At 51.8% G+C, this 142,325-nt stretch overlaps 2 protein-coding genes across 13 annotated transcripts; one reads left to right on the top strand and one right to left on the bottom strand.

The window, feature by feature from the left end:
- Positions 1 to 54,388: 54,388 nt before the first annotated feature.
- On the top strand, positions 54,389 to 125,414 carry B3GAT1 (beta-1,3-glucuronyltransferase 1). 8 transcript variants are annotated; one of them, XM_054438909.2, is made up of 8 exons: positions 54,650 to 54,819; positions 59,200 to 59,304; positions 78,110 to 78,206; positions 78,356 to 78,502; positions 81,815 to 82,323; positions 83,221 to 83,517; positions 84,143 to 84,243; positions 85,427 to 87,641. In XM_054438909.2, the coding sequence occupies exons 3-7, from the start codon at positions 78,203 to 78,205 to the stop codon at positions 84,227 to 84,229; spliced, it is 1,044 nt and encodes a 347-aa protein (XP_054294884.1). In that variant the 5' UTR covers positions 54,650 to 54,819; positions 59,200 to 59,304; positions 78,110 to 78,202; the 3' UTR covers positions 84,230 to 84,243; positions 85,427 to 87,641. The 8 variants fall into 8 exon arrangements, with proteins under 8 accessions (XP_054294881.1, XP_054294884.1, XP_054294888.1 ...); XM_054438906.2 differs by lacking the exon at positions 59,200 to 59,304 and having other exon boundaries at positions 54,389 to 54,819; XM_054438913.2 differs by lacking the exons at positions 59,200 to 59,304; positions 85,427 to 87,641 and adding an exon at positions 125,396 to 125,414.
- On the bottom strand, positions 89,825 to 137,571 carry GLB1L2 (galactosidase beta 1 like 2). Of its 5 annotated transcripts, XM_063671641.1 has the most exons (21): positions 137,301 to 137,516; positions 127,048 to 127,155; positions 126,702 to 126,899; positions 125,204 to 125,272; positions 124,527 to 124,622; positions 122,237 to 122,345; positions 113,362 to 113,454; positions 110,627 to 110,708; positions 109,451 to 109,516; positions 105,516 to 105,586; positions 102,554 to 102,638; positions 101,131 to 101,268; positions 100,085 to 100,165; positions 99,568 to 99,674; positions 94,632 to 94,772; positions 94,287 to 94,358; positions 93,949 to 94,027; positions 92,022 to 92,109; positions 91,592 to 91,703; positions 91,080 to 91,196; positions 89,825 to 90,826 (listed from the first exon to the last, which is right to left on the bottom strand). In XM_063671641.1, the coding sequence occupies exons 1-21, from the start codon at positions 137,384 to 137,386 to the stop codon at positions 90,740 to 90,742; spliced, it is 2,085 nt and encodes a 694-aa protein (XP_063527711.1). In that variant the 5' UTR covers positions 137,387 to 137,516; the 3' UTR covers positions 89,825 to 90,739. The 5 variants fall into 5 exon arrangements, with proteins under 5 accessions (XP_063527711.1, XP_063527713.1, XP_063527712.1 ...); XM_063671643.1 differs by lacking the exon at positions 127,048 to 127,155 and having other exon boundaries at positions 137,301 to 137,553; XM_063671642.1 differs by lacking the exon at positions 109,451 to 109,516 and having other exon boundaries at positions 137,301 to 137,513.
- Between the last annotated feature and the right edge of the window lie 4,754 nt (positions 137,572 to 142,325).

Genomic DNA, 142,325 nt, shown 5'->3' with positions numbered 1-142,325 from the left:
GGTGCAGCCCACGGCAGGCAGCTTTTCCTCCCCTGGCCCTAACCCACCAGACAGCATCTGGTTCTCAACGCAGAGCTTTGGGGAGTGGGGTGGGAGAGAAAACAGAAATGGAGAATAGAAGAAAAGAAAGAGAGAAGGAGGGAGGGAGAGGGGAGAAAATGCAGCGCTAACTGGCATTGACAGAGAGCCAAGCATGAGCTAAGGATGTTATGGGCTTTACCTCTTTAATTTCATTTAACTTTCACAACAATCCTCTGAAATTGGAATGATTTTCCGTGCTCTCGAGATGAGGAAACTGTGTCTCAGGAAAAGTAAGTAAGCTCTCAACACCTGTTACTCAAACCTGGGCCTTGAGACCCTGCCCATGCTGCCCAGGGCAGCTTCCTCCATGGTGCCCACCGCAGCCTCCGGCTCTGCAGCCCCTCGCGCACTCCTGTGCCGCAGCCCTGTGCATCCAGGCTCCATCGGGAGCCGCCGCGATTCCAGGGCGGCTCATGACTGTATAATTAAGGGGAAGGCAGGCGTCGCCAAGTAGGACCAAGGGCAGCCTGCAGGAGCTGCAAATCCTCCACACATTCGCACTGCGCTCCTCCGAGGGGTGGGGAAGCCATGGGGCCTCCTATGGAGAAGCACATCCCATCTGCACTGCAAGACGAAGCGTTTTGGTTAAGAAACAGTGCCTTATGCTCTTCACACAAATTCACCCAGACTCAGGAGTCAACAGCTGCTTGACTTTCCTGAACACGGCTGGTGCAAGCCTTCTCCAGGAGCACATGAAGTGGCCAGTCATGGCTGCCTCTGCGGAGAGGAAAATGTGCTTGAAACTGAATTGCTTCCAGAAGGGAACTGTAACAAACTGTAACAAATCTTTTAGTTTGACCCTCCTGCTCACTGCGTAGAAGGAAAGCACAGTGAATTTTGGCTAGATATGGGACCACGGGGCAATGTGGGTTGGGTTAAGAGTGTGAGCTTCAGTGTGAGACGTACCAGGCTCAAATCCACACCCTGACCCTCACTGCACTTACTTCAGGTAAGTTCTTCAACCTCTGGGTGAGGCTCCATGCCCATAAGCTGTAATAATAACCCTGACACAGTCACTATGAGAACTGAAGAGGCGACACATGGGTGGAACTAAGCACTTGGTAAGCCCCCCATACGTGTGGGCAGTTACGGTGCAGAGAGAATGCAGGCCTGACACTGGGAGGGCAGGTCAGGGGTTGTTTTTTGCTGGGACAATTCTCAACATGTGTTTCTCCCTACAACCACCCTACTTCACCTATCATCGAGATGTAATTGAAATATGGCTTCTCCCAAAATTCAGGAAATCAGGGTCTAGAGAAGTTCTATCGTTAGTCATAGGCGTATACAGTGTCATACGGTCTCCACTCCACCCACCTCTCCTGCCCCAGCAGATCCAGCATGCCGTGCCTAGAAACAGGAGAGCTTCACAGGGCACTTATGGAATCCACCAAGCATCTCCTCCTAAGGGCCACTAGGACCAGCCCGCAGACATGGGAAAGCGTTGACTACCTTGTTTGCTGTGATGTTTCAGTACGTCACTCCTGTTCTCCTAGAGCATTTCTCTTTTGTAAGTGAATTGGTATAGTGCTTGAATCCAGAAGGAGGGATCCTGGACTCCCCTCGTAAGCTCCCGGGAGCTTAAGAAATCAGCTGACAATTTCCTGTTGTCAAATTGTTCTAGCAGCATGAATGCATCCAGTGTAGACTCTCCCTGGTGTGAACTGGCCTGAAAGTTTTTACACCATCCTTTTACAAGGAAGATGAGAAGCTTTTCCATGAAAGACTACACACAGCCCATGCATGACACAGCTCCAGGTATGTGCCCATTGTGATAGGAAAGGGCATCGGGAGGCCGAGCACCTTCAGCAAGAGGCCTGTGAGAAATGATTATCTAGAGGGGATTGTTTCCGTTCCCAACTCATGCCAGGCAGAGGCGATTCTCACCTGGCATTCGAGGCCACAAATAAACGCTCTTGCAAATGTGCAGCACGGAAGAGCATCTTCATCCAGACCTCTTGAGTTAACTCTCATAGGAAACATTAAGGTCATGACTATCCCATCCCAGGACTTTATTATGGTGTGTTTTAAATGCCATTCACCCTCCAGGTGGCTCCTCTGCTCACAGAATAAGTTCTCTGTGGTCTTAAATCTATTAGCAAAATGAGGATGTAAATCCTCAGTGACTTGAGCCTGCTGTTCATATTTCTGAATAATCTGGGAATTTTGAAAGCTTGGAGGTGACCGACCCCGATTTTAAAATGTACCCAGGATTTATTTTAATTGGACACGACAAGGCCAACAGATCAGGAGACGCTTGTCTTTGAACAGAGAGTTTTTTACAGTTCCCAAGAGGAGGGGCAGTCCATACCACCCCGCTCAGGGCCATGTGGAGAAGCACCAGGCTCAGTCAGGGGTGGGGACGAGAGGAGAACTTGGGCAAAATCCTTGGGAGTAGTGAAAAGGAATGGGGAGGCAGGGGGAGTGGCTAGGCAGGCTTAGGCCTGGGTAGTTTGGGATTCCAGAAGGCTCTGGCTACACAGGCAGTCTCTAGCTGCCCAGCACCTGGCCCTGGGGTGATTAGGGCAGGGAGATAGTGTCTCAGACTGCAGGATCCTGATCAGAGGAGCTCCAGCCTGGTGGGTTTGCATATCAAAGACCTACTGGCAGGCAAGTTGTTTGTGATCTCCAGGAATTAGCAAACCCTGGGAGAGGCAGTCTCTCTCTGGGTCCTCAAGGGCATCATAAAATACAGAAAATAAAAACATAATTAATAAAACTTTTTCCAGTGGTCATATTGCATTTGAGTTATAAAATGTTTTATGAGTAGTATCATTAGTCTCATTGCTATACATGGTCTTCCTGTCTATACCCTTCTTTTGAGTCATTATCAACATAATGTTAAATTCAGTCCAGAGGAAGCACTAAAGAATCCTCCACAGAACCTCACAAGGAGGCCCTGCACATTCTCCTCAAACGTTCACCAGGGTGCGGCTCTGTGGTGCCAGCAGCATGGCCCTCAGCAAGCTGGTGTGCATGGAAAGCTGCGTTTCTATCCTACAGTTTCAACAAGCACAGCTCATCCAGTGCCCTGGATAAAAGAAAGGAGAAAGAGTGAGACATGAGTGCCAGTGTGGACCCCATAAGCCATGAGGAGAAAGCCAGCATCCCTGCGGGCCCCTATTTTCCTTACTTCAAGTGTGTGGAGGGGCTCCTCAGTGTACCCTGGGAACCTGGCTGCTCAGGAGGACATCTGTAGCAAACTCCAAAGAGGGGCTCCTGGCCCTAGAAAAGGACAGCATTTTACCTCACAAATGGGACTCACAGACGTATTTATCAAATTATTATTATTTCACAAAGTAACGCTCAATTTTATACATTTTTTTGTTTCTTAATGCTGTCTATAACCCACCAAACTGATCTCACAAGCAGTCATGGGTTTTAACCTGCAGTGTGAAAAAGCTGCTCTAAAGAAACGCAAAGCCTTCCAGGAGACTCAGTGAGACGCCACGGCCGATATCGTACAGGTAGTTTATTTTTAACTAAATATATTTACTCTTTTTATAAAAATGACATATTTTCCATGAAAAAATTCAAACATGTGAAATCCCCCCAAAAAAGAGAAAAAAAAAACTCTCTCAGACCTGAAGGCACTTACCACTTACTTTTTAGTGACCTCCCTTTCAGAATACTCCCTTTCACATATAGACATGGATATATCCTACTATACAATGGGCATTGTAGGATACTGTCCAGGCTATAGGATACTATACATGCGGTTCTATTATTCTGTTTCATGAAAAATGGCATTCAAGTCTTTTCATTTTCATCACTATCTTTAAGAGTAAGTGTTTTATTGTAAGGATCTCCACTAATTTGCTCTACCAATTCACTATGGATAGGCATTTTCGGTGTTCCCATTATTTTACAATTATAAATGATAATTTAATGAACATCCTTGAGTCTGTATCTCTTTATACCACTGTAATTTTCTACTTATGGTAAACCTGGAAGTAGACTCATTGATTCAGAGAGTAAATACTTTTATATTTAATACATAGTACCAAACTGACCCCGAAATGTTATGACAACTCTCCCTAATAGTACTTAAGATTGTCCAAATCCTCACAACACCTCTAACACTGGGTTTTGTCCATTTAAAATTTTTTTCAATACAATAAGAGAAAATATCTTATTATTGTTGGTATTTGCATTTTTTTAATTTTTAGTGAAGATGAGTATCTTTGCATAGGCTAATCGTACATTTGTATCTCTTTTTTATGTTTGTGTGTGCAAATTACCTGTTCAAACCCTTCACCCATTTTTCTCTTTTGGGTTGTTCTTGTTCTTTTCTTATTGATTTGGAAAAAGAAATGATGTTCAGTGGTTGAGCATGAGCTCAAAGTCAGACTGTCCAGGTTCAACCTCCTGTCACGTTTTTAAATCTGCATAAGCCCAGGCAAGAGTCGAGCTCTCCATGTCTCTGTTTGTTCATTTGTAATCTTGGATAGTAATTGTGGTAATGATATCTCCTTCTTAGAGTTGTGAGCATTATGTGTGTGAGCGAGTCCAACATCCATAAGCCAGTGCCTGGCACATAGTAAGTATTCAATAATACTATGTTAAGGATAGAGTGAAAGTCAAGGTGTTTTGACAATTATGTGGCATGGACATCAACCCATTACAATGGAAATCAGCTGCAGCACTGGAGCAGCATCCTGAAGTCACTGTCTGAGTCTGTATTGTGCTGCTGCAATGGAATACCACAGTCTAGGTCATTGATAAAGAACAGAGATTCATTTCTTACAGTTCTGGGGGATGGGAAGTCCAAGGTTGAGAGGACCTCATCTGGCAAGCACCCTCTTGCTGTGTCATCCCATGGTGGAAGGTGGAAGGACAAGACAGCAAGAGACAGACAAGGGGGACTGAACTCATCCTTTCCTCAGGAGCCCAATCCCATGATAACTAACCCACTCCCAAGATGAGTAACTGACTCCCACAATAACTAACCCACTCCCAACATGAGTAACTCACTCTCATGATAACTAACCCATTCCCAAGATGAGTAACTCACTCCCACAATATCTAACCCACTCCCAAGATGAGTAACTGACTCCCACAATAACTAACTCACTCTCAACATGAGTAACTCACTCCCACAATAACTAACTCACTCCTAAGATAAGTAACTGACTCCCATGGTAACTAACCCATTCCCAAGATGAGTAACTCACTCCCACAATATCTAACCCACTCCCAAGATAAGTAACTGACTCCCATCATAACTAACCCACTCCCAACATGAGTAACTTACTCTCATGATAACTAACCCACTCCCAAGATGAGTAACTGGTTCCCACAATAACTAACCCACTCCCAACATGAGTAACTCACTCTCATGATAACTAACCCATTCCCAAGATGAGTAACTCACTCCCACAATAACTAACCCACTCCCAACATGAGTAACTCACTCCCACAATAACTAACTCACTCCCAAGATGAGTAACTCACTCCCACAATAACTAACTCACTCCCAAGATAAGTAACTGACTCCCACAATACCTAACTCACTCCCAACATGAGTAACTCACTCTCATGATAACTAACCCATTCCCAAGATGAGTAACTGACTCCCACAATAACTAACTCACTCCTAAGATAAGTAACTGACTCCCATGATAACTAACCCATTCCCAAGATGAGTAACTCACTCCCACAATAACTAACCCACTCCCAAGATAAGTAACTGACTCCCATCATAACTAACCCACTCCCAAGATGAGTAACTGACTCCCACAATAAGTAACCCACCCTCAACATGAGTAACTCACTCCCAGGATAACTAACCTACTCCTGAGATAAGTAAACTCACTCCCGGGATAACTAACCCACTCCAGAGGTGAGTAACTCACTCCCAGGATAACTAACTCACTCCTGAGACAAGAAAGTCACTCCCAGGATAACTAACCCACTCCTGAAGTAAGTAACTAACTCCCAGGATAACTAACCTACTCCTGAGGTAAGTAAACTCACTCCCAGGATAACTAACCCACTCCAGAGGTGAGTAACTCACTCCCAGGATAACTAACTCACTCCTGACACCAGTAACTCACTCCCAGGATAACTAACCCACTCATGAAGTAAGTAACTCACTCCCAAGATAACTAACTCACTCCTGAGATAGTAACTCACTCCCAGGATAACTCACTTACTTCCAGAATAGTTAACTCACTCCTGAGACAAGTAACTCCCTCTCAGGATAACTAACCCACTCCTGAGATAGTAACTGACTCCCAGGATAACTAACCCACTCCCAAGATGATTGCATTAATCTATTCATAAAGACTGAGCCCTCATGACCTAATCACTTCTTAAAGATCCCATCCCTCAAAAGTGTGCATTGAGGATTAAGTTTCCGACACATGAACCTTGGGGGACACATTCAAACCACAGCAGACATTAATCTATACATTCCTGAAAGTGGGAAAACATAGAGCTGGTCCCAGGGAAGTCAGTGGCAGGGTCCACAGCCTTGGGAGACTCAGACAGGCAGCTGTCTGCCAGCTGGTGTTGGGGGGGCTGCCATGTTCTAACTCGAAGACAAACTGTGCAGCCCTCACCGGCCTGGCATCACCACCAGCATGCCACGTGTGAGGCAGAAGGCTTCCAGGTTCTCAGTGGTCTTTCACCTTTGTTTGTGGTTTTCTAAAGCTTTACAATTTTATGTGATCAGAATGATCTACCTTCCTTCGTGCTTTTGGAAGGCCTTAGCCACCAAAGATTATACAAATATTCATTCATGTTTTTGTTCAGTATTTTTCTGGACTCCTTTGAATACGCAAAATCTCTGAGAGTGAATTTCCATTTTCTATGGCTGTTCAGCTTTTTGAGCAGATACATTCTCATTGCCAGAAGTCCTGTTCTGTAGGTTACAATTCAGTTTATATAAATATATATAAAGTATATATATACCAATGTATAAATATAATATTTATATCTGAAATAAGAAATAAGAGGTCTTCAGTTGCTCCACAGTTCTGTGGTGCATGCCCAGCTCCCTGAGGCCCACAGATGAGCCTGAGTCCCATGGGTCATGCTCAGAGCTCCCTGAGTCAAGTCCCTCCTGAGTACAGCTCCCCGTTACATTCACGGGTGCTTATTTGATGAATGGTTGTGTCTCCCACACACTTCAGTAAGTTCCACAAGGACAGAGGATGTCTCAGCTCACCATTCCAGCCCCAGAGACAAGCACAGAGCTGAGAGCAGAGTGCATACCACAGACAGAGAGCAGGAGGGAAGACAGGGAGAGAGAGTGATGAGAATGAGCGGGGGGTGGGGAGACAGAGCAAGAGAGAGCAGGGAGGAAAGCAGCATCAGTCTTTGCGCCTTTGTTCCTCCCCACCCCCAGCCCATCACTCCACTGGGCTCACCCAGAAATAGGTGCCCAGAACAGACGGTTCAATTAAATTGAATATAGTTGAATTGCAGCTGGCTGTTCGGCTCCCAGACTCCAGCGTGCAGACGCGCCTGTGACTGACCACCTATGCAGTCTCCAATCTAGTTATTTGTGTATGTCTCTTTCTCTCATGAGACTGGAAAGTCCTCTCTCATGAGACTGGAAAGAAGACAAAGACCTTCTATCATTCATTCTTATATCCTCGCCCTCCTTACACTGAGTTTGAGCTCAGAAAATGTTTGGCAAATGAGAGACAGAACGGTGCAGCACCCTAGCCTGAGCCTGGGGCAGCACAGCCTGCAGTAGCCCAGCTTCCAAGGCTCCTCCCACCAGATCTCAGCCTCAGCAGCTCTCTCGCCCCAGCCAACATCCCTACACCTCCATCCCACATTAGCAATAGTTATTGGATGTGTAAATTACCATCAATGGAGTGACAAAGACTCAATTAAAGAAGGAGATCTGAAGTCAAAGCTGTCACCCCAGAGAAATCAGCCTTGACAGATAATAGCAGCAGCTCTGCAGGGCAACTACTCAGAGGTAAGGGCTGGAGGGACCCCTTCCCTCACCCCTGGCCTGCTTTGTGTGGGAGAAGGGTGGGATCTGTCAGGGACTGCTGTCACCTCCCTGCCCAGGCAGGCCCTGAGGAGGGCGGGGAGCCTGCAGAGGGCTGATGAAGCTCTCTGCATCATCCACCTCCTCCAGCCCTCTGAGAAAGCAGAGCCTGAGCAAAGACCCAGAGAACACTTGGCTGAGCTGGCACCACTCAGCAAGCAGCCTCCTGAGAGGGGGCCATGAGAGGGCACTGACCCTGCACTACCACTGCACATCTGCACAGGCTGGGCATTCAGGCCAGAGCTCAGGGCGGCCGCTGGCCATGTCTCACTGCTGCCAAGCCCAGGGCAATGGTGGGAGCTGCGCGACTTCCCCATACCTCCATGTCCCTGCTTATAAAACACGACCTTTCCAAGAACAAGGCAGCTGTGGTCAGAGGAAACAAGCACATGCTCTGTGCTTCCATATTCACCCAGCACCAGCTAACTAGGGGCTGCCAGCTTACCAGGCCACCCTCACTTCCTACTTCTTCCACACTGCCCCAGGGAGTCAGGCCCTGGCTTCCCCTCAAGCATCCTCCAAGCCAGTATGACACATGCCGAGCCTGGCACTTCAAAATCTGCTCCCTCGCAGTTCCCACAGGACATTTTAGCCTCATCAGCCCACCCTTGAACAACCCTAGGTCCCAAACCCAGTACTACAGTCCTACACCCCATAAACAGTTCTCACAGTTCCCACCTGATTTCATTCCCCTTTTGGTGCAATCCCACAGCAAATTCCACCTCGACACTTCTTATGCTATACTATCTTTAGTTTTACATTTTCATATTATTATGTTAATATGAAATATTATTCATATAATATTACTAATTATTACATTATTAATATTAATACCACAAGTTTACATACTCTTAGAGGGCATCCTTCATATAATTCAGCTCAATAATATGTATATATTATAGACTCAGGGAATGTATTTTGGATAGATGAATGAATACATACCTAAATGAATAAATCAACATAACTTACCAAATCCAGGCATGTAAAAAGAGAATTACAATGAATGGGTTGATGTGAGGAACACTTATTATATAATGAATAATAGTGTTTTGCAATCTGAAAATAATTATTCAAGTGTGTACTATTTTTTTCTTTTTTAATTTGGAGACAGAGTCTCACTCTGTCACCCAGGCTGGCGTGCAGTGGCGTGATCGCGGCTCACTACAACCTCCACCTCCCAGGTTCAAACAATTGTCCTGCCTCAGCTTCCCAAGCAGCTGGGACTACAGGCATGTGCCACCACTCCCAGCTAATTTTTGCATTTTTAGTAGAGATGGGGTTTCACCATATTGGCCAGGCTGGCCTTGAACCCCTGACCTCATGATCCACTCAACTCAGCCTCCCAAAGTTCTGGGTTTACAGGCATGAGCCATTGCACCCAGCCAAAGTGTGTACTATTGTTGAAGTTATCTTTATGAGTTCTCTCCCTATCTGTGTTTTCTGGCAGCAAAAATACAGTGACACCACAGTGACAGAGGCCTTAAGCAAGGATGGTGTGACAGGACAGAGACAGAGGCCTTAGGCAAGGGTGCTGGGACAGGACAGTGACAGAGGCCTTAAGCAAGGGTGATGTGACAGCACAGAGACAGTGGCCTTAGGCAAGGATGGTGTGACAGCAGAGTGACAGAGGCCTTAGGCAAGGGTGCTGTGACAGCTCAGAGACAGAGGCCTTAGGCAAAGTTCTTGTAATAGCACAGTGACAGAAGACTTAGGCAAGGATGGTGTGATGGCACAGAGACAGAGTCCTTAGGCAAGTGTGCTGTGACAGCACAGAGACAGAGGCCTTAGGCAAGCATGCTGTGACAGCAGAGACAGAGTCCTTAGACAAGCGTGCTGTGACAGCACAGAGACAGAGGCCTTAGGCAAGGGTGCTGGGACAGGACAGTGACAGAGGCCTTAGGCAAGGGTGATGTGATAGCACAGACACAGAGGCCTTAGGCAAGGATGGTGTTATAGCACAGTGACAGAGGCCTTAAGCAAGCGTGCTGTGACAACACAGAGACAGCGGCCTTAGGCAAAGTTCTTGTAACAGCACAGTGACAGAGGACTTAGGCAAGGATGGTGTGATAGCACAGAGACAGAGGCCTTAAGCAAGCGTGCTGTGACAGCACAGAGACAGAGGCCTTAGGCAAAGTTCTTGTAATAGCACAGTGACAGAGGACTTAGGCAAGGATGGTGTGACAGCACAGAGACAGAGGCCTTAGGCAAGGATGGTGTGATAGCACAGAGACAGAGGCCTTAGGCATGGATGGTGTGACAGCACAGAGACAGAGACCTTAGGCAAAGATGGTGTGACAGCACAGAGACAGAGGCCTTAGGCAAGGATGGTGTGACAGCACAGAGACAGAGGCCTTAGGCAAGAATGGTGTGACAGCACAGAGACAGAGGCCTTAGGCAAGGGTGGTGTGACAGCACAGAGACAGAGGCCTTAGGCATGGATGGTGTGACAGCACAGAGACAGAGACCTTAGGCAAAGATGGTGTGACAGCACAGAGACAAAGGCCTTAGGCAAGTGTGGTGATACCACAGTGACAGAGGCCTTAGGCAAAAATAGTGTGACAGCACAGAGACAGAGGCCTTATGCAACGGCGGTGTGATAGCACACTTATGAAAGGTCTTAGGAGGAAAGATAGCCATTTAAAGCCAAGGTTTGAGTCACAGCGAAGCAGTGGTTTTGGTTTTTTGTTTAGCTTTATTTTGTTTTTCAAGCAGGTTATCCCTTAAGTGATTTTTCTCTGCCTTAGGTCACACTGCACTCCTAGACATTACCACTCACTGAGGCCTTTTCATGTCCTGGAATACCTTGAAAATAGACCAACTAGAGATGGGTGGAAGAGAAACAGAAGGGAAGGCTATGCACAGGCTACATTTATGATCACGGTGGGAGAGAGAGAAGATTTGTAACAGACAAGAATACAAACCTCTCACACTGCAAAGAAGGTTGCCCCTTCCCACACGCACTAACAGAAGGGCCTCTGAACCCTCACTCCTCCCACCTGCCAGCATTGTCTTCTAAAGACAAAGACCCCTCTCGCCTCTCTAAGTGGATATTGACAAATGAGGGAACATGTATGCTCACAAAGGAGGAGAGCTCGCATGGCCCACAGAGCTTGAGCTCCTCAAAAGTGGAAGAAATCCCATGGGAGAAGATGGAATTAAGCAATAGGATGAGGCTGTTTCTTCACCCTTGGTAGTTAATGGAGCATCAGGCTAGAAAACCAGACCTTGCCGTACCTCTATTCCTAATAAAGACCACGGAACCCCTTCCTGAGCCTGGAGACAGCATGGTGGTGGGAGGGGGGGTTGGAAGGGGGAAAGTGTGCAGTTCTCGTGGGACTATCACTCAGGAGCAGAACACCATCTGTCAAACGCATCACACTGATTCCTGAGATTCTGTTTACTTCCAGCGATGTAAGTCAATATAGGTAAAAAATGAAAAACTAAGTTTAATCAAGCGGCAAAAGCAGAAGAATCATGGCATTTTTCAATATGCTTGAAATTACTTTGGCAATCCTCGAGTGCTCTAGGAGTCCCTGTCAAGCATGTCCAGAGGAACGCAGTGGCCATCTGAGGCTCTGCAGAACTGCTGCTGCAGCCCCTGGAGAAGCACCCACCCCAAATGCAGAGAAGGAAGATCCAACCACTAATCTCAACCCTTTCTGAAAAAAGACATGCATTGGCCTAAATACATGTGCAGGATTTCACTATTTAAAGAAATTTGGCATACATTTAATGGGGCACCTCTGTTTCCTCCTACAATGCAGGAAGATGGAATGTCTTACAGTATGGAATTTCCTTAGAAGCAAGAAAATACAGCACAGCATTTGAGTGTCTGCTCTGGGCGAGACACTGTGTGAGGTATCAGAACCATTGCTGAAAAGGGGTCCCAATCCAGACCCCAAGAGAGGGTTCTTGGATCTTGTGCAAGAAAGAAATTGGGGTGAGTCCATAAAGTGAAAGCAAGTTTATTTAAAAAGTAAAGTAATAAAGAATGGTTCCAAGTGTCCAACAATGATAGACTGGATTAAGAAAATGTGGCACATATACACCATGGAATACTATGCAGCCATAAAAAATGATGAGTTCATGTCCTTTGTAGGGACATGGATGAAATTGGAAATCATCATTCTCAGTAAACTATCGCAAGGACAAAAAACCAAACACCACATATTCTCACTCATAGGTGGGAATTGAACAATGAGAACACATGGACACAGGAAGGGGAACATCACACTTGGGGGACTGTTGTGGGGTGGGGGGAGGGGGGAGGGATAGCATTGGGAGATATACCTAATGCTAGATGACGAGTTGGTGGGTGCAGCGCACCAGCATGGCACATGTATACATATGTAACTTACCTGCACGTTGTGCACAAGTACCATAGAGCCTAAAGTATAATAATAATAATAATAATAAAAGAATGGTCACTCCATAGGCAGAGCAGCCCCAAGGACTGCTAGTTTTGCCCATTTTTATGGTTATTTCTTGATTATATGCTAAACAAGGGGTGGATTATTCATGAGGTTTCTGGAAAGGGGTGGGCAATTCCTGGAACTGAGTGTTCCGCCCCTTGTTAGACCAGATAGGCTAACTTCCTGACGTTGCCATGGCATCTGTAAGCTGTCACGGTGCTGCTAGGAGTGTAGCAGTGAGGATGACTAGAGATTGCTCTCATTGCCTTCTTGGTTTTAGTGGGTTTGGGCCAGCCTCTTTACTGCACCCTGTTTTACCAGCAAGGCCTTTATGACCTGTATCTTGTGCTGACCTCCTGTCTCATCCTGTGACTTAGAATGCCTAACCTATGGGACTGCAGCCCAGCAGGTCTCAGCAAGGCCCTACTCAAGATGGAGTTGCTGTGGTTCAAACGCCTCTGACAGAACCAGGGTGGTTCTTGCCCTCAGGATGCTCACAGGCCAACGGAAGAGACCGTGAGCAGTTGGGGTGTTCACAAGCTACGTGGAAGGGCTGGAGGGGGGATGCACAGAGTCTTCAGGAGCACCCAGAAGGGACGCCAGTGCGGCTGTCAGGGGAAGCTGATGTCTAAGGGAGGCTTGAAAGGCGACGAGTTAGCCAAGGCAAGAGATTCAAGGGGTGACAGGCAGAGGGAACAAGAGACGCAGATGTCCGTGCACAAAAGAGAGGGCGGCGCTTCCAGGAAGTGGAAGGAGTTTAACCTGGATGGAGGCCTGGGCGGTGGAGAGAGGGAAATGATGTTGGATATCAGGTCATGACAGACCTAGAGGTTTGCCTTGGCCTTTATGCTGTGGACAGTGTGAAGCCATGAAAGGAGCTGGAGCAAATGGATGACATGAGCAGATTCACAAACTTAAAGGTACCAAAAATGCAACACAGAGAAGGGGTGGGAGGATGACAGATACCTATTAGGAGGCTGCTGTGACAAACAGGCAAGGAATAGTGGTGGTTGGAGCCAGAGTGACAATGCTAGGGATGGGAGCAGTGAAAGATTTGTGGAACATTCAGGATGTCAAATCAGTAGGTATTGGAAATCTACTGGGTGTGGTGGGAGAGGAGTAAAAGGACACCCTCGGTGATCAGGTACAGAGCAGAGCTGTTCACCAAGATAGGAAGGAACATACATTTAGGTTCCAACGTGTTATTTACCTGACCTGCGGTTTGGATCTCTGTCCACTCAACCAGCACATGCTGAGCAGCTCCATGTGCCCTTCCCTGAGCTGGTGCTTTGCAGAGAGGCTAGAAGATACAGTCGCTCAGGACTGCCCAGCTAGTAGGAAGACAGCCTTGAACCTGCTCTCCCTGCCACGCTGACCTCAGCTCCGCGGCCTGAGTGGCTGCCTCCCTGCCATTGGATCCTGGTGGTCCTGGGTCCAGGGCCATTCCGCAGCCTTCCCGTGTAGCCTGGTCTTGCTGTAAGTGACCTTCCACACCTTGCTGGTGAGCCCTGAAAGAAGGCAGTTAGGAATAGGGGAGGTGCTGCCGCTGCATAAATAAGATGCCCAGAGTTCCCCTAAGACCTCCCTTCAGTCCTGGACTGCAGGTGGCAACTCCAGAATGGAACCCTCCCAGCATCCTGCACCCAGGCAACCAAACTCTTGTCCCTGCTATCTCCATTAGAGTGCTCACACCTAGTTGTGTGCATGCTCTCTCTCACACATACACACACACACACACAGCAGCAGCAGCAGCAGCAGCAGCAGAAGCAGGGACAGTTTCTCCTCTAAAACACACAGCAACTTCAAAAGATGTGCTTCCCTGTTTATTAACCACCCTCTTTCCTTGCTCCCTATTTTGGAAGCCTCAGGACCCAGGCTAAAAATAATGGGATCACAGATATGTAAGGACCTTGCGTAATCAAAAGCAACCTCTTCTGGATGGACAAACAGAAGCTTGTAACAGCCCAGGAGCACCCCAGCCCAACCCCACCTCCCAGCCCATCGAACTCTCCTGCCGCCCAGACCACGGTCACATTTCCGTCTCCTCCCAGTGCCAACAGGGTGGAAAGATGTTCCTGGGAGCTCGCAATTATGTTGAGTCAACCTGTAGACACACACAAGTTAACTGGGGCCCCCTTCCCAACACCCCCCGGCACAGTGCTGGCCAGAGCCGCCGGGCAGCTGGGGCCTCGTGACTTTGGATGCATCACTGCCAGGAAATCAGATTAATCTGCTTGGGCACCACTGCAGCTACAGCATTGCCCACAGGCCAGCCCCACCAATTTGCTGGAAGAGGTCACAGGCTCACCCTCACCAGCCGCTCTGGTAGCCTCCTCCCCTGCTTTCCTGTCTGCATCCCTCCTAGCTCAAGCCTAAAATTCCCTTCTGCCCAGAGGCCTCTGCCTTTCTCCCTCTGGCATGGATAAGACCCATGGTGCTGAAGCGGTCTCTGCAGAAGCTCGGCTGTCCCAGAAAGAGCCCTGTTCATAGAAGCAGCTATTGGAGGCAAAGCCATGGGACCTTCCTAAAAGCAGTTCTTGAGCAGGCAGTCAGCAGACCTGGCGAGGGCTTGAGCTTCTCTGAACTGAGGTTTGAGCTTCCTCATCCGTAGATAGGAGGATGGAGATGGCTTCCAAACTGTAGACCAAAAACGGCCTCTGTGGAGAGAGCCAAAGACAGGAGATGGAGGTTGTTGACGTTCACATACAACCTACGCATATTCCTCAGCAGAAGCCACGATCTTCAGCTTGGAGTCTCACACGGGGCCGGAGCTGCAGGGAGTATTTCTGCATCAGGATAGCTTAACACAACACAATTTGAAATAGCCTGGAATGAAATTAAATTGCAGTTTGGTTACACTTTAATCACCGCAGGCAGATCAAGATGCTGCTGTGATTACGACAAAGGAATCTATATTTATTGTCTTGTGGGGATTTGCATCGGAGATACAGTGATGTCTCTGCAAAGCACCCGATTTATTCATAAAGTCGTAGCAAGGCGTTGCAACTGTGAATCATTCAAGTGTGTCTTCCTCCTGCCTAGCAGAACCAAGAGCTGGGAACGGAGCACCGTCCACTCAGCAGGCTTCTCTTGGTCAGGCCCTGGCCTGGTGAATTGGGAAGGGCCCATGAATCCTTCCCTCCACAAACAGGGAGTGTGGTGAGTCTGGCAGAACCACTCTACACTCAGCTTGCCTGTGAGCAGGGAGGTTGTGAGTTGCACATTGCTGTTAGATACGGAGAGGAACAAGCACAGCCACTGAGTGAGAACCCCACAAATGCTGATAGACAAAGGCCCTCAGACCACTCCAGGACTCAGGCAAAGGGAAGCTTCAAAGGGCCTTTAATTCTCCTTGCCTGTGCCCACATGTGCCTCGTGATTGGAAACGTCTGCACTGAACAGGCATTCACAAAACGCCTACACCATGCCAGGCTGCAGGCTGGAAGAGGGTGGGAGGGTGAGGAATGCGGTTACAAAGGTGGGTAAAATGCCATCCAGCAGGGGATCTCGTGCAGGCTAAGCCAGGCAGGCTCTGAGACTCTGGAGCCGCAGCGTGGGCCTATCAAGCAGACCTGTGCAGGGGCCTTAGGCAACAACTGGAGGAGGAGCCATCCTTAGCTTCCAGGTGGCCTGACAGCCTGGCGTGGGGCAGGAGGAAGCTCGTATGGGGAAACTCAGCCAGCCAAGCAGCCCAGACCCCACTTACCCTGAATCCATCCTCCCCAGGGTGTCAGGAGCAGACTCAGACCCACTCAGAAGAGCCGCTCTTGCCCAACCCAACTCCAAGATCCCAACGTCAGCCATGGTGAGGGTATTTACACCACTGAAACTAGCATCTCCACACCAAGGCTTTTCTTCCCTGCCAGGTTATAAGCATTTATCAGCATAACACGGCCCTCCCTGCAACCCTGCTCCCAAGCCTGAGTGGTTAGAATAAAATACACTCTGGTTTTCTCTTACCTATTCTTAAACTTATTTAGAGACATACTGTCCTTAGGCCAGCAAAGAGCTCTGTCCACTAGAATAGAATCTGGAAGCATGTCCCACCCACCCCCAAGGCATGAAAGGAAGGTGCCCTGTCCCCCAAGTATGCAGCTCCCGCCTGTGGTGGGGAAACTACAGATAAAAGTGAGTGACTGGCCGGACGCGGTGACTCACGCATGTAATCCCAGCACTTTGGGAGGCTGAGGCAGGTGGATCACGAGGTCAGGAGATCGAGACCACCTTGGCTAACACGGTGAAACCCCGTCTCTACTAAAAATACAAAAAATTAGCCAGGTGTGGTGGCGGGTGCCTGTAGTCCCAGCTGCTCGGGAGGCTGAGGCAGGAGAATGGCGTGAACCCAGGAGGCGGAGCTTGCAGTGAGCCGAGATCGCGCCACTGCACTCCAGCCTGAGCGACAGAGCAAGACTCTGTCAAAAAAAAAAAAAAAAGTGAGTGACCACAAAAGTGAACTCTGTGTGTGTGTGTGTGTATGTGTGTGTCTTTCTCTTTCTCTCTCCTCTCTCTCTGACACACACACACAGAACAAATTTACTGATCACTTACTGTGTGTAAGACGATACTTTATGCAATTATTCAAGGACTTTAAATGATTACATTATTTATCCCTTCTAGCAATCAAAGAAATATACGGTGGTTTCTGCCCCTCTTATAGATGAGGAAGCTGAATTCCCCACAGTGAGTAGGAGCCACAGTGAGTAGGAGTAAATCAATGCTGTGGAGCTGGGTTCCAATCTTGGAGGCTCCCCGGGAGCCACCTCGGGGTACAGAGAGGCCCTGAGGGTGTCCCATTGTGTGAGTAAACACAGGGAACCTGGTTTGCCCCCAAACAAGAAGGCGGCAGAAGGCTTCCTGTCGGAGTGTTGGATACCAGGGAAAGACACTGGTTTGCCGCCGTAGGCACCAGCAGTTTCCCTTCTCCATGTGCTGAGGCCGCTTCCTCCTTCCTTTAGCTCCTGCCCCTGCCCAGGTAGCATCCCAGCCTCAGAAGCGATTAAGCCATCCAGACCCACTCTGCAGGTTAGTCACTAAAGAGGGTTCAACAGGCACTGGGGGCAGACACTCAAGACATCCAGGGTTATGGGCAGCCATGGGCTGTCTGATCTGTCGTTTAGCGATAGATTGTAATTCTAAACATGGCGTTCGTTATTCCACTGTGTGGCTTCTAATTAATTGCCAGAAATGCATTGTTGAGGGTGATGGATTGTGCTGGAAGAACTATTAATACTGCTCATTCGTCACTCCCCATGTGTGGCCCAAGCCCAGAACCACTGACTCCGGAGACCCTGGGCTGCACTGCAAGGACCCGATGTGACTGCTCCATGCCTGGTAGTGACACTGTCAGTGGCACCACCTCACCTGAACCCGCAGGGGCACGTACCTGGGTCCTTCCAGGTACCACCACTGTCACAGACAGGAAGGTGACGCCAGAGGATGTCCCCCTGAGTAGTGACGGATGGCCAAAGCAATCCATCAAATTTCGTGAAAAGGAAATTGCTTGGGGTGGATATAAGTTCCTGCACATGGGACTGCAAAAGCCAGTCACATGAGCACAGGGAAAAGGCCAAGTTGACAGTGAGAGTCACTAGGTAGGCGGCAACCAGCCACCTGGAAAGCTGGTGCAAAAGACAGTCTGCATTAAGAAAAGCAAGCAACCTATTTTAAAAGATTATATTAGGGATTTCCGAAGAAACAGAACTATTTTAAGGAATTGGCTCAAGCAATGACAGGGGGTTGTAAGTCTGAGATCCATAGGGCAGGCCAGCAGGCTGGAAATTTAGGTAAGCGTTGAATCCCTCCTTCTTAAAGAAACCCTAGGTTTTGTTCCTAAGGCCTTCAACTGACTGGGTAAGGTCCTCCACCCCACATTATGGAAGGTAATCTGTTTTATTTCTTTACAGTCCACTGATTGTAAATGTTAATCACTACAATATCCAACTGCAATATCCAGACCAGTGTTTGACCAAACAGCATGCACCATAGCCTAGCCCAGCTGACACAAGAAACTCTCAAAGAAACATTAGCATATCAGCCTGAATTCTTTTTGTAGGACACTCACAAATGTATTGTATTATTTTACATGCTATTTATTTTAAAAGAGATTGCCAATTAAAGTAGAACATGAAGCATTCTTATGAAAATTTTTATTTTATATTTATTCAAAGAGTTGTTTGGGCGTATTTGGGTAGTGCTCTTTCTTTTTCTTTTTCTTTTTTTTTTTTTTGAGACGGACTCTTGCTCTGTCGCCCAGGCTGGAGTGCAGTGGCGCGATCTCGGCTCACTACAACCTCCACCTCCTGGGTTCATGCCATTCTCCTGCCTCAGCCTCCCAAGTAGCTGGGACTATAGGCGCCCGCCACCACCCCTATCTAATTTTTTGTATTTTTAGTAGAGACGGGGTTTCACCGTGTTAGCCAGGATGGTCTCGATCTCCTGACCTCATGATCCGCCCACCTTGGCCTCCTAAAGTGCTGGGATTACAGGCATGAGCCAACTTTTTCTTATATATAGTCTTCTACATAGGTAAAAGGAAAAAATATCTGTAAAGCAAGGTAAGATATTCTTAAAAGTTCACATTCAGAATCAAAGTCTGCTGTACCACTTTTGCATTCAGAGCCGGTGATGTTCAGATCTTTCCACTCAATGTTGTCTCTGCATCACAAGTCTGGCTGGTGCTGTGTTTTATAGGAAACAATATGAGAACTAGAAGCCACTGGGAGCACTTCAGTGGGTTTTGCAATTATGAAGAGCTAGCCTACTTTTGACTCTTGCTTTGGGAATATTGCTAAACATGCCTAATTCACTATCACCCACAGCTGTCTGATTGCTAGGGCCTAGAAAATCCACCTGTATTGTCCTCTGGGTGGTTTTCTAGGCCACTGACACCCATTCTGCAAGTTTTGGGGCTGGAGACTCTGTTTACTCAAGTGCCAGCCATGGGCACTCTTCATGGCCAACACCTAGATAAAGCCACTATGAGGAGTGGTGGCATGTTCTTGTTGCAAAGGTACTAAAATTCGGGAAGGAAATGAGTATTCCAAACTAAGGAAACACATTTATACCAGGTGACTACTGAGGTCTTGCCGTGTGGTAGTCACTGGCCTGAAGCACCACACACATGACCACATTTAACCCACACAACAAACATATTGAGGGTGTGCTGCCATCGTGCCCGTCTCGCAGGTGCGATGAGAAGGAGCAGAGGAGTGAAGCGGCTTGCCGTGGTGTACACCAGCCAGGGAATGAAGCGAGCAAGTGGCCCAAGCCGGCCTGCCCAAGCCACCGCACCACCTGTGCTAGGAGAGGATAGTGACCACAGTGCTCCAAGCACGCTCCTGGGAAGAGTTCTGATAATCCTGCCCAGAACTGTTGGGGGAACCTGAGACAGCAGGGCCTCGCAGCAGAAGGGCAGAGTCTGAGGCAGTGAGCGCCCCGCGCGGGCGTTTCTCTACCTGTGAGATGGCTGCGCTAGGGCTCCGGCACCAGGGCCCCATGGAGGGAAGCGAGGGTGCATCCAGCACACCTGGCCCAAAACAAGCTGCACCAGCCTCACACGCAGGGAACCTGAAGACTGCTTCTGCTTCTCCTGTTCTGGGCGTAGGAATCCTTTGATGAGGAAATTGGCACACATACCTCCCTGAATGAGGCACAGCTTCACATCAGTAGGAGAGAAAGAAAGTCAAAGTCTCAACTAACAAAAAGGGTATGAATGTTTTGTTCCCCTGGATAAACACTATGAAATCATTATCGGCCTCAAAGATGTTACTAGACAAATATTATATCTTTCAAAAAGCCTTTCAAGTGGCTCTTTAAAAATGTGCCAATGACAGTGTAGCTCCCTTTCACCTGATGAGTATCACAGGTCATCTCCTCTCCAGCCCGAGTGTCACAAGGCCACTCATGACAGCTGACTGCAGGGAATGCCTGCAGGGGTCTCAAACTGAACTTCTGTATGAGCAAAAGCCTGTAATCGTCATGTGTTCAGAAGCTGGTATGTGTTGGTCCTCAGAGTCTGATTGGAGAGGATACTTCTCCCTTCTTCAAATGCAGTCCTTACAAATGACAGTTTTACTTTAAAATTCTGAGTATTTGGCTGGGTCCGATGAACCAGGCCTGTAATCCTAGAACTTTGGGAGGCCAAGGCGGGCAGATCACGAGGTCAGGAGTTCGAGACCAGCCTGGCCAACATGGTGAAACCCTGTCTCTACTAAAAATGCAAAAATTAGCTGGGCATGGTGGTGCATGCCTGTAATTCCAGCTACTTGGGAGGCTGAGGCAGGAGAATCGCTTGAACCGGGGAGGCGGAGGTTGCAGTGAGCCGAGATCATGCCACTGCACTCCAGTCTACGCAACAGAGCAAGACTCCATCTCAAAAAAAAAACAAAAATTCTCAGTATTTTTCCCCTGACTCATTATCCAGTAGGGTCTGGAGCCCAGGGGTCTATGGATCATAATAACTAGAGGGGCTGTTGAACTCAGGACTTTAGGGAGATAGCAAAAGGGTTTCTGGAGAATGCCTGAGGCCACATTCTGTAATGAGAAATACATAGTTTCTCCCACAGGGCGACATGCAGTGACTATAAAGACACCGTATGGTTGTGGTGCCAGCTCCAGTTCTTCCTCACTAAGAAGACTGTGTAGAATGTTTCTTTGATATTTACCGAACACCCTCTCAAGCCCTGTGTTTGGCAGCATCGTCTCTGATCCCATCTGGAGACCCAGGTGGACTGCATGATGCTGGGATGCCACGTTCTCCTCCACCTTCACTCGTGCAGACTCAAAGCACAGCTGCTGATACCATGGTTTTACCCGCCGACACCTGTCAAAAGGCTCGGCTCGCCTTCCACCTTCTGCAAGTGCAGCCGCCTTTGTCTCTCTGAACCTAGCTCACTGAATGTGTACCTGGGTGTCCTCCCACCAAGGGTCCTGCTGACCCTTGGTATGAGCCCCCCACCCACCACCACCACCAGCCCTTTCTCTCCCAACTGCTGGCCCTGTCTCACCCAGTGAGTTCCAGAGTAGGGGACAGGATTGGGCTACTGAAATGGGTTCTTGAGCAAGTCACTTTGTGAAAAGGGAAAAACGAACTCTCCCACACTCAACATAGAATGCTTCTGTGACCAGATGTGTTTGTGGTTTTCCCTGCATGCCAAGCAATTCTGCAGTGGGCACCAGCTGGGTGTCCAATAATTCAATCCCGACACCGTCATCCGGAGATAGCATCAGATCCTACAGGTTTCTGGCTAAGTCACACAGGGTTTGCCCCACTTCAGATGCCACTTGCAAGTGCCAGGCTGGGACCTGTGTGTCTGACCAACCCACTATAAATCAGGGACCCCACAACCCCCCGATGGGTCTGATCATTTGCTAGGATGGCTCACAGACTCGGATAAACATTTTATTTAGGTTTGCCAGTTGATTATACAGACTGAATATTGGTTCACAATTACAAAGGCTACAGAAGAGCAGCCAGATGCAGAGGTGCACAAGGTGTGGGGGTTGGGGGGGGACGCACATTGCTGCACGCTCTCTGGGTGCCCCTCTCCAGCACCTGCACAGGGTCAGCAGCCTGGGAGCTCAGCAGCCTGCGAGCTCATCTAATCGTGTTGCTCAAGTTTTTACCGAGATGAGGCCAGGCACCAAGGCTCACGCCTGTAATCAGGAGGCCGAGGTGGGCAAATCACCTGAGGTCAGGAGTTCGAGCCCAACCTGGCCAACATAGTGAAACCCTGTCTCTACTAAAAATACAAAAAAATTTTCCAGGCGTGGTGGCAGGCACCTGTAATCCCAGGTACTCGGGATGCTGAGGCAGGATAATGGCTTGAACCTGGAAGGCAGAGGTTGCAGTGAGCCCAGACCAGGTCACTGCACTCCAGCCTGGGCAACAAGAACGAACTATGTCTCAAAAAGGAAAAAAAAATGTTTTTACCAAGATGAGTCTCCGGGCCGGCTTCCCTTCACAGGGGCTCAAAGTCCTAACCCTCTGATAGGGTTTAGCCTGTGTCCCCACCCAAATCTCATCTTGAATTGTACTCCCATCATTCCCACGTGTTGTGGGAGGGACCCAGTGGGAGATGCCTGAATTACGGGGGAGGTTTCCCCCATGCTGCTCTCGTGGTAGTGAGTAAGTCTCGCGAGATCTGGTGGTTTGTCATAGGGGAGGTTTCCCCCATGCTGCTCTCGTGGTAGTGAGTAAGTCTCGCGAGATCTGGTGGCTTGTCATAGGGGAGGTTTCCCCCATGCTGCTCTCGTGGTAGTGAGTAAGTCTGGCGAGATCTGGTGGTTTGTCATAGGGGAGGTTTCCCCCATGCTGCTCTCGTGGTAGTGAGTAAGTCTCGCGAGATCTGGTGGTTTGTCATAGGGGAGCTTCCCCCATGCTGCTCTCGTGGTAGTAAGTCTCGTGAGATCTGGTGGTTTGTCATAGGGGAGCTTCCCCCATGCTGCTCTCGTGGTAGTGAATAAGTATCGCGAGATCTGGTAGTTTGATAAGGGGAAACCCATTTCCGTTGGCGCGCTCTCTCTTGCCGCTGCCATGTAAGAAGTGCTTTTTGCCTTCTGCCATGATTGTTGAGGCTTCTCCAGCCACGTGGAACTGTAAGTCCAATAAACCTCTTTCTTTTGTAAATTGCCCAGTCTCAGGTATGTCTTTATCAGTAGCATGAAAACAGACTAATACACCCTCTAATCACTCAGGGAGCGTATTAATGCCCATGGGGCATTTCTGGACTTCCCTACCCTATTCTTTAGGGGGCTTTCTGATGCACCCTACACAGAGGCCCTGAGGATGGCTAGCTCAGCAATGCCTCTTGGAGACGTTGTCCTTGCCCGGCCACTGCCCCGGGCCCTCACTCCAGTTGCTTGGTATCAATGTCCAAATAAATGGATTGTTGCCAAGCCCTTCTCTTGGGCCCTTTTTGGGAAAAACCTAGGTAAGACAAGGACTAGAGTGTTACAGATTAGGATTCCAACTGCAGAGAAGAGAAGGCTCAAGCCATTGGGATAGGGGGGATGTCAGAGAGGGAGCAGCGGGCAGAAGAGAGAGGCTCTGCTCAGCCTGCTTTATCAGGCAGGAGAGGGAGGATTGCTCTGGTGCAGACAAGGCCTCTTCCAAGAGAGCCTCGGAGTGCCAGACAGATGAGTGTGGCTTCTCTACCTTGGAGACTCTAGGGACAGCCCATGCTGTGAGCTGCCTCTGGAGATTCGAATTTGATCCAAATGACTGACCCGGAAAACAGGATCTGGCCCCTCACCTGTTCCCTACTGCTTCTTAAACAAACATGAAGCACATTTCTGCTGCCTGGGGGTGCTCACTACCAGTAACAGTGAGAGGTGAAAACCAAAGGGAAACCCAAAGATTGACAGTGACTCACAGAAGTCCCGCAATCTTGGCGTGTGGAAGGCTTGGCGCCTGCCTTCCCCTAGCCCAGGCCTGCGCCCCTACCACAGTGACCTTTGCTTCTCAAGGCCTGTCTCTCCCACAGTGGTGAAAAGAAACTCCAGCGAGGCAGGAGGATGCCAGGAAAAGGTGATATCCCCAAGACAGGGAGGAAGGTGGCAAGAATAAAGGCCACCATCAGGGTGCGATCACACAGAGGCTGAGGGAGAGGAGGGCCGCTGACATGCAGTAGACTTGGCGTTTCTGTCTCTGGTGACCTTTGAGAAGGCAATTTCTGTTTTGTGGGGAGTGCGGGATCCAGATGGTGAAAAGTTGAAGGCTGAGGGGGCAAGGAGGACCACAGGGAGCACCAGCAACCCAGGCAGTGAATTAGAGGGAGCAGCAGCAAAGTAATAAAAGGGGGCAACAGAGATTGTATAGACAACAGGGACCTGGGGAGTGTGTCAGAGGGGAGATGTGGGGGAGTGATGTGTGGGAGGTGCTGGAGAGAGAGGACCTACATAAGGGGAGTCTGCTGAGTCCCAGCTGCCTCCCACAGCAGGCTCGGCAGTCCGCAGCAGAAGAGATCTGTCCTGTTCTTCATCCACAACACCCACACCCACCACCAAATACAGGGTGGTGCGCAAATACCTGCAAATGAAAATGGAAGGAAAGAAAGAGAGGGGAGGGAAGTGAGGAATAGAGAATTTGAGATATAAAAGAAGAGAAATGGAGGTTCTACTGAATAATCTCAACTTTTGCAGATGACTAGGAGAAAAATGTCATCTGCTCAAAGATGCAGCAGGTGGGGAAGTGCTGGAGGGTTCAGCAACGTGGGGAGGCTGTGGAGAACCCTGTGAGCGATATGCTAAGGAGAGCTCCCCAGTAGGGAGCTGGGGCAGATCAGAGGGCCAGGGCACTGTCAGCCACCAGCCCTGAGGACAGAGGACCTGGTCAGCACCTGCAGCTCTAGCGGCCCCGCTGTGGCATCTCAGGGTGGCTCAGCACACTGCGGCACAACGGGACCACCAGCACAATATGTGCGGCCAAGGGGGTGCTCCGCCGCCACCACTCCTCTCCAGCAGCTGGGGCCCTGGTCAACATGGGAGGAGTCTGTGCCAGCACCCAAGGGCCCAGCCTGTGAGCGGGGCTAACAGGGGCTTCTGGCAGGTGCAGCTGTACACAGAGGCCCTAGTCTCCCTACCCACACCCTGGGTCCATCTGCCTGCTTGTGTCTGTCTGATGTGCCCTTTGGTGGTGTCTGAGCTGGCAGCAGGGAGCACACTAATTGCCCTCACAGTGCACATGCATTCATTATTTCAAAATACTTGATATAAAAAAGCCCAATAAGAAATCCATTACAAGAAATTTCGACATTATTTTTGTCGGCCAAAGAAAAGGAAGAACTGTTTGAGACCTTAAATATAAATTCAACTGTCATAAATCTCTGAATGCTTGTTTAAAAAAATGGTTTCAAAACTTTTATCACCCACTTGTGTGAACAAAGTTTCTAGTCAATGGTGCCTATCAGGAAATTGGACAAATTATCACCAAGTCTGAGGCATAAATTGCATTGTAGGCATTTTTTAAGCATCAAAACGGATACATGAAAAAGGTTATGCTCAGGAAAGCCCTCAATTTTCTCATTTAAATAATTTTATAGATTTCTAGAACTCTCACACGAATTTATTTTTAATATCTTTTTTAAACTGTGTGCTTTAACATTTTTCACCAACCTTAAGTAATGTAAAAAAATGTAATGAATATTTTGACCTGGTCCCACACAGAACCCCAAGTCCCCTCCACTTCGCTCCAGTGAAACCTTCGAATATGATTTTCTGTGCATGCCATGAGATGAAAAAGCAGCAAGCTTGGGAAGCTCTGTGGAATCAGAGAGAAATGAATAAAAGATGATGTGCATGTGCAGAGCCAGGGCAGCTGCGATTCAACAGCCTTCCCAGGACAGCCTGCTTGTGAGGAGCAGCCCCCCAGGGGGGAGCAGCACTGTGGGAAAAGCGGGGCTGCAGGGGCACGACCCTGAAGTGCAGTCATGGGCAGTGTAAGCCAGCAGGCCTGGGTGGGGACAGAGGCATGTAGGGTTTGTTGGCCTTGCCTGGGAGCCTGGATTGGGGGTTCAAATGCAATCCAGGTGAACACTGCAGAGCCAGTTGCGTGCACCTATCTGCTCTTCCCCCTTGGGACAATGCTCCCAGGCTTTTGCAGACACCCCTCCCTGAGAGATGACCATGTGTCCCTCCCATATGCAGGATTTCTATTTTAGAAGTGCTCCCTGTCACTCACGTTTCAGTCACCTGAAATGTCTCTGCATTCCCTTTTCCAACAGTGACCTCTGTGTGTACACATCAGCCTTATAAAGCACCCATCCACAGATGCCAAGTGTAAACCCGGAAATCACAGGTTGTGGGGGCTGCCCCCACACAATGGGAAATGCTCCGGTCAGAGACTTGGGCTCCATCTTGTTTGGGCCACTGTCCAGCCAGGGGAACCCTGGCCACCCAATATTTATTTTCTGGCCTCAGACTCCTCATTTGTAAAACAAAAGGGTTTTACTAGATGATCTTTAAGGCTCCTTGTAGACTTGATATTTTCATTTTCTGAGGTAATCAACATCCAAAATATTTAACTTAAATTCTAGTTCATATCACTGGATCAAATCATTAGAATGCTATCCCCTTGAGAACAGAAACTGTAATTGCATTGTTCAAGGCTGTGTCCCTGGTGTTAAGAACACATCCTGGAGTGTAGTGGGGGCTAAGTAAATATTGGAAGGAAGGAAGGATGGATGGATGGATGGATGGATGGATGGATGGATGGATGGATGGATGGATAGATAGATCCATCCATCTATCAGTCCATACATGATAGATGCTTGGGGGCGAAGAGCACCCCCCCCAGCCTGATGTGATTATTACCCATTGTATGCCAGTATCAAAATACCCCACACATCCCGTAAATATCTATACCTACTATGTACCCACAAAAATTAAATATTAAAAAGAAATGGCAGCTCCTTCCCATCCCCCATGCCCTGGCATTTCCTGCCCTCTGGTTCTATTGTCCTTTCCTGATCACCACCCAGGATCCTGTGTCTCTTCCTTTTGTATTTGTTTACTGCACATCTCCTCTCACCAAAATCTAAGCTCTATGAGAGAGCTCTGGTCTGTCTTGGTCTAACTGTAACTGCACTGCCCACAATGGTCCCTAAAACCAAAGGGGCACTCAGGCACATCTGAGAACGTCCATCATTTATTTGAAATCATTGTTAAGCGCCTACTCTCAGGGCCGCTGCACCCCCACCTGCAGGAGCTCAGCACAGTCCTGGCGAGCGGCAGGGGCCCTGGACCCTGCGCTGGGGCAGGAAACATAAGAATCAAGCAGTCTCTGCCCTTGAGGACGGGACATCCTGTGCGGAGGTGGACACTACAGCACATGAAGGCAGCACGGTGGGGTGGGCACCAGTCCACACTGCGCAAGCTACCATGAGACACGCCTCCCGGTCACCGCGTGTTAGGTGACGTTGCAGGCGCCATGAACGTCCCCAGCCTTGACAGCCACATGCAGTCAGCAGAGGCTGCCTCCGGAAGGCGCAGAAGGCAGGCGTGTGATGATTCAGAGCGTTTTCCAAGAGCAGTGGCAGAAAAGCAGCCCAATGTTGCCACCACCTGTCACAGCCTGGGTCGGCCCATCCAAGGCAGCCAGTCACACACCACCCATCAGCAGGGAGTTGGGTCCCACGTCCCCCTCCCTACTCCCCAAAAGACAACCAGAGCCAAAACTGGCGGCGGCTGCCACCTCTGCACTGCGTCACTGGACAGACCCAACTGCATGGGAAGAGGGGTACTTGTCACCTTTTGTGAGGGTGTCTCTCAGCTTGGCTTCAAAACCCACGTTCCCACCTCTTATCTCCTGGAGACACAGTACACAGCTAACAGGAAAGCAATTAATTGAGGCCTTTTACCAGACCAATGTGTGTTTCACTCCATGTAGTACCAAGTTAATTATTTAATAGCACAGAAATGCCAGGAGCCTGTGTGGGCTGAGGCTGCCGTGAGCAGCAGAGAGAGCCTCTTCTCCACTCCTCTTCATTGGTAAGGAGGCCACAGATCGCACTGCCCAGGGGCCGAGTCCACACCTGGAAGGGCCCATGCCTTCTGCAGTCGGCACCTCCCCCCAGGCAGCCAAGCAGGCTGGACTGTGGACTCTGCCCAAGGTAACTGCTCATTTGTTTTTCCCTCTGTATGGACGAGGAACCGAGCTCTTCATGATTCAGGAGGGCAAAAGGGGCAAGAGCCCCGCTGGACTCTAGGCCTCCCACCACGAGTGGGTTGCCTTCAAGAGGACTCATGGGAGAACAAAGGCAGGGCCGGTGCCAGGCTTGTGGTCAGTGCGCCAAGTGGATGAGCATCCCTTCAGTCCCAACAGCCAACCAGGCAGCTAGCACAGGCCCCAGGAGTAAACTCGCAACAATTAGACCGCATTCCCAGAGCACTGCAGGGCCAAGAAGAAATTTAAATCAAGTCTATACGCTCAGAGATTACAAACTAGTTGGGAAAACACGTCTTATGCACGTGAGTGTATACACAACCACAGAAGCCAAACACAGAACACCGAGTACACGGCCCAACAGGTCAGTCCTGGGAGACCAGAAGACGCCGAGCTGACAACACACTGAGGCAGGCAGGGAAGGCTTCCCTGGGAAATGGAGATGAGGTCGGGCATTCATACAGCCAGTAAGTGTTGAAGCTGGGTTTTGAACTCAGGGAGTCCAGCTCCACAAAGCTCACCAAATTGTGTTTATTCATCACTGCCTCTATGTCTTTACAAGTGCTGTCTTTTTAATTATTACTATATGTCACTGTGACATCAATGGGGCTTTCACAGAAAACAACCACCTGTAACACAGCGCCCGTGAATCAAACCTGTTGGTCCTGCTTCCTGTTCCCCTCTCGTCCAGTCTCTGCCTTAGCACGACTGCTCCTATGATGTTTGGCCCACAGCTGCTGCTGAAGCCCGACCAGCCTGCCCATGCCAGCCCCTGCCAAGGACTCCCAGGCCCCCTCGCACCCAGCGACTGGAAAGGTAATGCCCAACGGCCCAACATCTTTAAGGCTGTGATCTGTCACCTGGCAGAGCAGTGCTGATGGTGCCCAGAGAGACTGTTCAGTTACGCCTCTGGAGTGGGAGGTGCAGGAGGTGGCCATGGACTTTGTGCGGAACCAGGAGAAGCAGCCCTGGCTGCGAGATCAGGCCTGGCGAGGACAGCTCCTGCAGTGCCAGCTCTGCACCATCTCCAAGTGCTGCTGCCTCTGGCATAGGAGGTGTTATCATGGACACCATAAATGTGGGACTTTCAGGGCTGGTGACAGTTTTGATGGGCTGCACTAAAAAATCTGTAAAGATGGTTAAGATTTAGCATGACTGACTGCCTAAATGCTTCCTTTTATGTGTCTATAAAAGTGATATTATCAAAGCGGAGCTCTGGGACGATTAATCTGGTTGCAGTTCTCAAGGAGTCCAGGCATATTATTGCCAGGCCTGGAGGTGTGACCGGGGGGCCTGGGTCAGCGTGGCCATGGCCCTGGCAGGGGCAGCAGGGGAGGAGGGTGAGCTAAAGACGCTGGGTTTCATTTTGAATATGTTGAGTTGGAGGAAGAGGTCAGCCTGGAACTTAGGAGCGATGGAAGAGCCAGCATTCTTGCCTTAGCTTGGGGGTGGGGTTCACCTTGCTGACTGTAGTTTTTCGAGGCCCGAGGCTTTGCGCTGTGGAAAGAAGTCTGAAATTTCAGGGACAGGGACAAGTGTTGCATGGGAACCTCCATGGAAAAGACAAGGGTGGTAAGGAGAGGTCTTTAGGGCTGCCACCTCCCGACCCCCACTGAAGACAGAAAGGAAAAGGGGCCAGAGGGAGATTTGTCAGGGCAGTAACGGGCAAACTGAGAATTGCCGTCCTCTGCAAGCTACAGCCACCCTGGATTTTTCACACATGGACGGAGCCGCCCCCTCCCACCCAGCACTTCGGGCCAGCACTGCAGGACCCTGGCCTACAAAGGCAATGGGCCTGTGGCTGGCATCACCCTCCCTCTGGGGCAGCCGCGCAGGCACCCACAGGCCCTTGTGACTTTGGTCTTTTGAGAACTATGACAGTTCTGCCTGTGAGGCATGTTTTTTCTCTGTTTCTTTCTCATCCACCATCACCAAACCCCGAGGAAGGCTGGGCTCGGCCTGTTGTGGGCATGGGAGGGCCCCTCTGCCTGAAAGCCATGCGAGGTGAAGTCCAAGGATGGTCACTGAGGCCTCAAAGGTCTCCTCACCGTGTCACTGAGTCAGATCTTGAGTTCATCCAGGCTTGTGGGGACCCAGAGGACAGAAGGTCATGGCTGTTACCACCCATCTAGAAATTGAGTCTCTTTCCACGTGTCCTTGGCCTGGGATTACAAGCTGTCTGATCTGTTGACTGGAGGCTTGAGACAGAACACAGACACAATCCCATCAGGAATTTTCCAGAAGCCTCTGAGATGCCCCCTCCACCCACAATCCCTGAAATAGACAGCTCCATCCGCGAGCAGACCTCTGGGGTCACAGACCATTTATAAAGGAGTGTGGCGCTCACTAATGTGGCTTTGGAACTACAGCAAAGCGCAGCAAAAGCCTTGGGAAAAGTTCAGAGTGAGATTAGATCGAGGCTTTCTTGTCTGGGCGAGGCGAGGAGGCTGCCATCACCTGGCTGGCAGGGAGACCTTAACCCCGTGGACTTCAGAGTCTGGCCCCTTGGCCCAGTGCACCCTGGGAAGTCCCCTGACTGCTGCGCTGAGGAGTGACGGTGATGAGGGACGCGTCCTCCCCCAGGGCCTCCGCACTCCATTTGCCTCGCAACCCAGGGCCCAGCACAGTCGGGATCACCAAGATTAGAGCTGTTTCCTCCTCTCAGAACCACAGAGGGGGCCCTGAAAATGCAAGATGGGAATGCCACTCCAAATGCCACGTGGCTTCCCTGGGACCCACTAACTGGGCAGCAGGGATCTCAGTGTTCTGGGAGGAGTTGGTGGTCCTGACGCTATGCACCCCTTTGGGCAGAATGACCCGCAGGGGACAGAGGCAGCGAGGGGCATCACTCAGATTACCTGGTGGACCCTCACACACCACTCTCATTAAATAGGTAAGAGAATAAAAGCTCAGAAAGGTTCGGTGAGCTGTCAAGACACATGAGGCAAGCCCGTGTTCTAGCCCAGATCTATGTGAAGTTGAAGCATTTGAAGGAAGGGCATGGCCCAGGAATAGAGAATGTAGCTAGCCAAAGGGATCCAGAAGAGTTAGGCTTCAGAATTCCTCCCACTCAAGGACAGCCAGGTCCCAATGAGGGCGAAGAAAGGCCAGCTCCCTGCACCATGAGCCTGGCTGAGGAGCCAGCCTGGCATCCTGGGAAGGAAGGGATCTGTGCTCCATTTGGGCACCCAGAATCATGCCTGATCCCAGACGGACTTTATGTCATCAGCTTTTCAGCTTCACTCTCCAGGATGGTGGATTTGATAGAAGAAGGAATTGTCTGGGTTGTATGTCCAATATGCAATTGTATTGTATACGGGACAATCCTAGTTCTCGCTCCTCTGCCCCATCCCAGCTGCTTCCCTATGAAATCAGCAGCGGTTCCCCTGACCCGCCCTCGCCTGCTGTCTCCCATCACCCAGGCACTGCCATCTCCCACTCCGTCTCCTCATCCCTTTACCCTGAGCCCCTTTCTGGTGGCCCCCAGATATATCCCCAGGGTTTTTTTATTTTGTTTTTTGCTGTTGTTGTTGTTGTTTTTGAGACAGAGTCTTGCTCTGTCGCCTGGGCTGGAGTGCAATGGTGCGATCTCAGCTCACTGCAACCTCCACCTCCTCGGTTCAAGTGAGTCTCCTGCCTCAGCCTCCCAAGTAGCTGGGATTACAGGCACCCACCACCGTGCCAGGCTAATTTTTGTATTTTTAGTAGAGATGGGGCTTTGCCATGTTGGCCAGGCTGGTTTCAAACTCCTGACCTCAGGTGATACACCCACCTCGGCCTCCCAAAGGGCTGGGATTACAGGTATGAGCCACGGTGCCTGCCCCCCGCCCCCAACCACCAGGATTTTTTAACATCACAATGGCATGACCCAAACCCTTCCCAGGAGCAGAATGGGCTGAGACCACCAGCCAGGTCCCACCCAGGGACCACCCTGGGAACCCTGGGCACCTGTACCCACCTCACGCACTGCCTCTGACCAGGCACAAGAGCCAAGCCCCATGCACTGAGGATGGAAGAGAAAGCCTGGGAGACGTTCTCTCAGCAGGATCGCTGTCTTAGAGGCTGGACCTCTCCGTGGCTATGATGCCCCAGCAACTTTTATAAAAAGTTATCTCAGAGCCGTGCTGCTCTCAGAGTTGCTGGGATCAAAAGAACAGCTTTACTCAAGGGGAAAAGACAAGGGACCAAAATTGTCAGGATATATACAGCCAGTTGGACAGTGCGGCTCTGCTAAACTGGATATTTGGGTTTTGTTTTGTTGTGCCTTTTTTCTCCTTGCTGAGATGCTTGGAGGAGGTACTGTGGGGTGCAGACCGTGCCACTCTGCAGGAGGAGGGAAGCAGGGGCTGTTGCTTCCTGCTAGAGACTCGGCAGAAACCACCTAGGTTGATACTAGGCCCTGAGCTCAGACTCCTGTCTTAGCAGGTAAGTCGGATGGGAAAATAGGCATTCTCCGTTAGTAACGGGCTCTCCACCCTCTAGGACTATTCAGGTATTTGACTGCTGCTCCAGTATGTCTCTACGGGCCACAGGTACATGTGCCATCCAGGTGCACAGACTGCAGGAAGACTCAGGCGTCTGTCCCTGCCACCTGCGGCTGCCACACAGAGTGATGTCCTGGGTGGGAGTCATGCCTCCTGTGAGGCGTGTCATGAACGCGCCCGCCTGGGGACCGAGTCTTCACAAAAGTCAGGGGCCCTGCCCCCAGATGCAGACAAGGGTCTTCTCTGGACAGACACGGCCTCAGAAGGAAGTTCTCCTTCTGGGGTAAGGGTAAGAGGGTAAGAGGGAAATGGACCAAGCCCCTGCTTCTTTGTGACAGATTCCTTGCAGGGATGGCAGTATTGAACAATAATGTTAATAATAAAGTTATCATTACATATATCACAATTAATAAAGCAATTTATATTTATTAGGCACCTGCTATGTGCACAGTACTCTGTATGCAATATGAAAAGAAAGCATAACCTGGCCAACCTGTAATCTATAACACATTAAAGCCATTCTCAAAATGCCCTCAATTCATTCCTTATTCACTCATTGACTCCACATTTGATGGCCTCACCTATTTGACCCCAACACTGAGCTAGACACCTCCAGAGATGCTAAGACAAGGCAGATAGATTTTCTAGCGTTATAGGGAATACATTCTGGTTGATTGACTCAAATTATGATGCACAAAAAGCCATTGTGGGTGCCCAGGGAAGGGTGTGACTACTGAGCTGCGCCTGGGAGTGTTCAGTAGGAGTTGGACAGCTGGAAAGGGGAGAGAGAGTGTTCTACAGAAAGAGGACAGTATTATCATCACATTGGCAGGGGCATTGCAAATACAGTAACAAATAACTGGCCATAAAGGACAAAATGTGATAAATGTCAAATGAATGTTTCAGTTGGTAAATGCCAGAAAATTTGGAGAACACCTGTTTGAATTGGGGTGATCAGGAAAGACTACCCGAAGAAGGAGAGGTCATAAGGAGTAACCTGTGGAAAGGGGAGCATATTCCAGAAGAGGACAAGGTCAACGAGAGCCAAATTTTAGGACACCTGGGACTGTGACCACAGAGTTAGGCGTTTATTCTTGGATTAAATCTGTCACTTCCATCACAGTCCTTAGCAACAGGATCATGATTTCCTGCTTATGTGAGGGCTGTGTTTGTTTTGACAATTGCATCCTCTATGCCTGCCCTAGTTCTTGGTGCATATTAAGTATTCAATAAACATTGGTTGGATGGATGAAGGGATAGATGGATGGATAGATGTCATTCTTTATGGACATCACTTTTAATGGTCCCATAGTATGTTATTAGAAGGATATAACATGATGGAACATACTGAACAATAATACCATTGTTCAACCATAATTTTTGGACAATTCTTGTTTGTTAATTCATTTGCTGTTTGTATTTCCCACTAAACGATGAATTCCACGAAGAGCAGGAACCACATACATTTTATTCACCAATGTGTCCCCAACATCTAATGCAGTGTTTAGAACATAACAGATCTTGGTATTTATTGAATAAATGATTTAAAGAAGGCATGAACATTTGGATTGTTTTCAACAAATGGCCATTATAAATAACACTGTGATAAATATTCTTGTGGATGAATCTCAAAACGAAAGGAGAATTATTTAATCAAATTGAACATACATAAAATAAAAGCTTCAACATGTGTATTCATAATGTTTCAGTTAAAGGCAGTGATTTATTCTTCCATCAGCAATTGCCATTTGAGAAGACTACTGGTAGTCCTCAACACTTTGAAACCAACTAAAAGTACATCTTTTAAATTTTTGCTAATATTATATGTAAAAATGGTTTCTCATTTTTAACACATTTGTTTCTGGAGAGAATTAACATTTTTACTATGTTTCTTAGTCCTTGGCATTTTAAATTGTATATATATAATCTTCTGTCCATTTTGCTATTGAGGTCTGTCCTAGTCCACTTTTGTTGCTATAAAGGAATACCTGAGACTGGGTAACTTGAAAATACAATAGGCTTATTTGGCTTAGGATTCTGCTGGCTGGAAGATCGGGCATCTGGAGAGGGCCTCAGGCTGCTTCCACTCATGGCAGAGGTGAAGGGGAACTGGAGTGCAGGGATCACACGGAGAGAGAGAAGGCAAAAGAGACAGGACATGTACCAGGCTCTTCTTAACAACTAGCTCTGCTAGGAACTAACAGAGGGATGACTCACTTGACCCAGGGAGAGCTATAATCTATTTATGAGGAATCTGCCCCCCTGACTCAAACACCTTTCACTGGGCCCCACCTCCCAAGACCACCACAGTACAGATTAAATTTCACCATGAGATTTGGAGCAGTCAAACACCCAAACTATAGCAGGCCCTTAATGTTTTTCTTATGAATATAGGTAAGAACCCTTCACATAATTTATTATTTGTCTTTGATAGTTGTAACCTTTGCCTTTTCATTGTAGGATCCTTTTGATGTACTGACATTTTAAAAAAATATATAGCCAAATCTGTTGTAAATAAACATCCAGAAGCCATAAGGAACTTAAACAAATTAACAAGCAAAAAACAAGCAACCCCATTAAAAAATGGGCAAAGGACATGAACAGACACTTCTCAAAAGAAGCCATACACACAGCCAGCAAGCACATGAAAATATGCTAAAAATATGCTCACCATCACTAATTCCATCACGTTCATGCCTAGAATGTCCTTTACACCTAGAGGCAAGCATTGACTTAAATTTTCACTTCTAATTTTAATATGTTTTTTCTCTCCTATGTCCCTTTTGCTTTGTGGTATGAATTGGGTCCTAAAATTTTCTATGTGCAAAGAAAAAGACATTTTTCCCTGTGGTACATATTCAGGGGCCCCTCCCTCCCACTGAGCTGCCATTCTGCCTGTGTAAAGGGTGGTTGTTTGGGTGACCCTCAATAGATCTCTCACCTCTCTGAACAGCTGCACTGTCACAGTCAGTAATGATTTATGATATGTTCTGACATACGTTTAAGCAAGTCCCCTCATTCAACTCCTCTGTCATAATTCTTAGCTATTTTCACCTATATATTTTTTAGATAAACTTAAAATTTATTTTTTCAAGTCTTTTTGTCCTCCTAAAAAGAAAAACAGTTTAAGGAAAAGTTAAACTTCTAAGTTAATGTTGGAAGAATCAACGTCTTCACGATCTCCAGTTCTCTCCTTTCCCGCTGTTATTCAGGCTCTCCCTGCATGTGCTGGGTGGTGTTTGGGTGGGACATGTGGGTAATGGGGGCGCACTCGGCCTTTCCTTCCCAGCAGGGCTTTTACCCCTGGAGGCAGAGTATGCCCATGCTGGCTTTGAGGGCTCTCTGAAGCTGTGGGGTTCTCTGACAGAGCTGCGAGGATGAGATCCATACAGCAATTATTCAGCTAATTTACAATCCGAATGAACATTTTGATCTGAATTAATTTTGTAAATTGGGCCAAAATGAAGATGAGAAGCAAAATGTAGAGAGTAGCAACATTATGGCATCATTTTTTAAAATAAAGAAAGAAAGACACCCATACACATGATCCCTAATCTCAGCCTGCCTGTGTGTCACTGGCACACCCAGAAGCACCCCCTCCCCTCCCCGGGCCTCAGTTTCACATTTGTCAAATGAAGAGTTTAAACCAGGTGGTCCTGAAATTCCTTTTTTCTCTGGGTTTTTACCAGCCAATTTGCAAACTATCATGTCTGCATTTGTTACTAACAAATTCTGGGGGGCCTCATTTACTGGCCCAATTGTATAACTCCAGTTATATAATATACAATCTGAGTTCTGCATTACTATCTGTGGCTCTAAGGTCAAACCGAATATCCCGGACTTGCAGCAGATGAGACACCTGTTAAGACATTGAATCAGCTTCCTGGTGCTTTTTCCCAATACTGAAGTACAAGCTAGAGAAAGACGGGGGGAATCTAAGGGGTCTCCTGCTGGCTACGGGTCTTTGGGATCCAGGCTGGATAACAAGGGCCCTGGCCATGGACACTGCAGGGAGCCCGGTGGCCTTTCAGGTGAGCCTGCACGCCCTGACAAAGCCTAGCAGCAGACCCACGGGGATGTCCGGAAAAAGGGTCCTCGCTGCTGCAGAGGTGAATTCTAATTCTGAGACCCCCATGCACCCAAGCAGACAAGACATTGCAGAGGGCCCACCAAGTATGGTGCTGGATGAAGGAAATAAAAGCACAGACCCCCCTGCAAGGCTCAATTGCACAGACCTAAGAGAGCTCCATAGAATCTCAACCCACAGGCGGAGAGCCAGGTGGAGATGTCACAGGAAGAGGAAAGGCGCAGTCAGACAGCGCTGAAGCCCAGTCTCCACTCACCACTCACCAGCAGTGCAACACTGGGCACATCGTTTGTCTTCCCTGAGCCTCAGTTTCTTCACTTATAAAATGGGTGTTATTAATTAAATGAGTTCGCAGAGGTAAAGTGCCTCACACGTGGAAGGTAGTCAATACATGTTATTTTCTTCCTTTCTTTTTTTCCAAGCCAGACACAGAGATAAACCAGAAAGAGATGTCCAAAAACAATGTGGAATCCCAGCTCCCTCACCTCCTAACAATGTAAATTTGATCCCCTCTTGAACCTTCCTTTCTTCACCAGTGAATGAGAAAAATAATACCCACAGCAAATAAGAAACTGGTGGTCGTGAACGTTCTTTACCAACTGCAAAGTGTCGTGAAAAGGCAAGCGAAGACTCTCATTGTTAAAGAACGGAGGAGAGGAGAACCTGTCTACTGATTCCACGGAGCCTGCAGTTACTGTGTGGCTGCATGCGGGGTGACTTCATGGTAATTAGTTGCCCAGTTCCCATCATTAGAGCGGATCCAGCAGGCTGCCTGGGCCTGGTTGCAGAGCCACTGTCTGCTGATCTAATGATGATGCTCCCGTGCTAACCTTCCCCGGGGTGCTCTCCATCACTGGGCAGTGGGCAGATGAGCTATTTTCTGGTTTGGCTTTGCCTCTCACAGCTGGGCAGCCGCCTCTGGGCTGGAACCAGAGGACTCTTGTGGGATGGTTTTTTTTTTCACTGCAATGTTATTTTCTAGGAAAATAGGATCAGAGGTGGAAGATGCACTCCCTGACTCTCTGAAAAAAAGTTAAATGTAGATGACATGCCTCTTGGGTCTATGGGTCTTGCATCTGTCATTCCCCCTGCATAGGACTCCTGTGCCCAGGCCCCCTCCAGTATAGCTCCTCCTTGAAGACTCAGTTCCAGGTGCTCAGAAGCCTCTCTGCAAATTTGCCACATCGCATGGTCTCTCCATTTCTAGTCCTCTTCCGCACATGACAGTGAGCTCCTGGAGGGCAGGGACTGAAACTTGCTCCTGTTTGGGCCTCCAGTGCCTGGCTCATAGTAGGCACTCAGCAAATTCCAGCAGACCCAAGCTCCACTGGATGTCCATGTGCTGAGGACCTAGGTAGAGTAGCTGGGAATCGCTTTGGGAATGAAAACGGAGCAGGAGGGAGCAGGAGGGAGCAGGAGGTGTGAACCTAGGGGCACCCACCTCACCTTGGGAGGGCCAAGGCCCTGCTTGGGCCAGAAAATTCCTGAATTTTGAGTTCTACTTATGGTGACCATGTTTTCTAGACCAAAATTTGGAAAATGGTGTCCTGTTTAAGGAATCCATTTTATTGAAATGAATACAATCATGAGAAATCAACAGAGCCTTTTAAATGCAGCACCTGTAGCTCCACCAAGAGGAAAAGGCATCTCTGTGGAGCAGTAGGGAGGCAGACAGTGAATTTCCTGGTGCTCTGATTCAGGCTGTAAAGCAACCCTCAGCAAAACTGATGATAAAGTGTCACAGGTTAACATCTTGTGAGGAACCCCAGGTCCTCACCACCAGTTGGGGTCTCAGCAACCGTGCAACCCCACCCCACAGCAGTGGGCCACAAGGGCTACAGGCTCCTTCGTAGCCCCTTCCCCCTGCCCCAGGTGCTCCACAGAGAGAAGAAATTTGCTTTATTATCTCCCTAGGTCCCTCTCAGTTGGCTGGACATGAGTTTGACCCACTGAAGGCCCTCGGAGAGGCTGTCCTGAGCATTTGAGCGCCACATGAGACCCAGGGAATGGAGGGGCACCACGGACAGCGGCCTGGATGTGCCTCCTTCCTTTCCTGCTACAAAGAGAAAGCACTGGCTTCCTGCTTCTAAGAAATAACACTGCTCTATTCAGAATTCTGTTTGGGGTTTATTTCTTCATAGAGTTTTAATTAAGAAGGAAAAGTATATGATCTTCCTGCATCAGTTAATCCTGCTGTGAGGAGCTGCAATTTACCTAGGAGGGGCTCAGGAGAGTGCAGTGAGCTTCTGGCTCCTAGCAGGACACTTCCCTGTCCCTGTTGAAGTGCTGGGTGCAGGGGAGGCCAGGGAGGAGAACGTCCACTGCCCCTGCAGACCTGACCCAGCATGCTGGGGAGGAGCAGCCCTGCCTTGCCCAGCAGGACCCCAGGCCGACAGACACCCGGGAAAGGGAAGGTGCCTGGGCCTTGCCCTCAGAATGTTTGCCTTGGAGAGTGTAGGTCCCCAAACCTAAAGATGCTCTCGCCTCATGAGAGGCTGGGATCGTGGGGATAGGGGGACCTGCAGGCCCAATATGCTATGGACACTGTGGACCTGCGGCAGCTCATGCTCATCCTCCCATGGGAGCCCCTGTCTCTGTTCACTGCTCAGCACTCATTTCCTCGTGTTTACTGTGACCTTTCCACAGACTAGGAAACTTCAGTCCCTATGGCAGGTCCTGTTTCACAGCTGCCTGGCCTTCCTGCAACCACTGCCTGCCAGGCTGACCTTCTCCTGGGTGCCTCTGTACCAAGCAGTCCCCACCTGCCAAGACTTTAGCCTGCCCCCAACTTTCCTCAGCATTGGCAATCCATCTGGCTGGCTTCCCTGCTGCTAAAACCTGCCCTGATGCCCTCCCTGCAATTCTCAGTCTCCCGACCCCGCAGTCCCCAGGCATACGAGCTGCCAAATAAGCCTGAGGTCTAAGGATGTTGGTTCTAGTCTGCCCAGTTCCCTTTGAATGTTATCAAGCCCAGCACTATGCCTCATTTACCTTAGGATCAAGGTTCTTTATCACAGTGATGCTAAACTAGTTCACTGCAGAATTACTAAGAAGTAACTAAGTTTAGACACAGCCATGCATGCAAATCACAGGCATTTAGAGGCAGCAAGAATCTTAGACCTAGCTCATCCAGCCCACCCACCTCATTTCAGAGTTAAAAAGATTGCAGCTCAGAGAGGGGTAATGATTGCCGGTGGTCACACAGCAAGCCAATCACTTATAAACGCAATATTGATTGCTCCACACCTAACTGATGGTCTAGGTATAGTCCTGCTGAGAGACAGAAATAGGACTCAATGGCAGGTGTGAAGTCCAGGGATCAGCAGCAGGAAAATAAACACGTGCCAATGGCTAGCTTCTCTGGCCCCTCCAAGTTGGTGTTGATGGAACTTGGGTCCCAAGACGTAAAAGAAAGGTTCTGAAAACATTTGGTCCATGTCGCTGCCTCCAGCCATGTCTGTGTCCTCACCATGTCTTTGGCAATCCTGTTTCTATTCTCCTTCTCACTTACCCAACTAAACACTAACATGGTCCAACTAAATGTCACCAATGGACCCTATAAACTAAGGCAAATCAGATCTAGGTTCTCGAATCCCTCACCACCCACAGACTGTGGGTCTGAGGACAAGTTTGGGAGAGAGAATATTCTTCTGTCGGTAACCTCAGCTTCCTGCCTGGTCCTCCCTGCAAAGCTGAGCTCCCAGGGAGGAGGGATGACAACAGGCCTAGCCAAAGAAACACCATGTGAGGAGCCTCAGGGCCCCAGTGCCTGATGGCTGTGCTGATCTAATTGGGTTGTAGGAGGAGGAGAAATCTGAAGCCCCACATGACAGAAGGTTCCAGCTCAATCTGTGGCTTGCGCTGAAGAGCTAAATGACACGTAATTCAGTTAAAGGAGAAGGAAGCAAACCTCATCACAACAGTTGAAAACACGAAAACAACAAATAAACAGCTGCTTTGAGCTGGCAACAAGGAGGCCAATTTGATCTTTGCAGAAAGAAAAGTGCCATCTTGCATGTGTGTGTATGCACGAGCGAGCAGGCGTGTGTGTGTGCAGGGAGGGGTGGCACACTCCAGGAAGCAGCAGCTGCAAGCAGTTGAGAGAACAGCATCAACCAAGTTCTTGGAACAATCTGTGAGATTAGAGCTATGCCATTCACAGCACACAGAGGAGGGTCCCAAGTTTCAATAATCAGGCTATACCCACTCGCAATCCCCCACCACACTCATTCTCCACCTGTTGCAGCCTGGCCACGGGGGAAATATTTGGACTCTGACTGCCAAATGTCCTGTTCTTGAAAGTGGGCCACATACCCGCCAGCCACTGGTGAATGTGAGACAAATAACACAGGTCTTCCCCTTCAGTGTGGGAGGCAAGCAACCTCAAAGAACCATAGATGAGCAACACAAAATAGGATTCCAGATCCCTCTCCAGAGTTAGCGATCAGAATCCACTAGGGCCCAATGAGTCAGTGTTTTAGTAGGTACCTCAGGTGATTCCTTTGCACACAAGGGGTGAGGTGACATGTTGTCTCTAAAAGCCTCAGTTAGCTATTGCTACAATAATTCTGCATAACAAAAATAAACTCACAAACTCTCAATAGTGTGAAACAATAGTCGTTTGTTCTCACAGATCAGCAGGGAAGCAGAGGCAGCTCAGTTTCCAGCTGCAGACCCTGGATTGCCAGGAGGTTGGGGGCTGCTCCACATGTATTTATTCTGGGTCCCAGGCTGAGGGCACAACAACTCTTCCCACAGAAAAGATGGAGGAAGACAATGTGGAAACCCAGGAGGCCTTGGGGCCTGATGTTAGAACAGGCTCGTGGTCACTTCCACCCATGCAGTGTCCAAAGGAAGTTGCACAGTCTGTCGCAGGGTCAAAGGATGTGGACCAACACACAGAGGAGTGAAGAACTAGGGCCCACTGATCCTTACAGTTTCTTATTTCCTTTATCAGCAAAAGATTCTCAATTCCCAATTATCCCATCTCTAAAATGGGTGCACAGTAATCCCCACCCCTACTCTCTCATGGAAGTACTGCAAGGATGTAATAGATAATGTTCTTGATAGTGATTTCTAAACTGTAGGGGCTGATATGTACATTAGCCAACATGCCTGTGACCCCTATACGTGAGTCCAAGAGGTGGAGGAGGGTGGTAGACCAGATGACCTCTCTGTTCTGTCAGGTTCTCCGAGTCTGTGTTGTGTGGCCAGATTGCATACTACTGCGTGTCAGTATTCATTTACTCACCCAGCCTGCCCTGATGCTCTCAGCTCAGTGAAAAGCACAATGGAAGGCCACCCTTGGGTCGACCCAAGTCTTCCTGCTGGAGAGACCACAGAGATACTTCTGAATGCCCAGCCAAGGGATCCTTTCACCATAGCACCTAACTCCATCTGTCCCCAGTTAACGTTACACTCCTGCTCCTGAATACCGTTAATCATTCTGGGCCGCAGGAACACATAGATCCCAGGTAGTCAGCAGCGACATCACTCTCGGGATGTCTGCAGTACTAGAGCTTTTGGTAAAGGCCCTGCTCTGTCTGATAAATTTGTTGTGGTCCCCATGTATTTTGTTCCAAAGAGCTCTGCCTGGTACCTTGATATTAAGAAAGACACAAACTGATGCTGTGGTGTCTCTGTCCTGATACATTAACCCTGATGGGCCAGCACATGGAATCCTGGCTCAGATCTTAAACCCGGTTGCCCACAGTGCTGTGATGTGTTACTGCGCCACTCAGGACCACTGGCAGTCATGCACCTGGAAGCAAGTTTGTCCTCTGCTGAAGAGGCCTGGGTGTCTGGAATAAGCCCATGGCTCCCAGTCCTCCAAGCCTAAGCTTGAACTGAGACACTGGCTCCTAACACATCTTCCTCTCCAACGTGCATCTGAGATTTGGCTTTTTGCGTGTTTCTGTGGACGGATGGATGGATATCAACCTGCATCCAGTCACTCCTGGCAGCCTGTGGTCTGAAGCCCCTCCTCTCCCCCATCATCCCATCACCCCAATGATGGGACCCATGAAACCTCTCCCCAAGCTCCTCTCCAGTCTGTGTTAAGAGTTTTGACATACCTAGATAAAGACACTCGTCTCTAGGATACAGGGAGACCAGAGAGGATGAAGCCATGCTTTGTGCATTTCCCAATCTGTGCCTCTGCGGTATGTTTATGTCAGTCTCACCTAGAACTCAGTGAGCTTTCTCAACCTTCAGACACAAGTATTTCGCAAACCCAAAAAGATTTTCCTGTATTATTTCTTTATTTATTGCTTCTCCATCTGTTCACTTTTCTCGTTCTGGAACGCCTACTATTTACATATGAAACCTCCAGAATCTGTCCTCCAAGTATCTTATTTCTCCTCCTAATTTCCAACTCTTCATTTTTGCTGCATATTTGAGATCTGTCTTCCACGTGATCTTCTAAGGTACTCATTTACTTCTCTGTACTTGCCATCTCCTTTAACATAGCTACTGAATTTTTCAACTGGGAAAGCAGGACTTTGTCTTCCAGAAAGTCTTCACTGTGCTGTGGTTTAACCTCCCTCGTGCTCTAGTTTTGTAATCACCATAGTTAGAGTTTGTTCTCTGTGTCCTCGAGTAGAGCCACCTACTCTGGCGTTCCAGCTGCTCTCCTCTCTCCTGCTGAAGGTCCCCATAGGTGTGTTTTATTTTCTTAGATACCTCCACGTTTACCTTGTGGGCCCTGGCAGACTGTTGAATTCCCTCAAGCAGCAGTGAACTGTGATTGCTGTGAGTCCTCATGGGAAGCCACCCGCCCTCCACAGGGACTCCAGGATAAAGCCACTCTGCTTCTACACCTTGGTAGCCTCCACAGCATTCTCTCAGCTTTGGCGGTGGGGAGGGATTCAGCCCACCCCTAGCACCTCCCGCAGCTTCTCTGGGTCCAGGGAGACCAGCTGTATCCAACTGTTACTTAGAATCTTCCCTGAATTAGCTAATATTCGTCTCAAACTTAACATCCAAAACAGAACCCTTGGGTTTTCCTAGGAAATCTGATTATTCCTCCCACTATTCCCCTCCTTCTCCACCACACAAACCTAGGCCTTGCCCTTGAGCCCTTGACTTCCCTCACCATGCACATCCAAAACCCAAGTCTTGGTTATCCCAAGTCTAATTACTACATTTTCCCATTAAGATATTTGCTATGTATACAGTAATCAGATTTTCTTAATTAGGCTGTACAGTCCTGGATTTTGACTGCCTACTTCTAATGATTTATTTAGGCACTCATGCACTCAACAAATATGTATTAAGTACCTACTGAATTCCAGGCCCCGGGTTAGGTGCTTGGGAAACAGTGGTGAACAAAACATGGCCCTCAAGATGCTTATTGTATGCAGGTATGAAAACATGGAACTCAACAGGGAATTCTGCACACAGGGCCAGGGGTAGACAGGGATAACGGCCGAGTACTGTGGGGATGGAAGGGATGGCTGCCCATTCCCTCTGATTCAGGTGAAGAATCCAACCCCTACTTTCTTCCCTGAAGTTTCGTTTACTCTTCCTATTCAGCAGGAGTCCCCAGCAGCCTTGCATCTTCCCTGTCCCACTCTCCATGGGCATCCCACTCTCTTCTGATGGATGCCTCCTTCCTCTCACCCATCTGTCTGACTCCATCCCCCTTTCCCTGGCAGGAGAGGACTGCCCCACTGTGCTCCTGCCTCACACAGCAGCGGGGGGACTGCAGTCAATCAGTCTCTCTTCTGCTGCTCCTGCTTCCAATATCCAAAGGTGGCACCGTTTAAGAGAAGATCCTAGGTCAGCAAACCGTAACTCTAGCTATTCTCAGCTCTACCAGCTTCATGACCTTAGGCAACTCTCTGGGCCTTCTTGGGCCTGCATTTCCTCTTTTGTAAAATAAATCAAACTACAGACAAGATTCCTTCTGGAGAAGATTTCACCCAGGATTGACATCCAATGAATTTATACGACTTCTTTACTGTGAATTTAATGGAATGTAGGACTCTTATCTTGGTAGAGAGAAATCAAAAGGTGGACATGATGCTGCTTTCACACTTAGATCCTGTCTGGCGCCCAGGAACCTTGGTCACTCCAAGTGAGCTTTGTGGACCAGAGGCATCTTCATCACCCGAGCACTCTTCAGAAATGCAGGCTCCGGGGCCTCCAGAATCAGAATCTACACTTTATTCAGACTCTAGTCAGAATCAGAAGATTCCTAAGTGCTTTACAGTTTGAGAAGCACTACTCAAGAGGACACAGCCCAAAGTGTCAAAGGGAGGCAGGTTTCAGTTTTGAAAGAGAGAAAGAACTTTTCACCAAAAAGAGCAGACCAAATATGGGGTGTGTTGTCTAAAAGGCAGCAAGGATCTCTGCCATCGGGTTCAAGCAGAAGCAGAATGGCCACTTCTCAAGGACGTCGTACAGGAGAACAGAGTATTCTGTAGGAGTGTGGATGCCTTCTCCTACAGGCCTCCTTCTAACTCGAGGGTATAAGATTTTTAAATTTTGACTCTGCCATTGCCTCAGTTTCCTCCAGGGTGGAAGGGAGCCAGAACTCATGCCTACTGGTCATCTTCGCTGGTTTTGAGATGGCATCACTAAGCATGGATGCCATTGTGGGAGGGCAGAGTACAGCAGAGGAGAGTGACAGGCCCCACAGAGACCACATTATTCCCTTGTCGCACAGAGACCATTTCCAAAAAAGGCCTCTGCGTCTACTACAGGCCTGGAAACCTAATTCCTTTTGGACTGCAGGAGGGCCCCTTCCCCTTCCTGGTCAAGGGCTGGATTCTCAGTTTAGAAGCTAATTCTCATTCAAATTAGTCCAGCTCACAGATAGAATTAGAAGCCGGGTGATGATTTGGAAAATACAATCAATTTAGTCCAACTGTTCTCGCATGTCAGCTCCATGCAATAATGAAGAATTTGCTCCTCTAGCTCTCGTACTGACAAGGAGCCATTATCCATGGGAGTGAGGTTGGTCTGATAGAACACAGGAGCTGCACGATGGAGAGGCACCCAGGCCAGCATCAGAGGGAGAGGCAGGGAGGACAAGGACCAGAGTCTGCTGCTGGGGGAAAACATGACCAGAGCAGGATAATATATCTCTACCAAGTCAGACCACAAGACAGGGCCCGTGTCAATGCACCTGTGAGTGCACCAGTGTATACAATACACGTGTCTGTCTCAGATTCCTTATACACGATTGGGAGATGATGGCACCTACTGCTCCTCATCTCATGGGATTATACTCTGTGACAAAAAAGAACATAATTCATTGACTTTCAATGAACATTTACAATAGCTGATGTTCATTAGGCATCAGGCATGTGGCAGACATTGTGCCAGGCAAAGCAGCCGATCTAATGAACAAGATGCAGTTTGAACATCCAAGGAACTGAAGTGAAACTATGCCCTGACCATAAAAAGTAAGAATGATGATGGTGAGGATGGTGGTGGGGATGATGGCGGTGATGACAGGCAAGTAAGAATGACGGTGGTGAGGATGGTGGTAGGGATGATGGCGGTGATGACAGGCATCCCTCCACAAAGGCACCACTGCCTGGTGACTGATTTTCATGTGCAGTGAAAGATTGTTCCTCCTATTGCTCATCTTGGCTATGAGCTAAGAGACATTAAAATGCTTTTGTACAAAGCAAACAGTATGCATATTTTATGAAATACATTCCTCTGCCTGTTTAATTGTGAGATCTTCAAAAGAGGCAGAGAGATTCACCATTCACCACTGGCATGAATGGATGGGGTTTCAGTGTCAGCCTTGGGAGGCCCCCTGATGCTGTCATGTCCTGGCTCTCCAGGCCTGTGGAGGAAGGAGCTGGAGGGCTAGGCCCTAAGATGTGGCCCAGTCACTTTCATTCCTCCGGGATCCTCATCATGTCCAGTTGTAAAGTTAAAATATCTACTTTCCCACTGCCTAAGGTTTCTCAAGCCTGGTTTATCACAAATCAATCTGCTGAGATTTACAACAATAATGGTGGTTTTATAGGTCATTAGAAGTGGGTTGTCCTGGAGACTCCTAGAAGTCACCCACACTAGGTTTCCAGAAGCATCTCTAGTGGTCTTCCCAGGTGCTTTCACTGCCAGGACACTCCCATCCTGCCCTAATCCTTAATCTAGAATGTGGACATTCCAGTCCCCTGGCAAAACAACACTGCAGCTCTCAAGGTGGATTCACACTAAGGCTCTGCTGGGCCTTCCTACCCAGCAAGTGTGGACATCTCCAGGTGGTCTGTGGCCACACCAGGCCAGGCCTAGAAGAGGACTGTGTGATTGTCCCAGCTACATAAACAGGCAAATGTCACTTAACAAAGCCTTGCATCGCTTTATCAAACAACTGGTGGCCTGGAGCCAGGGACCTCTTCACTGCACATCAGAACTAACTCATGGAAATTGAGTTTCTGTTCTGCCAGTTGGGCCACCATCACACAGAGACAACTGCACCTTGACTTGAAGACCAGGAACCAGGACTCCATCATACCTTCTCTACACCAGGAACTTGCCATCAGCCCCATAGAACACTGTCTTTATCCCCCTGCATTGTAACTCTTCCATTGTCCCTTCTCCCTATTAGACTGTAAGCTCATTGAGGGTAAGTAGGAAGTACTGCTCAGTAACCAGCATCTAGCAGGCACCCAGTAAATGGTGGTTAGGTGAGCAAACAAAAAATGGAGGAACTGAAAGATTAGAACATATAGAACTATTGATTTTTACAGACATATACTACGACAAGTTAAAAGGATCTTAAATATCACCTAGCAACCAGAAATGGCCCCCCTGCTCACTATCTCTCTCTGTGTGTGTGTGTGTGTGTGTGTGTGTGTGTGTGTGTGTGTGATTACCCTGCCACCCACTCAAGGCAGACATCACTAATTGGTCATGGTGCCCTGTGCTGCTTATCACAGATGTAGCTTCAGTACATTTCACCCATCTACAACCAGTTTACTGAAATCTGCATCCAGGATAAAACTGATTTGCCATCCCAGATCCAGCTCAGCCCCCTCCTTGGGAACATGAGTCCTCTTAACCTTCTCCAGTCCTTCCCCAAATAGTACTCTGTTTCCACTCACATGCCTTATCTAGCTGTCACTTTAAAGAAGGTCCTGCCTCTTTCAAAGAAACACAATGACAAGGCCTGGAAAAAGGGCTCCGTGTGGATGACACCTGGCTTCCACAATGTGATGCCTTCCTGCCAAACCCAAGTTCGGCTTCCAGAGTCCTGATACTGCTTACATCCAGATGCAGGAACATATGCCGCTCATGAGTGGAGCTGGCCTCGGTGCTGAAACATGGATATGTATATATGAGACTGTAAAACCTACATTATTGAGGATTTAGGGTGTTTGCTTTGTTGAATGAGGGATTAGAGACCAGAAAGCCCAAAATGACCATCCGTTTGCAGAAAACATAGCTGGAGAATTAGAACTGTCAGACGTGTGCTCAAACCCAGGGGGCCCTATTAAAGCTCTCCTTAACTCCCTAGACCCTTAATCTATCACTAGGCTATGGGAGGACAGATCACCAGTTCCCTACAGAGCCCCTGAGTGTTTTCAGCCAGGAAGTCGTAATCAGATAAAAAGCAGTTTTTCCAGCTCCAGGCATGGGTGCAGCCACAGAGGCTTGGGAGCTAATTGTCTGGGCAGTAGGCCCAGGACTTCGATCTTTGGGATCTCAGCGAAGGACCAACTGTTTCATGTTCTGATGAGAGCAGTGCCCAGGGTTTCCAGTGGCCTAGCTCCATCATGTTTTCTCAATATCTAAGGAGGGAGGAGCTTTGTCCCTAACACTCAACATGCTTTCTATTCACGGGTCCGTATTTCCTCTTTCTCACTTCCCAGAAATCCTGCCAGACTCTTGCTTGTCTCATAAGGCCAACAGGGAAATGTTCTTCAGTCCCGCCAGCTTCCCACAATCAGCCAGGAACCTGCCAGGAAGTATTTGATGTGAGTTATCTCTTTTCCTATCTGGCATAACACACAGTTCAGACCACATGCAGGTTGGGCAAAGGACATCAATGTCCAGTAATTCCAAGTGTCTTTCTTCCCAACTTTGCCACCCTGTTGGCTCCAGGGGAACAAAAAGAAAGTCACCGGCCTGAGTCTTCTTGAAATGGAGGAGCAAGATCTTCCAATATGTTGAATTATGCTTCTCAAACCTTTCAGTATGCAGCCTTTCTTTCAGAACATGCCTGAATAAAAATCACTGTTGTAAGTCTGAATTCACCAACAAGTGTTATGGTCTTCTCTTCCTCTTCCATCCAAAAAGTCACTGTACCCCAACCCGTTGGGTAATCACAAAAAGATTCTGAGGGCTGCTGCCCACAGGAGACCCCTCCGCCTCTCCCAGTTTTTGGCATTTGCAGCAGCCCCTGCCCAGGTCTCAGTGTGGCTCTTCAACAACTCAGCCTTCTGCCAAACTCTTCTCCCCTGAAGAAAAATCTGTGGTAGGCACATGGGGAAGGGCAGACAGTAAGAGTGAAACACGGAAACCTCAGGCTGCAGAAAACAATGGGACCATAAGCAGGAGCTGGCCCTTCACTTCTGCCTTTCCCACACCTATCAAAATTCCTGGCCGTAGGAGTTGCTCAGAATTTGGAGGAATGAATGAATGGAATCAGCACATCCATGCGGCAGGACTCCTAGCACCTTTTTTCTTTCTTCCAAATCCCAAAAGGAAAGGGTAAGGAGTCCTTTCTGCAGATGCTCTACTAATCCGCAAAGGTCTAGGATGTTTGCCCATCACCCAAGCCATGGAGGGGAGTTTGGGCAGGAAATTAGACGACTCCATCCATCATATTTATTGAACAGCTACTCTCTGGAAGACGCTAGTGCAGGAGGTCACTCCCGCACACGAATCCTCAAACTCCAAGCAGAGAGTGTCCTTTCCGCTCCCCATGGCTCTCTCCTCGCTCTCCACTCTCCAGCCTCACTTGCTGTGCATGTTCCTCAAGCGCACCAAGCCTCCTGCAAACCCCTCAGGTCGCCTATTGCTGTCCTCCTTGCTCGGCCCATATTCCCCCGGGTTTTGGCTCAAACATGTCCTCTTCAAAGAGCCTCTCCCTGATCCTGCCCTCCTAGGACTCTCTCTAGCTTTTGACCCTATTTCTTCCCTTCCTGTATCTCCATCTCTGTTTGTTCTGTGCATTTGTCCATCTATGGACCACTAGCATATATAATCCCTGAGTTGTGCTCTGATGATGAGCCTGAGTCCCGGAACTAGGCTGCCTGCCTCAAATGCTGGCTACGTCACTTACTAGGCATGTGACCTTAATTAAATTACCTAAATACTACGCCCCAGATTCCTGACCTATAAATGGAAACTATAATCGAACCTTGTCACACAGTACCTTATAAATAACACCTTACATATGAAATCAGCTAACGTGCATGAAGACTTGGAACCTAACCTGGTGCATACATATAAATGGCCCAATTGAAGTTAACACTCCTAATTGCTGTTGTTTACTGCTATGTCTCTGGTGCCCAGCACAGTGCCTGGCATATGACTGGAGCTCAGTAAATATTAGTTGAACACAGGAAAGCATGCACAGATGGGTAAGAGCCTCCAGACGTGTCCGAATAAAGTGCTATGGGACTGAGGGGAAGAGCAGTTCACTGCCAGAGGTGCCTGAGGGTCAGGAGGGCTACAGGAGACAGCACAAGCCACAGAGCTCAGGTTGGGAAAGGCTTCAGTGAGACTTTGGAGGTGTGGGCTCTGCAGAGTAGTTAGGGGATAGTGGGAAGGTCAAGGGGCAATCTGGGTTATTTTCACTTCTGCAAGAGGACAAAGAACGGCCGCAGATTAGCCTCGGAGATGCTCCCCTAAGTCTGAGGGCTCTGCTCCTATCACCTCTCATCCCTCCCTCAGCCACAGAGGAAAGGCGGCAAAACAAAAGGACATGACTGAAGTGTTCTAAAGCCATGTAACTGCACCCTTTCCCTGGAGGCAGAGACTGGAGAGAAGCAGGAGTCAGCCTTTTTGCACTAGCTCAGGAAAGATGCCGGCCCAGCTTCTGAGAAGAGGGGAGAGCAGAGGGAAACCTGTTGACCACATGACCATTTTCAATTTTTTATGGACAAACAAGGGTGTTCAAGATCCAAAGCTCAGACCAGAAACCTAATGAAAGGGAAGAGTTAAAAGGTCTCCTGCTCTTTCTCTATCTGGGCCATGACCTCCACCACCCAAAACAGCACATCCACACACATCCGTCCAGGAGCCACTGTGGGAACATTTCAGACACGCCTGATAGCATGGCTGGGTCCCTGGGGAGCTCACCTGCCTGCCCATGCAGAAGGCAGCTCTTCCTCCTCTCACTCCCCCCGCTCTCTGGTGGCATCTGGGTGTGCCCACACATGTGCATGTGCTGTCACCCTTGCCAGGGCAATGACGGGAGAGGACGGGCACCTTGTGGGGTGGGATTCCTCACTGAAGAATCCCACTGGGACCTTTCCACTCACATCAGCAAAATCACTGCTATAGATTCCTGGTGAAGGCAAGGGGAGATTGGATGGCCCCCAACAATCAGACTGGCTAAGACGGGTGGGGTGAGGGCCTGGGCCCCGCAGGCCAGGGCGGCAAGCAGCGCAGCTGCGTTGCCTCTCTTGGGTGGTAGCTAAGAAGGACGGCTCGGCTGAAAAGACGGTATCATTAGGAGTCTGGAGCAGACCAAAGCTCCTGCTGAAACAGAGGCCAGGGCAGACAGAACCCACGAGGGGAACAATTAACTGATAAGAGTAAACTAATTGTTATTCATATTAAATTAGGGCACAGGTGATTTGGAGAAAACCTACAGACCCTCCCAGATGTTTTGCGGGTTTTGCATTGCAGATGACGGTTTTACAGGACTCTTCTGGGATTCAGATTATGGGAAGTGGGCCAGGATCAGAGCGGGGGCAGGGCTCCCGTCCTGCTTAACTACACAATAAACACATAACGGTTTGTCCCAGAGGACAAACCCGGGCTTTGCATACTAAACATGCTGGTGCTAGGCTTTGGGGACCTCTGAGAAGAGGGGCTCACTACTGTCAGGGAAGGCAGGGGGAGGGGAAGATCAATCATTCAGGGAGACCTTAGAGGTGCTCCAGATGTTTGGAGCAAGAGGCAAGCTGTGGGGATGCACCAAGTCTACATGGGAGGGAAGGATTTCCACAGACCTGCAGAGGCCAAGCAGAAAGACGGGGGTGGGAGTGTGGCTGACCTGGGGGATGGCATGAGTACACGTGTGTCTGTGTGGGTGCAGGTGCTTCAGGTACATCCGTGTGCAAGTATTTATATGTGCACATGACGTATTTCAGTGTGTGTGTGTGTGTGTTCATGTGGGTGAATTTGCATGTGTGCTGCCTCTATGTGCGTGTTTTGTGCCTGCGTAGATGTCAGTACATTTGTGTGTGTCCATACACTTGGGATGTTGCCAAAACTTCCCACCAAAATGAACGGCAGGCTGTTGTCTCTTCACTGAGCCTTATCATGCTAATTTTAATCTCCTATTATTGTTTTAAATTGGTTCTAAAAATTAATATTAAAAATTCTGTAAACAGAGCCTGGGACTAAGATGCAAGACAAGTCCCTAGAAAGCGGCTTTATTATCACAATTGTTCCTGCCAGAATGCTGAGGTAAAGCCGAGAACCCCTGCAGACAGCATCTCTGAGCCACAGCCCAGCAGGACCAGTCGGACCACAGTCCACTTAGTCCAGCCCCCTGTTTCATTACTGAAACCAGCCCTGAGAGGAAGTCTTTTGCTAGTGCCTTCAGAACCGGCCTGAAACCCAGGCCTCCTCGTCGCCATGTCCCTGAGATCTCTTGAGCTCACCCCTCGTGGGTGTGTTTCCCTGTTGGTAAAATGAGGGTCTGGAACGAGACAGTCTTCACGGTCATTTCTGTCCTCCCATTTGGTGACTGTGTGACTGAGCCTGGCTGGCTTAGCAAGGAGGGAGGCAGTGTGCCCTCCTGGAAGGCCTGGCCCCCCTCGGTGCTCTCTGGTGCCCCCCCATCCTGCTTCTGCGCCTGCCCTTCCCCTCCCTTCAGCTGGTGTGGAGTCTAAGGAGAAGCAGAGTATGGAGACTAGGAAAATACCAGAGAACACGGACTTAGGAAAGGCCTCTCAGCAGAGTCTAAAAGAGAGGGTTGTAGTAGGGGCAGAAGAAGGCGGAGCAGGGCTGGCTGGGATTCCACGCATTAAGAGAAGGGGGAAATGCTCCCGTACTGCAGCAGGAGGTACTCAGGTTAGATTCAGAGGAAGTTTCTTGAGGGCAAAGAGGGCTGTTAAGCCCAACAATGAAGAGCGCATGACAAGGAGGAGCAGTTATCCCTAGAGCTAGTCATTAAGGACACTTTCATATGTCTGCGGCACGATGTGGACGGTGAGGTGCCTTCCTCCCGTCAAGATCTTGACCAAAGCGGCTGATTGTGGAGCCTCTGCCCGCTCCCCACCTGCACATCCCCAGTGGGGAGGGCAGGGCCCGGCTTGGTCCTAACAGGGCAGAAAAGCTGATGGAAAAGAGGCCCGTAGTCCTCAGCCCCAGCCCATAGTACCGGGACACAGCTCTGGTTAAGCAGTGCCTAGCAGTGGGGCTGGAACTGGTTTCCCGGGAAGGGGGGAGACCCTAGAGAAAGTACCGACAGTCCCTGGTCCCGCCGCGAACCCCGCCCTGGGAGGTGGCCTGTGAAGAGGACACAGCGGGTGTGGCCAGAATACAGGTGTCCAAGAGCCCCGGGAGATGCCCGCCTCTAAAACGAGTGCAAGGATGGCTTCAAAGTCTCCGACAAGCTGAAGAAGGAGTATCTGGAGCATATAGCTCCGCGGAGGGCTTCAGGCCACCCTCCCAGCGCACCCACGCACGTCCAAGTGCGCGCCCACTCACTGGCCTCCGTCCCCCGCCCACCAACACGCCGCCGCAGAGGCCCGGGAAATTCCCGGAGATCCCGCTGCCCCCGGCCTCCCCGCGCCTGTCCGCCCACGCAGGCCTCCCGGCCGTCTCTCTGGAATGCCGGGGGCACCGGCCGGGAAGGGGAGGTGGGGGTGAGGCTGACGCGCGGCAGCTCGAGGGGCCCCTCCACGGGGCAGCAGAGCCCACAGGTGGGGCCGCCTCCTGAGGACCCCCGCGACCACCCCACACCAGCACCCCGTATCCTGGCACCGTCCGCCCCCACCAGCCACCTCCCATCGGGGTGCCTGAAGCCAGGGAGGGAGCCGCATCCCGCACCGGCTCCCCAGCTCGGCCTCTGGGTCCCAGAGCGCCGTCCCCCCAGCCTCCTGCAGCAGCCCGGCCGGAAACAATCACCCTTTGAGAGCGGCTGCCAAGCTGGGCGCCAGGAGCAGCCAGGATGGAGGCGGGGTGGAATGGGGGTGCAGGCGGGGGCCGAGCTTTAACTCTCGAGAGCCGAGATCTGGGGGTGCGCTCGGCCCCTGCCCGCCACCCATGCTCCGGCGCGTGAAGCGGGAGCCGCCTCCGCGGGGGACGGCGCCGGGGGAGGGCGGGGGGCGGCGGGGAGGTGACACCAATCCCGGGGGGGTCCCCTCGCCGGCCTCCCTCCTCGCGCCCCCGCCTAGGCTGGCGAGGTTGGTACCGACCATTAGCAGCTCGGGTCCCGCCGGCGCTGGCGCGGGCTCGGGGCGGGGGCGGGGCGGGGGCGGAGAGCGGGTGGGGGCGGGGCGGGAGGCGCTGGCACAGCCGCGGCGACACCGGCGCATCCGCCGCCACCTCGGGGACTCTGCGCCCGCCGGGTCGGCTCGGCTCCGGCCGCGCGCCCCGCTCGCCCTCCTCGCCCCCCGCGCCTGCTCCCCGCGGCGCCCTCCCCGCTCCCCTCCCCGCCCCCCGCCTCCCTCCCGCGCGCTCCCAGCCTTCGGCCGCCGCCTCGCTGAGCCCAGAACGAGCCGGGCCGGGGCGGCGGGGCCGGGCGGGGCTGCGGGCGGGCGGGCGGGCGCGCGGTCCCCGCGGCTATGAAGTGGCCCCCGGGGGCCCGGAGCCCGAGAGTCCCCGGGGAGGGAGCCGCGCGCCGCCCAGGGCAGCAGTCTAGGGGGGCCGGGGCGTAGGGGCCTTCGCCCGCGATGCACCGCACCAGAGACGCTCCGGACTCGTCGCCGCAGGTCAGTGCTCCCCGCGCCCCCGCGGGCGCCCCGCCGCGCACAGAGCCCCTTTCTGCGTCCCCATCGGTGCCCACGCCATGTCCTCCCGGGCGCGCGCTGGTGTGTGTGTGTCTGTCTGTCTGTCTGTGCGCTGCGCGCGCTGGGGGCAGCTGGAAAGGGGGCCGAGAACCGAGCTCGGGCTGGGAGGCGCTGCTGCCGAGGGGCTGCGAAACAAAACCCGGCACCGCCTGCCCTCGTCGACCGGGATTAGGGGAAGAGCTGGTTCTCAGCAGCTTCTAACAATTGGCCCGGGCTCTCAGCCGTCAGTTCCTGGCCCCCTCAGCAGGTGGTTTCTGGTGGCCGGATGAGGAGTCAGGGGTCAGTCGTCCCCCACCTCCCCACCCCTGCTGCCCAACAGCCCTCTCTGGATCGCTCTCTGGCCCCTGGGCACTGCCAAGTTAACTCTCTTGAGGGGGCCAGAGCTCTGCGGGGCATGCTGAGGGACCCAGGGGTGGCAAGGGTGGCAAAGGGCCCTTGGGACCTTCGGTGTAGCGAGGAGGAAGGAGGCGCGACCAGTTCACCACCCTCCCATCTGCGCCTGGGCTCAGCTCTGAGGTCCCAATCCCTCCAAAGTGAGAGCACACAACTTCCAGAAAAAGGAGGCTGAGAGTTGAGGCAGGAAATAGAGAAGGAAGCCACCGGGTCCGACAGTTCCAGGGAAAGGAGGTGACAGCCCCGTACCAAGCAGCTAAGGTCAAGAACCACCCCCACATGCACACACATGGGAGCCTTGGCCAACCTCCCTGTCCCCTTCCTTCCCCAGCCAGGCCTAGCTGCATGGATTCTTGTAGAAGCTGGAGCTGAAGGACTGTGGACATATAGGAAGGGGACCTTTACTGACAGTTGCTAGCATGGGCACCTGCGTAGGTGGGGTGCCCAATGGGGCCTAGAGCTTGGGCTGTGTGGCACGCACTGTTGAAAATGTTGGGGTAGGGACATCGTAGGGCCTAGCACGGTGCAATGCCTGGATGTGTTTGTGTGGAAATGGGAGGCACATCACTCCCTAAGTTACTAGGGCTGTGGGGCATGTGGGTTTTCTAAGATTTGTCTTCTGTGCTTATGTCTCCCTACCTCTGCTGGTAGCCACTGCAGAGACTGAGACATTTCCTCCCAGAGTCTGCTCAGTTGGTGACCATTAATGGCCTTACTGGACCAAACATCAAGCCTTCCCTTTCTTCCCGTGGGGTGAAGACCCTTTCCCAGGGTCTTCAAACAGACTTCTCACTCTGCCCAGTCCATGCCCAGCACTGCCAAAGGTTCCAGAGCTTAGAGACATTTTCCCTCTTCCCCTTTTGATGGAAGCAGAAATACTTGCTAAGGTTAATGGGACTGAGAGAGTTAATGCATCTGTGCCCCATTCAGCACTGGAGCCAGGAGCTCGCTGTTCCTGTTTCTGTGCCTGACCCCAGGATGCTTGGGGATCACTCCAGGTCCAGGTGAGCTGGAAGCTTGCAGGCACTGTGTTGAATATGTGTGTGTAGGTTTCTGGTTGGGCAGGTACTCACTGTTCCACCAGAAGCAGGGGGCAGGTAAATCACTGAGGAGATCAGCTCCAGCAACAGGATTGGAGCCCGTGGCAGAGACCAAGGAGCTTCACAGGAGGATGCCCTCGGGCAAGCCCAGTTCCTCAGCTTAGGCTTCTCGGGGATAAGGGGACCAAGTCAGGTGTACTTTTCCTAGTTGTGGAGCACAGGGTGATAAGGCAGGCCGGGAGCTGGGAGCGTGAGATGGGGAAGAGGATGCACCGACTGAAAGGCTGAGCAGACAGGAGCATGGTGCTCCATTGGGTCTGGAAGAGAGGGATGAGTGTTCCTCTCTGATGAGAATGGAGAGCAGGAGAGGAAGGGGCTCAGGAGGAGGAGGAATCTGAGAGAGAGCCTGACTCAGGCAGAGAAAGAGGCAGTGAGACAAGAGACAAAGGCACGGAGGCGCACTGGCGGACGGCAGAGGGAGGCACACAGGCAGAAGTCAGGGCGGGCCGAGTGGTGAGTTGGGGCAGGCTGGGGGCCTCCCCCTGTTCCCCTACATCGACCTCAGCAATTGTCCACCCCTGCAGGAGGCCCCTGACTGGAGCAGTTGGACATTCTACTGAGGAAGGTGCTTTCCTGTGGCTCTGATGAATGTGAGGATCTTTTAGACAGAGCCCAAAGGCAGAGGGAGGACAGGCTATGAGGTCAAGCACATCAAGAGCTTGCAGGGACTTTCAGGGACACCCTTCACCCCTGAGCATCTCCCAGTGCTGAGGATTCCTCTCCATCTTCTGGCCCTGGAATGCAGGGCAGTGGGGAAGGCTGTGGGGTCTGGGGAAGCCTGGCACTCAGGAGAAGAAGAGAAGTCATGCACCCCCTCCCCAGGCCCCCGGCAAAAAGACCTCTGGGGACCCTATTGACGACTAGCCAGGGGACATGGAAGAAGTGCCGTGGGGACAGGCCCTTGGTCAGGCTGCCTGAGGTCCAGTCTCAGCTCCATCTGTGGCTAACCGAGTAGACTTTGAAAAAAACAGAGCTCTCTAAGCCCAGCTTCCTGACAGTCTATAAATTGGGAAACTGTCATCTCACCAGTTTTTAGAAGAAATACTAGATGTATTTTAATTTAATCTATTTATTTTATACACCCTCACCCCCTTCCTTCCAGGATAAGGATGGCTCTAGAATTTGGAGTAGCAGTGTCAGGCCAGCCCTGGAGCCAATCCCACTGGAATCGGTGCAGGCTGTCCCACCTCCCTCCTCACCCCACTGGAGTCGGTGCAGGCTGTCCCACCTCCCTCCTCACCCACTTGAGTCCTCACACCTCCAGACTCTGGGCTGGACCCACCCTTCCTTATCCCGACCCAAAGAACCCAGAGCCTGCCTTGGATCTGAGTTCGTCCTTGCCAAAGACAAAATAATACTTTCATGTCTAATTATTGTTAAATATAATCCTTCCAATTTATCAGCAAATGGTCGTCTAAAAAAAAAATCTTGACCCCAAAATTTCAGATCTGTGAGCCCTTCTTATCCATGCTGAAAGGTGACAGGGTGGTCAGAGAGCCCCCAAAATTCAGTTCACTTCCACCAACACTGACCAAGCACCTACGGTGTTGGAGGCTCTGCACCAGGTGCTGGGAATGTGAAACATCAAATAATCCAAAAATCCAAATCTAGTGTTTTCTGTTTAGCTTTGGAAGGGTTATGTGGGTTGCTTTTTTTTTTTTTTTTGCTGCTACAGCAAATTTACTTTTCTAATGAGGTTTAGCTCCAGCCAATATTAAAATGAGCCTGCGCTCCCTGCGCACACACCAGCTGACAGCAGGGCAGGAGGCAGCTTCCGCGCCAAGTGCCTGGCAGGGATTAAGGCTTTGCCACTGATAAGCCCAAAAGTGGAGAGTATGAGTCTGGATCAAGAGTTGACTGGATTTGAGGACTAACCTTGCCCAGGGGGCTGTGGGTTCCACGGCTCAGTCTTCTGAGCCATGGCAGGAGCTCTCTCTTCTCATACGTGCGAAATGTGAGCCAGCTCTCTGCTCACAGGAAGAAGACCTAGAGGGACGGGGGAGTGGAGACATGAAGGCACGGCGTGGGGAGTGCCAGTGGCACTGTAGTTGGAGGCCTGGCTCTGCCCGTCCTCTCTGGCTGGCTGTGTGGGCCGGAGTCCTCTCCTTCCCCTCTGCCTGTCTTGCGTCCTCTGTCTATGGCAGGTGAGCAATCTGGCCTCTGAGGCCATGAGTCTCTCTTTGAACTCTGGGCTACTCATTTGGCCATTGTTCAGAAACTATTAGAGCCCCACACTGGGCATGGGGGGGCTGCATCCGTCCCCACCCTGAGCAGCTCCTCAGTCACACCAGCCACATTTCAAGTGGGCAACAGCCGCATGTGGCTAGAGGCTGCTGTCTTGGGCGGCACAGATACAGAACGTTCCCGGCAGCACGGAAAGTTCTAGTGGACAGAGTGTTGTGGACCTGAGCCTGCACAGGTGTTTTGGAAGGGTGGCTAAGCGCAAGGTCCTACTGGCTGGATTCAGATCCTAGTTCTGCCACTTAGTAGCTGTGTGGCCTCAGGACGTTGCTTAACCTCTCTGTGCCTCAGACTTCTAGCTTTTAAAATGAGGGTAATAATAGGATGTTTCTGAGGAGGAAATGAGTCATTACAGTTAATCATGGTAATCACTCAGAGCATGCAATAGCAAGAGCTTTTTTATTTTTTATTTGAAACTAGAAAGCCATTTTTATTATTCATTTATTTAACAATTCACTTAAAGGCTTATTGAAAAGCCCACTCTGCCAGGCCGCCCCCCCACCCACCCAATCAACACAAGTCCTGGCCACCTCTCTGACCCTTCCTGAGCCTCCACCTCCTCCCCTAGGATGGGATTATTCCTGACCACACATCCCTGGGAGCTAGAAAGATGAGGAAAGCAACCTCGCTTTATGCAGATGCAGCCAGATAGAAGGGCTGACGCTTTTTGGAGGTGAGTGCCACTGAAATTCTGTTTTGTCACTAAAAAGCATCTGCTAAGCCCCCACACTTTCGGAATAAGAGCAGCAAAGGAGGCATGGTTAGCTGCCACCAGCCAGCACCATGCCGAGCAGGGATGGAGGAAGGGATGTGAGGGGCCCCTGCCTGGGCTCACCCCTCCCTGGTCTGGAGGGCGAGAGCCCAGAGGCTGCTGTGGGCTTAGTGGAGGGAGCAGAGCCTGCAGGTCTCAGAGGCCAACTGTGCTGCCAGGAGCCCCCCGGGTGCTGGTCCCAGCTGCTTCTGCAACTCATTGTGCCACAGACACTGGTGGGGCCTCAGCTTCCTCATTTAAGACAGGAGGGACAGGGCTGCATGAGCGTTTCCTTACCTGGAAAAATCACTTCCACAGAGCGACCCGAGCCGGTGGCCAGAGGGAGGGAGCCTGCCTGCCAAGCCACCAGGGGTGGAAGGTGAGGGCTGGCCTGAGGGGCAGGAGCTGGCCATTGGTAGCCAGGCTGGTGCTGGACACCCCAGGCTACCTGGCTGCCAGCCTTCTCCCAGAAGTTGGATTCTGCAACCCTGGGCTACTCCCTTCTTTTCACAGACGAGGGGACAGACACCCAGAGCAGCCCTGCTCCTGTCTGGGGCCACAGAGCAATTTCACACAAGGCAGAGGCTGCGTGCCCCAGTGCCCTCCCGGGCAGATTGTTGGTACTACTGGCAGGCAGATGTGTGGGGGCTGGGGGCTGCATCCCCTGGGGTCGGGGCACAACGCTGAGACTCCCAGGGCCCCTCACCTCCTCTCTTCTCCCTCAGACGGCTGGCCCAGGAGAACCAACCTCAACTATCCCTGACAGAGCCCTGGGGAAGGTCAGCTCCTTCAGGCCACAGGCAGCAAATTAAAAATACAGACAAACTAATGAAACCCGTGAATCGCTAGCCTGCCAGGGTGTGTCCACGCATCCTGACCAAAGGACCTCACCAGGCGGGTGACCATCAGCGGACCCTCCGTGGCTTCAGACCTGGGTTTGGGGCTGCCCGGTGCCTACCTAGCTGGGACATGAAGCCCTCTGGGTCCCCGTAGCTGATGGGGGGTCCCCTTGGGGGCGTCTTCCGAAGCCTAAGGAGGTCACCACTGCTCTGACACCCTTGAAGATAAGTCCTGACCCCCAAGGAGTGCCGGTGCTGGGTCCCTCTGAGGCAGGGCTGTGGCCACCCCCGTGGTGTTGCTGGCAGGCCGTAGGTGCATATCAACAGTATCAACACCCCCCAACCTGGCTTGCCTGCCCCAGCCCTTCTCCTTCCCTCCTCTTCCCTCATCCACAGACCACAGAGTGGAAGAGATGGCTGCTCGTGGCACGGGGAGGACACTGAGCCCAGAGAGGCCAAGGGACCGGCCAGTTGCACCCACACTGCAGCTGACCGACACAGGCCCGGCCCAGCTCTGCCAGCCTGCCTGGGCTGAAGTACAGCCTCCGGGCGAGCTGCTTTCCTCCCGGTCAGAGAGTTTCTGCACAGAAGCTGAAGTATTACTCTCCTAACTCATCGCCTGTCGATATTAGCTTCTCCCACACATAAATCTCTCTCTCAGAACAAGTGCTCCAGCGCTGTGTCTCTGTAGCTCCCCAGGCCTGAGGACAGCGAGGCAGTTGCAGGCTGTCAGTGGGGCATGCACACTCTTCCCAGTGGCATACCTGGAGCCTTGGAGGGGGGCCTCCCGCGAGCATACCTGTTGCCTGTCACCCTGTGATTCCCAGGCAGGTGCACACTTGAGATCACACACAGACACCCAACCCAGCTGTGAATGCTCACTGAAGCCCAGGGTGCAGGCCCAAAGGGGTGTGCCGTCCTTGACTATGTCTAAACAGATGTTCTGGATGAATGACAGACTCGTTTTCATTGTGATTTAAAAAAACACATAACATAAAACTTACCATCTTAGCCATTTTCAAGTGCACAGTTCAGCAGTGCTGAGTATATTTACATTGTTGTGAAACAGATCTCCAGATCTGTCTCATCTTGACCATTGGAAACTCTGTACCCATTCTGGAAACCATCATTCTCAGCAAACTATGGCAAGGACAGAAAACCAAACACCGCATGTTCTCACTCATAGGTGGGAATTGAACAATGAGAACACTTGGACACAGGAAGGGGAACATCACACACCGGGGCCTGTTGTGGGGTTGGGGGGAGGAGGGATAGCATTAGGAGATATACCTAATGCTAGATGACGAGTTAATGGGTGCAGCACACCAACATGGCACATGTATACATATGTAACAAACCTGCACGTTGTGCACATGTACCCTAGAACTTAAAGTATAATAAATATGTACATATATATAAAAAAAGAAACTCTGTACCCGTTAAATGATTCCCATTCTCCACAGCATCCCAGCCCCGACAAGCCACCATCCTAGTTTCTGTCTCTATGAATTTTACTACTCTGGATACTTCATAGAAATTGAATCCTTTGATGTTTGTCCTTTTAAGGCTGGCTTATTTCACTTAGCATAGTGTCCTCAAGATTCGTCCATGTCAGGGCATGAGTTAAAATGTTCTCCCTTTTTAAGGCTGAATAATATTCCATTGCATGTGTATTCCGCATTTTCTTTATTTTCTTTATCCAGTCATCTGGTTGACAGGTTATTTGATGCCAGGCTATGGAGCAAAAGCTCAATAAATGGCAATTCTCCCCACTTGCCCTTCCCACTCAGGAGATGTCTGAGCAGAGGGACCACGCAGCAAATACTTCTGCCCAGAGGGAAGCTATGTCACAGGGTCATAGGAGCATCAAGAAGGAAGTCACCCCATTCTATCTGGCTTCTGCTGGCCTCTGGGGCTCCCTTCCTGCATCCAGGGCTGCCCAGGCACCCTGTGGTGCCCAGCCCTGAGTGTGAAGCCCCTGGGCTGAGTGCACCTGGCCTGGTCTTGGGGGCCGAGCAGCTCAGCAAGTGGAGGGACTGTGAGGGAGGGAAGCATGTCCCAGGCAAACATACCGGTGTGGAGGGATGCCTGCCTCCTGCTCTCATCCCTGCTGCTGTCCCAGGACCCCGAGAAAGAAATCGGCCGGGTACTCCTAGAGTCTACCTGGGGACAGGAGCCCAGGAGCGCCTGGAGATCCCCTCCCCCAGGTATGTGGAGGCCTGTCTTGAGCCTGTGCCTGTGCGGCGTTCGGGCTCCATGTCGGTGGTGGACCGTGGATCCGTAGCCGCCCTGGTGCTCACTGTGTGATAGGTGGCCTGGGAAACCCAGAGATAGTATCAGCACACTCTCCTGTCGGGGGCACTGAGACTGAGGACCACAGGATCATCGCACCCGCACCTCCTCTGCTGTGGAGGGCACACGCTGCTCACTCTGGTTCACACATGTGCTCAGGGGGCAAGTCCCCTACCCAAGCCCCTTCAACTTTTTTTTTTTTAAAAACAGAGTCTCGCTGTGTTGCCCAGGCTGGAGTGCAGTGAGAAATCTCAGCTCACTGCAAACTCCACCTCCCCAGCTCAAGTTATTCTCCTGCCTCAGCCTCCCCAGTAGCTGGGTTTATAGGCACCTGCCACCACACCTGGCTAATTTTTGTATTTTTAGTAGAGACAGGGTTTCACCATGTTGGCCAGGCTGGTCTCGAGCTCCTGCCCTCAAGTGATCCACCCACCTCAGCCTCTCAATGTGCTGGGGTTACAGGCATGAGTCACTGTGCCTGACCCAGTTCAACATTTTATGTTAATTGTTTCTTCTCCAGGCAGTGGGGTTAGCTGACACCCCAGAGGAGGGAGGGACCTTAGGGGCAAGGCAGGTGTAACAGAGGGAGGTGGGGGAGCCCTGGAAGTGAGAGGTGGTGAAAGGAAAGTTCTCCAGGAGCCTGAGCCTGCATCCTGGGGAGACGGGGCAGGGAGTGACAGTGCCCAGGGCTCGCTGGCCCTAGACCCCCATGGACAAGTCAGTTCTCTGACAGCTCTGGAGGCAGGAGAAGAGAAGAGGGATGGGGAATCTCTGAAATCACCGGTCCTTCCTGAGTGCCTTTCTGGGAAGCTGGGCAGAGACACAGGACCAGACTGGGCAGGGTGACGGGAGGGAAGCAGCAACCGCGCACTGGGGCATCCCCGCGACTTGACTCTAGCTCAGTATGTCAGTTCCAAACCTCACTCTCCCCACCTGAAGAAGCAGGGTGACAGGATGGGTGCCCACCTCATCTCAGGTGGCTGCACCGAGGCTACAGCAGAAAAATGCATGAGAAAGTGCCCTGTCACCTGGCCCACCTGTGCAGGGGCACGTCCTCCAAGCAGGAACAGAGGGAGCTGGGGCCACGGTGCCAGGTTCCAGGGGCACCGCCTCCCAACAGTGGTCAGGCTGCCCTCCCCAGGCCACACCCCTTTGTCACAGCTGCATGCTGGTGTGCCCAGTTTCCACTGAGCCCAAACCACAGCACCTCCTCGTGCTGGGGAGAGAGGAATGTGCCGGAAAGGCTGCCCGAAGGCTGGTCGCCACCGAGCCGTGAGGAAGGAGCCAAGGTGCCTCCTCCCTCTGCCCTTCCTCTCCCAGGCACTTGGATTCAGCTGAGTTTTACTTTTTTTTATTTTTTATAATTTCAGCATTTATTTTAGATTCAGTGGTACATGTGCAGGTTTGTTACCCAGGCATATTGTGTGATGCTGAGATTTGGGGCATGACTGATCCTCTTACCCAGGTACTGAGCATAGTAACCAATAGGTAGTTTTTCAACCCTTCCCCCTTCCTTCTTCCTCCGTCTAGGACTCCACAGTGTCTATTGTTCCCATGTCTATGTCCAAGAGTACCCAATGTTTAGCTGCCATTTATAAGTGAGCAGTATTTGGTTTTCTGTTCCTGTGTTACTTCACTTAGGATAATGGCTTCCAGCTGCAACCATGTTGCTGCAAAAAAACATTATTTAATTCCTCTTTATGGCTACGTAGTATTCCGTGGTGTATGTGTACCACGTCTGCTTCATCCAGTCTACTGCTGATGGGCACCAAGCTTGATTCCATCAGTTCCCTGTTATGAATAGTGCTGCGATAAACATATGAGTGTATGTGTCTTCACGGTAAAACGACTTAAATTCCTTTGTGTAGACACTCAGTAATGGCATTGCTGGGTCAAATGTTTTAAGTTCTTTGAGAAACCTCCAAACTGCATTCCACAGTGGCTGAACTAATCTACATTCCCACCAACAATGTACAAGTGTTCCCTTTTCTCCACAGCCTGGCAAGCATCTGTTGTTTTTTGGCTTTTTAATAATAGCCATTCGGACTGGTGTGAGATGGTGTCTCTTGTGATTTTGATTTGCATCTCTCTAATGATCAGTGATGTTGAGCATTTTTTCATATTTGTTGGCCACTTGTTCGTCTTCTTTTGAGAAGTGTCTGTTCATGTGTTTTGCCCACTTTTTAATGTGGGTATTTGTTCTTTGCATTTAAATTGTCTAAATTCCTGATAGGTTCTGGATATTAGACCTTTGTTGGATGCAAATCTGTAGGTTGTCTGTTTACTCTGTTAAGAGCTTCTTTTGCTGCACAGAAGCTCTTTAGTTTAATTAGGTCCTACTTGTTGATTTTTGTTTGTATTTTGCAGTTGCTTTTGAGGACTTAGCCATAAGAATTTTGCCAAGGCTGATGTCCAAAATGGTGTTCCTTAGGTTTTCTTCTGGATTCTTAGATAGTTTGAAGTCTTACAACATTTAAATCTTTGGTCCATCTTGAGTTAATTTTCATATATGGTGAGAGGCAGGGGTCCAGTTTCATTCTTCTGCACATGGCTGGCCATCCGCTGAATCTTAAAACGAGGTGGAGGTGGTGGTGTTTGTATTTACCACTGTGTTCTATATGATCTAACATTCATAGTGCCAACTGTGTGCCAGGCCTTATGCTAGGTGTTTTCCATTGATTCCCTCATTTGATCTCAGAGTAGCCCTGTGAGAGTTAAAGGTGAGGAAACTGAGTCACAGGGATATTGGCGTAGCTCCTGCTTTCGGTTGGGCTCTGGGCCCTGGTGTGGGAATGCAGAGGTGAGTAAGGCCAGGCGCCCCCAGAGGAGCTTCTGGCCCAGGGCTAGGGTGCAAATGTGAAAACCGGCAAGCAAAAGGCAGGGCCCAGGGCGGGAAGTCCCACAGTGTGTGCACCTTGAGGGAGCAGACCGGGGCAGGGGCAGGGAAAGCTTCAGAGTGGGAGAGGGAATGCCAAAGGCACAGAGCCCAGGGGAGTCTCCCCTCGCCAGCACCTCACCCAGAACCTCAGAGACAACAGCACCAAGGGAAACTGAGCAGCCTGGGGCAGCACGACAGCAGGAAAGCAGTACTGTGGGGCAGCTGGCTGCTCACATCCTCCCTCCGGGATGTCCCCACCTTGCTCACAGCCTGAGAGGTTCTGCAGGGCTGTTTCAGCTAACCCAAGCCTTGCACACTCAGTTCCAGGGCCAGACCCACCTGGTCACCTGGCTTGCTTATGTCCAGGCCGTGCTGGGCTCCAGCAGGTACCAAGTCAGTCACCATGACCTGTGCCAGGCTCCGTGCTGTGGATGGACACACTCATCCAGCCCATCACGAGAGACCCTTGCTGCAACCAGCACCCAGCATCCCAAGCAGCCCAACCTTGGGCTGGGCCTCCTCTGTAGAGAGGGTCAGATGAGGCGAGGGTCACAGCCCTCCTAGCTTCCAGGGTCCAGGATTCTAGGGCATCCCAGCCTTTCTGGGTTCTGGACTGCCCTCTGCCACTGCTGGACAGCCTGGCAAAAGGGGAGGTCAGTGCTATTAGCAGCAGCAGCTTCGATGGCCCTTGGGCCCTGCCGTTCGTTGGGTAGCAGAATGTGCCTCACACTCTGGGGCCCTACGGGCCTGGCCCCCGCTGAGCAGGCGCCCTGTGGTGGGTGTGCGCCCACTGGAGGCGGCACTCCGCCCAAGGGTGTCCTGAGCAAACCACAGGCCTCTCCTAGGGTGCATACATTGCTGGCTGTCTGGGAAGTCTCTCAGAACGGGAGCAGGTTGGTTGGTGTGTTAAGAGCATTTTGCTAGAACCAGGGTCCAAGGGCAGGACCCAAATCCTGGCGTGGTCTCTTCATAGAGCTGGAATGATGTGCATGGCTGATTCTACCCCACCTGTCTCCAACGGGTGAGGTGAGGCTGGAGGCGGGCAGGGATGTGAGGAAACCTCTGAACAGGAGCAAGTGAGAACCCCTTTGCTCCCATCGTGCAGGTGAGAGGAGCCATTCTGGGGTCACCAGCTCATGAAGGCTGAAGTGAGCCCCCCCCAGGGAGGGAGCAAAGCAGAGAAACCATCCAGTCTGCACATGGCACTGGCTCCCACAGCCAGTGCCTGCACGCAGGTAGCAGTGGGCTCTGGTTAGAGAACCCACCACCCACTGCACCTAGAACAGACCTGCTGTTGGTCCATTATTATATCAGCTCATCGCATTTTCAAAAGCATCCTGGTTTGGATAAGGAAGTGTAAGGTCACACTAGCTCTGGTGAACAAGGGCAGGGAAGTCTCAGCTGCCAGCCGGGTGTGCAGCTGCAGCACAGAGGCCTGCCTGGAGCACACAGCTAGGAAGAAACCCGTATGTCCCCAGAGGGAGGAGAGGGCCCAGGAGGGAGCCAGCAGTGGACCCAGGGCCAGGAGAGGTGGGACAGAGGCACGGCAAGAACCCCTGCCTGGCCACTGCTGCCCGGAGGAGTGCAAGGGGATGGCTGCTTTCTATCTGGACCTGGGACACTTGAGACAGTCACTCAACCCCCTCATGCCTCAGTTTCTTCATCTGTAAAACATGAACAAACCTTTGGAATTACAAGGGTTTAACCGTTAAATGAGATAACCAATGTGCAATCATTTTGGAAGCCATAAATCACTACTGCGTGTGAGCTGTTGTGTTTAGTAGTTTTTAGGAGCAGCAGCCCCCGCAAACCCCAGTACTGCAGAGAAAGTGAATTGGCCTCTTGGCGTCACCCCATCTATGTTCCAGCATCCGAAGCCATTGGGTGCCAAGGACAGGCACATGAGCTACTCTTTTATTTGAACAGGAACCCAGTTGTGGATTTGTCAGCAGGGCACAGAGCAACACCGAAACCCAGCTAAGAGCGTGCAGACACGTGCCTGTGAACACACGTGTGCTCACTCACAGGGTGCCGGTCATGATCACACATGCGTGCACATGGGTGTCAAGCAGCAGGCCAGCTGCCCTGTGAAGTCACTCAGGCGGGCAGTTCTGTGGTGGCCAGCACAGCCTTGATGCCCTGTCAGAACAGAATACTCAACCCCAGTGGTTTTCTTGAGTCGAATTCCAAGCAACGCATCGAGGAGGACAGGGAGCAGGCAGGGAGCAGGCACCTGAGTCGCTGTGGCCAGACTGGCGTCTCCCCAAATCATCAGCCTCGAGAGAGTGCTGGGCAAGGGGGAGGGGACACCAGGACCAAACCCATGCTTGCTGTTCCTCACGGTGGGGCCCCCTAACTGCCACTCAGGCCCAGGTACACCCCCACACGCGCTGGACCCTGACCGAGGCCTGGCAGAGAGGAGCAGGCAGGGCATGGAGGCCCAGTCAAGTGAGCAGTTGACAGCTGGAAGGAAACGAGACGGATGCTGGTTTGCAACGGCCAGACCTGGTTTGCACTTGGGCATCTTGACTCAACTTGAGAACCCCCTCCCTGGCTCTGGCCCCCCCGTGGCTCTGGGTGGGAAGGGGGCACTGCCCTCTGGCATGGGCTCTCCCTGGCTCTGGGTGGGAAGGGGGCACTGCCCTCTGGCATGGGCTCTCCCTGGCTCTCGGTGGGAAGGGGGCACTGCCCTCTGGCATGGGCTCTCCCTGGCTCTGGGTGGGAAGGGGGCACTGCCCTCTGGCAGGGGTCATGTTGCCTCTCACCACAGGACGAGGAAAGCGTGCCATGTTGGAATTTCACGGATGGAAGCTGGGGGGGCAGAGGTGGCCAGGGAACAGGAGGGAACAGGAGGGAACAGGAGGGACATGGTGGGAGTCATGGGCGGGCCCAGGGCAGGCATCCCTGAGTGCCAGGCTGGGTACGTGGCCGTCAAGAGTGGTACGGGAGGATCTGGGCAGGCCGCGGGTTGGGGTTGGAGGGTCTGGGCAGGTGCGGGTTGGGGTTGGAGGGTCTGGGCAGGTGCGCGTTGGGGTTGGAGGGTCTGGGCAGGTGCGCGTTGGGGTTGGAGGGTCTGGGCAGGCCGCGGGTTGGGGTTGGAGGGTCTGGGCAGGCCGCGGGTTGGGGTTGGAGGATCTGGGCAGGTGCGGGTTGGGGTTGGAGGGTCTGGGCAGGTGCGGGTTGGGGTTGGAGGATCTGGGCAGGCCGCGGGTTGGGGTTGGAGGATCTGGGCAGGTGCGGGTTGGGGTTGGAGGGTCTGGGCAGGCCGCGGGTTGGGGTTGGAGGATCTGGGCAGGTGCGGGTTGGGGTTGGAGGGTCTGGGCAGGCCGCGGGTTGGGGTTGGAGGGTCTGGGCAGGTGCGGGTTGGGGTTGGAGGGTCTGGCGATGTGCGGGTTGGGGTTGGAGGGTCTGGGCAGGTGCGGGTTGGGGTTGGAGGGTCTGGCGATGTGCGGGTTGGAGTTGGAGGGTCTGGGCAGGTGCGGGTTGGGGTTGGAGGGTCTGGGCAGGTGCGGGTTGGGGTTGGAGGGTCTGGCGATGTGCGGACTCTGAACTGAGGAGGGAAGGCAGGCGTCACAGAGGTCAGCATAAGGGCCACTGCGGGTAAAAACTTGACCTGGCCCAGGATCAGGGGATGGAGCCCTAGGCCGGGGCAGCAGTGGAAGGAGCTGAGGCCCAGCTGATGCAGGGAGAAGGTGGAGTCAAGGGCAGCCCTGAGGTTTTCATGCCAGGACCATGACAGAAAGAAGGGGGCTTGGATGAGAGCTGCTTCCAGAGGAAAGATGGTGGTTGGATCTGAGGTTGTGTGTTAGGTCACAATGGGACATGCCAGACAACAAAAGGGGTATAGCAGCTCCGTGCGAGAGATGGGGAAGCTGAGGCCAAGGGAAATCAAAGGACGCCGTCAGGGGCCTCCTGCTGGTGTTTTCTCCTCTGACGATCCTAGACCCTCTCGTCTCCACCTGCCTCTTCTTTGGAGGTGATGTGGGGCTTTCAGGTCCGTGGCTTCCATCTGCCCTCCAGCAAGCAGCCCGGAGTTTGGTTGGAAGGAGGCAGTGGGAAGCCAGGCTGAGCAGACCCGTTCCCTGCCCCTTCCAGGCTGCAAGGTCAACAGTGACAGTAGCTGTTCTTTATTGGCGCAACTATGTGGCAGACAGTTTGCCTGATTTTTTTTTCTAGTTATCCTGACAGCCTAGTGATAGGATCAGTATTTTTATTCCCGTTTTACAGATGGGAAAATGAAGGCCCAGAGAGGTTACCTCACCAGAATCCTGTAGCAGAGGCGGAAAGAGGCTGGCAGGTGCACAGGGTCATCTGGCTGCGGGGTTCAGAACCTTTCTGCATCGCACGGCCCCTCCATGCACGGCTCTTCCAGGACAGAGGAGAGCAAAGAGGTGGTGGGAGGGAGGTGGCAGAAGGCCATGACTGTAGCTGGGTTCTGCCGTCACCCTCAGTAGCTGTGGGACTAGGCAGGGTCTGAGGAGCTGAGGGCCAGACGTGGCCCATCTGCCTTGGTGTGGGGGACAGACTCTCAGGTATCCTTGGAAGCCCCACCCCCCAGTGCTCATGCCTTCGTGCAGTCCTCATCTTTGGTGTGGATGGCATTCGTGACCAGCTCCTAGCCAGCAGACTGTGCAAAAGCATTGGGCCATCACTCCCAGGATTACACTGTGCTCTGTAAGATTCCATCTGCTAGCACATTGGCTCTACATCCCTTCCTTGCTGGCTTGACGAAGTAAGTGGCCATGTTGGAGAAACTGATGTGGCAAGGATCTGCAAGCAGCCTCCAGGAGCTGAGGGCAGTCCCAGCTAACAGCCAGCAAGAAGCCATGGCCGGCAGTCCCACCACCACCCGAGTGAGCTTGGAAGCAGAATCTTCCTCAGTCAGCCCTCCAGATGAGAACACAGCCCTGCCAATACTTCGCAGCCTTCTGAGACCCTGGACTCCTGACCCGTAGGAACTGAAGACAGCCAATGGGGGCTGTCCTCTGCCAAGTGTGTAGGAATTGGTTAGATAGCAATAGGATAGGAAATGAATATACTTGTCTTGGGAGTGGAGACATTTCCTTCCAAAAGCGGACCTGGCTTTTAGAATGGGCCTAGGGCAAGGATGGAAAGGTAGCAAGGAAGGAGGGCAAAGGAGGTTGGGGAGCGAGCACCTTTCAATACCAGACTTCTCCCCCAATCCCAGGCTGGGCTCCAGGGTTCTTTACAAGGACTGCTTGTCAGTCCCACAAATCCCAAAGATAGCATGACCCTCAGTAATCCCTATCACGCAGGCAGGGGCCAAGTGGCCAAGTGGTGCTCTGTGTACCATCATCCAGTCACGGTTAACACATTCCTGCCGAACGCCTTTCTCCACTCGGCCAAGCAGAAGCACCCCCACCCCCATCACCCATCATGACCTGCTGTGGGATGGCTCCTCTCTGGGGTCTTCCAGGGGCCTGGCTCACCATTGTCCGGCATCCCAGAATCCTTTATCAGGTTTGTTTCCTTCAGCTAGCCTTCTCTCCAGCTGCTGCTGCCTCTCCGGCTCTCCGGCCCCCTGCAGAGCATCTGTGTGCCCATCCCCGCTTCCCCACTTGTCCCCGGGCATGCCCCAGCAGAGAGCAGCAGCATGTGATGTCGCCACACAACGAAGCCCCAATTCTTGCTTCAGGACCTCCTGCATGGAGGCTCTGGGGTGAGTGGATGAACTGCTGCCTGAAGACCACTAGCTACATGATTCAGGGAACTTCAGTGACACCAGCTGGGGCCAACAGTGTATTCGGTTCAGATTCCTGCAGTTAACCAGAATGGACTTTCGCTTGCAGAGTACTATACTAAGCCAAACCCCAATTTTCATTTTTTACTGAATCATAATCAAAATCAAAGCCAAAGACTATGTCTGAAAAAAAGAAAAACAAAGGAACTACCTAAAAAAAGTCAGTGAATTACATTTCTGATGCTGGAAGAAAACCAAAGCGTGAAAGTATTCTCTGCACCAAATCAGAACAAAACTAACACTTCCTTCTACCCAAGCCCTTGGCTGGGTTTTCCCAGTTACAAGGGAACAAGATGGTTTGAGATCTGGAATTCACGCTGCCCTTCCATCAGCAGTCCCAAGCATGAGCCCGCAGTGACCCAGGCTGGGAAGCAGAGTGCAGACATCCCAGGGCCCGAGCCTGCCACTCTTCCTCCATGAGCATGGCGAAAGCAGGGTGGGGGAGACCGGCAGTGCCTTCCTGGGGGCACTCGGCCTGACCACTGAGGTAGGCCACGCAGGGGGTGAAAAGTCAGGGGGCTCTGGCCTTGGAGCAGGGTTGCCCAGTGGGTGGGTACAAGGGTGGACCAGGGGAGGGTCTGCAGGGGGAGATGGAGTGGGCACGGGTGGCACTGGACACAGAGGCCAAGGCCTGAGTTTGAGCAGCTCTGTTGGCACCTAACGCTGTGACCTTGGGCCGATCACACAGGCTCTCCGAGCTTCGGTGTCCTCACATGCAAAATGGGGACGAGATCTGTGTATCTGCCTCATGGCATGGCTGCTCTGAACATCGAGGGACTGGGCTTTATGAAAAAGGGGGTCTTACTGTTTCAATGTAAGATTCGAGTGGAATCTGCTATGGGACCCCTCCCCAACCCTCTGCAGTCAGTGACCAGGGCAAAGGAGGAGCAGGGGCCTGGGAAAGTGGCTCCTATATGGTGTGAGGTCAGTGCCTGTGTCCTGCCCCCCAGCAGGGCTGTGGTGCGCCCGGGAGGCGGTGGTGCTGGGGGCGGGAGGGCCGGGGTTAGGTTAATGAAGTATGGATTGACTGGGCTGGGAGCTGATTAGCTGTGGCATCAGGCATTTCCTGAGCAGCGCCTGCAGAATCAATACTAATCCGCTGATCCCATTAGGGGCACCTGGAGATCTGTGGGACAAAGCCTGTCCCTCCCTCTCTTTGGGGGCAGTCGGGTTCCTGGGTGACAGAAGATGATATGAACAGCAGCTGTCTTAACCAGCAGGTTGGTGTTCTGCATCCGGTCCGCACAGCACACTGACTGGTGCCTGTGTGATGCCGGGGGCTCCCTCTGCTGTCACCACTGAGCCCACGCCCTCAAGAGTCAGTGACGCTGGTTCCCAGCGTGTTCACAGCGCCCACCGTCTCGCTTATTATCACAGAATGTCATGTAAACTGCTGAAATAGCGTGTTGAAGTAAATGTGTTGTTTCTATGAAAATTTCATAAGGTGAGTCCAGAAAAAAGTTCTCCAAATTAGGTAAAAGCTGGTAGGGAAAAGTCATATTCTAAAGGGTACTACAATCAGACTGCTCACCAAGTGCTCTTCAGCTCTTGAATCGCTTTAAAGAAATCAAAACTGGAGACGGCAGCAGGATGTCAGACGGTCAGCACAGACCTCCCTGACCCCGTGCTGGCTGAGCGGAAGTGCTGAGAGCCAGCAAGGATGGGTCGTTTGGATTTGGGAAAAGTTAGCATGCATTGTGCAGTCCTGGGGAAACATCATCTATCGCACAACTGGCTCTGCAAGTTACTTAAATTGAAATGTAGGGCATATGTATGTATCGTTTGGAAAGATTCTTCGCCTTAATGGACTTTTTTGATTAACCACTTAGCTACTGTTCCCAATCTTACTGGGTAAAAAGGCTTTTATCGTCCTCCAGAGATGAGTACCTTGGACAGTGTCTGAGCTTGTTTATAACCTACCACGCACACGCATACAGGCCTTTGGGAACATTTTGCGTTCACACGTCACCTGCACTGGAGCGAGCTGTGTCGTTTCTTCCCCTCCGGACTGAACAAAGCTTCCCCACCCATACTGCTGGATTGCCCACAGAATCCGACACAGTGCTTTGCCTGCTACAGATGCTCAATTAATATTTGTTGAGTGAAATTAAATAAGCTCCTCTCCTCAGGGACTGAGGCATTGCTGAGGCCTCAGGCTCGGAAGAAAACCTTTCCATGCATTTACAATCGGCCAGCCTTGAACCAACCCTGCACATGCTCCAGCCTCACATGTTCTGCCCCAGCAGAGTCCCAGACACCCCTAGTCCTTATTCACAGCCCACAACACCCTAAAACCCATAGACAAATTCTTCTCTGGAGGTGCCACGGCTCATATCTGTAATCTCAGCACTTTAGGAAGCCAAAGCAGGAGGATCTCTTGAGCCCAGTAGGTTGAGACCAGCTGGACAGTAATAGTGACACCCTGTCTCTACAGAAAAGAATTTTAAATTAGCTGGACGTGATGGCATGTACCCATGGTCCCAGCTACTTGGGAGGCTAAGGCAGGAGGATCACTTGAGCTCCGGAACTCCAGCCTGCAGTGAGCTGTGATCACGGCACTGTACTCCAGCCTGGGTGACAGAGTGAGACCTTGTCTCTCAAAACAAAACCAAATGCCACAAATTCCTGCAGAGAGGTGTTCCCAGCATGGCCAATCTCCATAGGCATACTGGCCCTTACGTCAGGACTCAGTTCCACGGGAGGCTGTTTTGTCGGCACTCTTGCCTCGCCTCTGGCCCTAGGTGCCCACTGAGCTACACTTTCCTCACATAGGACATCCCTTCATCTTCGCAGAGCCCTATGGTAACCTCCAGTTGCTAAAATGGCAGGATTGTTGAAACTTCCAGCTCAACCTCCCTACTGTAAAGATGAGGTCAAGGAGGGCAATCAGCATGACCCAGGTCCCCATGGAGCACCTGCCGGACACGTCCAGGCCACCACCCTCCCACTCCCATGTGCTGCTCCAGCTTCTGCTCCCCATCCAGGAAGCACCCTCCACTCTCCAACAGGGCAGCGCTTGCTTCCACCTGAGGCTCTGAGGACAGCCGGGGAGGGCAGGGCACAACCTTTTGTGTCTCTACTTGCCGAGACGCCTGAGATCTGAGGTTGGTCACAGATATGGTGCAAGGGTCGGGATGGGAGTTGTGACCATGGCAGGCCTGGGCCCTACACTCAACACACACTGGCCACGCCGCGTCCTGCCTCTCCACGAAGTCCCCCTTGTGCCGCCACCCATCTCCTCCTCTAGCACCCCATTCTTCCCCTCGCGTGCCCCCATCTCCCGGGCTCTCCTGGGTGTGGCCAAGCCACTCCTGCGCCTTTGTGCTGATTCTTCTGCCCAACCCAAGGGCCTACAAGCCATTCTGGGGTCCTTGTTGGAGACAGCCTGTGACCACAGACAAACACCGCCCTCCTCCAAGCCCCAGGCAGAAGCAGCAGGCTGCGAGAGGGGACCAGTGCTGGCCAACCTTGCAGCCCCGTCTCAGACTGGGGCCCAGAGCTGGGGGCAGGTGCAGCCCACCCCGCTGCCTGGCCCCAGGCCCCTGCCCAGCCCAGGCTTCACGTCCCACGACCCGCCCCCTGCTGGCCAGCTGGCGTTCTCCAGGCTGGGGGCTCTCCGTGTTCTGCTTGATAACCGCCTAGTAATTAGCTCCACGATTTTGCTACTATGCTTATAATAGCCTCCATTAAAGTTATGGGGTTTTCAAGCCATAATGGCTTCCAGAGTAATTAATGCACAACTGGGTTTATTGCTGAGTTTATTTTTAGAGCTTTTCTCCCTCTCTCCCCCTCCCTTTTCTCTCATAGATGTTTTGACCAAAAAGACTGGATGGGAGCAGAAAGCACCTCACGGCACCCTTGCCTGCAGGCCCCGTCCTCCCCTCTCTTCCCTTCCCACCCCTGTTTCCTGCTCCAGCCTCCAAGCAGGTGCTAGGGCCCTGCAGTGGGGGTGCCATTGCAGAGGAGGGCGGCTGTGGTCCAGGCCAGAGGAAGCATTTGGCCTGTGTGTGCCCCTTACCCAACCTGCGCCTGGCCCAGGTTCGAGAGGCTTGGGGGCCTGGGACCTCTTATCCTATGCCCCCGATGACAGCATAGAGCCAGATGGCCTGGACTCAGTTCCGGCTCCACCATTTCCTAATGGCTGACCTCAGGCAAGTTACTGCCCTTCTCTGGCCTTGATGAGCCCACAGGGACCACGGCCATGCCTACTGCACAGGGCTGCTGTGACGCTGCAGGAGCAGGTGCATGTGAAGAGCTAAGCCTCGTCTTTGGACACCTCTCATGCTATAGGAAAGTTTGTATAAACAACAGTGCAAGCGGGCACAAGGGAGGCTGAGCAGGTGCCAGAGTGGGCAGGGCTGAGAGGCTGCCCCAAAGGAAAGGGAGTGGCCCACAGGGACTGAGCTGGCATGACACTCATCTTCTCTCCTTGGCTTTCTCCATCCTGGTATTAGAACCTTCACCAAAACCAGGAGCACTGGAGAAAGCTCCTTCGAGAGTCTCTGAGAACACAGAAGAAATCTTCCTGGACATTTTTGAAGCCCCAGGCAGGCCCAGCCTCCCTATCCTTCATCAGATGTGGCCTAAGATCACACCTACCAAAATGTGTCTTGACACACAGCCCCATGCAGCCCCAGCAGTGGCCTGGGTGTGGAGGGACAGGCTAAATCTGGGGGATTGTGGCATGAGGTTACTTGCATCTCAGAACACAAGACCCAGCAGGCATCCCATGTGGGGTTCTAGGCTCTGTCCCTCACTGGGCCAGCAAAGAGGAGTTTGGGGGCGGACACAGACACACACAGCCTAGAATGTCCACTATCTCCTACGTGCCTGTGACGTTGAACCCCAGTGGGTCTTCCACTTCCCAGGGAATGGGTGGGGGAGTGGAAGAGTGGGCCTCTGATGGCAGGGTGTGGGCAGGGGATGCCGGCCGTCCCAGGAGACCACAGTGCTCCTTAATGGAGGGGATGCCAGCTGTCCCAGGAAACCACAGTGCTCCTTAATGGAAGACAAATCCTGGTCTTCCACAGGCGTCAGACTATTTGGAGAGAGGACCCAGTGAGGAGAGGAAAACACACTATTTTGGAAACTCAGGGGCTAAAAATCCTCCTCAGCCGTAGCGCTCGACTCTGCCTGAAATGGTGAGCACACGTGAGCTGGGGCAGGAGCAGGCAGCATGGCCCCCAGGTGAGGTACTGTCCCTATCCAACACTGGGCACTGGGACGGGTGGGCACAGCGAGGCTGGCTGGGCTGCCCGAGGCTGCCGGCCCTCCCCACCACCCCCACGGGTCCCTGCTGCATCATGCATGGTGCTCAGCACAGAAGTGAAAAGGGAGAAGAGGACGTGACAGTTTCCACGGTGGTCAGGAGTCTCTTCACCCAGTGTCTTCGCCATGTGAGAGAACAGTTCCCAGGGATGCTACCAGTGGACACTCTGCAGGACTGAGGAATCCCAGTGGCTCATTCTCCTCACTTCGGTCCCCTGCTGTTGTCATTTTGGAGGACTGTCTCCCCTCAATGTGGCAGCCCCTGCGGGGACCCCTCTTCTCCTTGCTGCTGCCCAGCCCAGCACCTGGTGCTCTGTCCTGCACAGAGCGGTGCTCCACAAGGATGTCCTATCCACACGGAAGAGGAAGGCACTCTCGTACTTCCCCCCAGGGCCCATCCCAGAAACATCTCTTCTTTGTCCTCCAAAGACTGTCACCAAAATGCAAATTGAAACCACAGTGAGATACTATCTCACACCAGTCAGAATGGCTATTACTAAAAAGCCAAAAACTATTAGCTGCTGGTGAGGCTGCGGAGAAAAGGGAACACATATACTCTGTTGGTGGGAATGTAAATTAGTTCAGCCACTATGGAAAGCAATTTGGAGATGTCTCAAAGAAAACAGAGCTGCCATTCTAGCCAGCAATCCCATTACTGGGTATGTATCCAAAGGAAAATAAAGTGTTTCACAAAAAAAACACCTGCACCTGTATGTTCATTGCAGCACTATTCCCAATAGCAAAGACATGGAATCAATCTAGGTGCCCATCAGTGGTGGATTGGATAAAGAAAACATGGTACATATACAGCAAGGAATACCACACAGCCATAAAAAAGGACAAAATCATGGCCTTTGCAGCAGCATGAATGCAGCTGGAGGCCATTATCCTGAGCAAATTAACACAGGAACAGAAAACCAAACATGGTGTGTTCTCACTTATGAGTGAGAGCTAAACACTGGGTACTCATGACTGTAAACATGAGAAGAATAGACACTGGGGACTCTAAAAGGAAGAACGGCTGAAAAACGACCTGTTGGGTACTATGCTCGTACCTGGGCAACGGGATTCATCATACTCCAAATCTCAGCATCACATGCAATATGCCCTTATAACAAACCTGTACATGTGCCCCCAAATCTAAAATGCTGAAGTTATTTTTAATATAATAATTTATGGTACATATATGGTTAAAAAAAAGAAAAAAGAGAGAGAGAAAAATAAAACCTCTCGCCCCTTTATCCAGGCTTTGATAAGTAGCTGCATTTTAGGGCTGCACGGGAGTTACCCTGTTTAATTCTGAGAATGACCTTATGAGGTAGGGATCCACAGTGCCCCATTTTATAGATGGGAAAACTGTGGCATGGAGAACTGAAATGACTTGGCAAAGGTCTTACAGCCTGTGGGTGGCACAGTTGGGATTTAAACCTGGTGTCTCTGCAGTATGTGCTTCTGACCCCTGCACCCTACTGACTTTCATAAATGGAGCAGCGCCATGGCCCTGTGCCTGTGGGAAGGACAGAGCCCATTCCACTCAAACAGGCAGACAAAAGAGGTCCTCAGGTGACGGACAGTTGAGGCTCCATTGTGGAACCCCCGATGCTGTGTGTCCCAGAGCAGGGCCCAGCCTTGCTGGCATCCATTCCTATACCTGGGTCTCTGGCTATCCGCTTCTGCTCTCTCTTGCAGGTGTCCACCCCCCAGAGTTCCTGACCCCCGCCTCTGGACAGCAACCCCCTCTCGGACTCCAGTTGGGCCGGACTCTCCAAACCTGCTTCCGCAATGGGTGGGTTGTGAGTGCTGGTAAGACCTGCTAGCCAACATTCAGCTGCTCTGTCCTCTCCATGCCTGGCCGGCCCGGCCCATGCCTGTTCTTTTCTCCCCTGTGCTGCCGCCGCCCGTGGCCGCCCCTCTCCTGAACTTACCGCCACTCAGGTAATGAGGAGCCGTGGGTGCAGCCAGCCTTGGAGATGCCGAAGAGACGGGACATCCTAGCGATCGTCCTCATCGTGCTGCCCTGGACTCTGCTCATCACCGTCTGGCACCAGAGCACCCTCGCACCCCTGCTCGCGGTACATAAGGGTGAGCACGCACGCATGCCCTGCCTGCCCAGCTGGGCCTTGGTAGTGACAGTGACCACGGCTGACACGCAAGGTTCTTGCTTGTACTCACTAAGCTAGGAGGAACCACGGGATCATCTAGGCCCCTTCGTGAGTCTTGCACCCCTTTGGGAATGGGAAGCTAATGGAAGCTACCCACAGAGTTTTAAGAGGTCCAGGATGGTAGGTTGGCAGACACCAAGACAGCTGCCTTGAAAGAAGAGCTTGTTACTCTCAGCACCCAAGAGGAGGGGGCGCACCATGAAGTGGGGAAGCGAAGGGAGTGGGAGGGAGTCTTTAGTGTGGTTTTGGTAGGAAGGAAAGTGGTTTTCTTAGGAAGGGAAGGGCGAAGCACTGTCAGCAGCTGAGCTGGCCCAGAATTGCAGTCTGAAGAATGTCAGTGGGTTTAGGATATGGGCGTGGTTTCTAATTGTCTGGTATTGCCCTGGGGTGGTTTAGGGCAGCGGAAGATTGGCTTGGGTGGGAGAGCTCCTTAAAGGTGGTGGTGGGTGTGAGCTCTAGATCAGGTAGTTTGCATATGAAAAGTGTATTTGCAGGCAAGGTGTATACTGTCACTAGGAATTAGCTAGTCCTGGGAGGGGCAGTCCCTCCCCATATCTGCAAGTCCCCCAAGATGTCAACACATCTTAAAATACAGAAAAATTTTTAAAACAGACATCATTAATACACACACATGCACAGAAAGACATGCACGCACAGCTTCACAGGCCGTTTCATGACACGCAAGGAAAGCGACCATTCTGAAGTGAATGGTGGGGGAGGAATAGGATTTCTGGCCTGCAGTGTGTTTTAAACCCTTTCACAGAGAGTATATTGTTTGCCTCTCTTCTTTTCCTGTGTAGGAAACCCTGATTTAGTGCTACCTGGTGGAAATAGGGCTGGAGAGAGGAAAAGTCCCGTGAAGAACTAGTGGAAGAACTAGGGGTAGAACTCCTTTCCCCTGGCTGTGGGTCCTGGGTTGCCTTTCCCTCTCACATCGAGCTCTCTACACTCAAACCTGCCACGCACCCCACAGCTGGCTGCCCCAGCTCTTCAGCACTTTGTCTCGTGCTCTCTTCTGCCCCTCCCCCACTTACATGCACAGACTCAACACGGGTCAGGCAGCTGTTCATTTGCAGTGTGCATGATACTACCTGGCAGTGTGATAAACAAGAAGGCACCAAGCCCATGCAGAGAGAGGTGGTGAGTGCCTGTAACCCCAAGATGCAGGCAGTGTCCAAAAATCACAGCCTGAAGTCATGCTGCTCCTCACAGTCGAATACCAAGTCCTGCAAACCCCTAGCTGTTCCTGAAGCTTCCATGAGGAAGGGCCAAGCTCAAGATTGCAGCAACCCACTGCCCATGGCTGGCACTTGGCGCATGTGTTCCTGACATCATCCTCTCCTCCCGACTCTAGCGCCTCTTCTCAGTGCTTGTCAGTTTAGAATCATTGTTATCTTGCAAATACATCACTCCAGAGGGGTTAAAACTACTATATATAAAGCGACATGATATCGTGTCGATTGCGTTCTTGGCAGAGCTCCAGCACTGGAGACGTCAGGCTGTTTGCTAAGCACTGATGGTGCTGCCTGAGGCTGGGGACTTGGCATTCTGTCTCCTCAGAGCATGCCAAGAGCGAGCGAATGAAAGCTGCAGCTGAGTGAAGTTAGGGTCACCAGGAGGCCTTTAGGACCCAAAATTGCAGACGCCCTGAAGCCAACGGGAAGGGCAGAGCCCAGGAGCACAGGCGGTAGCCGTGCCCTAATGTATGGGGACTTTCCCAGGGCACAGGTCCACTGCACGCTTGGGATGATTCGGGTGGCAGAGAGGTGGACAAAGTGGCTCTAAACCTCCTCTCAAGGCCTCGGTTTCCAAACCTTTACTGCCCATAGGATAAATTAAGCCTTCTATCCAGGTCAGAACCCTAGACACCCATCCCACTTTCTTCCACCTTGCTCTTCTCACAGTTTGCCCCCAAGCTCCTCTAAGCAGTCCCCTTTGAGCGACTGCATCTGTGCTGGTCGCCTCCCCCGACCCTCAGCAATTGCTGTGTGCCTTGTGCCATTTGCCCATGAGAACTCCTGAAGAGCCAAGAGCAGGTCTCCTGGGTCCGTTCAAATGGGCTCCACGCTAGCAGTGGAGGCCAGAGGGAGGCAGCAGAAGAGCTGATGCACAGGGTCCTCCCCTTTGGTGTGACTTGCTCGTTCTGTCCGCACCGATTGCCTGAAGCTAGAAGGAAGCAGAGTTGGCCACTGCCCTCCCGCAAGAGAGGAAACTGCCTGGCGGTGCTCTCAGCCCTTGGCATGTGTCCACTCATTAATCCACATAATAACTCGATAAGTTCGATGCTATTATTAGCTCCATTTTACAGCTGCTGAAATTGAGGCACCAGAATCTAAGCAGCTTGCTCAAGGGCATAGGGTTTGTAATGGCAGAACTGGGCAGGGTCTCAGCCCCGGCCGGGCTTTCTTACCTTTACCACCCGACGGTAAGCTAGGACAGGAGGGCCACACCGTCATTGGTGCGTGGGCCCTTCCGATGGAAGGACAGAATTTGGAGAGAAGGGACGCATGGAAAACAAGAATCCCAATGGCCCTGATTTCTCCTCTTGCTAGGACTGCTAGATCTACATATATCTTGGCAACTATGGGCAAAACCCACAAGAATAAAATGTGGTTAAATAGGAAGTTCTGCACCAAGATCCAGAGAATGCCTTACATAAGGCCAGGAGCGAAGAGGCCCCGCTTGACTGTAGGGCTTGAGAACTGGGGGAGCTGCCTCAGGCTCCTGCAGGCCCCCAGTGTGCTCTGGCTGCTGCAGCAGTGGTGCGGCCCTGGGGCTTTGCGGCCTCCACAGCACAGTGGGGCAGTGCCACGTGCTCCGCCAGCCCGGCTCTTCTAGCCCAGCCCTGCGCAAGGCAGTGTGGCCAGCTCCCTCCTGATGAGTAGGGCTAGCGAGGGGAGGGTCAGGACGCCTTTTCATAGGAAAATCAGCACATTTAGGAACTGAGGATGCCATCTTGGAATATGGACAACCGCACTCAAATAGCTAGAGGGCTGCAAAGGTGGGAAGGAAGAGGTCATTTCTGTGTCATCAGAACCAGGACCCTCACAGAGAGGATCCCAGGGCTGCAGTTTTCAGCCTTAGAGCTAACAGGTCAGGCAGGGCAGGGGTCTGAGCAGCCCCTGCAGCGGGGGAGGGGAAGGTGCCCCGGCAGGGTGGGTGGCGTCCTGCTCTGAATCTAGGGCCGTAGCCAGCGCTCTCCTCCCGCATCGCCTGTCTCCCAACTCGGCAGATGAGGGCAGTGACCCCCGACGCGAAGCGCCGCCCGGCGCCGACCCCAGGGAGTACTGCATGTCCGACCGCGACATCGTGGAGGTGGTGCGCACCGAGTACGTGTACACGCGGCCCCCGCCATGGTCCGACACGCTGCCCACCATCCACGTGGTGACGCCCACCTACAGCCGCCCGGTGCAGAAGGCGGAGCTCACGCGCATGGCCAACACGCTGCTGCACGTGCCCAACCTCCACTGGCTGGTGGTGGAGGATGCGCCGCGCCGGACGCCGCTGACCGCGCGCCTGCTGCGCGACACCGGCCTCAACTACACGCACCTGCACGTGGAGACGCCCCGCAACTACAAGCTGCGCGGAGACGCCCGCGACCCGCGCATCCCGCGGGGCACCATGCAGCGCAACCTGGCCCTGCGCTGGCTGCGCGAGACCTTCCCGCGCAACTCCAGCCAGCCTGGCGTGGTCTACTTCGCCGACGACGACAACACCTACAGCCTGGAGCTCTTCGAAGAGGTGAGGGGCGGCCCGACAGGGAGCTGCGGGACCTCCGGCTGCGGGGAGTGGAGGGGCTTCCCGAGGAGGGGTTGTGGGTGTGGAGGGGCTTCCCGAGGAGGGGTTGTGGGTGTGGAGGGGCTTCCCGAGGAGGGGTTGTGGGTGTGGAGAGGCTTCCCGAGGAGGGGTTGTGGGTGTGGAGAGGCTTCCCGAGGAGGGGTTGTGGGTGTGGAGGGGCTTCCCGAGGAGGGGTTGTGGGTGTGCAGAGGCTTCCCGAGGAGGGGTTGTGGGTGTGGAGGGGCTTCCCGAGGAGGGGTTGTGGGTGTGCAGGCACGCGCGGGGGGCAACCGGGAAGCGGTGCAGGGCTGGGAGCCGGGCAGGCAGCAAAGAGCCAGGGAAAGGGATGAAGTGCGGGCTGAAGCATCCCCCGCAAGTTAGGGGGAAGGCAGGCGGTTCTGGAGCCCCTAAACCACATTCCTGGCCCTAGAGGTATCCTCTGAATGGGTTTGTGAGTAGGTCACTCCGCGGGACTACCAGAAACCTCTTAGGTGGAACAGTGTGAGCTCGCCTGAGTATATGGGCTGTGTTACTCTGGGGGAGAAGGGAGTCATTTCACACTCTGAAGTGGGGAGACTGAAAGGTTTTACACAAGGGAGAAGACAGTAGCAGGGCCATCCATGTTCAGAAGGTGAAGACCAGGCCGTCTGAGAGGTCAGGTCTCCCCGGCAGCCCAGGGCAGGTTCTTCTCAGGTGCCCAACCCATGGGATGGGCCCTGGGGGCAGGGCTGTACTGGCCCCCCCGGGTGGCCTCGGCTGGCCATGGGCATAGAGGTCGCTGAAGGATGTCGCCTCCCACGGGCACGCGCGTCCGTCCTCATCTGCAGTGCCAGTGCGCTGACTCTGGACCCCCACTTGTAGATGCGCAGCACCAGGAGGGTGTCCGTGTGGCCCGTCGCCTTTGTGGGTGGCCTGCGGTACGAGGCCCCACGGGTGAACGGGGCAGGGAAGGTGGTCGGCTGGAAGACGGTGTTTGACCCCCACCGGCCATTTGCAATAGACATGGCTGGATTTGCCATCAACCTGCGGCTCATTCTGCAGCGAAGCCAGGCCTACTTCAAGCTGCGAGGTGTGAAGGGAGGCTACCAGGAAAGCAGCCTCCTTCGCGAACTTGTCACCCTCAATGACCTGGAGCCCAAGGCAGCAAACTGCACCAAGGTGAGACCCTCCGCAGAACTGACAGCTGTGATGCAATGTCTCAAGTACATCCAGACCCTCCCTACAGATCGGGAGAAGGAAACAGAGGCCTCAAAACAGCCTGGGCTTTCTGAAACCCCCTCCCAGGAAGGCAGTTTATCACCTGTAAGGCAGCAACACTGCAGACAGGCAGGGAAAGGGAGAGCAATGGCCCCCAGGGAGTTATAACCTCCCACAGAACAGCTGTGCTCCAGGACCTCCCTGCTGAGCACTCATGCACATACACATGCCTACGCATGCACGCGTGTGCACACACACATATACACATATGCACATGAACATATACACACACACACACACACACTTGGGAAGTCTTGGGGCTTCTCTTTTCTGTAGTTCTAGACTTCCCATTTCCAGCAGGTATTCTGAAGGCATCACAGGTACAGACAGCAAAAATGAGGGGGTAGTCTAGAGCCACAGAAAATACATAAAAAACAACTGAGAAAATCGTAATGGAACAATTGAAAAACTCTCAAAGGAAAAGGAGAGGCAGGAGAAATGTTTACACAGTGTGGGAGGGAGCAGGGAGGCAGCAGAGTGAGGTCAGGGGCCTGTCCCACTGTGTTTTGCATCTCTGGGCAAACAGATCCTGGTGTGGCACACACGGACAGAGAAGCCAGTGCTGGTGAATGAGGGCAAGAAGGGCTTCACTGACCCCTCGGTGGAGATCTGAGCCTCAGGATGCAGGTATGGGCATGACGAGGGTGGGCCACACACTGGGCAGGGCGGCACCAGGTTGGGCCGAATCAACTGTCTCATTCTTTTCCTCTTGGGCTTTCACTGTGGAGGACAGGGCAGATGTGGGCAGGAGTGGAGGGCGTCACCACAGTCCCCTTCCCACTGGGCCACCTGAAAGTACCCAGGCATTAACTTTCACCCACACAGCTGGGTCCTTCTGCCACCAGACTCTTCAGAGGGCATCACCTTCCAAACACCTTGCTGATTTTTCTGCTGGCAGTGACGCCTGCACCCCACAAGGCACTGTCATTCAGACTCTCGCTGGCCAGGGTCTGTCCCCCGAAGTCTGCCTCTTCCCCTGTGGATTCCTTCACCACGTGGCCGTGGCAAGGACTCACAGACTCGCTGCTCCACAGCAATGAGCCCACGGCTGTCATAGTGAGAGGTAGCGCAGAGTGACAGCACAGACCCAGAGCCCACCTCAGCTCCCAGGACCCCTGCTCTTCACTGTTTGACCTGACTTGACTTTTCTGGGCCTCAGTTTCTTCGTCTGTGAAGTAGGTTGCTGAGAGCACCTAGAACAGTTCATGGCACTTAAATCTCATCAGTGTGGCTATTTTTATTCAAGCCTTTAAAGCCCTCTCTGGAAGTAGGCCACAGGATCCACCTACACTTCAGAGGCAAAGAAATGATGTTGAGAGAAGCTAAATGAATGTTCCAAGGTGACACACTGGCATGAGTGAATTGTGCTGGGTGGTTGGCAAAGCCAGGCATTTTCAGGGGCTTTTCTGTGATCTTATCCTGTCTCTTAAAAGCAGCTGGTACTCCTGACTCCCTACTCTAGGTTATGCCAAACAGAGGTTGAGGCCTGAGACAGACATTTGTCCTCTTGCCCTGGAGCTAAGCAACAGCTTCTGTATCGTGTTTGCATCCCCCTGCCTACAGGGGACCACAGGGTGTCCCTCAATCGCCTTGCCCAGCGCCACTTAGAATGCATCTGTACCGAGCCTCACCTCTGCCTCCTGCCCTCACTGCCCTCACTGGAAGCACCTTCCCCACGTGCCCCTCAGAAAGGCCCCCACAGGACCTGGGGGCCTGGGCTTTGCAGAGGTCCTGGTGGCCCTGCCTGGCCGTTCCCTCCCTGGCCCAACCCTCAGCCGACACCTCACTCATTCCTCCTCTCCCCTCACAGGAGCCTCCTCCTCAGACCCTGTTCTTGGCCTTCCATCCTCTCCCCACAGCTGACGGTCCCTCCAAGGCCAACTCCTAAGGAATCACCATCACCCTCCTTTCTATTCTGGGGGCTTCTGAGAGAGCCCAGCCTGATGCCAGAACAAAGGACAGAGAATTTAAGCACAGAAATCCCAGACCTGTTGTTCTCTCCATCCAGCGTGACCAGGGCCCGAGAGACCTGATGGCCAGGGTGGGGTGTCCAGCACCAGCCAAGCCGGTGCTCCAGCGCGCCTCCCCAGAGCTGCCCACTCTGATGGGGCTGCAGGAGCAGGTGCAGTGGGCACCCACACCGGCCCTGCAGTAATGCAGGGCGGGAGGGAGATAAGAAGACCCTACAGTCAAGTGGAGCATGGCCCTCCCTGGCTCCCTGTCCCTGGGCTCAGCACGACCACACAGGACACCCAGCCAGGGAATTCTGAAGACCAGAGAGCAGCCCACGGGCATCACGAGCACTCTGCTCCTCTCCTGGGCCCCTGCTCTTCCCGAGAGCTGCCCCCAAATCAGACATACCTCTGTGGGTCTCCTCTGGTTCGTGTTTACAGAGCATAAGGCTGTCTTTGATCCCAACAGGCACCCAGCCCTGCATGGGGGCAGCCTGGGCCTAATAGGCACCCCCTGTACCTCAGGCTGTGGCGGGAACAGAGTCCCCTCCTCCGGCCCCTCTTCCTTTACCCCTTCTCCTCCAGCAATGGCAAAGGGGTGGCCTCTAGAGCCAGCACAGGTCACTGCCTCACCTGGACTAAGAACCCCACCGTCCACAGACTGCCTCCCCACCGCCCACGTCGGCTGCTAGGGCCCTAGCCTGGACTGGACTGGGGAGGGGAAGCGCCTTTTCCTGCAGCTCGTCAGAGCCACAGACCTCAGGGTGGAGTGAGCCCATGGTGGGCAGTGGGCAAGGTGGGACCTCCTGCAGCCTGGAAAGAGGAGGGAGACCAAGGCCATTCCCTCCCTCCTGTCCCTGGTCTGAGGAGGAGAGGCTCTGGAGTAGCAGAGGGGCTGGGGAAAAGGGGGCAGGGGCTGGTGGGACACTGAGCAGGAAGGAGGCCTGAGCACACTGCTTTGGAAATTATTCTAAACACAAAAAAGGGAAAGAAAATGTTACTTCTCCCTAAGTCAGGAGCATGCAAAGCTAGCCCACCTCATGTCCAGCTGTCCACTTTCCATCCTGGAGAAAGAACAGTGTGCCTCAAACTACTGCCCTCCCCAGGCCTCCCGGGCCCACTAGAAAGGGCTCTGACTCCCCCTGGCCCGGCCGGGCTCTCTACTGGTGATCTGGCTCGTTCTCCTGCAAGTTGGAAGCACAATTTTCCCCCCAGGTGGAGGAAAAGGAAAGGGCCCCAGCCTACTGAAGAGGTGTTTATTTTTTAACTAACAGCCCCCCACCCCGTTAAGACTCACCAGGACAGGTCTGAGGGCCATTCAGAACCCACTCCTGAGTGGGTGGGCGGGTGGGACTCAGTCCAGAGACCTAACGTTCAGAATATAGCATTGGTTGCCTATTTTGAGATGGATTTAATCTCCCACAGTATTCATGAGACCATCTGATGTAATCAGATCCCTGAGCCACCTTGCAGGACGTTTTCCCCAACCTCTTACACCCTGGATGTCACTTTGGAAACCAAGCTCTTGGAAGCAAGTGGGGTGGCATGGGAGAGAAGGGAGGAGGTGAGCACAGGTGGTGAACTTATGTGTGGGTACTCTACTGCCTCACAGAAGCCAGCTGAGTGCCAAGGTCAGCTTGGCTGGTCTGAGGCCACCTTCTTAGCCAAAAACCCAGGGTTCATTTTCAGGACATTGATAATGAACAACAAAATGGGGACTTCTTTGGGCAGATGCTAGGTCAGTTGTTTTCACCTAATATCCTCTTTTAGCTGCATGTATATTTATTTATAATTGTAACCCTGGTAGACTGCAGCCTTCATCTTTGTTGGGAATGAGTTTGTTACAAATCAGAAATGGGTCCATGATGACGACTGTTTTCCAAACCCAGTCTGTTCCCTGCTCCCTCGCTGGCAAGCCCCACCACACAGGAGTGAGGCCAGGGGCTAGGAGTTCCAAGAACAGAGGCTGGGGTGAGGGTGGCACCCAGGCAGCTGCATCTGGTCTGTTTTAATTTAACTGTATTTAATTTGCTTTCAAAATTAAAAGTCAAATACAGTTTTTAACAGTCCTAATCCTCTTCAGCCCTGCCTTATTTTGTTCTCATTTATTAATTTAGCTACCCAACAAGTATTTGTCAGGTGCCTGTTATGAACAGGCATTATTCTAGGAGCCGACACACAGCAGTGAGAAAACAAGGCTCTCATTTTCAAAGAACTGACCCACTGACGAGCGGAGACAGGCAATAACGAATGCATGTTATTTCAGATGCAATCTGTAGTATGGAGGATGAGGCTGAGTCGGGGAGACAGAGGTAGCAGTGGAGAGGGGTCAGTGCTCTGTAGGGTTGGCCACAAAGGCCTCCCTGATAAGTGACATTTGAGCAAAGCAGCAACACCCTGACATGCAGCTCCCTGGGTCCAAGAAGAAAGAACCCTCCACCAGGTGGAACAAGCGTTGCTCAGCCTGCTTACAGATCAGCAGGAAGGCCATCGGGCTCCACTGACTGGGCGGGGGCTGCTGGGGGCAACAGCAGTGAGGGATGTGGTGGGCATAGGAGAAGGGAGTCCCCAGGCACCAGGTGAAACCAGAAGGCAATGGGGGTCCAGTACGGAGGACTAACATAATCTATCCATCTCTAAGAAGAATTGCCCTGCTCCTGCATGGAGGATAAATGGAGAGGGCAAGGGCAGGTGGAGACATGGCTCCTGCAATCATCCAGGCCAAGATGCAGTGGGCTGAGTGGGGGCATGGGGTTGGGGCAGAGAGAAGCAGTCAAATTCTGGCCTAGTTTAGGAGGAGCCAGGAGGATCTGCTGCTGGATTGGATGTGGGAGATAAAGAGAGGGGTCCAAAATAGCCCAAGACACAGAACCGCACTGCCGTTTCCAGATACGGGGCTGTGTGCAGGAGGGGTAATGTGGGGAAATGGAGCTCTGTGTCAGGTGCCTGTTAGACACATGCAGAAGAAAAGGCGCCCCCACACACCTGGAGCTCAGGTGCAGGCCAGCAGCAGCGGGCGCAGGTGTCCAACCTGTTTACAAACCACAGGTGCACGGGTGAGTCCCTATGCAGCGAGTGTGGACAGAGGAAAGAAGCAGCCCAAGGAGTGGGCCAGAGACCCCCAGCATTCAGAGGCTGGATATGAAGAGGGATCCTCCAAAGAGACCTAGATGAGGCCATACCATGTGGAAGATAATGGAAACATCTTTAGTCAACGCTGGAGAATAAGCTCTGCCAAGAGGTACTTTGATAGAGAAGCTGAGCAATTAACTGGCAGAAAAGAAGGGCGAGAATATGAAGCTGGTGTAGGAAGACCTCACCTTAGGAAACCACAGTGTGTCCTGCTCTGGTCTGCGTGGAAGTGTGATCCAAGGGGCTTCTCCACCTTACAGGAGGATTTGCAGGAAGGTTCCCTTCCATTCCAGTTCCATCACTTTCTGACGGAACCAGTTCATACACAGCTCTGCAGAAGCACACACTCAGGTAAAGCGGGGCAGAAGACCCTGCACGTGGCTCAGGCCACACCCAAGTAGCCCGGGTCTCATCCACATCTTAGCCCCATGCTTGCCATTCCACGGCAGTTCCAGAAGAACTGGTGAGTTTGGGCAAAACCAGAGACTCTGCCCCATCTTGTTCCCAAGTCACTGTCCACAAGCTTCCCTTTAATAAGCTCCATTTAATAAGCCCTTGACCCGGCTCAGCTGCTGGGCTGCACACCACGAATGTCCCCTGCACTCCCCCTGGGCAGCCACACACGGGCAGCAAGCCTGCTAGCCTCAGTGAGCTCGATGGTTCACCATCCCCCAGCCCACCTTCACGGGGCTCCCAGAGCTCTCGCTGTGCAGGGGATGTGTGTGCTACTTGACTTTCTGACTGTTACTGGAGATAATTTGGTTTTGGCAGTAGATGCCAGATGTAGTTTGTGAAGCAAAACTCAACCCCGCAGTTAACTCATATGTAGCACCCTTGACTGCCTGGCAGATTCTTACCCCCGCCCACCAGCATGAGAATGAATTTGCATTTGACCTGTCCTCTCCAGGGCACTTCCAATCCAGTGACATTTGAAGGGAAGTCGGGGTTAGGAGGGGAATATGAGGCCAGGATCATGGCCCACCCACCCCAGGGACGGTCCCCGTCTGGACCCCCGGGCGGCAAGTGGGGCCCAATGGGAACCTGACTGAGAAAACCAAGCTCTCAGACAGCCTTTCCCTCTGGCAAGAGTGGCACACATGACCAGAGGCTATCACCAGAGGGGGTGTGATTTAACGTTATAGCTTTACTGCAACTCAGGACAGTGAGCCCGAGCCAGGTGTTGGGCTGGGCCCCAGAACAAGGCTCAAATGCGGACGTGGACACACCGCGAAGGAGGGCTGCTCCGCCCCTGCTGCTCGGGCGTGGGGGGTGGGGGGCGGGGGCCACTGAGCTGGGCCTTCTGTCCTCCTCCCTGGATGTGCAGATATGGGCCATGGCTTCTGCCAGGACACACACGTCCTCCTCACTGAACACCAGAGACACTCGCTAACTCGGGAAGACGCAGGGCTGAGGATTTCTGTTTCTCCAGCCCAGCCTGTCACCCTGTAGGAAGCAGCCAGTGGGAAGGGAAAGGGGAAGTCACATGTTTCTCACACCCAGTTCCTTCCAGAATCCCAAAGAAGGCTCAGAAGGTTGTGAAGGAAGAACAAAGTCAGCTCAGGTGAGACACCCGTTCCCCACCCTCTACACTGGTGACACACCCAGGATTTCGGGGATAAAACGGGGCCATGAGGGATGTGGCCAAGCCTCCCAAGCACCGGCAAAGAGCACGCCTGAGTCCAGCAGATGCTCGCAGGGCTGTGACGTCCGGTGCAGGGCATGTTTCAGCACTTTTTCTGAGGGCCAAAGGCTGGGCGATCCGATTAGCTGCTCCCACCCTAGAGACAGCCCGACAGCCTCGGCACAAGAGCAGGGCTGTAGGAAAGGCATCATCAACAAAGCCAGGCCCAGAGCCATCCCACCTTTCCCTGCAGGCTTAGGGTTTTGAGCTGAGGCAGGGGCAGACTGTAGCCCCCAGTCCCTGAGGTTGCTACTTAAGGAGATGCTTTTGCAGTGAGGGAGCGGGGCAGCAGCCACTAGGCTTCAGGTCGAGGAGGCGGCAGTCTCCCACGGGCACCAGCAGGAGGGGGCGCCACCGCTCACTTAATGTACTGGTTCCTGCCCAGGTGGGGGGTTTCCGTGAACTGTAATGCAGGGCCCGCCATCGTCTCCTCAAAAACGATGACCTGTGGAGAGAGGGCCGGGCTGGGAGGGCAGCTGAGGTCTGTCCTGGAGCCAGGGGAGGTGCTGAGAGGTGGCAGGGTCAGAAGGAAAGGGTTTGGGAACCAGGCTGGAAGGGACAGGGACCAACAACTCCTCCGCAGCGAGGAGAAGGGAGGAAGAACCCGCTGACACGCCCCTCCACCCTGACCGAAGGCTCCCTGGAAGGGCAGGTGGGCAGGGCGTCTTGGGGAACAGGAAGGGGCTGGAAGCTCCCACCTGGTTGATTCCGCTGCCCAACCAGGGACCTGGGAGGTAGAGCGTCTTCTGGGGTCCAATGTTCCAGTAACGTCCAAGGTTCTGGCCATTGATGAATACAACCCCCTTCTCCCAGCCCTTGAAACAGAGTGGGAAGGGCGTTCATCTACCACGAGAGCCACAGCAAAAGTGGAGGGAGACATACATGCGTGCTTCTCTCAGGTCCAGGAGACCAAAGCGAGCTGTGTCTGGACAGCCATAAGGGTGAGCAGGTGGGATGCTCTATTTCCTGTCTCCCTAGTGCCACGCCTCCCAGGCATGGCCCCCAAGCTCAGACTGCTCGTGGGAAGCATGAGGTGGTTCTTCTGCTGTGAACCCACTCTCCTGGCCCAGGGAGGCCCCAGCGGCCCTCTCAGACCCTCTGGGCACAGAAACCACCAACGACTCTCGCCAAGCTCATGTGGCTTTGGCTCAGAGCCCTCCAAGGCGGGAGGGAGGTGGGAGAAACTGGCAGGGAAAAGGGCGTTACCAACCTCCAGCTTCAGAAAGGTGTCACAAGGGGTGGAGCTGATGGACAAGCTACCCAAGAAGAAAGCAGGCAATGTGGGTGTTTCTGGGAGGGAACTCCATTTGTCCAGGCCGAACCTAAGGACAGAACACAGGGAAGGAGAGGGAGGAGGCCCCTCTCAATCCACCAGCACAATAAAGTAACCGGCCCTGACACCGTTTCCCCATCCAAGGCCCCCGCCTCTTAACCAGGACACAGAACGGCAGCACAGTAGGGTGCTGGGAATTCCTAGTCTGCAAGTGCGGGTGCCACCCCTCACCTCGGCCAGCCGATCTGGCCCCTGGGGGCATTCACACCTGGGTGCGGGCCAGGCCACGGTGCACCAGGGACCCCTGGGCCCCACCGCACAGCACTATACCTGTGAGTGCACGCGCTGGTGCTGGGCAGGGACCTACCTCTGAAAGAAGCTCTTCTTCATATCCAGGCTATAGATTCTGAATTTTTTCAGAGGTGAATCATTCAGATAGAGATTTCCAATTAAGCCTGTGGGAGGGAGGCAGGACACGTGGGTAGCCCAAAGGCAGGGGCCGAGTCAGCTGGGCCAGGGCCACGAGGGGAAGCCCTGAGAAGCTGGGGTGAGGGGTGCTGAAGTGTACGCTCCCTGAGAAGCCGTTCACTTGCAAGCAAGGCTCCCTAGCAATTCTATGGGGTACGGGAAGGAGGAAGACCCTAAGATTTGCCATGGGAAGGATATAGAGCTGAGGTGTTATAGGGCGAGAACAGCCTCTGGCCTCTCTCTGAAGGAAGTTCCAGATGACCGAGAGGGTTCCGGCCTAGCTGCAGGGCCAGTTGCAGTGGGGCCCAAGCCACACAGACCTAATAACTCAGCCAGAGTCATCTCTGCCACCTAGGATTAAAGCTGTGCATTAGGAGTGTTTGGACTGTGAGCAGATGGCACCCTCCCTCAGGCATCCAACAGGGAAGAGATGTGTCCCCTTGAGGAGCCACTCATCAGTGTCCTGGGGCTGGGCCAGCCCTGCCAGTCTCAGATTGCAGAGCTGCTGAGTGGCTAACGTGGGAATTTGGAGGCCGGGGACTGTGGAGAGGCTTTGCAGGGCCTACAGACTCTGAAATGGCAGGTGCAGGTGTATGTGGGCACACGCATTTCTCAAGGGAGGTCTGTGACTTATAAACATCGAACTGTGATCCAGAGGACAGGACTCCACAGTATGGGCCCAGGGGACCCTCAACAAGGGTTCAGGGAAGCAAAGTTAGGAACAATGGTCAGGCTGGTGCTCCTTCCAACTCCCAGGAGAACAACGGAAGTGAGGACAGGCCCAGAGAGGGAGATGTTTAGGGTAAAGGAGTGTGGGCCTGGGTGGTGCTAGATGCTGCTCTGAGGCCCATCTACAAGGGCCCTGATCCCCAGGATCCAGGCCCCAGTGTCTGCGCCATGTGGCTTTCCTGGCAGGCCACCAGACGGCTCTCGGATGAAATGTGGACCAATAAGAGCTCTTCAAGTTTCCTCCATTGCAAACGCAGACACCGTGAGAGAGCTGGGAGGCCACCGCTGTTGCTCACCGCAGTCGCATTCATTTTTTTCTGAGTTCTTTTTTTATAACTTACCTGAAACCACCCACATTTAGCTAGATTTTTTTTTAAAAGGAAGGGCTAAATTCAGGCACGGTGGCGGGCGCCTGTAGTCCCAGCTACTCGGGAGGCTGAGGCAGGAGAATGGCATGAACCCGGGAGGTGGAGCGTGCAGTGAGCTGAGATAGCGTCACTGCAGTCCAGCCTGGGTGAAAGAGCGAGACTCCATCTCAAAAAAAAAAAAAAAAAGGAAGGGCTAAATTAAAGCACAAAAGATTTAGTAGGCCAGGAAACATAAAGCCAATTGGCGGCCTATTCCCAGAGGGGTGCACTGCCGAGAGGTGTTTTGTTTGCTGTATGTCCCGCATCCTCCTCTCCTGACATCTGAGATAAGCTATGGGTTTCCCAAGATGGATCAAGAAGAGAATTTCAGTGTGGAGGCCCAAGAAGGCAGGGGTCTTGTGCCTTTCCTTGGATTCCTGGAAATCACATTCATTGCTCCTCACTGCCGCTCCCCAAGCAAACATCCTTGCAGAAGTCGACTGCAGCCCAGGGGAGACAAGAGGCCAGCTCAGTGTTCACAGTGTTTATCACGAGCACACAGACGATGCACGCATGCAGTGCTAACAGGACAGGGGCCACAGCCCAGCGGAGCTTCTCTGGCCCACTCAGAACTGGCCTGATGTATGGGACAACCCAGCCTCCACCTCCCTGCAAGAGGCCTCCATGGCCTGGTGGCCTGCTAGCATAGAGAAGCAATAGCCACCTCTTTCGACACATTCTGGGACCCACCTTTGCGCTGGTCATCAATATTCTCCCCATAGTTGACTCGCCCACGATTCTCCACCAAGATCCTCAGCACGGTGTAACCCTGCCGGGAACACGGGGCTAATGATGACTGTCAGAAGGCCACAGCTGCCCCTCAGAATTTGCTTGTGGACCCCAGTTCTTTCCTACGCTCTGGGGATGGGAGTGCACATCCCAGCTGGGCAGAAAGCCACGCTCGCCCTCTCCACCTACAGCTTGTGGGTAAGGAGCCACGGGTCTCCCAGGTCTTCCTCAGTGACTCCTCCCAGACTTCCTCAAAGCAGCAGGGGCTAGCCATCACCCAGCTCCCAAAAACAAAGAACCTGGATCAGGGGGATAGCGATCTTCGTTGTCTTGTAGTCCAAGAATCCTATGGATACTGTGTTCACAAACACCTGCCAAAGGGAACAGACAGGAACATCCATGACCAACAGGAGGAGGGAAGCGGGACCTCCGCTAGGCCAAGAAGGGCAGTGCTGCGTGCCTGTGGGCAGACGAGGGGCCAGTGGGCAGAGCAGACATGAATGCCCCCATGAAGGCTCACAGAGCTAACTCGGAAGGGCCATTTTCACACACTGGTAACAGCTGATTCTGAGGGGAGGGCATGAGACGCCTGTTGCAGAGCTGCTCACCAGAAGGTCACAGGAGTTTAGAAGAGAAGCTCCTACCTGCCCCCGATCATGCACGTGGCCACTGAGGATGCCAGACGAGGTGATGCTGGTCTCATAGAGAATGTACCCGAAGGACTGTCCGTTTCCCCCGTTGACTGGCAGGTTCTCCATGTTGATGGGCTTTTCAGACTTGATTGGCTGCGTACAGAAGAGAGAGAGGGGCGGGCAGGCTCAGGAGGAGTAGGGTCACCAACAGACTCTGCCTGGGGGCTGGCACATGGGGTGGAAGCGGAGGTTTGGCGGATGTTTTCTATTTTGACTTCTCATTACACTAAACCTACAACTCTCCAGGGTGACGGGGAAGAGGGGTGGGACAAAGGGGTGTGCACCAGCGGAGTGGAGTCCGCAGGCAGGGGATACACATCACAGCCTCAGTCCGCTGGAGGAGGCACCCCCTTCTTGGGGAGGGGACGGCCTGTTCCTCTCCCCTCACTCTCCTCTGTGAGGCTGGAGGAAGGAAAGGCCCAGGGGGCCGCCCGCTGTTCCTCAGGGGCCTTTGTTTCTCCCCCTTCACACTCCAGCATGAGTTTGTCCTCTTCCTTCTGAGCTCCAAGGCCGGAGAGCGGACCCCAGAGCCACCGGTCGCTGGCCTGCCTCCCCCTACACCTCGTCTGGGGGGTTCCAGGCCCTGCTGCCCCGACAACCGCCCCCGGCACTCCCCTCCCCCAGCACTCACCTCCCCCCCAGCACTCACCTCCCCCAGCACTCACCTCCCCCAGCACTCACCTCCCCCCCAGCACTCACCTCCCCCCGAGCACTCACCTCCCCCAGCACTCACCTCCCCCCCAGCACTCACCTCCCCCCCAGCACTCACCTCCCCCAGCACTCACCTACCCCCCAGCATTCACCTCCCCCAGCACTCACCTCCCCCCCAGCACTCACCTCCCCCCCAGCACTCACCTCCCCCAGCACTCACCTCCCCCCCAGCACTCACCTCCCCCCCAGCACTCACCTCCCCCAGCACTCACCTCCCCCCCAGCACTCACCTCCCCAGCACTCACGTCCCCAGCACTCACCTCCCCCCCAGCACTCACCTCCCCCCCAGCACTCCCCTCCCCCAGCACTCACCTCCCCCCCAGCACTCACCTCCCCCAGCACTCACCTCCCGCACTCACCTCCCCCAGCACTCACCTCCCGCACTCACCTCCCCCAGCACTCACCTCCCCCCCAGCACTCACCTCCCCCAGCACTCACCTCCCCCAGCACTCACCTCCCGCACTCACCTCCCACAGCACTCACCTCCCCCAGCACTCACCTCCCCCCCAGCACTCACCTCCCCCCCAGCACTCACCTCCCCCAGCACTCACCTCCCCCAGCACTCACCTCCCCCCCAGCACTCACCTCCCCCCCAGCACTCACCTCCCCCAGCAATCACCTCCCCCAGCATTCACCTCCCCCACTCACCTCCCCCAGCACTCACCTCCCCCCCAGCACTCACCTCCCCCCCAGCACTCACCTCCCCCAGCACTCACCTCCCCCAGCACTCACCTCCCCCCCAGCACTCACCTCCCCCCCAGCACTCACCTCCCCCCCAGCACTCACCTCCCCCAGCATTCACCTCCCCCAGCATTCACCTCCCCCAGCACTCACCTCCCCCAGCACTCACCTCCCCCCCAGCACTCACCTCCCCCCCAGCACTCACCTCCCCCAGCACTCACCTCCCCCAGCACTCACCTCCCCCCCAGCACTCACCTCCCCCCGAGCACTCACCTCCCCCAGCACTCACCTCCCCCTCAGCACTCACCTCCCCCCCAGCACTCACCTCCCCCCGAGCACTCACCTCCCCCCCAGCACTCACCTCCCCCAGCACTCACCTCCCCAGCACTCACCTACCCCAGCACTCACCTCCCACACTCACCTCCCCCAGCACTCACCTCCCGCACTCACCTCCCCCAGCACTCACCTCCCCCCCAGCACTCACCTCCCCCAGCACTCACCTCCCCCAGCACTCACCTCCCCCCCAGCACTCACCTCCCCCCGAGCACTCACCTCCCCCAGCACTCACCTCCCCCTCAGCACTCACCTCCCCCCCAGCACTCACCTCCCCCCGAGCACTCACCTCCCCCCCAGCACTCACCTCCCCCAGCACTCACCTCCCCAGCACTCACCTACCCCAGCACTCACCTCCCACACTCACCTCCCCCAGCACTCACCTCCCGCACTCACCTCCCCCAGCACTCACCTCCCCCCCAGCACTCACCTCCCCCAGCACTCACCTCCCCGGCACTCACCTCCCCCCCAGCACTCACCTTCCCCCCAGCACTCACCTCCCACACTCACCTCCCCCCGAGCACTCACCTCCCCCCCAGCACTCACCTTCCCCCCAGCACTCACCTCCCACACTCACCTCCCCCCGAGCACTCACCTCCCCCCCAGCACTCACCTCCCCCAGCACTCACCTCCCCAGCACTCACCTACCCCAGCACTCACCTCCCACACTCACCTCCCCCAGCACTCACCTCCCGCACTCACCTCCCCCAGCACTCACCTCCCCCAGCACTCACCTCCCCCCCAGCACTCACCTCCCCCCCAGCACTCACCTCCCACACTCACCTCCCCCAGCACTCACCTCCCGCACTCACCTCCCCCAGCACTCACCTCCCGCACTCACCTCCCCCAGCACTCACCTCCCCCCCAGCACTCACCTCCCCCCGAGCACTCACCTCCCCCAGCACTCACCTCCCCAGCACTCACGTCCCCAGCACTCACCTCCCCCCCAGCACTCACCTCCCCCAGCACTCACCTCCCCCAGCACTCACCTCCCCCCCAGCACTCACCTCCCCCCGAGCACTCACCTCCCCCAGCACTCACCTCCCCAGCACTCACCTCCCCAGCACTCACGTCCCCAGCACTCACCTCCCCCCCAGCACTCACCTCCCCCCCAGCACTCCCCTCCCCCAGCACTCACCTCCCCCCCAGCACTCACCTCCCCCAGCACTCACCTCCCGCACTCACCTCCCCCAGCACTCACCTCCCGCACTCACCTCCCCCAGCACTCACCTCCCCCCCAGCACTCACCTCCCCCAGCACTCACCTCCCCCAGCACTCACCTCCCGCACTCACCTCCCACAGCACTCACCTCCCACAGCACTCACCTCCCCCCCAGCACTCACCTCCCCCCCAGCACTCACCTCCCCCAGCACTCACCTCCCCCAGCACTCACCTCCCCCCCAGCACTCACCTCCCCCCCAGCACTCACCTCCCCCAGCACTCACCTCCCCCAGCATTCACCTCCCCCACTCACCTCCCCCAGCACTCACCTCCCCCCCAGCACTCACCTCCCCCCCAGCACTCACCTCCCCCAGCACTCACCTCCCCCAGCACTCACCTACCCCAGCACTCACCTCCCACACTCACCTCCCCCCGAGCACTCACCTCCCCCCCAGCACTCACCTCCCCCAGCACTCACCTCCCCAGCACTCACCTACCCCAGCACTCACCTCCCACACTCACCTCCCCCAGCACTCACCTCCCGCACTCACCTCCCCCAGCACTCACCTCCCCCAGCACTCACCTCCCCCCCAGCACTCACCTCCCCCAGCACTCACCTCCCGCACTCACCTCCCCCAGCACTCACCTCCCGCACTCACCTCCCCCAGCACTCACCTCCCGCACTCACCTCCCCCAGCACTCACCTCCCCCCCAGCACTCACCTCCCCCCGAGCACTCACCTCCCCCAGCACTCACCTCCCCAGCACTCACCTCCCCAGCACTCACCTCCCTCCCAGCACTCACCTCCCCCAGCACTCACCTCCCGCACTCACCTCCCCCAGCACTCACCTCCCGCACTCACCTCCCCCAGCACTCACCTCCCCCCCAGCACTCACCTCCCCCAGCACTCACCTCCCCCAGCACTCACCTCCCGCACTCACCTCCCCCAGCACTCACCTCCCCCAGCACTCACCTCCCCCCCAGCACTCACCTCCCCCCCAGCACTCACCTCCCCAGCACTCACCTCCCCCAGCACTCACCTCCCCCCCAGCACTCACCTCCCCAGCACTCACCTCCCCCAGCACTCACCTCCCCAGTACTCACCTCCCCCAGCACTCACCTCCCCCCCAGCACTCACCTCCCCCCCAGCACTCACCTCCCCCAGCACTCACCTCCCCCCCAGCACTCACCTCCCCCGGCACTCACCTCTCCCGGCACTCACCTCCCCCCCAGCACTCACCTCCCCCAGCACTCACCTCCCCCACCACTCACCTCCCCCACCACTCACCTCCCCCCCACCACTCACCTCCCCCCCACCACTCACCTCCCCCCCACCACTCACCTCCCCCAGCACTCACCTCCCCCAGCACTCACCTCCCCCGCCAGCACTCACCTCCTCCCCAGCACTCACCTCCCCAGCACTCACCTCCCCCAGCACTCACCTCCCCCCCAGCACTCACCTCCCCCAGCACTCACCTCCCCCCCAGCACTCACCTCCCCCCCAGCACTCACCTCCCCCCCAGCACTCACCTCCCCCAGCACTCACCTCCCCCAGCACTCACCTCCCCACCAGCACTCACCTCCTCCCCAGCACTCACCTCCCCCAGCACTCACCTCCCCCAGCACTCACCTCCCGCACTCACCTCCCCAGCACTCACCTCCCCCAGCACTCACCTCCCCCAGCACTCACCTCCCCCCCAGCACTCACCTCCCCCAGCACTCACCTCCCCCCCAGCACTCACCTCCCCAAGCACTCACCTCCCCAGCACTCACCTCCCCCAGCACTCACCTCCCCCAGCACTCACCTCCCCCAGCACTCACCTCCCCCCCAGCACTCACCTCCCCCAGCACTCACCTCCCCCCCAGCACTCACCTCCCCCCCAGCACTCACCTCCCCCAGCACTCACCTCCCCAGCACTCACCTCCCCCAGCACTCACCTGCCCCAGCACTCACCTCCCCCAGCACTCACCTCCCCCAGCACTCACCTCCCCCAGCACTCACCTCCTCCATGTACTTGAGGGCGTCCCACAGCGACAGGTACAAGACTGGCGTGACGGGCTCATACGGCATCTTGGGAAGAAGGTCAGGTGGGGGAGGGAGAGGGATGCCTGCAACACACAGAAAACAGGGTCATCCCCAGTGGACCCAAATGTCACTGCCTGCTCGTCCTCCCCACCCGGCTCCCATCCACAGACCCAATGTGCTTCTGTATCCCAGCACCAAGAGGAGCAACAGGCCAGCTCTCAGCACCTGCTGAGGCCGGGGAGGAAGGCCAGGCCTGGGAGAAAGCCAGGGGCATTCTCCTGTCCTCCATAGGAGATAAAGAGCGTTAACACCTGTAACAGGTGAAGCCGGCAAGATGGAAACAGCCTCACACACCTCCCTGTCCTTGTCTAGGACATTCTTGCACACAGATCAACTGGAGTCGAGGTGGGACAGTAAGGAAGTAACTCTTTAGGGGTCTGACAGCAGAAGCGAGGGCCTGAGTTGGAATTTGAGTCTGCTGTCTGCTGGGTACCTGAGATGGAGCCAAAGAAGTCTCGAAGCTTCATGTACTTGGCCGTGTAATCGCCGGCTTCTGTCAGCACAGCATCATAGTCTGCAAGACACCAGGCATGTCATGGTCATTCCTGGCCCCAGCACAGCACATGTAGCACAAAGAACAGGGAGAAGCTCGGAAGGGCCACAGGTCTTCATCTCAGCCACTGGGGAGTCAAGACACTTTTGAGCCATTCAGTCAAAATACTGTAAACATGAAAGGCCATCCAACTACAACAAGTGTCCATGAGGCCAGGTGCAGTGGCTCACACCTGCAATCCCAGCACTTTGGGAGGCCAAGGCAGGAGGATCACTTGTGCAGCGGCTCACACCTCTAATCCCAGCACTTTGGGAGGCCAAGGCAGGAGGATCGCTTGAGGCCAGGGGTTCCAGACCAGCCTGGGCAACATAGCGAGACCCCACCTCTACAAAAAATTTTAAAAATTAGCCAGGGGTTGGGGTGCACACCTGTAGTCCCAGCTACTCAGGAGGCCGAAGCAGGAGGATCACTTGAGCCCAGGTATTTGAGGCTGCGGTGAGCTATGATCACACTACTGCACTCCAGCCTGGGTGACAGAGTGATACTCTCTCACAAATTCAAAAAAAATCAAACTGTCCATGATCACAGCATGGCCCTAAATTTCTAGCTGCTGGTGTAATTTCTACTTTCTGGGACTCTCAACCTAAAGGAGGCAGGATCCCACCTCCTCAAGGGCCTGGGCAGGGAGGGGAGGCCACTGTCCCTCCCTGTCCCCCTAGGGCAGTCTCCTTCCACTTCCACAGGCCAACCTCTGCCAAAGAGGCCTCTCTGTAGAGTGACCAGCTCACAGGCACACCACCTGCCTTGAGGCTTCCCTCCTCTGGGAATGTAACATGACCATCCAGGCAAAGCCCCTACCTTCTCCAGGTACTCTATTGCCAAAGACACTGAAGGTGCCAGAAGTTGCCCTGAGGGCCTCTCCATAGCAAGCCCCAGCCATGCCCATGCAGGGCAGACCAGGGAGAGCAGTGTTGACAAATACTTGCCATAGCTGGTGACATCTGACTTGTAGTCATGGAAGTGCATGGCTCCATTCATGAAGCCAAAGTTGGTGCCTCCGTGGAACATGTAGAGGTTGATGGAGGAGCCAGCGTCCACAATGGCAGACACGGTTTTTAAAACCTCTGCCGGAGGAGGGAGAAAGGGGATGTGCAGAGTGAGTTAAAGTCTGAGATGAGCCAGGGTCCCTTCACTACTCTCCTCTTTCCTAGTACCACCTCAAGGCCAACTTTGTCACTCTGTCCTTCTAGCTCTCACTAAAACCCCAATCACAGAAGATTACGGGTGGAGGAGGAAGTGTGGGCCAGAATCATGGCCCCAGAGCTCGAGCCTCCAGTTGTCTGTAAATCCTGGTCAAGTCTCTGAGCTCCACGTGGACCATCTGCAGCCCAGGTCGGCCAGGGCCTTCCAGCCAGCACAATCTCCATATGAGTCTGCCTGACCAGGTGTATCAAATGCACAAAGATGGGCTGCATCCTTAGAGAGAAAACTCTGACACCTCCCCTATTCTGCCTTTGTTAGGAAATGAACCATGACAAACAAGATCATAGCAAAGAAGAAAAACAAATGGTTAATAAATATATATTTTATTAATATAAATCAAAGAAATGCAGACTAAACAATGAAGTACTGAGTAGACAAATATTAAAAGTTATTTTAATACTCAGTGTTGCTGGATATGTGGGAAATGGGTGCACCCATTCAGCAGCAGCGGTTGCAGCTGCCGTCTTTCCGGGGGCTGAGGGGTGAGCGTGCGCATCCACACGGCGCTGAGGCGCAGCTGGTGCCACTCATCCCAGGGAAAGCCAGGTGCACAGAGCGCAGGCTCCGGGATGCTCACCGAGATGGCGTGTGCTTAACAGAACCACCAGAAACAACCCGAGAGACTATGTCCACAAAGCGTGGTTCAGAATGGGGCTCTTCACATTCTTTAAAACAGTCACGTAAATCTGTATCTGGTCATACAGAAAGCTGTCCGTATGTGCATTAACTGGCACAAGCAGGTGACATGCAGCGGAGTGTGACTGCATCTGTCTCTATCTGTGTGTGCGTATAGAGCTGTCGGTAGAGATACGTAGAGAACTACCTGCATGGTATACATCTAAATGTTTTCTCTGGGCTCTGGGAATTGTATTTCTTCTCTATACTTTTTCTGTATTTTCTAGATGTTTGCAATAGGCATGCATTATCCTTCTAATTACAAAAACACGAACAAGCAATGTTAAAAGCCCTGCCATTCATCAAAGTGTCAAGACAAATGACTCAGGAATATCCAGAGCCAACTTCTGCACACAGATAATCCCAGCAGCCTTGCACCCCCTGTGGCTTACATTAGTTAGCAGGTGACTGAAACTCATCCTCACTTCTTAAGTAGCACACATGCTAGATGTAGTAACTGCAAGCACTCACCAGAAGAATCCAAGATATTGTGAGGGCCTCCCCACGAGTCAAACCACCCTGTCCAGTACTCCATCACCATCTTGGGCTGAGTCCCCTGGACACCACAAAATGAGAGTTAGACAAGCAGGCTGGCCAAACAAAAAAGAGGGAAGCTCTTCGTGGAGGGGAGCCCCAGGATCTCTGCTCTCTCTACTTTTCCCTGGCTGCATACCCACTGCCTTAGAGGTCTTTGGAGGTGGGGCATAGGTGAGGGCCAAATTCGCCTGCACACCAGTTCTGCCACATGTGGACTCCTGCAGGGATAGAGCAGATAAAGCTCCCGAAGTCGATACGGCAAACCCTGATGGTTTTAATGTTGCATATGTGTTAGCAAGAAGACACTGGTTCTGGATCAAGCCAAGCTTTGCCTGTCCTCTTCCAGGGAAGGGGGATGTTCTACCCGGGACAACTTCATATCTGAGAGGGATACTGTGGATGCAGACCCCCCGGGTACTGGCTCCATTAGCAGAATAATCAGACGCTGCAGAGCGGGCCCTCTTCAAGGTCCAACTCAGTTTATACAGCAGTTTGCAGCATTTTCTGAACCAGAAAATCAGGGCCTTACAGCACAGCTAATCATGGTGCAGGTTCTGCACTGACAGTTTGGATTTATACCTTGACTGGGCCACTCAACAAATCTTAAATCTTCTTTCTGAATACTGACTTTGGCATAGGACTGCCCCAAGGAGACCAAGATCATTCCTGGGACCATGCTCCACTCTGCCATGTTTGCGGAAGCCCAGAGCGCCTGGGGGTGGTGTAAAGACTAACACGCTAGTATTTCAGGCTCTGTGTGAGAGAGCCTTCCTCACTCATTCAGTGACAGCTTGTCAAGTATCTCTAGGTCGGTGATAGCCTTATGTTTAGAGGGATACTGCATACACAGCAACAAAATCTGATCCGGGGGATGGGACAAACATACAGTCCATTGAGTAGAAGGTACCAGCCATACCCAGGTTAAAGCCAAAGTAGTTAGAAGAATTCTTCTAGCAAGACTGGTGGCTTGGTTTTCTTTACAAGCCACCTACCTTCCAAGAAGGAGACATACCTACCACGTTTAAAACACTAAAAAGGGAGAAGCAGATTCAAAGTCCCGCAAGTCAGAAATCTCCCATGCCAGAAGCAAGGTTGTTGGCTTGGGGGTACCAGAGCTGAGGAGGTGGGTGTCTGCCCACGGGCCAGGCCCCTGCTCTGCACAACTGGCTAAGAGCTGGAGCTCTGCAGTGAGACTGTGCTGCAGTCCCCAAGCCACTACTTACAGGGTGTCTTATACACTCTATAGCTGTCTCCTTCACCGGCTCATATGACTCTCGGGAGAATTAAATGAGAGAGTACACATAACACCCCTAGCACACTGTCCCTGGCAGGTAGGAGGTGCTCAAGAAACACTGGCATAGTTCTGTCCACCACAGGTCATGGACACAGAGGACGAGTGAGGTGCTATTGGACATCGCCACGTGGAGCGCACCTGGGGCCTGCGCTGTGCATTCAGAGAGCCCTTGATTTAAACAGGGAGGTGTCCAAGTCCGCTTCCTTCAGGAAAACAGACATCTCTGGACTGCGCACATAAAGCCCTTCAGCAGGGCCATTCTATTAGCAGGACAGCTGGCCTGGGAAGGCTCGGGTATGGCTACCTCTCTAAGGATGACCTTGAAGGCTAAACATAAGGCATTCTGCTGTATCAGCTGCTGTGCTAGGCACTTTCCAAATACTACCTCATTTAATCTTCAAACAACCCTGTGAGTTGACACCATAAGGCAATGTACTCTCATCACCCCCACTTAGAAGAAGAAAGAGATGCACAGAGAGGTTAAGTAACTTGCCCAAGGTCACACAGCACAGGGCAGGAGACCCTGTCATCTCAGTCACAAGTATGAGAGGCACCCCTCACTCCACTGCACACATGGGCAGGCACTCAGGAAATGCCGAGAAAGGAAGGCAGAGACCCAGCTGGATCGCGCCTGATCTGCCTCACAGGAGCCTGCCTGGGAGCGGGGCCAGCCCTCCCATCCCCTCCTGGGAGCCTCCTCGCCTACTCTGGCCACCTGAACTCCAGGAGGAGCCACATCAAACACACACATGGCCCCACACGGCTGTGGTGGTTCCACGCAGATGTGCCTGAGGACACAGCCCCTGCTCTGAAAGACCATCAGCCAGAATGGAAAGCAGCCCAGCATCTCCACAGGCATCCATGCCTATCCATCCAAGCACAACTCCACTCCAGGCCCAGGACCAGTGTGACGATGCAGCAAGGGGGCAGTCTGGAGTATCCACGCCCCTCAGTGAGCCAGGGGACAGCTGGGGCCTCTCAGGTCTGCAGAAGGCTGCAGCATGGCCCTGTCCATCCATCTGCTTCGGAGGGGCACGCGAGCTCGAGAAAGAGGTCAGTCAGAACTGCAGTGCAGCGTAAATGCCCATCAGTTTGACAGATATTGAGGGACATCTGGAAACTCCTCCCTCTCTCCGCACCTGGAGTGGACCAGGCTTCCTGCCTTGCTGATGACAATAATCTTTCTAGGATTGCAGGGGCCTCACAGGTTAAGGTCAGATGCCTGTGTAGTATAGGACAGGGAAGTTTTTTCTTCCCCCCTCAATCCCTGGGAGCAAGTCTGGAGCTAGTTGAGGCCACAAAAGTCGAGTCCTTTAGGAGTGCACCAAAAGGGCCCCTCTCTCAGGGCAGTGGGTGACGTCCACTGCCTATACAGCAGCCCTCAGAGCTGTTTCTGGGCAGTGGGCCTTGCAGGCACACAGTGGCATGGGCTGGGGGCTGAGAGGCCAACAGCCCTGAGTCCAGCTCCCTGCGCTGGGGAAGCTGAGCACGCTGACAGGCATTCGGAATTCCGATAGGCCACTGAGCAGGGTGGGCCGCAGCTTCCCTGGGGCTGGACTTACCTGGACGTTGAAGAGAAAGGTGGTCAGTAGCTGGACTTACCTGGACATTGAAGAGAAAGGTGGTCAGTAGCTGCAGCTCATGTGTTGACTGAAGGTTGATGGTGGCCAACACTGTTAAAGGGAAGAGGAGAGAGAGACAAAGCACTGTCTCAAAGCCAGGGACCTTCTAGGTGACCCCAGACCCTTCTCAATCCACCAGACCAGCACAATAAAGTAACTGGCCCTGACACCGTTTCCCACCTACAGTTAGAAGTCAGCTACAGTCAGGTGCGGTGGCTCACACCTGTAACCCCAACACTTTGGGAGGCTAAGGCAGATGGATCACTTGAGGCCAGGATTTCGAGACCAGCCTGGCCAGCATGGCGAAACCCCCTCTCTACTAAAATACACAAAAAAATTAGCCAGGGTTGGTGGTGCATGCCTGAAATCCCAGCTACTTGGTGGGAGGTGGGAGGATCACTTGAACCCAGGAGGCAGAAGTTGCAGTGAGCTGAGATTGTGCCATTGCACCCTAGCCTGGGTGACAGAGTGAGACTGTCTCACAAAAATAAATAAATATATATATAAAGAAGTCAGCCAGGATGCCAGGAGACTTATCTTGTTGTCTTGGAGACTCCGCCACAGCAGCACAGAGCTGAGAGGCAGTCACTCGCTGGGCACCTGATCTCGATCAGCTGTGACTTCTACAAGCCAAGCATGCACTCTGTTCCTTGTTCTTTCGTAGGAACCAGAGCCTGATCCTTCCTTGGCACCCCAAGCATCTGGTCCAAGGTAATGATGTAAACAAAGATTCCTCTCTGATTTCTTGATAAGGGCTAATTCTGTATTCTACCCCATAACATGTTCCTTTTAAAATTTAAAACGCTATTTTCAGTGGCTTTCTATCAGTGAAACATATGCTCAAGAAAGGTGCGCTCTGTTTGGCTGACACCCGGGGATGTCCACACCCACCCCAGCGGCACGGCCTTACCCTGGGGCCCCTCACCTGCCTGCTGTCTGCCTAAGAGTCAGCTCACAGGCACAGCCTAGGCACACACCAGAGAGGCTGAGCCAGCCTGGCAAGCCGGGCCACCCTGACACTCTGCCGCAGGACGAAAGCCTCTGATTGCCAGTGAAGAAACGCAAGCGACAGCTGAGGCTCCAGGGAGGTGTCATAACTTGCCTCTAGGTCACAATAATTGGCCTCAGGTAGCGGCAGAGCGGGGCTGCACACCTGGGTCTCCCTGACACCACCCCATAGCCCTGCCCTGTCCCTGCCCTCCAGCAGCCCACTGGGTGGGACCCTCCACCCAGACCCCTCCCCTCAAGCCAGAAGCCCTTTGAAGACAGGAGGCCAGTCTGAAACTGAGCAGGCTGAACTCAAAGTCTACAGGATGCACACGGCTAAGTGAACACAAGCATCTCTGTCCTGTCCTTCCTGACACCGCTCACAAATACGAGAGGAGGGTGGACGGGTAGACGGCCACGAGGAACAGCAACAAGAGCCATTGGCAAATCCTGGAACACTGAGAAGGACACAGGGACAGTAAATGGTCTAGGAGTGCGAAGGGGTGACAGTCAGCTCCAGCTCCAGCCCAAGGCCTCACCCCACTCCCAGCCCCAGGCCCTGATTGCCATGAGATGGGAGGACGCCCTGTCCTCAGCCTGCATCCTCATTCCCACCTGGGCCCACCCCCTCCTCGGGGGCCATCCTGCCTGAGAAGGCGGGGCCCGAGCTGCTGCGGGAGTGGGTGTGTGTGGCAGGTGGAGGGAGGGCGGGAAGAGGAAGGCAGGCAGTCTCCGCAGCACATTCCTGTCCACCACCGGCCTGGCCCAGAACAGCTGCGGCAAGAACCCAGGACTTCTCCAGAAACACTCAGCAGTGGCAGACATAGCCCCAAACTCCGACAAGTGAGTGTCCCTTCTTGAAAAAGCCACCACGACCCAGTCATCCCAGGGGGAGGAACGCCTGTCAACAGCCTCTGCCACACCCAGCGCTCCCAGTGGCAGCCGAGAGCCTCTTTCCTAAGCTGCTGGGTAGCGGCTGATCCAGAGCATCCCCTCGCGCAGGAGATGGAGTGAACAGCCATCTGTCCGTTTTTAAAGGATGCTCCGAGAGAGAAAAACATTCAAGAAAAATGTGGGCCAGAAAATGACGGGAGGATTGAAGAGAACGGTTCAGGAAGTCGCCCAGAAAGAAGAACTGAAAGGCACAGAGATAATAGAAAAGACGTGGACAGTCCATAGGAGCACCCAATACACAAACACCAGGATGACCGAAAGACCCGAGGACAAGAGGGGGCAGCAGCAGCAGCAGCGACACGCGCAACCCGCGCGGCCCACCTCGGTGCGCGGCACTGCGCCGGCTGGCGGGATGCGCAGCAGCACGGGAAGGCGAGGGCGGCCTCCCTGAGGAACGAGGCAGGGGGCGAGGAGGAAGAAGACCCAGGAAACGCTCGGAAGCCGGAGTGTCCTGTGCTGCAGCAGCAACAGCGGGTGCCGGGAAGCCACGGAGCACCAAGAAACATCCTGTTTCCTGGAACTCCAGGAAGCAGGATTCCACGCGGGATGCAGCCAAGCCGCAGACCCCCCACCGTGCAGGCCAGAACAATCAGAGCGAGGCCCCCAGACGAGCCGGATCAGACCCAGGCAGAATCGGACAGGTTACAGGACCTGAGAAACACCAGCGACAGGCATCTGGGACATCTCTGGCAAAGCATTTGTTTAAAAGAGAAAGCGGCACCAGGGGAGTTGAGGGGAGGAAAGAGACTTGGAATGAAAAGAAAAACAGAATAATTACACTGAAAACTAAGCACACTGCAGAGAGCCGGCTGGCACCCTGAGAATTCACAGATACTGTGCAGGGCATCACCCACGTGGCAGGTGCCTGCAGTGAACCATTGTCATACACATCCGGGAGGCCCACGCTGGCGCCTATCAGGGCTGAACAGCCATGTTGGCACACTCATCACCTACTGGAACAAGAAGTCAATAGGCAGAATTTTTTTTTTCTTTTAAACGGATTTTTGCTCGTCACCCAGGCTGGAGTGCAGGGGTACCATCTGGGCTCACTGCAACCTCTGCCTCTCAGATTCAAGCGATTCTCCTGCCTCAGCCTCCCAAGTAGCTGGGATTACAGGCACCCGCCACCACACTCGGCTAATGTTTTGTATTTTTAGTAGAGACAGGGTTTCGCCATGTTGGGCAGGCTGGTCTCGAACTCCTGACCTCAGGTGATCCGCCCGCCTAGGCCTCCCAAAGTGCTGGGATTATAGGCCTGAGCCACCGCGCCTGGCCTCGGCTAATGTTTTGTATTTTTAGTAGAGACAGGGTTTCGCCATGTTGGGCAGGCTGGTCTCGAACTCCTGACCTCAGGTGATCCGCCCGCCTAGGCCTCCCAAAGTGCTGGGATTACAGGCCTGAGCCACCGCGTCCGGCCAATAGGCAGAATTTTTAAAGCAAATGATGCAGGGCTCTATGTTCACAGTATTTAGAAATAAGAAGGAAAATATCCAAAGAAAAAGTCAAAGAGTTGAAAATGGCCATTTCTGGAGAATGTAATGAAAAGGCGGCGACACTGAATTTCTCTACCAACATTTTTGATTGTTTCACTTTTAGGCCATTTAATTTTTTTAATTAAAAAAAAAAAGAAGTTATTCCAGGCAGCAGGTGGCAACAGGGGCACGCAGGCGGGTGCCTGGAGGTGGGAGGGCTACAGGGAAAAGCAGTGGAGACTCCCCGGCTTCCTTGCAAGGCCTAAAACCGGGAGACCGCCAAGCGCTGAAATGTGCTCCAGCATCAAAAGGCGTCTCCCTCCACAGCCACAGCCCTCCGGAGCCTGGAGCGGCCTTGGAAGCAGCCGTGGGGAGACAGCGCCACCGCGTGGAAACCGTGGGAATCACCGCTGGTCCTCCCCATGCCGCAGACACAAGGTCTGGGTCCTTGACTAACTCACTCTGCCTGGGGACAAAAGCCTTTTCCTCCCCATTCACGGACCTTCACTCCCTGGGTGCCAGCCAGGCGCTGCTGCAGGGATATAGAGAGATCTTCCAGCAGCCCGGTCTGTGGAGGGAAATGCAAAAGAAAGAAAAGAAAGCCTGGAATGTGCCAGAGCAGACACAAGCTCGGGTGCAGGAGGCCAAGGAGGGGCCCCGCTGCAACGATGGGAGGGCGCTATGCTCACCGAGGCCGCAAACCACGCCTGGGCCCCTGAGCACAGCCTGAACCCGCCGGAGCCCCAGCCCCGCCAAGAGTACTGCTGGGTGAAACAGATGAACGACATAAATAAACTACCCTGAAGGTGAGAGGGCGAAAAGAAAGCAGGGAGAAGGATTGACTGAGCCCCACGAAGGAGGAAGTTCAATTTCAAGTGTGGTGCTACAGAAAGCCTCGCTAACTTTGGAGAACAGCCATGTAGCTCTCTGGAAGAAGAGCAAAGCCCCAAGGCTGGGGATCCGGATGCTGGAGGAACAGTAAAGAGGGTGAAACGGTGTGAGCAAAGGGAAGGAGCAGGAGGTGAGCTCAGCTGGGTCCTGGAGGCCAAGTGGAGAGGCCTTTCGAGGTCATTCCCAGAACCTGCGCTTCACTCTGAGTGCGACAGGGACGCCTGGCGTTCAGCAGGATGGGGTAATCTGGACGACATTTTCAGAGGCACGCGGAGGCTGATATGCTGAGAACACATTATGGAGTCAACAGTGAAAATGCTACTGCAGCAATGTAGGCCAGGGGTGCTGTAAGCAGGCAACTGCTGAGGCCTCTAGGGATTCCAGCAGCACTGGGAGATAAAGCAAACAATGGCTTAGGTGCCAGGCGGACTGGAGAGGAGCTCACAGTCACTACCAGGTTCGGGGCCCATGCAGCTGGGAAGAACGGAGCTGCGATGTTCTGAAAACAGGAAGCCCGCACATGAGGCAGTCATCTGCAGAGTGCCCTTGGAGCCCGAGTGCCCAGCAGGGCGGGAGAACAGCCACCCGGACAGCCACGCACCACAGTCTCTCACACAGACCCTCCCCACTCATGGAACCCAAGGGTGTCTGCAGCCCAGTGCCATATGCACGGGACAATAACAGACACCAGAGAAACTCCTGCTTGGGTCGCAGTCCTGCAGGGGGAGCGTGCACAGCCAGCCCAGGGCCGCCGCCAGCCCCCACGGCCCAACACAAGTGCAGTTACCTCCCTGGACGATCCCCTTGCTCAGCCCATCCTTGTTGTCTGAAGTCAGGAGCAGTTCCACAATGCCACGGTCCTCCAGTGCCTGTGGGGGAAATGAGATAAGCCCTCATCTGCCCTGGCTCCTCAGAGCTTCTGCAGTGACACACAGCTGCAGTTGGGTAGCCCGAAGAGCTAGAGGGAGAGATGCCAAATAAAGCGTTTATTTCTCTGCCAAAAACAGAAAAGTCTCCTGCCATCTGCACCGGCCATGCTCACCACAGCTCCAATCAGCATGAATTCCCATCACAGCAGGGGCAGGGCTGGCAAGCTGGGGCAGCCCCTGGTTGCTCCGGATCTGGAAGGTGCCCGGTGAGCCAGCTAGCATGCCTAGGCGAGTCTACACTGAGGCTGGCTCAGGAAAGCCTGCTGCCGCGTGTCACCCGCCACTGTCTGCTGGGCTCCAGCGAGTAGGTCAGGCCTCCAGGATGACACCTACATCCTTCCCTTCACTCAAGCAACAGGCCTGTCCCTTCCCCATGCTGGCCGGTGTGGGTTTGGGGGATGGCAAGGCCCAGGAGGGCCCACCATGCCCTGTCAGTGTCCATGGTGCATTGCCCATGCCCAGAACAGCAGGAAGCATCCTCCCAGCTGTAAAGCAGAGAGTGAAGTGGAAGAAACGCTGTGCTTGAGGGGCAGTGATGACAATAACCACTCAGAGCGTCCCCTGACATCCATAGAGCAGTCACTGCCGTGCCAGGCCTTCCACTCATACACAGACTGTCCTATGCAAGCCTTGCAGTTAATGTCTTCACAGTAGAGACGCGCCTCGGAGGGGTGAAGTCAAGCATCGCAGGTTACAGGGCCCATGGCAACATGGGCCTGAACCCAGAGCCAAAGGCTCTGTGCTGAGGCGCTAGGATCTTTTGGATCAGAAACCCCAACAGAGGGGTCTTCTTGTAATCTTCCCTGCAGATATTGTGCCAAGACTGTTTATTTCCGCTGAAATCTTTTGGAAGTGGATAGGCAGCGAGATCATCTGCTGGGCAAATAAGGCTCATGTCCAGTCCCGCACACTGGGAAGGAAAGAGCAGAGGGGGCTCTTGTCTCAGGCACAAGGGAGCTACAGAGCTCAATCCATGAGCCCAGGTGGGATTTATCAAGAGTCCTGTATCCACCACCTCACACTATCATGTACTGATATTTAGCAAGCGTTTTCTTAGGTCCCTACCACATACACACACACTTAACATTTCCTGGGCACTCATTTACCGACTCCACCCCAGAGGGGATAATCGCTCCTTCCTGAGCACCAGAGACCCGCAGAGCTATGCTGGGGGCAGGCACCTGTTCTCTCACACCACTCTCCCAGCAGCCTCAGAGAGAGGCTGGTGAATTCTCCCAAGAGCTCCAGGACCACAGAGGCTGGATGCTGCTGCTTCTCTTTGCCCACCTGAGTCACACATGGGCACCTCCGCCCAGACACCAGGGAAGCATGAGTGGAGCGGGACGTCCCTGAGGGAGCTGCACTCTCCTCTCGTGGGGCTCTCCTTCTCTGCAGCTGAGTAACTAAGTCAACAACCGCTGAGAGGCCCCAGGGCCAAGAGACAGTGTGCAGGAATGGGGTATAGCAGGAGACGCTTCAAGTCCCATGCCGGGATGGGATCTTTCTGTAGGAAGCTGAAGGAGTGCCCTACTTCAGGCCGTGGCTGGGCATGGCCATCAGGATGGACCTTGCCCCTTTCCAGCTTGAGGAATACCAACCTTCCTGGACACGGCCTTGCTTCCTCCTAAGAGGGCTTTCTGCAGGTGAGAAGGGGGAAGAGTACGCAAGAACCCACAAGCTGAAGGGTTTGAGCCACGGTCTCCCATGTGGAGGGACTGAATTGATTTCCAGACGGAAAATGCTCTGCATGTCATAGCAGAAGGGATGCTGCCAGGCATCAAGGCCCAAAGCTGTCCGGCCCTCAGGTAGGTGGAGTCACTGCGGCCACTTACACTTCTTCAGCTCACACCATAGCCGAACCTCCAAGGTACTCCACAGCAAATGCCAATGATTCCGCCAAGGTCTTATTTATTGACAGCTTACTAGAACAGTCCTGAGCTGTGGGATATCACATCATACTCACAATTTGGAGAGGTAAATACTCTTATTAGTCACACTTTATAGAAGAGAAAAAGGAGGTTTAGAAAAAACTCAAGGCATTTGTTCAAGGTCTCAGCTACTAAGGGACAGAAAGCAGATCTGAATGCAGCCTGTTATTTTAAGTGTGGCTCTGCCCTTCCCCGGTCAGTCATGCATTGAGTCAGTGGCTGTCAGCCTTCCCTACACACTGAAACCAGATGTCTGAGAACCCCAAGGATTCTTATTTGCTTGGTATGGTACATGGCCTGGGCGCTGGGATTTCTTAAAACTCCCCAGATAAAGCCAGTGTGCAGCCTGGGCTGGGAACCACTGCTTTAGACTTTAGAATTGGAGCAGCCTCTCCAGGAAGCCTTCCTAATCATCACCACACAAGTAAGTCAATTCCTTTATTCCCAGCCCCTGCAATACCAGGTGTGTACTGAAATTCCCAGACGAAAATCAAGGGTAAATAAGTGACAACCCTGTTGAAATAAAACAACAGAGAAAATTCACTAATACATGATGTTGCAGGATGTATTAATATGAGAAAAATATTAGACCCACATGTCACACCACAGCCCATAGCACACTCCAGAGGAAGGAATCTAAAGAAACGCACCAAGAGGACTCTTACCTTCTTGACGTAGGGCATGTATGCAGGGTCTTTATTATAGGAACCATATTCATTCTCCACCTGCACAGCGATGATAGGTCCCCCACGCTTGTACTGGGGAGAAAAGACAGACAACCAGGAGCTGAGTGTGCAGGGGAACTGTAGTATCCAACCCTGCCACGCCCATCATCAGTGACTAGCAAAATATCCCATTTGAAAACTAAAATCTCAAAAGATTAGTATCAATAAGACAGTGGAGGAAGAAGCACTAGGCCCTTGTTCTCCCATGAAAACATCAAAAAACAACTCCAGACAGACTAAAATAACTTAATAGGAGCTCTGGAAACCATTCAAGTGTCTAACCAAACAAGTGACCACCAAATCAAAACAAAAAGTCATATGCAAAATGGTACAAAATTGTATGATGTTTTCACAAGTTCTTGCCCCACCCCAGTGTAGCGTGGTGTGGTCAGGAGGACGTGTCCCAACTCCCAGGTCCCTCATGGGGAAGAAGCAAAACGGAACTTGTTGACAATGTTCTAACTTGTTTACAATGTTCTAACTTGTTCTGCCCAACGTACTGGTTTCTGTCTTGTCTGACATGGAGCTCAAACAGGAATCGTCAGCATAGTTTGGACTTCAGGCTGGAAGCTAAAGATGGCAGTGGCAGGTTCTGCAGCATATGAAAACTGCCAGAGGACTATAAACGCTTGGATGCCTGGGGGAAAGGAATTACAGCAAAAGAAAATGAAGAGCATCTAAGGCCACAAGAAGAAGCTGGGGAGAGACTCTGGGAATTAAAGAAACTTGAAAGCGACCAGGGAGGAGGGAGGGAAGCACACACACAGATACAGACAGAATACATGCCCAGAAAATATCAGCTCTTAAGTCTTCATGCTGGGCTGATCTCCGGGCTTAGGGGCCCACTAATTAGTGAGGGTTCCCCTGAAAACATGCAAAAACTGAAATAGGTGTCTGTTTTTTCAAATGCCCAATGTTCAACCAAAAAAACACAAACATAAAAAGAAACAGGGAAGTATGACTCATCAAAGGAACAAAATAAATCTCCAAAAGCAGTATCTGAAGAAACACACACACCAGACTCAGCAGAGCAAGATCTATAACAGCTGTTGTAAATATGCTCAAGGAGCTAAAGGAAACCAGGCAAATGATATATGAAGAAAAAGGGAATATCAACAAAGAAACAGAGATTATTTTTAAAAGAACCAAAGGAACCATATATAAATTGAAAAATTCACTAGAGGAGTTCAACAGCAGATTCAAACAGGTAGAAGAAAGAAAAGCAAACTTAAACACAGGTTATCAGAAATGATCAGGTCTGAGGAGATAAAAGAATAAAGAAAAGTGAACAGAGCCTAAGGGACTTACACAACATCTTCAAGCAGAATAATATATGAATTATGGGATTCTTAGAAGAAAAAGAGAGATAAAAGGGCGGGGAGATTATTTTTACAAAATAATCGCTGAAAACTTCTCCAATTTGAGGAAAGACATGATTATATAAATCCAAGGAGCTCAAAAAATGCCGGAGAACCACAAAGGGACACTCTATAATCAAACCATTGAGGACAAAGAGAGATTCTTGAATGCCAGAAAAAGTTTTGGTCACGTGCAAGCGATCCTCAATAAGACTATAAAGGATATCTCAGCCAGAAAATTTTCAGGCCAGAAGGCAATGAGATGATATAGTCAAAGTGCTGAAAGGAAAAAGTGTCAACTTTTTTTTGACACTTCTATATCCAGCAAAACTCAAAAATGAGGGAAAAATTAAGAAATTCCCAAAATAAAGCTAAGAGAGTTCATTACCACTAGACCTTCCCTAGAAAAAAATACCTAAAGTTGAAATAAAAAAATGCTAGAGAGTAATTTGAAGCTATATGAAAATATAAAGTTCTCCAGCAAAGATAGACACATAAAAAATATAAAAATATTATATTTTTCTTTACAATGTGGCTTTTTATTTTCCACAAGATTTTAAAAGACATAAAATAATTATAAATTTAAGTTAATGGGTACACCCAATATGAAGACATAATTTGTGACATCAATAAAATAAAGTGGAGGGGCGGAACTGTAAAGGAGTAGAGTTTTTGTGTGCAGTTGAAATTAGGCTGGTATCAATTTAAAATAGAATGTCACAACTTTAGGATATTATATATCCTTTACCTTATCCCAAGGTAAAGGGAATCGCTAAAACAAAGTGTCACTATAAAAAAATCAACTAGATACAAAGTAAAGCAGTCATAAAGGAAATGAGGGACAAAAAGCTGTGAGACATACAGAAAACAACAAAATGGCAAAAGCAAGTGATTCTCTATCAGTAATTACTTTGAATGTAAACACATTAAACTCCCCAATCAAAAGACATACATTGGCAGAATGGATTTTTAACAAACCGATATCCAGCTATATACTGTCTACAAGACACTCACTTTAGATCTAAGGATATTTATTGGTTGGAAGTGAAAGGCTGGAAGAAGATATTTTATGCAAACAGTAATCAAAAGAGGAGGGGTGGCTTTGCTAATATCAAACAAAATAGACTTTATCTCAAAAACTGTTACAGGAGACAAAGACATGATAAAATATATATAATGATAAAAGGGTCAATTCACCAAAAGGATATAACAATTATAAACATATATGCACCAAATGCCAGAATTCCAAAGTATATGAACCAAACACTGGCAAAATTAAAGGGAAAAATAGACAGCTCTACAATAATAGTAGGAGACTCAATATCTGAATAGCAACAATGGATAGAATAACCAGACAGAAAATTAGTAACCAAATAGAGGACCTGGACAATATTATACACCAGTTGGACCAAACATATATACACACAACATTCCACCCAAAAGTAGCACAATATACATTTTTCTCATGGGCACATAAAACACTCTCCAGGATAAACCATATAGTAAGCCAAAAAACAAGCCTTAATAAATTTTCCTTTTTAAAAAAAAAACGGAGTCTTGCTCTGTCACCCAGGCTGGAGTGCAGTGGCACAATCTTGAGTCACTGCAACCTCCATCTCCCAGGTTCAAGTGATTCTTGTGCCTCAGCCTCCCAAGTAGCTGGGATTACAGGTGCCCGTCACCACGCCTGGCTAATTTTTGTATTTTTTAGTAGAGAACGGGTTTCAACATATTGGCCAAGCTGGTCTCTAACTCCCGACCTCAAGTGTTCCACTTGCCTCGGCCTCCCAAAGTGCTAGGATTACAGGCATGAGCCACCACACCCAGCCTCAAGCTTTAATAAATTTAAAAAATTGAAATCTTACAAAGTTTTATTTTTCCCAATCACAATGGAATGAAACTAGAAATCAATAACCAAAAAAAGTCCTGAAAAATTCAAGTATGTGGAAATAAAATCTTCACCAATAGTCCAAAGAGGAAATCACAAGAGAAATTAGAAAATACATTGAGGCCAGGCGTGGTGGCTCACGCCTGTAATCCCAGCACTTTAGGAGGCCAAGGCAGGTGGATCACCTGAGATAGAGAGTTCAAGACCAGCTCGGCCAACATGGCGAAACCCCATCTCTACCAAAAACACAAATATCAGCCGGGCGTGGTCACGGGCACCTGTAATCCCAGCTACTTGGGAGGCTGAGTAATGAGAATCACTTGAACCTGGAAGGCGGACGTTGTAGTGAACCTAGATCGTGCCACTGCACTCCTGCCTGGGCGACAAGAGCGAGACTCCATCTCAAAAAAAAAAAAAAGAAAACACATTGAGAAAAATGAAAATGGAAATAAAATTATGAATTACAGTGAAAGCAGTGCAAAGAGGGAAATGTTATAGCTATAAATACATTTAAAAGACAAAAGGTCTCAAACCAACAACCTTACTTTATACCTTAAGAAACCAGAAAAAGGGAAACAAACTAAAAGGTAGCAGAAGGAAGGAAATAATAAAGATTAGAGCAGAGATAGACAATGAGAGAATAGAAAAACAATGAAGAAAAATTAATGAAACCAAGAGTTGGTTATTTGAAAAGATCAACAAAACTGACAAACTGCAGCTAAACTAAGAAAAAAGATATGACTCAACTAAAATCAGAAACAACATGAGGTTATTACTGCTGATTTTACAGAAATAAAAAGGATTACAGAAGAGGAATATGAACAAATTGTATGCCAACAAATTAAATATTAAATAACCTAGATGAAACACACAAATTCCTAGAAATATATAATATGCCAAAACTAAATCATGAAGAAATATAAAATCTGAACAGACCTATAACTAGTAAGGACACTGAATCAGTAACTAAAAACCTCCCAACAAAGAAAAGTCCAGGACCAGATGGCTTCACTGGTGAATTCTACCAAATATTTAAAGAAAAATTAACACCAATCTTCCTCAAACCCTTCCCAAAAATTGAAAGGGAAGGAAGACTTCCTACATTATTCTATAAGGTAGAATACAGTAATAAACTCTTTTCACTTTTCTTTGGGAATTTCTTAATTTTTCCCTCATTTTTGAGTTTTGCTGGATATAGAAGTGTCAAAAAAAAGTTGACACTTTTTTCTTTTATTACAAACAAAAGACACTATAAGAAAAGAAAACACAGACTAACAGTCCTGATGAACACTGATGCCAAAACCCTCAACAACATGTTAGCCAACTTAATTCAGCAGCATATTAAAAGAATTATAAACCATGATCAAATGGGATTTATTCCTGTAATGTGACGATGATTTGCCATCTGAAAAGCAATCAATGTAGGCCAGGCGCGGTGGCTCATACCTATAATCCCAGCACTTTGGGAGGCTGAGGCAGGTGGATCACCTGAGGTCAGAAGTTTGAGACCAGCCTGATCAACAGGGTAAAACTCCATCTCTACTGAAAATACAAAATTAGCTGGGCATGGTGGCGGGTGCTTGCAACCCCGGCTACTCAGGAGGCTGAGGCAGGAGAATCACTTGAACCTGGGGAGGAGGAGGTTGCAGTGAGCTAAGATAGCACCATTGCTCTCCAGCCTGAGCAACAAGAGGGAACCTCCATCTCAAAAAAAAAAGAAAAAAGAAAAAAAAATCAATCAATGTAATATACCACATTAACAAAATTAAGAGAAAAAACCACATGATGATCTCAATTGATGCAGAAAAAAAGTGACAAAATTCAACATTCTTTCATGATAAAAAACACTCAGTCAACTAGGAACAGAAGGAAACTACCTCAACATAGTTAAGGCCCCATACAGAAAGCCCACAGTCAACATCATATTCACTGGTGAAAGACCGAAAACTTTTCCTCTACGATCAGGAACAAACCAAGCATTCGTGCTTTCAGCACTTCTATTCAACACGGTACTGGAAGTCCTGCCAGAGCAATTAATCAAGAAAAAAATAAAGGCATCCAAGTTGGAAAGGAAGACGTTATCTCTGTTCACAGACAACATGATCTTAAATGCAGAAAACAGTACAGATCCTCACACCCCTGAAAAAAAGATCCAGCTAATAATTCAGTAAGCTTGCAGGATAAAAAAAATCAATGCACAAAAATCCATTGTTTTTATCCACTATCAGGGGACAATTGCATTACGACACCATCAAAAACAACAAAATATTTGGGAATACATTTAATCAAGGAGGTGAAATATTTGTACACTGATTGTACATTACAAAAAAAAATTTCTAAAAGAAAATAAAAGACAGTGGAGCAAGATAGAGGAATAGAAGCCTGCACCGTTCATCCGTCATGCTGGAACACGAAATTTTAACAATGATCTGCACACAGAAAAGCACCATCACAAAAACCGAAACTCAAGTGACCCATCACAGTACCTGGTTTTAACTTCATATCACCAAAAGACGCATTAAGGCAGGCAAGAGAGACAACCTTACACCACCGATGCCACCCTCTCCCATCTCCCAGCAGCAGCCAAGTGGTGAGGAGAGAGGATCTGTGCATTTGGGGAAGGGAGAGCACAGTGACTGGGGAACTTTACATTGAACTCAGTGCTGCCTTGTCACAGCACAAAATAAAGCCATACTGAGTTCAGCCAGCATCCATGTAGAGGGAGCATTTGGACCAGCCCTAGCCAGAGAGGAACTGCCCACCCTAGTGACTGGAACTTGAGTTTCTTGGGAAGCCTCACCACCATGGGCTGAAGTGCTCTGGAATCCTAGGTAAACATGAAAGGCAGTCTAGGACACAAAGACTGCAATTCCTACGCAACTCCTGGAGCTAGGATGAGCTTACAGCCAGTGTACTAGCACAGCACATGGCCTAAGGAGCCACCAGCTGGCATGGCTAAGGGGGTTCTTGCACATCCCTCCCCCAAGCCCAGGTAGCGCAGCTCACAGCAACAAAAGTGGCTCCTTCCTTCTGCTTAAGGAGAGGAGAGCAAAGAGTAAAGAGGACTTTGTCTTGCATCTTGGATCTAGCTCAGCCACAGCAGGAAAGGGCGCCGGCAGAGTCAAGAGGCCCCCGTTCCAGGTCCTAGCTTCCAGACACTTCTAGACACACCCTGAGCCGAAAGGGAAGCTGCTGCCTTGAAGGGAAGGACCCAGTCCTGGCAGGTCCTGTTAAGGAATTGATATCCAGAAAGCAAAAAGAATTCCTATAATCAACAGCATAAAAACAAACAACTAGATTCAAAAATGAGCGGAAGACTTCAATAAACATTTCTTCCAAGATATGCAAAAGACCAATCAGCACATGAAAGATGCTCAGCATCACCAGGGAAATGCAAATCAAAACCACCACGAGAGACCAGCTCACACCCACTGATGGCTCTCACCAGATAAACAGGAAATAACAAGTGTTGGCAAGGATGTGGGGAAATTGCAACGCTTGTGTATTGCTGGTGGGAATGTAATTTGGTGCAATTTCTGTGGAAAACAGTATGGCAATTCCTAAAAAAAACTGAATGTAGAATGACAAGTTGATCCAGCAATTTCACTTCTAGGTATATACCCAAAAGAAGCGAAAGCAGGGGCTCAGAAAGGTATTTGTACACTCATGCTCACAGCAGCTTTATTTATAGTGGCCAAAAGGCAGAAGCAACTCAAACGTTCGTCAATGGATGAAGGATAAACAAACGTGTTATATACATGCAATGGAACATAATTCAGTCTTAAAAAGGAAGGAAATTCTGACACAGGCTATGACACAGATGAACCTTGAGGGTGCTGTTAAGTGAAATAATCCAGTCACAATACTATGTGATTTCACTTATATTTGGTAGCTAAAATGATCAAATCCATGGAGACAGAGCGTAGAATGGTTGTCAGGAGCTGAGGGAAGAATGGAGGGTTTAACGGCACAGAGTTTACATTGGGGAAGACAGAAAAGGTCTGGAGATGGACAGTGGTTGCAATAGACTGTGTTCTCCCAAAATTTACATGTTGAAATCCTAACCCCCAGTGTGACAGTATTCAGAGGTGGGACTTTTGGGTGGTGATTAGTCATGAGCATAGAGTCCTTGCCAACAGGGCTAGTGCTCTTATAAGAGGGACCTCAGAGAGCTCTCTGACGCTTTCTGCCATGTAAGGTTGCATCAAGAAAATGGCCGTATATGCCCTGGAAGGGGGCCCTTCCAGACACCGAATCTGCCAGTGCCTTGATCTTGGACTTCCCACTCTCCAAAACTGGGAGAAATGAATCTCTGTTGTCTGTAAGCCACTCAGTCTAGGGGTTTGGTTGTGGCAGCCTGAACTAAGGCTGTGGAGATGAGCACACAACAGTGTGGGTGGACTCAATGCCACTGAGCTGTACATTTAAAGATGGTTAAAATGGCAAAGTTTATGTTATGTATACTATACCATAATCACAAAAATTAAATAACTATGTGATTATTTAAATATGTTAAATAATAATAATTGTTATCATTTATTTGAAAAAGATGCGTTGGTGACCTGCTGCACGTCTGCAAGTGCCTCTGAGCCTGCTCCCAGGATGGCCGTCCTGATGCCTAACCGACTCCTACAACCTGCTGATCCCCAGCTTCCCGGCAAGATCTAGGCTAATGACTTCCTAGTTCCTTGCTTCTGTCATGGTTAAGGCTGCCAGATTTAGTAAACAAAAATACCAGACATAAAGTTAAATTTGAATTCACAACAAATAATTTTTTAGTGTAAGTATGACCATGCAATATTTGGAATATATTTACACTAAAAAATTATTCCTTGCTTATCTGAAACTCAAATATAACTGAGCATCCTGTGTTTCATCTGGCAGTTCCCTTTGATTTATGTGTGTGGTAAGTATTCCCTACCACTGACTTGAACTAATTTTTTATTGATGTACTAATTTCTCAATGTCATTCTTTCTGGTTTTACACAACAACTGGGTTGATTTTTCCCATTCCTGCTTTCCACAGCTTCCAATTATTATATAAAATATTAAGATACTTCCTCCCCCAAAATGTACTTTAACGCATGTTTTGAATAGTAAGTGTGTACCATGCAGCATCTTTTTGGTAGCAGAGGGAAGTATCTCGTAAAGTCAGCGACAGGAATTTTATAATTTATAAAAAGTCCTGCAGTCTTATAGGCAAAGGTTAATCCATATGTGCTCCACCCTGTGCAGAACTGAGCCGCAGTGCTACTGGGACACTGGTAGATACATGGGTGTTCCTGGCTATCACGGCATCCCTGTCTTTCCAGTGCCATATGAGGCAATGTGAGCCCTTACATCTGTCTGTCCTTTCAGTAACGCACCCAAGTGAGACAACACTGAAATGCACAGATCTTTCAAAAGGCAACTATTGCAAGCCCCTCAGTTATCAGTCTCAGGCAGTGGGGAAGAGCCTGCTCCTGTGTTCAAAAACACTGGAGGACCCTTGGTCTGAGAACTAACCAAGGATGATCCACTACCTAGAGGAAGACAGGCCAAGATCAAAGAAGACCCCATTTGCTTGTACCTGGAGTGGCACCACCCTGGACATCAGGTGGTCAAAATAAAGGTCCACTGCTTCGGTGAAGCCCTTGTAAGTTGTTCTCAGCCTCATGCCAGGGTCTTGGAGTAGCCAGCTTGAAGTATAAACGGGGGAAAGGAAGGATGTTAGTGTCACAGTGGGTTTGCTGTGAGCAGCTGTTGATGCCACGAGAAGGGAGAGGCCCCACAGTGCTCCGGAATGACCTGTGCCCTCCTCCCCCCACTCAGCCCAGAAGTGGGGAGACTATGCAAACCGATTCTGGGGCGAGCACGCACACGCACTCCTGCAGCTTCCCTCCCCAAGGACACAGCCTGGTGGAAGTTCATTTCCAGCTCCACAGCTACAGGGCCTGGCTGCCAGCAGTGAGAAAAGCTTTTCACAGGACTCCAGGCCTAGTTTTCAACAACTTGCTCTATGATCCCATTTCAAAGAGTGAAGTCAAAAGGGTTAGCAATCACTGAGGCTGTGGAAGGAGGAGACACAACCTTCTAGCATCACCCCAAAAAACAAGACTGACAGAGACTGCGAGGGGCTGAACAGGAGGCAGCCCCCATCCTTGCCAACGTGGCTAACGTCTTGGCATCAGTGGCGTGGGCTGTGCAGAGCTCAGCCCAGAGCAGCAGGTGAGCAAGAGTTGAAATCTCCCTCCACCCTGTTGCTGTGATCCCAGACTCCCCAGAGGAACACAGCAGCATGGATTGGTTCCAAAGCTGGAGTCAGGGCTCTTCCTTCTCACTTCAGGTTCTGAGAAGACAGTTATATTTTCTAACAAAAGGCTCTGAGGCTCCTCTTGCCCTGGTCTGGAAGTCCTAAACAGGGTCAGGAAATTATCCCATTTCTGTGGGTAAAACAACGGGTGAGGAGAGAGCAGTTTCCTCTAGCCCGACACCCCCACGTTCTAACCCCACCTGACAGGTTAGCTTTCTCACTCCCGCCCGGACTCCCCCTCCGCAGGTGCGCCCACATGCCCCTCTCATGCATGGTCAGGTGCCACATGGCGGGGTGGGAAGGGGGAGTCTGAGGGCCACAGCTCCCCACTGCTTCTAAGTTAAGACCGTTAAACCCTTCGTCCTCCTGTGCCCAGCCCCGGCTGAGCCGAGGAAATCGCTGACGGTGGCACACAGCTTTCTAATCCGCAGGGACGGGAGAGGCTGCCCTGGCTGTGTTCGTGACAAGGGTGAGCCTACCAGGCTGAATGGATCAGTGCCTGAGAAGTGACCCTGGGTAGTGGAGACAGAAGCTATGCCCCTGAGGGAAGGGCGGGTCATGCTGGAAACCAGGAGGAAAACAAGCCCAGGGCTCCCCGGGGACCGGGGGAGGGGAGAGGGCTTGGGGACAAGGATCAGCCTCTTCCCTGAGGCAGTCTGGGTCTAACCACCTGGTCCACTGGGAGGCTGAGAAAGGTTACGCCAGTTAACAAGAAAATCTTAAAGGCCACAATGTTGAGAATGAGGAATGAATGAAGTCTCAGCTGATTCCTGTCCAGATTTCCACTCCAACCACAGAACTCCAATCTCAGCCAAGACTAGCACTGGGAAGATGACACACGTGGGCCGAGACACGAAGACAAAACCATAACAAGAATTTGTTTCTCTTATACTTTATCAAAATACTTGGACTTTTCAAAATATGCTTGGTAACATTCCTAAGAAAGAGATAGGGAAGGACAGGCATGGTGGCTCATGCCTATAATCCCAGCACTTTGGGAGGCCGAGGTGGGCAGATCACGAGGTCAGGAGTTCCAGACCAGCCTGGCCAACATGGTGAAACCCTGTCTCTACTAAAAATACAAAAATTAGCTGGGCGTGGTGGCACACACCTGTAACCCTAGCTACTCAGGAGGCTGAGGCAGGAGAATCACTTGAACCCAGGAGGCGGAGGTTGCAGTGAGCCAAGATCATGCCACTGCATTCCAGCCTGGGTGCCAGAGCAAGACTCTGTCTCAAAAAAAAAGAAACAGACAGGGAAGGTCTGATTTTCCCATACTGCAGACATGCAGGCGAATGACCTGCCAGGGCTCCCAGCTCCACAGCAGAGCCCTGAAGCATGAGATGCCAGGAGGGCCAGCCCTGCTGCTGCCTGTCACACAAGCAGCCCATGCATGGCTCCATGAGGGCACTCACTGCAGCCTCACTGAAAGTGATCCCCTCCGGGTGCTGCTTTTCCTGAAAAGGAAATTCAGTACAGAATGGGAACTGGAACACAGAAACAAAACTAGACCTATGTCTGTGAGCTTTTTGCAACAGCACACAGGACCCTTCACAACCCTGCTTACCTGGGCAAGCCCCCGAGGTCCATCTCACTGCAGATGTAGGGGCCTGGACGCAGAATCACCCACAGCCCGATCTCCGCAGCCATCAGGACGAAGGCCCTAGGGAGGTCCACATCGTCAGCCCCTCCCACGACGGCCCAGGATGAGGCCAGGTGGGGGCTACACACACCACAGGGTGGAGGAGCTGCCCGGTGGGGCGAAGGGACAGCTCGGCCCCACCCCCAAAGAGCGGGGACTCCCATACCAGGTCGGTGGCCTGAGCTGCTCCCAGCCTCAGAGCCTCTGCACAGCCCCATTGGGGGCCTGAGGAAGAAGGGTGACAGCCAGGGCACAGGGGTCTTAACAGTGAACCTGACCCAATAGCCTTACTAGCCTAGAGGAGCCGCCCTGCCCCAGCCCAGGCGGCCAGACCCCATGCAGAGTCGGGCAGCTCCTGGGGTCTTCTGTCCCTCTGGACTGCAATGGAGAGGTGGAGCCCAGAGGCTGCAGGCCCAGCCCCTCTGGGTGACAGGTCACAGCTGGGGAGCATCTGGGTCCTGGGCGCAGGGCCTCTCCCAGTCCTAGAACAGTGCTCCAGACCCAGGTCCCTCCCTGGTTCTCTTTGGTTGCTAATCCATCCCCAGTAGCCACCTCTGTGCCCCTGCCCCTGGCCAGTTCACAGAAGCAGCAACATCACATACTCCAGGTCCAGGTTCCCAGAGAAGTCAAATTTGCCTCTTTCTGGCTCATGCAGGTTCCATGGAACATAGCTGCAACAGAAATGATAATTACAGGCTAGAGCGTGTCATTCATTCCACTTCACCTCCCACATTACCTTCTTTAGCCCAAAAATCCAATATGATGGCTAAAGATATGTTTCTTTATGATTTTAGGACTGGAACCAAGAACTAAGTGAACTGATCTAGGGACCAGAATTGAGGGCAAGCCCCCTTCCCTCTGCATCAACAAGATTTGGATGAAGCATAAGACCGGCTGAGTAAAAGGTCAGGTGCTCTGACCCCAGTTAGCTTACCATGCCCACGCCCCACTGGAGAAGAAAATGTAACTTTATCAAAAAAACAGCTACAAGGAGTAAGAAGAAAGCTCGGTGATCATCCTATATTTACCGAAGCCCCGGAATTCCAAAACGTACAACAGAATGAAGCTTCCAACTCTAACAGGACAAGGGATGGAGCAGGCTCATGGACGGGCTCAACTCAAGAGGCAGAAGGGACAACTCATGGATGACACAGTGATGACAGCTGCTCTTCTCCCGACCCCACCCCATCGCTGGCTTTAGCAGAGTCTCTGCCCACTAGAAAGATTATTCCCAGGTGAAGGAGGACAGGCTGCCTGGCTTCCAACTCAGACACGAGTTCTGCCTTTCAGCAAGTGTCGTCGGTGCTGTTTCTGCGGGTCAGAGTGCTGAGCCTGCAGCGCTCCCACAACCTTCGGGAGTCCTTTCTAGGAAGTTGTCAAGGCTCAGCACATTTCTGTAACTCTTTAAGGAACTGTCTTCAAAATCAGTTCATAAATCACCCATGAAAAGCCATCTCCTTGATTTGTAATCACATATTTTTGCCTAAACATGGAATAATCCAGCCTGATCACCCCCTTTATTTCATAGACTTAGAGTCAAGTATCAGTTGGCAATTTGGGGGGAACCCATGAAAAGATCCAGGTTATTCACAACTGAGCACATTTTATAAATGATTTGCAAATTCAACATTTTATTGTGTGCCTACCATGTGCCAATCATCACAACAGAGGCTGGGATGACAACCACAGCATTCTAAGACCACTGCCCAAGAGGAGTGCTGAGAACTGGGGCCAGAGAGCCTCTCAGGCAGCTCTTCTGAAGAAGACTCCGTTCACTGGCTGTATAAACTGGAAGTGGGAAGACTGCTTGTGACACAAAAAGATTCGCTAGCACTGAATCACCTCCTCAGTCTGCACTCACCTCCTTCACTATACTCTTTTGTGTGACACTGCTACTTCGGTTCCTCTAGACCTTACATCCATGTCGTGTCCCTTCACGCCCAGGAGGCAGGAGCTCTGTGGTGGGGAGGAGGAGGGAGACCCTGGCTCTCTCGCCCTGGCCAGAGGACCTGGGCCGGTTCCTCTTATATTTTTTCGCATGCAGACACCAGGCGCCCTGCTTAGGAACCAGGCTCCGTGGGGGACAGGGGCAGCACCTACGTGGTGAGGGTGTTCAAGCCACAGGCCTTCATCTTCAGCAAGCGGTCCCTCCAGTACTCCCTGGGCACACGGAAATAGTGGATGGAGCCCCCGAAGATCCAGAAGGTGGAATCCTCCAGCATGAAGTTCCAGCCCTTGGCCTGCAGCCCCAGCTGTCGATGGCGAAGCCACAGCGGGGCCAGGGTGCTCCAGTCCAGCCTGGAAAGACAAAGACATTCGCCGGCCGCCGGGGCCAGGTGCAGAGAGCTCAGCTTCCTCGCCCCCTCGCAGGCCCTGGGCATGTCTCTCCAAAGAGGGCCTGCGTCCAGGTGGCTGGGAACAGCTCCCCCCTCCGCCTCAGCCAAACCTGGGCAGGGGCCTTTCTTCAGCACGGGGCCCCGCGGCAGGCGAAGGGCAAGCCGAGGCCGCGGCCAGGAGCAAGACAAGCACAGCGCTCGGCATGAGGGCTGGCGGGCTGGAAGGAGAGAGCGCAGCCGTCACGCCGCGGGAGAGGCCGCTGCTGGGGCCGGGCGGGGCGGGCGCTGCACGCGGCTTCACCGGGGCCGGCTCTGCGCGACTTCACGCGGCACCTCCGGGCCCCGGCACGGTCGCGGCCGCCCGACTCGAGGAGCAGAGCCCTGGAAAGAGGGTCTGCGTGAGCGGCGTCCATCCATCCACCCGACCCCAGGTCTTCAGGATTCGCTCCTTCCCACCCTGTCTCCTTCCCACCCTGTCTCCCGAACGCCGTGCGAGAAGCTGGGGAGACCCACATCTCAAGTCAGGAAGGTCCGGAAAGTCGGAGGCATGAGCCAAGAGCGCGGCTGAGTCTGGGGCAGGAGCCGGTGCTGGCTCTGCCTTCGTCCCCACCGGCGCTCGCTCCTGCCCTGACACTAGCAGGCGGTGGCCAGCCGGGCCCCACTGCACAAGACGCCCCTCAGCTGAGTGTCACAGAGCAAGCGAGAGGGCCCAGATGGCCAGAGACGGGGAGGGGACAGGATGCCCACAGGACAGAAGACAGCTCGGACATCGCCAGCCTCTTGGGAATTTTGTCTTGGGCCACTCTCAGGCAAAGAAATTTGCTTTTTTACCTACTCCTTCCTACTTCTCACAGCCCCAGGGCCTTAGAACTCACACCGAAGCTCCAGGCCTACAGTTCTGCTGTGTTACAGATGAAAGAATCATCTCATCTTGGGCAACCTGGGAATCTGTTCACCACATTTTTCTTTCTCTAAAGAGAAAACTTCCATGTTCTAGTAAATGGCTTGCAAATGACATTTTAGGACACAGTTCTTCCAAAGCACTGTATGAGAGAGTGACAACAACAACGCTAGCCGGAATAGGAATGTCCTGGCCCCCAGCTTGGTAGAACTGTCGCCTTGGGTTAGTGACACCAGTCCTGTGGGCAGGAGCTTCTTCCTCTATAAAACAGGGCTAATGCCTGTCCCAGCTGCTCAGAAAGGCTGCTGTGAGGGTCCTGGAGAAATGCAACACTCTCTGCTGTGAGTCGAAGAGTCTTATCTCTATCTGAAATCAATTTACTGTAGCATGTGTTTGCATATTAGAGAGCTACGGAAACCTATTCACCACACTTTTTTCTCCAAAGAGAAAGCTTTAGAGAGAATAGCCACAAGTGGGTTTTATGTCCTTGATGTGGAATAATCCCAACTTCTCCATTCTCCCCATGGTGGTATACAGTTTATGTGCCAGACTTTGTGCCAAGCCATCTTATTACAATTTCTAAAATTTGACAATGAAAGATTCTGTACACTGAGATCCTATTAGACCAACACAGCCTGTAGGCCAGAGGTGAGCCAACTTGGGCCTCGGGTCAAATCCAGCCTGCCATCTGTCCTCATGCAGCCTGCAAGCTGAGGATAGCTTTCACATTTTTAAGTGGTTGAAAAAAAATCAAAAGCATAATACTTTGGGACACATAAAAAATTATATGAACTTCAGTGTTCATAAATAGTTGTATTGGCACACAGCCACACCGTCTACAAACGGCTGCTTTTTGCGGTTGAGTACTTGCGATAAAGACTGCAAGGCCTGCAAAGCCAAAAATATGTGCGATCCGCCCTCTTCCAGAAACTCTGCTGGCCGGCATCCTTGCAGATGAAGCCCTGGACGGCTAAGACAAGGCCTCAGCCCCTCTGGGCCACCGTCCGGGCCTTCCTTTAGTGCTGCCTGCTCTGCTCACCAGGTGCTTTGCTTTGGCTACAGGCTCACAGCTGCTCAGGCCACACCTGCTCCAAAGCACACACCCTGCCACCTGCTCAGCCCTCCCTGCCTCAGGTACTCCACCAGACTCACCTGCCCACCACAACACAGGTTCTCCCCCTGGTTCCCTCAGAGGCACATGCTGGGCTCACCCCAGGCCAGAATGAGGAAGAACTCAATGGACAGATTATTTTCTTAACAGCAGGGGCATTGTGACGATCTGGTGGTGAAAATACACACATGCACATGCACACACACAAAATGTCACTGTTTTTAAAGACAGTGACAATACAACTTAGCAATCACTCCACCAGGTACCAAACCTTATTCTCCAGCCAAAACTTCAAAAGCACAATCTCCAGTTCTTATTAAAGCACACATTACTTATCCTAACGTCTATTTATGGGTGCGAGAGCCTCCACTCCCCACCCTGCTAAATGCAGAGGTGTAGGCAGGGTTGGAGAAGCCTCTCTTGACCGACATTCCAACACAGTCCCTGCTAGTAACCAACACCTTTAACCTCTCCCCTTGATTTGTTGATGACTAAGGATCAGGAAACCACCCTCTAGGCTGACTTCTCCAGGTGTGGTCTGCAGAGAGCCACACCTCTGAACTCCCTCAGGGTCACAGCTGCCTGACTCAAAGTGCAGACACCTGGAAAGAGGCATCCCAATTCAACAACTTCTATCCACCAACCAGATTTCCAGGTCTTCATCCGCAGCTTGAGACCTACTGAATCAAAACCTGCATTCTAACCAATCCCAAGGTTACAGCCTGAGAAGCCCAATCTGCGTCTTCTCCTTGGACACTACATAGACTCCCTCCCTGGATAGAGCTTGTCTTTGCTAATGTCTATAACACACCATTTTCTATATTTTTAGAATAAAACGTTCTTCTCAGTGCATATCAAGAGGAATGAAATAAACAACAAGAACAAAAAACAATCTAGCTGTTACCCAATTGCAAATTCTGGAGAATTCAACTGTTTCTTCATGGGAATTTTCTGGTAGGTTACTAGAGAAGTTGTCAATACATTATTAAAAGGGATGAATTCACCAAGAAAATGAGGATAATAAGTGTTGGGTTTCTCCAAGGAATTCACTGCAAGTAAATGAGACCATGCATGAGTTAGAGCTTCATAAACAATGAAGCATCATGTAAATGGTTATTAACACTAATAATGATCGTTAATACTAATAATCATAAGATGGAGAACAACCCCATAATTTCCTGAGTAACTCAGTAATAATAAAATAAAGGAAATATCAACTGTGTGGTTAGAATTGGTTGGTTTAAAGGTCAGCAAGACTTTACTCCTAAATTAGGCTTGATACCAAGCAGCTAACCAAATCCTAAGGAAGCCCAGTGTGTTTCTGTCACTTTTCTTGGGGAGCAGTTCATCCATGATGGATCTTTATTTGATGAAACCAGGAACACCTGCCTTCTTTTGAACTGGAACTTATGTTAACATTTTCTCCTAGAATTTCTGTTTCCTGTGTATCTTGGCTTCATTTATCCAAAGTGATTTTTCCGCCTTAGAAGAGTCTGGACAGCAGACCCTGGCCAACGGCCTGAATTCAGTGCTCAGTGCCCAGGTCTGCTCTGCTCAGAGTCAGGCTCTGCTCCTACACCTGGATGGAGAGGGTGGCCTTGGTCATGGTCCAAGGTGAGGTTCCTGGAGGAAGGCAGGCACATCAGGACTTCTGATGGGGCCTCGCACAACATAACAAGACCTCTACAGCCCATCCTCACCAATTCCCTTCTGGCAAGTGGAAAAGGGGCATGCGCTATTCGTGCTGAAGGCTGTGCAAGCTGCAGACACAAAAAATTGGTTGCAATGGAAACCTGAAGCAGAGGACATAGGTACCAGGTTCTGCTGTGCCCCATGGTGAGGAAGCAGGGGGAGGTGGAGCCCTCTGGAGTAATTTTTCCTTGACTGGTGAGGTGGGTCCTGAGGATGAAGGGTACAGGGCAGGCCCCAGCAGGCAGGAGATTCCGGGTGTAGTAAAAAGTGCTCGTGGATGTGAGTGGATGGAAAAGGGCAGATGAGCAGGTGGCAAAGATCACCACCTCTTTCTGGGAATGGGACTGGCTGTCAAGTTTCAGAGGGGATCTTGCAGGGCGGCTGGGTGGGAGGTGAGCCAGATCCTGTCACCACCAGAAAGGATCTCCTTGAGTGAGGTGTGCCAGGCTTGAAATGCGTCCTGCCGTGCCAGCGGGCATCCCTGCATCACCCATGAATCCTGCAAACACTCATCAGAAACCGGGGTCATGGTAGGGCTGGGAGGCCTCACTGGGGTCACAGCCATCTCTTTCTGGTCTGCCATGCAGAGTATGACCAGACACAGATGGGCCAGGATCCATGCAACTGGGCACAGCAGAGACAGCGCCGTGAACATCGGAGTACGATGACCACCAGCAGAGACCAGGCAGCACGCACGCAGTCCAAGGCTGGCCACCGGCGTATGCAAGCTGGTATCTGAGTCAGGAACTGCAATCATTGTCCTTCGATTCCCAGAACATAAGTCCTTGCCGGCCCCAAAGGCTGGTTATTTTGATGCTATAACATAACGTGCTCACATACTTGTTCATCTGAGATGATAGCTTACAAATTCAATTTTTAGGTGCACTGTGGCCCTATTAGGGCCTCCCTAAACAGAGGTTCAACTGAATCCCAATCCAGGGCATCCTGTGAAGATCCTGACCAAGAAAACACTCACCTCCACCCTCCTCCAAGTGGCCATGCTGGAGACCACCATCTGATGGCAAGTGTGTTCAGCTGCCCACAAAGACATCAAACACATGGGAATTCCTCACTTGGATCTGTCTTCAGTGCAGACTTCTATTCATCACTCTCAAGATTCTGGTTCAGTTCTAGGCTCCCATGAGGCTCAACTTCCTTGGACATCCTGCTGTCCTAAACTGTCTGTTTGGGGATATTTTGGTCCCAGCAGCCTTCAGCCATGTTCTCTCCACCCTCAGCAAAAGAATTTGAGGGCCTGAAGAAGGAACTATTCACTCTTTGGCCCAGGTGGTGCCCTTAACGCCTCTACTCCAAAATATTGCCTCTTGGACCAATCCCCAGGCTCCAAGAACTTCAGCCTCAGGGAAATGGAAGTCGGTCCCTGTTTCTGGCCCAGCTTTCTATATGTGCTCCTTAGTCTGGGCCCAAGGTGTTGGACTCCTGTTTGCTGGGAGAGGCATTAAATACGCCCAAGGGCTTGGGCCTGCCATTCCCAAGGCAAGTATATGCATTTTGCAGAGAAGTGAGGTCCCCAGCAAGAGGTCCACAGCACTCCTGCCACCCTAGCTCCTCTGCTTTTTCCTCTGAAAAGGCTCCCAGGTAAGCCAGGAACCCTGGCCTCACATCCAGGCTCTGACCCAGAAACAATATTGGTGGTTCAGAGAGCAGTATTTCCTAAAGACTGTAGGAAGTGAGTACATGAAGAAGAGTTTACTAGACCAAAACCTTGAGATCCAATAGTAAAGTAACAAAAACTCCTCACTCTAATCAACCACATAACAACAATAACAACAACAAAAAGTGTTCTAACATTATGTTACTCTGTACTTTTGCGTACTTTGGGACCATTGACAGCATCATAAAGAGGAAAAGGACTGTGTCTTACCCAGAGAGAAGTGAAAGCTCTGTTAGATAACACAAGGACTCTACTCTTGATAACAAGGCCCTGATCTTCGAGATGCTTGTTGACTCTAAATGAAATGATCTCACAAATAGGGAAAAACATAACTGTGTTAAATTTTTTTAATCCACCACATAGGAGTGGACTTCTCTACGAAGATATACAAGAGATGCACTGGTTCTTCCAAGACTCAAGAATCGACTTGGCCCTATCGAGTTGGGCTCAGAATCTCCTTTACATTGATCCAACAGAAATAAAATGTACTACTTTAGAAATGTCTATCAAGATTTAAAATGAATCTATCCTACGGTCAGTAATTCTACTTATAGAAATACATCCAACAGATATCTGCAGCAGCTTTGTTTACAGTAGCTAAAAGATTGCAAACAATCGAAGTCCATCAATAGAAGACTGTTTAAATAAATTATGTGTCTAATGGACAAGTGGGATAATATGTGTAGCTATCTTCTTGTATATGCATAGAATATTTCTGAAAGAAGCCATTATCAGTAATAATGGCTGATATGAAGAGGGGATAGGGAAGGGTGCCTAGCCTAGGGGCCAGGAGTGGGAGTTTCTTTTCACTGTATTCCCCTTCACACTCTGAATACTTACCATGTTCATTAATAGCCTACTCACAAAATAACTTCTTAAGGGAAAAAAATACAATCTGTGCTTGAAAGGAACAAGCCCACTGACTGTTTTGCTGAGTGTCAAAGAACAGAAGCTGTGAGTATCAACAAGGAGTCTCTAACAGGCAGACATCAGTCAAGAAATATCTACCTCGTTAGCAGGAGCCTCTACAAACACCTGCTGCCTTTCTATCCCAGGAGACATCCACACCATGAGAACTCTTTTTCAATACGGTCTTTAATATCCAGAGCAATAGATTTAAGCAAAAGCTAAAACTGAGTGGAGAGGAAGCAGCAAATATCCCAACATTGACACCAAAAAACCCTGCCCCTGCTGCGTGATGGTGGCGAGGGAGGGAGGGAGGACGTGTGTAGACCCCAGAGTCCTTTTCAGGTCCAAATGTTCGCAAACCTTTCTCCGCAAGCTGCAGCATCTCCTGAATTCTTCCCAGAAGAGCGTCTGCCATGACCTCGTGGAACTCTGCATCACTTCATCAAGGACTACATGTTTTTATTTCACTTGCCACTTCCTTACCTTAAGGTGGGAAGAACCCTCTGGTCAACTTTCTGCTATTTCTGCAGCCAAGCCTCTTTGTCCCCAATCTTCTTGGTAGCCCAGTCCCTCCCTTGAATCACACCTATACCAATACTATGGCTGCTCCAAGACAACTCTGTTCTCCTTCTGCTGCTGGCTAGCATGGTCCTGTAAGAATCCCAGAGCCAACTCGCTCTTCCTAGCACAGGGTGGCTCAGACATCCCTCACCACCTGTATCCAACAGGTGATCACCTGCTGAAAGAGACACTTCCCCGATGCTGAAAACTTTACTACTACAAGATGAAAGGAACACTGTTCAAAGAGTCTGAACATTCCATGAAATATGACTCAGGCCTCAAGCAGAGAAGAGTCCTAGAATAGGCAAGGCCCATAAAATCAATTACCTCCCAGAAGCTCCAGAGGAGAGGCATGATTTGGCCACATACCCTTGGAAGACAGGACTGGCCATGATTTACATAAAAAAAAAAAAGTGACCTGCATTGCTAAGTTAGCCACCTTGTTCAGGAGAAGGAGTTTGATACATCTCCTCCTTTTCCTTTCTATAGGAAGAATTTGGGGTCTGGAATAAAGAAAACAGCAGGGCAGGGCAGTGTGTGAGATGGACCTCAGAGAAGAAATGAACTTACCTCTTAGGAGCATGATGCTGGCTGCCCACCTGAAGGCTTTCGCCTCTCCCAACTTTCCCAGCTAAAATTTCAGGTATGAGAGATGCAGCGTTGACTGTATCTTTGCTCAGTGATTCATTTATATTAAGGAAAAAATCATGAATGAGAACCATGCCTTTAGAAAATATCAAGCAGGCATTCTTGTGTTCATGGAGTGGGAATAGGAAGAGAATGAAAGGCAACTGGCTCAAAGGCACAGTTCACGTTGATACATGCATCGCAGACCTCAAAACAATACGCTGAGTGAAAGAAGCCAGACCAAAAAGGAGAACATGCTTTAAGATTACAATTCTATAAAACACTAGAAAATGCAAATCAATATATCGTGTTGGAAAGCAACAGATCAGTGGTTGCTTGGGGCTGGGGAGCAGGGAGGAGCAGAAGGGAGGGATGACAGAGAGGTACATGGAAACTTTGGGGGCTGGTGGCTGTTTTCACAATCTTAACTGTGGTGATAGATTCACAGCTGGATTTAGATATATGTCAAAGCGTATCAAATTGTACGTGTTAACTATGTGCAGTTTGTTGCATGACAATTAAACTCCAATAAAGGTAATTTTTAAGAAAGACCACTGTTTAAGCTTAAAAAAAATAAAAATAAAAATTCTAAGACTGAAATCCTCCCCAAAAGTCAACCTGGTCATCCTAGTTTTTTGATATGATGTAACCCACCAGCTATGACTGACCATGAACCAGCCCAAGGAAAAGTTGATGAAAAAAAAAGATAAGCTATAGCCAAACATCCCCCAGCCCATGCCAGCCACTGTCCAAATACCTGCCTTCTGCTACAGGAAAGGGGCTGCTCCTGACAGCTCGGCTCCACAAAGAGTGAACTTGGTGGCCAGTTTCCACGTGACCTATATTCCACTGGCCACCTCAACACTCCCCAGTAACAGCTGGGAGAGGCCCCACCTCCCACTCAGTTAATGACCCAGTCAGAGCTGGGGCAAGACAGGAAGAGGGAAAGACAAAGAGGATGTTCTCCTCCTGCCTCCAGAGATATTACAGCAACTCATAATCATTGGTGTCCAGCCCAAGTCAGACAGGAGGAACTGGCATAATGTACCCATGAGGGTGAAAAAATCAAAAAGACGCCAAAAAGACACGTATTCCACAGGATCTGAAGAGACGGCCCTGAACTTGGTTCAGAGCTCCTTGAGCTTCTGTCCTACCTGCTAGAAGGATGGAGAGGCAAGAAAAACATCCTTCCTAGGCATGTCAAACTCTTTTCACAGCATTTGGTCACAGCTTTTTATTCTCTATTGCCATTCCACCCGCTCCAATGGCCCAAGACTGACTCCTAGTGCGGCCACCCCACCTAGGTGGGGACATGGTTACCTCACCTCAAAGAAGCTCAGGCTTCTTCCCAGCTAGGTCAGCTCCCTGACACCTCACCTCTGTCTCACCAAACAATAGCAAACCCTCAGCCTCCTTCACATGCCTTTTCCTGGGGACTTTTTGGGTGTGCCACTCAGCCCATCTCAAGCCCACAGTGCTGCCCCAAATAGTGACCTGCCTGGGTCTCCTGCACAGACTCCTATATCCCTGATCAACAACAGGCCTGCAGCCACTAGCCTTTCTCTTGGCAGCTTGTGCACCTTGCTACCCTGCTGTATGCAGGAGGATCTGCTGCTGCTGCTCTGAGTAATTCTTCTGGGGTTTGCATAAGCCTTGCACAGGGAGGAAAGCTGAGCATCCCACAGGAGCCAGGGCCAATCTTCAGAGAGGAATAGCTTAGAGATCTTAGGCAGGACAGAAAACATCTTGGGAACAACTGGAGAAATTAAATGCCTGAAGTTTTCTGGGCCCCAGAATGAGAAGAAAATCCATCCTTCTCCCAAACAATATTATGACGTCTCCACTATCTCAGAAACAAGAATCAAGTCTTGACAAGGTGTAAACATAGTTTGTCAATGTGTTCTTGTGGCCGCAAAAGACTTCCAGATATTTATCTCCATCAAAAACTTCCCTATCTCCCAGGGGAAGTTCAGAGAAACTAAGAAAGGGGATAAAAAACAAGCAAATGACAAAGCTGAGCGGCGTAGGGCCTGCCACCAGTTCCAACCGTTCAGTTCATTCGATACTGCCAGTCGGCTTCCCACTGGAGGTTTTGAATATGGAAAGTGCTGACCCGAAAGATAGGGTCAGGGCTGTAGAATCCTTAAAATAGGCACAGTTTAGAAAAATGCTGGGCTAGGGCACCCAGAAAACTTTTTCACAGGCTGTGGGTAAATCACAGTATCACTGAAGCCACTCATTTGCCATAAACAACATTTTGTAAAAGGGGGAGAGGAAAGAGTGAGCTGGTAACAGGTGAATGGTGGGAAAGTGGAGAGAGACGACCTACCAGTCCTAGAACTGTGCAAATAAATCATGGCCCGGGATCTTGGAGGCCCACAGACATTGTTCTTATGACCCTGCCAGGCGAGCTGGCTAGACCATAGCTGCCAGGCTGAAGCGCCGGCCTCTGCGGAATAAGGCGCCTCCCAGAGGGTTGGGAGGAAAAGGGGGGCCTGGGGGAAGAGCAGAGGGCGCTCTCCGCGAAGCAGTGGAGATGGCGCCGCGATGGGGTGCGTCTGAGAGGGCTCTGACGGCTGGAGTGCTGCGGGCGTCCACGAGGGGCAGAACCCGGCATCACAGGCGCGGCGGGGTGGGCGGCTCGGGGCACAGACGCCGGCTCCCGAGGGCACGCCGGGTGTCGCCCAGAGGCCTGGATCGCGAGGCAGGAGTAGAGTGCCTGGAGCCGCAGGGGAACTCGGGGGTACTGGGGAGCTCCCAGAAAGAAGCAGCTGGGGCTGCTCCCCCCGGGAACTCGGGATTCGCGGGTCGCGGGAGGAGAGAACCCGAGGTGCGGAGGGCTGGGGAATGTGGGGTCCGGCAGGTGCTGCGCTAAGCTCTCTCTCACCTGCGGAGCACCAGGAAGCCCAAGACGACCAGCAGCAGGAGCCCCAGCGTGCGGCCCGGCCTCCGCCGGAGGCTCCACGTGGTCATCGCGTGTTCTCTAAGCTCGGGGACCCGAGTTCCCACTCCAGTCCGCACTCAGCCGCGCGCGGGAGCCTTGGCGCGGGGGGCGGAGCCGCGCGTCGGTCGCCTGGGCAACCGGCCAGCCGGCGCTCATTGGCTGGGGTTCGCGGCTCCGCGCCTGCAGCCCTAGGCCTCGCGCAAGCAGGGGCGGGGCTGGCCGGGGCCGGGGCGGGGCCTCTGCCGGGGGGGCGGCGAGGCGGGGCTGGTGGGCGGGGACGAGGGCTCGGTAGGAGAGGGGCGCTGGGGGGGCGGGGGCTGTTGGGGGCGTGGCCTCGGCCGGGGGCGGGGCGGGGACAAGGTCTCGGTAGGGGAGGGGTCTGGCCGGGGCGGGTCCCCAGTGTCGTGGAGCGGTGCAGAGTTCGCCGTCCTTCTGCTCGGGAGGCGCAGGCGGGTGCGGGAATGCTGCGTACCTGCCAAACGCCGAGGTAAAGTTGCCCCTCGCAGCGCTACATCAGGAAGAACGTACAAAAGGCGTCCGCAAAGCAGGGGCAACCAACAGAATCTTTTAAAACAATTCAGATTCTGAAGCAAACAACTTTTTCAATAATAAATCATCCCGTGAAGAGCCAGGATTTTGAAGAATTGTATCTGGACACATTTCAGTGTGGTTCATGTCTGAGGAGGGGGGTCCAAATATTTTCTGTCTTTGGTTTCTGCGAGTCTTACTCTGGCCCTGACTCCAATTTTTTATTTTAAAAAGGTCCATGTAAAACCCTCACGTTTTAGGAAAGGAAGAATATCGTTCTTATTCTGAAACAGAGTGTATGTCCCAAAGAACATGAGGTAGTATTTCGGTGCAACTTACACTGTAGCAATCACAAAACCAACTCCAACCGGGAACAAAATTCAGATTTTACTGAAAGAAACTCGAGGAAGGGCAATGTTTTCCAGAGCATCCGGGTTTGTCGAATGTCTCCCTTGCCGCATGCTTTGAATTCATTTCCTAAACGGGGGCATAGTTTTGAACTTGTAAAGCCGACAGGAACCAAATGAAATTGCAGATCTTGGAACAAAGACACAGACTTGGGTATGAAGTGTCCTTTGTCTAGCGTTAAGCACATATTTAGTCAAGGAGCAAAAGTTAAATCAAAGAGAGGCAAAAACAAACGAACAAACAAGAGGAAAGAAACCCTGGCAGAACTGGGGAGGATAAGCTGGGCTTGGAGCAATCCGGATCTGACTTAAGCACCGCAAACATTCCCAGAGGCGCGCAGAGGGAGGCGCGCTCCCGTGGACGCGCTCCAAGCCCGCTCCTTTTCTCCGTTTGGTAAGGCTATGATTGCTTGATGGCTGTGAAGTCTATGATGAAAACATGTTGGTTTAATTGGAATACCAGCTAGCCCCTAAGCGTGTGGAGAAATTGTCAAAGGCTAACCCCTTTGCCTGCAGGGGACCATCCGAAAGACGTGCACCCCACATTCATCCTCTCACTTCTGGTCACGTTGAGCAGTAGCAGAATCTATCAAATATAAGGGAATTCCCAAATGGTTTAAGCAATACCAGTATCTCCATTTTTCTTCAAATGTTAGCAAAAACTTAACATGGGTTGTAAAGACCGTGAACTCCTTGGCCCACGCTTGTATCCTTCGTTTTTATTTGGTGGAGAAAAATATACATAACTGAGTGTTTTCAAAAAAATTTCCCCTTAACTTTGTGGGAAGCTCAGAACTAGGGACACACCCTGCTCACAGTCTAGGAACAATTTTACTTTATCTGGGCTTAATGATACCACAGAATGCTACAAAGTTAACACTAACCCGTGATGCGTCTTGCTCATAGGCTGAGACTTTTTTTTTTTTTTTTTGAGACAGAGTCTCACTCTGTTACCCAGGCTGGAGTATAGTGGTGCAATCTCAGCTCACTGCAACCTCTGCCTCCTAGGATTCAAGCTATTCTCCTGCCTCAGTATCCTAAGTAGCTGGGACTACAGGCACCCACCACTATGCCTGGCTAATTTTTGTATTTTTAGTAGAGACGGGGTTTCACCATGTTGGCCAGGCTGGTCTCAAACTCCTGACCTCAAGTAATCCACCAGCCTCGGCCTCCTAAAGTGCTGGGATTACAGGCGTGAGCCACCATTTCTGGCCTGAGACTTTTGTTTTTTAAAACATTAGCAAGATACTCCTTCAGTGTCTCCTTTCCAAAATGTTTAGTGATCTTAACCCAAAGCAGACAATGAAAATACTCAAATCCCCGGGAACAAAAGCTACAGTTACAATGAACTGGCATAAGAGTGGTGTAACAAAGTGGTCTGGCAAGGTGCTTGGCTTGGTAATGAATCCCTGGTACACAGGAACCATCCTCTTCCCAGGCCTTCTTTCCAGTGTCCAGGGTTTAGAAAATATAAGAAATGCTTTTTAAAAAAATTAAATCTTGTTGGTGTGCCATGTCCATTGCTCTAAGTCAGAGCTCCAACAGACCCAGAGGGCACAGTTCCTTCCTTGAAAATTCCTATATCACAGATAGTCAGTGGGAAACCAAAACACATACAAAATGCACACACAGGAGAATAAAAGTCACACTCACTCAGAATCAGTACAGTGAAGTGGGAAAAGCGATCATATCAAACTAGTCTCATTTGCTGTTTCACTTTTTATTTTTAATAGGTAACAGGTTTACAGATCAGTTATTCATTCATGTAACTCATTTTTGAGGGCACTCTGCTAATGCTTTACACACAGTATATCTGAATTTTAGGAAAATGTTGGCAAAATTTCTTTTAGTCATGAGAATAAGATGAAAAATGTGGCTTCTATGATAGTACAGTCACTTGGGCTCCTGGACCAAGATATAACCCTCTCCTCCCCACCTCCTCCTTAAGGACAGACACCTCTGTCCAGCAACCCCCATCCACCCTCCCCTCAGGAGGAGCAAAGTCCAGTTATGATGTCAAGTTGCCAGGGGTCTTGAACAAAGAAATTAAGAGCACAGAAGAATTCCTGGGAATAAATGAGGGCTATTTCAATCCCAGCCAAAACAAAATAGAAAGTCCTGGAATGGAGATTTGGCCTAGGAAAAAGAAAAGAGAAGGCAGATTTAAGTTAAAGGAAGTAGACAAAGCTTTTCAGCCCCAAAGATACGTGAGTGGAACTGGAAGGGGCCTGTGCACATCCGATAGGGATGCACAGAACTTGATCTTTGGCCTAACCAGGCCTAAACTATCATTTTTCAGGCTCAGCCTTTGAAGGCCTAATAGCCAAAGATCTAATTCTGCAACATTGTATTTATTAAAAAGTAAATGACAAATTGTAATGACCATAAACAACATGCTGAACACTGTTTCACATGCTTGGGATGTATCAGTGGACAAAACAAAGATGTCTTCTCTTTGAAATTTCTGTTCCAGCTAGGGAAGAAAGACAACAAAAATTAACAGAATGAATAAGTAAACTGTAGAGTATATTCAAAGGTAATAAACTCCATTGCAAAAATTTAAAAAGTAATAAGGGGGCCAGGCCCAGTGACTCACGCCTGTAATCCTAGCACTTTGGGAGGCTTAGGCAGGCAGATCACTTGAGGTCAGGAGTTCAAGACCAGCCTGGCCAACATGGTAAAACCCCGTCTCTACTAAAAATGCAAAAATTAGCCAGAAATTGCTTGAACCCTGAAGGTGGAGGTTGCAGTGAGCCAAGATCATTCCACTGCACTCCAGCCTGGGCAACAGAGTGAGACTCCATCTCAAAAAAAAGTAATAAGGGAAGGAGGATTGGGAATGTGGTGGGGAGGGGTCTGCAGAGAGGCAGTCTCCCTGGAAAGACATTAGCTGAACAAAGATCGGAACACAGTGGGAGTTCTCCATGCAAGTGAACCAAGATAGAACCTGGAGGAAGCACTGCTCAAGCAGACAGAACAGCTTGTACCAAGGCCCTCAGGAAGGAGCATGACCTGGTGTCCCTGGTGTCCAAGGAAAGGCTAGGAAGACAGCGTGGGAGGTGATGGCAAGAAGGCAGGAGATGAGGACAGAGAGATACAGGGGCCTGATTATGCAGGGCCTTTAAGAGCCGGGCTTTGACTCTGAATGAAATGGGAGCCACTGCATGGTTTGAACATGGTGGTGATGATAACTTAGAAGGATCACTGGTGCCATGTAGTAATCCGTATGGGAGACAATGCTGGTTCAGGGGACAGCGGTGGAGGTAATGAGAAGTGTTCAATTTCTGGAAGTATTGGGAAAGCAGACACGAGAGGGTTGTTGCAATTCGTGGATTGTTTGTAGGGGGAGAGAAATAAAGGGGGTTTAAGAATGTCCCCCGCAGGCTGCGCCTGAGAAACAAGAAGTGCTGGTCGCTGTGACCTGAGATAGGGAAGGTCATGGGCAAGTTTGTGGGGGACATCAGTAGCTCAGCTTGGACCTGCTGCATTGGAGTGGAGTGGAGACACCACGCAGGCTGCTGAATATCAATCCTGATGGTCCAGAAAGAGGTTTGGGATGGAGATATGAATTTAGGAGTTGACAGAGAGTTGGTATTTAAAGGCAAGAACCTGCACCAATTAACAAAGTGCAGACTGAGAAAGGGGATGGGGACAAGCCCTGGCACACCTAACACTGAGAAAAGCTGAGGAACCACGCCACCAGCAGGTGAGGTTAAAGCAACACTGAGGATCGACCCCTGGATTTAGTATGTGGTAAATGTTGGTGAACTGGACACAGGCAGCTTGGGTGGAGTTGAGTATCATGGGATTTGGGAAGCCAACTGGAATGGGTTTGGGAAGGAAGGGTGAAGAGAAATCTAAGACCATTAATATAGATGACACTTTCGAGAATATAGGCTAGAAAGGGGACACATAGGCTGGGTGCGATAGTTTATGCCTTCAATCCCAGCACTTTAGGAGGCCAAGGCAGGTGGATCACCTGAGGTCAGGAGTTCGAGACCAGCCTGGCCAATATGGTGAAACCCCGTCTCTA

The sequence above is a fragment of the Pongo pygmaeus genome, chromosome 9 (assembly GCF_028885625.2).
Source record: "Pongo pygmaeus isolate AG05252 chromosome 9, NHGRI_mPonPyg2-v2.0_pri, whole genome shotgun sequence".
NCBI classification, from domain to species: domain Eukaryota; kingdom Metazoa; phylum Chordata; class Mammalia; order Primates; family Hominidae; genus Pongo; species Pongo pygmaeus.
Note: the sequence above shows the minus strand (reverse complement) of the source record. Positions and strands in the feature narration are given on the sequence as shown.

Excerpts from the sequence above, each read along its gene's own strand:
- B3GAT1 (XM_054438913.2), top strand. Across the intron at positions 78,503-81,814 it reads CCTGCTCGCGGTACATAAGG|ATGAGGGCAGTGACCCCCGA; the intron begins GTGAGCACGCAC and ends CCAACTCGGCAG. Across the intron at positions 82,324-83,220 it reads GCCTGGAGCTCTTCGAAGAG|ATGCGCAGCACCAGGAGGGT; the intron begins GTGAGGGGCGGC and ends CCCCACTTGTAG.
- GLB1L2 (XM_063671641.1), bottom strand. The coding sequence starts at position 137,386 with ATGACCACGTGGAGCCTCCGGCGGAGGCCGGGCCGCACGCTGGGGCTC. Across the intron at positions 102,639-105,515 it reads CCTTTCTCTTCAATGTCCAG|GGGACTCAGCCCAAGATGGT; the intron begins GTAAGTCCAGCT and ends TGTGGTGTCCAG. Across the intron at positions 94,028-94,286 it reads TCGCTATCCCCCTGATCCAG|GGTTACACCGTGCTGAGGAT; the intron begins GTTCTTTGTTTT and ends TGTTCCCGGCAG.